Source organism: Theropithecus gelada, chromosome 6 (assembly GCF_003255815.1).
Source record: "Theropithecus gelada isolate Dixy chromosome 6, Tgel_1.0, whole genome shotgun sequence".
Lineage (NCBI taxonomy): Eukaryota > Metazoa > Chordata > Mammalia > Primates > Cercopithecidae > Theropithecus > Theropithecus gelada.
Genome location: NC_037673.1, coordinates 158459251 through 158582625, shown reverse-complemented (window position 1 = coordinate 158582625; position 123375 = coordinate 158459251). Strand labels below are relative to the sequence as shown.

The following is a 123375-nucleotide window of genomic DNA, read 5'->3' as shown; positions in this document are numbered from 1 at the left end:
CGAGACTCTGTCTCAAAAAAAAAAAAAAAAAAAAAAAAAAAAAAAAAAAAAAAAACCTGTTAACAATATTGACTCTGACAATCCGTGAACATGAAATATGTTTCCTTTTTTTGGTGTTTTCTTCAATTTCTTTCATCAGTGTTTTATATGGTTAACTCCCAGGTATTTAATTTTACGTGTGGCTATCATAAATGAGATTACTTTTTAAACTTCTTTTTCACATTGTTCATTGTTGGAATATAGTGATGCTGCTGACTGTTGCATGTTGATTTTGTATCCTGCAACTTTACTAAATGAACAAATTCTAAGAGTTTCCTTGTGGAGTCTTTAGGTTTTTCCAAATATAAGATCATATTATCTGCAAACAAGATAGTTTGACTTCTTTCTTTCCAATTTGGATGCCCTTCATTTATTTCTCTTGTCTGATGCTCTAGTAAGGACTTCCGTACTATGTTGAATAACAATGGTGAAACTGGGCATCCTTGTCGTGTTCCAGATCTTAGAGGAAAGGCTTTCAGATTTTTCCCATTCAGTATGATATTACCTGAAAGATCTGTCATATATGGTTTTTATTATGTTGAGGTATGTTTCTTCTGTCCCAGTTTTTTGAGGGTTTTTATCATGAAGGGATGTTGAATTCATGAAGGAATGTTGAATATGATGAAGGATGTTTATCACGAAGAGATGTTGATGTCCTGGAATCAGGAACCCCAAGAGCCTGCTTGGTGTTTTACCCACTGTAGGTCTCCTGATACCTAAGGTGCAAGACAAAGGCCCCTTTACTTTACCCTCTGCTTTTCTTAAGAATAAGGAGTTTTGCACCATAACCACCATAGCTGAGAATGTGCTGAGTCTCTCCTGAAGCCAGCAAATCTCAGAGGCTCTTTCAAAGACCTTGACGTAATACCTAGGTATTGCTGCTGGTTATTCAGGGCCCAAGAGCTCTCCAGTTAGCAAGTGATGAATCCTTCCAGGACTGGGTTCTTCCCTTCAAGGCAGAGAGTTCCCTTCTGACCCAGAGTGTGTCTAAAAATGTTGCCTGCTAGCTAGGGTCTGGAATGGGAGCCTCACGACTCTGAACCGTTGCCCTATCCTACTATTGCTGAGCTGGTATCCAAGATACAAGATTAAGTCCTCCCCACATTTCCCTCTCCTCTCCTCTCTTTTCCTTTCTTCTCCTCTCCTCTCCTCTCATCCCCTTTCCTCTCCTCTCCAAGTAGAAGGAAGGGGTCTGTTTTGGAGCCATGTAAGTTGTGCAGCCTGGGTTTAGGGAGGGATGATGCCAGTACTTGCTCAGTTGCCCCAACTGGTGTCTCAGTATGTCGTGTGTCACCCAGGTCCACTGTCTCTGGACTTCAGCCTTAGGACTCATCTAGGTTTTGCGTCCTTGTGGTCTAGAATGCCTTTCAAATTTACTTGAAAACACAGAACATGGTAGCCCTAGTTTGCGAGGTTTGCCAGCACTCAAGTTTGAACCTCTAGAATCAGTGATTCCCCTCTGGCTAGGGCTGGTTTAAATGCTCCCTCTGTGGCAGGCAACATCTCAGTTTGGTCCAATTTTTCTTTCAGCTCTAATAGAACAGCACTGAGTTCAATCCCTCAAAATTGCTGTATTTTCCATGTCTCAGCACCCAGAGAAGCTCTCCAGCCACACAAGTGCTGCTGGGGATCAGGGAAGTATGGTGTTGAGATTCAAGACTGTTTTTTCTAACTTCTCAGTGCCTCTTTGAATGATACGAAGTTAAAACTTGATACTATGAGTACTCACCTGATTTTTGGTTCTTATGAAAGTGTGTGTGTGTGTGTGTGTGTAAATACTTGTAAAATTTGTGTTTTTTTGGGGATGGGGGTTGATAGGTGGAGCGTTCTATTCCTCCATCTTGCTCTGCCTTGCTCTCTAATGTATTCTTAATGCAGACATTCTTTTACAAAAAAAAAAGATCAGGAGATTCTAACAGCCTCTATCAATTATATATGTTAATGGAAATGGGAAATGGTTAAGAGAATTTCAAACTTCAATCAAGCTTCATATTATTCACATATTGCTCTGAGATATTTATATTTAGTTCTGATCAGAGTATATGTAAGATTGATGCTAATAAAAAGAGAAATGACTCAAAACAAATAAAAGAGCTCTAAGAAAAAGGACACGGTACTTGCTTAGATCTTCATCTTTGAGGCAGGGGGACAGGACTGTACAACTTCTCTGGTTAATCAATACAATGTATGAAAAAGAGCTCACCCCACCTTCCCATTGTTTTATTTTGCCTTCATCGTTACCTTCTACCCTCTCTAAACTTTATGCCTTACATCTGTCTTCCTTTGATGTAATCAGAGAATATGTAGATTTACAGCAAGAGTAATATTTATCTTTTCTTATAATTTAACTACAAACTTTATGTGAAAATAATAAGACCACACAACTGGTTCTATAAAAGATGGCACAAGATGACATCAGATAAAATCACTGTAAAACACACACACACACACATTTTAAAAACTATAAAATCTGGACAGAATATTTCCAAGCAATAAGGAGTTTGTTTTGTATTTTCTGGATAATATGTAAAATTATTGAAAAAAGGGAGATACAAGAGTTGAACTTCACTTTTACTGTGGCTTTTGTCCTGAGAACCCACGAAAACAAGGGATCAGCAAACTACATTCCCTACTATAATATTTGCTAATCCCTGCTCTAAAATGTGGTGTAGGGAAATAGGTTGTTAAGCAGAGAATGGTGGTCTCCGCAGGCAGGGAACATAGATTTAGTATTGATAATTGGCCAGACTGTTGGGATTTGGGAAACCTGGTCCTAGAGAGAAGGAAGCAAGAAATAGGCTTCAAAAATCTTTGTAAACAAACCTTGTTAATGTCTTTACCAACTCCTACACATCCACAGGGGAAAACTTCAGGAAGTCTGGAAGGCAGAACCACTGGGAAGCTGGAGATCCGGGCAAACATTTCAGAGCTTATACAGTAGTGGGGAGATAGAGCTTAAGTTGTTGTTTTTTCTATTTATATGCCTCCATCTTGGATGAGAGAGCTTAAGTTGTGTGTCCAGCTAAAGAGACATTGATAGACAGTCTGGGTTTCAGTTGAAACTCCAATGAAGGCATAATCTAGGATTAGGATCATGCCATATTTTTAAGAAAGCAAAAATACTCACTCAGCAAAGCCTAAAACCAAAGTTTGATACAAAGTGATTTCTTATCATTGTGTTTCCTGACAGATCACTGTCTGACAAATCTCTTTTGGAGCCATGTGAGCTGTGCAGCCTGGGTTTAGGGTGGGATGTGGCCAGCACTTCCTTGGCTGCCCCAGCTGGTGTCTCAGTATGTCGCACGTCCCCGAGGTCCACTGTCTCAAGGGTCTACCTCAGAATGCTCCTTAAATAAAGGTTATATAGTATATATTTACCACATATCTTCCATGATGTCCAATGCGATGAAAAAAAAATAGGAAAGAAAGAAAAAGCAGCAGGTAATAAAGAGGAAAAAAAGACAGTAAAATTATAACCAAAGATGTTCAAAACACTGGATATTGTAGACAAAGGCATCAGCATAAAAATAATCCGATGTTAAAGACAACTGGGAATCCATTTAAAAAGTCATATGGACATTTTGAGGATGGCAAAATACAATGTTTGAACTTAAGAACTCGGGTGGTTTTAAGAGAAGAGTGGAGATAGAAGAAAAATGAATTTGAAAAGTAAAAGGCAAATTAATGGATGAGATCCAGAGTAGAAAGAAAAGAACAAAAATTAGTGTCTAAGAAATGTTAGGTACAGTCAAATATATTATATGCATTTATTTTTGAGTTCCTAAAAAAGAGAACGGTTAACATTGAGCATAAGTAACATTTGAAAAAATATTGTTCAGTAGTTTTCCTAATATGATGAAAACATCAACCCACAGAGTCAAAAAATTTAGCAAGCCCTATATGGAATAAATAAATACAAAGAAACCATACCTAAGCATATAATAGCCAAAAAGCTGACATCTTAAATGTAGCCAGATTTTAAAAATTTTTAAAAATTAAAAAGGAAGTAATAATAGACTAATGACAAACTTTTAAAGAAATCTAAGAAAATTCAAAGACAATCTTTAATGAGATAAAAGAAAAAATATGCTGCCAACTCAGAATTATATGCAGATAAAATATTCTTCAGTAATTAAAGTTTTTTGAAAGGAATTGTGTTTTTCATTAAAAACACAGTTTCTTGCAAGCAGGACAAAACTATTTAACTTAGTTAAAGGGAAAATTATCACAAATGAAAGCACAAAACTCTAAGAAAAAAAAAACACAAAAAGACTAGGAAGTTAAACACAGTGATAAATGTAACCAAATATTAGCTATTTATTAAAAGGAAAATATAAGTGTGCTATGAAATTTATAATATATTAAAATTATATTCAGCACAAAGACGAGGAGTTGGTAAATGAAGTTATAATGTTGTAAGTTTCTTACATTCTCTGGGAAGCAGCAAATAAACAAATTTAATCAATAGTGTGAATAAACCTAGGATACGTGATTTAATCTATAGAGTAACCATTAAAAGAATAAAATGAGTAACAAAATAAAATGTGATTAAAGAGCTAATAAAGAAATAAAATGAAACAATTAAAATACTTAATCTCGAAGAATGTGACAAAAATGAAAGAAATGAAAACATATATGGAAAACATACAAAAAAGGAAATAGTAGACTTGATTGCGACTTGAACAGTTGTCATATTAAATATATCTGGCAGAGAATTTCCGGTTTCAGCACCAATATATAGAGTTGAAAGTTGTCACTGCTATCCTGAGAACAAGAAAAATCAAGAGAAATATTTAGCAATAATTTTCTTATGGCCATCACAGAACTAAGTTCATAGAGCAGACTACCACCTAAAATCAGAGAAGAAGAGCTGAGATATGGAGTCATAAATTTGTAATCACCTAAGTAGCAATTTTGATAAATGGCTGAAGTTTGAGTGTGAACAAGCTATACAGCGTGAAACTCCCACTACAGTCTTAAGAGACTTCCTACATTATGGTGAGTTTTATCATCAGGATTCTCACCAAGTTCTCACAGTGAAAAGTCACAGAGATCCCCTCATGTCACTAGCAGGGAAGGTGACAAGTAACTACAGTAAAATATATCTAGGTAGCCTAACTCATTACTCACACTCAACATTGTGCTGGAAGTACTAACTAAAGCGAGTTTAAAGAAGAACCAAGTTGGAAAAGTTACACCACTAGATTTCTGGACTTTACATAAACCTACAGTAATTAAGGGATATGATTAGACCAATAGAATTAAGTAGAAATTCCAGAAATGTACCTACATATAGGCATACTTGATTTTTCTTAAATAAGACATTATTATTTAACGGGAAAATAACTGGATATTCAATAAATGGTGCTGGGGTAAATGAAAAAAGTGGGAAAAATTAACTGATGCCTATCTTATACCATATACAAAAATAATCCAATGTGAATTGAAAATGTATATGGAAAAGCTAAAATCATAAAGCTTCTAGACAAAAATGTTAGAGAATATCTTCACTACTTTGCAAATACAAAGATTTTTATTATACATAACATAAAAAAATAATACCTGTACTAAAGAAGAGAGTAAAATGTCAAGGCACTTGTGCCAAAGAGATAAAAACATTAAAAAATCCAAAACCCACTACTTAGAAACAAACAACTCATTTTTAAAAATTTGCCAAAACCACAAATAGTTATCCAATCAAGTTCATCAGCTGAACCACAAATAGGAAATGAGGAACATTAATCACCAGAGATACAAATCATTAACACAATGCCATACAACTATACATCAACAGAATAACTAATATTAAAAAGGTTGACAACATCAAGTGTTACCAGTGTGGTATCAATTGCATTACTAGTAAATTTGTACCGTCACTTTGGAAAACAATTGGAAAATTTCTAAGAAAGTTAAAATATGTATACGATATACTGTATGATTTCATTAACATGGATTTTATAGAGGGAAAACTAAGCTGTTGTATTAGTGGCCAGAATACTGATTACATTTAAAAAGGGGATAATGTTTCAAAGCAGAATAATAGATCATTTTTGGGTCTTGAAAGATGTTTGAATTCTAAATCAAAATAGTAGTTACAGGTACTTTTCATATGTAAAAGTTTAGAAATTATTTCTTAATTTAAAAACAATAAGGAAAACAGATAATAACAATTGCAATATAGGTAAGCTGTGTAGGTGATAAAGATGAAAATTGAAATGTGAATTAATATATGTAAATATCAATGTATATAAGTCAGATGAGAATGATTCTCTCTATTCCTAGGTCTTTGCTTTTATCTCTCATAATTAGCTCTTCAGTACAGATACACAGAAGAAAAATTAGATGAAATGATAAGCATATAGTCACATAAGTAAATTTCTAATTTTGTTCCATTTATTTTTAGATGACATAATAATTTTATGTATTTATGGGATACAGTGATATTTTGATAGATGCATCCAGTGTATAATGATGAAATCAGGGTAAGTAGCATATTCATCACATCAAATATTTATCAATTCTTGGTGTTGTGAATATTCAATATCCTCTCTTCTAGCTTTTGAACATATACATTATTGCTCACTATATTCACCACGCAGTGCTGTAGAGCACTAGAAATTATTCCTTCCAGCTAGCTATAATTTTGTTCCTATTAACTAACCTCTCTCTCTACTCCTCATTTTTATGCTTCCCAGCCTACAGTAACCATAATTCTGATCTCCACTTCTATAAGCTCAACTTTTATTTAGTTCTCACATATGAATTAGAACACGCAGTATTTTTCTTTTTGTGGCTGACTTCTTTCACTTAACATAATGTCCTTCAGGGTTATCCATGTTGTCATGAATGACAGTATTTTATTTTTATTATGACTCAATAGTATTCAGTTGTATATGTATACCACATTTTTATCTATTCATCTGTTGATGAACTTTTAGGTTGATTTCATATATTAACTATTGTGAATAGTGTTGCAATAAACATGGGGTTGCAGATATTGCATCAATATACTGATTTTCTTTCTTTTGAATAAATACCCAGCAGTGGGATTGCCGCATCATTTGGTAGTTCTGAGTTTTTCAAGAAATCTCCATACTGTTTCCATACTGGTTGTGCTAACTTACTTTCCCCGCAACAGTATGTAAGAGTTCCCTTTTCTCTACATTCTTGCCAGCATTTGTTATTTTTGTCTTTTTGATAATAGTCAGTCTAACTGGGATGAGATAAGATCTCCTGGTTTTGATTTGCATTTACCCGATGATTATTGATGGTGAAGAATATTTCATAAACTTGTTTGCCCTTTGCATATCTTTTCTTTAAGAAATTCTTTTTTTTTAGGATATTTATTTCCTTTTTTTATAATTATACTTTAAGTTCTAGGGTACATGTGCACAACATGCAGGTTTGTTACATATGTATACATGTGCCATGTTGGTGTGCTGCACCCATTAACTCGTCATTTACATTAGGTATATCTCCTAATGCTATCCCTCTCCCCTCCCCACTCCCCACAATAGGCCCCAGTGTGTGATGTTCCCCTTCCTGTGTCCAAGTGATCTCATTGTTCGATTCCCACCTATGAGTGAGAACATGCGGTGTTTGGTTTTCTGTTCTTGTGATAGTTTGCTGAGAATGATGGTTTCCACACGTATGTTTATTGCAGCACTATTCACAATAGCAAAGTCTTGCAATCAACCCAGATGTCGATCAGTGACACACTGGATTAAGAAAATGTGGCACATATACACCATGGAATACTATGCAGCCATAAAAAAGGATGAGTTCATGTCCTTTGTAGGGACATGGATGCAGCTGGAAACCATCATTCTTTGAGAAATTCTATGCAAATTCTTTGCCCACTTTTAAAACAGATCATTCATTTTTTGCTGTTAAGTTGTTGGAATTTCTTGCACATTTTGGATATTAGTCTCTTGTTGAATGTGTAGCCTGCAAACATTTTATCTTATTCTGTGGGTTGTCTCTTTACTCTGTTGATTGCTTCCTTTGCTACATAGAAGTCTCCTTGCTTAATATAATCCTATTTGTTTGTTTTTGCTTTTGTTACCTGTACTTCTGAAATCTTAGGCATATAATCTTTGCCTAGACCTATGTGTTGAAGAGGTTTTTTGGTTACCTTCTTGTAGTTTTATAGTTTTAAGTTTGACATTTGAGTATTTAATTCATGTTGAATTGACTTTTGTATATGGTGAGAGATAGATTCCATTTTATTCTTCAGCATATGGTCATTCAGTTTTCTCAGCACCATTTATGAAAGAAGCTGCTCTTTCCTTAGTGTAGATTCTTGGCAGCCCTGTCAAAAATAATAGGCTGTAAATGTGTGGATTTATTTCTGGGCTTTTTATTCTGTTCCACTTGTCTATGTGTCTACTTTTAGAGTAATACCTCTCTGTTCTGGTTACTATTGCCTTGTAATAAATTTTGTTGTCAGGAGTGTGATGCCTCCAGCTTTGTTCTTTTTGCTCAGTATTGCTTTGATTATTTGGAGTCTTACGTGGTTCCATACAAATTTTAGGATTATTTTTTCTAATTCTGGGAATAATGTCATTGATATTTTAATAAGTATTTCAATAAATGTGTAGATTACTTTGGGTAGAATAGTCATTTTCATGATATTAATTCTTCCAATCCATGAACATGGGATGTTTTTTCATTATCTTTGTGTGTCTTCTTCAATTTCCTTCATCAGTATTTGATACTTTTCCTTTTAAAGATCTTTCACCTCCTTGGTTGAATATTTTATTCTATTTTTCTGTAGCTACTATAAAAGGCATTGCTTTATTGATTTATTTTTCCTTTGAATCCTTTGAATAAAGAGTCCCTTGAATAAAGATGGATGTCAGGGTAGGAAAGATTGCCCTTTTCTGCATATGTGATAAGCCAAACCAAATGGAAAATTACTTCAGACATCGAGTTTTCTACTCAATTTGTACAATTCCTTACATCCCTGTGGTTAATCCCACTTGATCATGGTGTATTATCTTGGTTTTCGCTCTGCACATTGAAATGCTACTAATTTTTTTAATGTTGAATTAGCATCATGCAAATGTACTGTATTTGTCCATTCTCAAGCTGCTAATAAAGACATACCCAAGACTGAGTAATTGATAAAGGAAAGATGTTTAATTGACTCACTATTCAGCATGACTGGGGAAGCCTCAGGAAACTTACAATCATGGCAGAAGGGGAAGCAAACACATCCTTCTTAACATGGTGACAGCAAGGAGAAATGTTGATCAAAAGGGAGAAAGCCTGTTATAAAACCATCAGCTCATCTGAGAATTCACTCACTATCGTTAGAACAGCATGAGGGTAACTGCCCCATAATTAAATTACTTTCCACTGGGTCAATCCCACAACATGTGGGGATTGTGAGAACTACAATTCAAGATGAGATTTAAGTGGGGACACAGCCAAACCATGTTATTTACTGAAACGGTTTTATCAGTTCTGAGAGTTTGTTGATGGAGTCTTTAGGTTTCTCTATGTATGAGATCATGTCCCTGTGAAGAGAAAAGTTACTATCGCTTTTCCAATTTGGATGCCCTTTTTTTTTCTTTCTCTTGCCTTATTGCTCTGGGCAGAACTTTCAGTACTGTGTTGAATAAGAGTGCAGAAAGTGAGCATGCTTGTCTTGTTCCAATTTAGTATGATGTTAGCCATACATTTGTCTCATATGACTTTTATTATAATGAAGTATGTTCTTTTATTTCCTAATTGGCTGAAACTTTTCATCATGAAGGGATGTTGAATAATAATTTTCTCCATTTACTGAGATGATCACGTGGGTTTTGTTCTTCTTCTTCTTCTTCTTTTTTTTTTTTGATGTTATGTGTCAAATTTATTGATTTGCTTATGTTGAACCATCCTTACATACCTGCGGTTAATCCCAATTTATCATGGTGTATTATCTTTTTGACCTGTTTTTGAATTTGGTAAACTTCTTTTTGGGGTCTAGTATCAGAATGTCAGAATTCAAATAAAAGTTCTGCTTGATTTTGGATGAGTGCTTTTCTAAGCTTCAGGTTTTCTTATATCTGTTAAATAGTAACAACAGAGGATCACCTTCCTAAAAATTACTGAAAAATGTATTTAGCTTAGACCTGTATATTTGACAAATGAAAAAGTTCCATGCAGATTAACTACAATTATAATTTGCTAAAAAGAGAACACAATTATCAAACTTTTGATTTGGATAGTAATTTGTTAAATGAATCATTGCTTTTATTTTTGTTCTCTGAACAAAGAAACAAATTGAGTAGAAAACTTGATGTCTGAGGCAATTTTCCGTTTGATTTGGCTTATCACACATGCAGAAAAGGGATAATTTTTCCTGCCCTGACATCCATCTTTATTCAAAGGATTTTTATATTTCTATTTTATGAATATTGGTGTATTCGTGTTTTTGTTTTTGTTTTTTTTTTGAGATGAAGTCTCACTCTGTGTCCCAAGCTGGAGTACAGTGGTGCAATCTCAGCTCATTGTAACCTCTATCTCTCCAACTGAAGTAATTTTCCTGTCTCAGCTCCCCCAGTAGCTGGGATTGCAGACATGTGCCACACCTGGCTAATTTTTTATTTATATTAGACACAGGGTTTCACCATGTTGGCCAGGCCAGTCTTGAACTCCTGACCTCAGGTGATCTGCCAGCCTTGGCCCCCAAAATGCTAGAATTATAGGCATAAGTCACTGTTCCCGGCCAGTGTATTCATTATTAATGTATGTTTTGCTAAGTTATACTTTGTTTTATTCCCATACTTTGGTAAAAATAAGTGGTATGAAGATTTGATCACAATATCAATATAACATGTCTGTTTCATAGCAATTTTACTTTTAGCTATTACGTGGAAATTAATGAACAGAGATGTAAGCTAATATTTATATATATGATAATCATTGCAGAAAATTTTATAATAACATGTAACTTAACTATGTAAAAGTATGAGATTGTTTAAGTAATTTCCCTGTAACTAAAAATTATGCAGCTGTTAAAAATCAAAATGTATGAGAATATTTACCACTCAATAAATGATTTACCATGTTTAATTAAGAGATATAAAAAACAGACTGCAAAACAGAATTCACAATATGAATAGGATAGATAGATGATAGATAGATAGATAGATAGATAGATAGATAGATAGATAGATAGATAACTTGTATATACACACATACATCTGAAAGTGAAACCATCAAAATGTGAATGGTGGCTTATGAATGATTTATGAAAATTAAATTCTCTGTTCTGTGTTTCTTAAGCTTTCTGCAAAGGGCAAGTATTACTCTTTAAAATTTGAAATACGGCCGGGCGCGGTGGCTCAAGCCTGTAATCCCAGCACTTTGGGAGGCCGAGACGGGCGGATCACGAGGTCAGGAGATCGAGACCATCCTGGCTAACAGGGTGAAACCCCGTCTCTATTAAGAAATACAAAAAAAACTAGCCGGGCGAGGTGGCGGGCGCCTGTAGTCCCAGCTACTCGGGAGGCTGAGGCCGGAGAATGGCGTGAACCCGGGAGGCGGAGCTTGCAGTGAGCTGAGATCCGGCCACTGCACTCCAGCCTGGGCGACAGAGCGAGACTCCGTCTCAAAAAAAAAAAAAAAAAAAAAAAAAATTTGAAATACACATACAATCCAAAGATGCTGTTAAAAACAAACAAAAACAATGAAGTGATGTTTTCCTTAGCAAACACTTGATCAGTTTTCAGAAGGAAACAAGAAAGGACAGCTTTAGTAAACAAGAAAGGACAGCAAAAAATTCAGACTTACACTTACCTTATTAAGACATACAACTGCTGTTTAGCTTTGGACAAAATAAAAGACCTAAAAAAATTTTAATACATATCCTTTCTTTCCTGAAGATAGAAATCCTCAAACCCATTGAATTTTGAGGTATTGATGTCAAGGTATAGTCACCTTGTTAGTTTAGACCCATATTAATCGATAACTACCAAAATTAGACTCTTTCCTTTGGAGATGACACAGTGATAGCCTGATATGGTTTGGCTGTGTTCCCACCCAAATCTTATCTTGAACTGTAGCTCCCATAATTCCCATGTGTCATGAGAGGCACCTGGTAGGAAGTAACTGAATCATGGGGCAGGTCTTTCTGTGTTGTTCTCATGATAGTGAATAAGTCTCATGAGATCTGGTGGTTTTTTAAAGGGGAGTTCCCCTGCACACATTCTCTCTTGCCTTCTGCCATGTAAGACATGCCTTTGCTTCTCCTCTGCCTTCCACTAAGATTGTGAGGCCTCCTCAGCTACCTGGAACTGCAAGTCCATTAAACCTCTTTTCATTATAAATAACCCAATTTTTGGGTATGTCTGTATTAGTAGTGTGAGAACAGACTAATACACAGCTTAAGTAAATTTTCCTCCTTCTTGAGAATATTCTGAGCACAAGGAGCCATCTGGTAAGCATGTATACATATGTCAATGTAGAAGTTTTCATCATGTCTTTTTGAGAACAATCAAGTGGCTACAAAATCAAAAGTTCAAGTGTTAAGCAATTTCTTTCACATGTCTATTGACTTTACACCAAATGCTCTAATGCTTTCTGGAACTAGCATTAGTTCAACAGGAATATATTACAATCCTAAATTTCTGTGCACCTAACACTGGAGCTCCCAAACTTACAAAACGTATACAAATAATTATAAACATATAAACACTATTATAAAAGTACTACTAGAGCTAAGTAATGAGGTAGACAGTTACATTCTAATAGTCAGAAACTTTAATACCCCACTGACAGCACTAAACAGATCATCAAGACAGAAAGTCAACAAAGAAACAATGGACTTAAACTATACCCTAGAACAAATGAACTTAACAGATATTTACAGAACATTCTTTCCAACAACTGCAGTATGTACATTCTTCTCATGAGCACATAGAACATTCTCCAAGGTATACTACGTTATAGGCCACAAAACAAGTCTCAATAAATTAAAGAAAATTGAAATAAGATCAAGTATCTTCTCAGACCACAGTGGAATAAAACTGGAAATCAACACCAGAAGAAACCCTCAAAACTACGCAAATACATGAAAATTAAATAATCTGCTCTTGAATGATTTTGGGGTTAACCATGAAATCAAGATGAGAATTTTTCACTAGCCATCAGAGAAACGCAAATCAAAACCATAATGAGATACCATCTCACACCAGTTAGAATGGAGATCATTAAAAAGTCAGGAAACAACAGGTGCTGGAGAGAATGTGGAGAAATAGGAACACTTTTACACTGTTGGTAGGACTGTAAACTAGTTCAACCATCGTGGAAGACAGTGTGGTGATTCCTGAGGATCTAGAACTAGAAATACCATTTGATCCAGCCATCCCATTACTGGGTATATACCCAAAGGATTATAAATCATGCTGCTATAAAGACACATGCACACATATGTTTATTGAAGCACTATTCACAATAGCAAAGACTTGGAAACAACCCAAATGTCCATCAGTGATAGACTGGATTAAGAAAATGTGGCACATATATGCCATGGAATACTATGCAGCCATAAAATGGATGAGTTCATGTCCTTTGCAGGGACATGGATGCAGCTGGAAACCATCATTCTCAGCAAACTATCGCAAGAACAGAAAACCAAACACTGCATGCTCTCACTCATAGGTGGGAATTGAACAATGAGATCACTTGGACACAGGAAGGGGAACATCACACAGTGGGGCCTGTTGTAGGGTGGGGGGAGGGGGGAGGGGGGAGGGAGAGCATTAGGAGATATACCTAATGTAAATGATGAGTTAATGGGTGCAGCACACCAACATGGCACATGTATACATATGTAACAAACCTGCACATTGTACACATGTACCCTAGAACATAAAGTATAATAAAAAAAATAAAAATAAAAATAAAAGGATTTTTTTTTGAAATGAATGATGACAGTGGCACAACTTATTAAAATCTCTGGGATACAGGAAAAGTGGTGCTAAGAGGAAAGTTCATAGCATTAAATGTCTACATCAAGAAGTCTGAAAGAACACAAATAGATACATAAACAGAATTAAAAACAGAAATCATACGATCATCTCAATAGATGCAGAAAAAGTATTTGATAAAATCCAGCATCCTTTTATGATGAAAACTCTCAACTAAACAGGCACAGAAGGGACATACCTCAATGTAATAAAAGTCATGGCCAGGCGCGGTGACTCACATTTGTAATCCCACCACTTTGGTAGGCCAAGGTGGTTGGATCACTAGGTCAGGAGTTCAAGACTAGCCTGGCCAGGATGGTGAAACACCATCTCTACTAAAAATACAAAAATTAGCCAGTCATGGTAGAGGGTTCTTGTAATCCCAGCTACTCAGGAAGTTGAGGCAAAGAATTGCTTGATCCCAGGAGGTGGAGGTTGCAGTGAGCCAAGATCGTACCACGGTACTCCAGTCTGGGTGACAGAATGAGAATCCATCTCAAAATAAAAATAGTAACAAAATAAAAAATAAGAGTCATATATGACAAACATACAGCCAACATCCTACTGAATGGAGAAAAGTTGAAAGCATTCCCCCTGAGAGCTGGTATGAGACAAGAAATGATCACTTTTACCACTTTGATTCAACATAGTGCTGGAAGTCCTGGCCAGAGTAATCAGACAAGATAAAGAAATAAAGTGCATCCAAATTGGAAAAGAGGAAGTCAAATTGTCACTGTTCACAGATCATGTGATCATATAACTAGAAAACCCTAAAGACTCATCCAATTCTGATAAACGAATTCAGAAAACTCCCAGGATACAAAATCAGTGTGTACAAATCAGTAACAGTGCTATACACCAACAACGACCAAGCTGATAATCAGATCAAGAACTCAATCCCTTTTATAACAGCTATGAAAAGAAAAAAGTACTTAGGAATATAATTTACCAAGGAGGTAAAAAATCTCTACAAGGAAAATGACAAAACACTACTGTAAGATATTATAGACAACGCAGACAAATGGAAACACATCCCATGCTCATGGATGGGTAGAATCAATATCGTGAGAATGACTGAACTGCCTAGAGCAATCCTCAGATTAAATGAAATTCCCATCACAATACCATTGATATTCTTCACAAAGCTATTAAAAAAAATCCTAAAATTCATACGGAAGCAAAAAGGAACTTGCATAGCCAAAGCAATACTAAGTAGAAAGAACAAATCTGGAGGCATCAAATTACCCAACTTCAAATTATCCTACAAGACTGTAAGTTACCCAAACAGCATAGTGCTGGAATAAAAATAGGCATGTAGACAATTGGAGTAGAATAGAGAATCCAGAAATAAAGCCAAATACTTATAGCCAACTGATCTTTGACAAAGCATACAAAAAGATAAAACGGGGAAAGGACATACTATTCAATAAATGGTGCTGGGATCCTTGGGAAGCCCCGTGTAGAAAAATGAAACTGGATCTTCATTTCTCACCTTATGCAAAAATCAACTCAAGATGGATCAAAGACTTAAATCTAAGACCTGAAATCATAAAAATTCTAGAAGATAACTTTGGAAAAACTCTTCTAGACGTTGGCTTAGGGAAATAATTCATGACTAAGACCTAAAAAGCAAATGCAAGAAAAACAAAAGTTAATATATGGGACCAAATTAAAATAAAGAGCTTCTACACAGCAAAATAAATCATCAGAAGAGTAAACAGACAACTCACAAAGTGGGAGAAAATCTTGGCAAACTATGCATCCAGCAAAGGAATAATATCCAGAATCTACAAGGAACTCAAACAATTCAGCAAGACAAAACAAAAATCCCGTCAAAAAGTGGGCTAAAGACGTGAATAAACATTTCTCAAAAGAAGATACAGAAACAGCCAACAAACATATGAAAAATGCTCAGCATCACTAATTATCAGGGAAATGCAAATCAAAACCATAGTGAGATACCACCTTACTCCTGCAAGAATGGCCATGATTAAAAAGCAATTATAGATGTTGGCACAGATGTGGTGAAAGGGGAACACTTTTATACTGCTGTTGGGAATGTAAACTAGTACAGTCACTATGGAAAACAGTATGGAGATTCATAGAACTGCCATTTGATCTGGCAATCTCACTACTGGTTATCTACTCAAAGAAAAATAAATCACTTATGAAAAAGACACATACACATGCACGCGTATAGCAACACAATGTGCAATTGCAAAACTATGGAACTAACCTAAATGCCCTTCAACCAACAAGTAGATAAAGAAAATGTGGTATATATACACCATGGAATTCTACTCAGCCATGAAAAGGAATAAAAGAGTGTCTTTTGTAGCAACTTGGATGGAGTTGGAGGCCATTATTCTAAGTGAAGTAACTCAGAAATGGAAAATGCAAATATTTTATGTTCTCACTCATAAGTGGGAGCCACGCTATGAGGATACAAAGGCATAAGAATGATGTAATGGAGGCCAAAGAGGGTAGACCAGTTGAGCCCAGGATTTCGAGACCAGCCTGGCCAAAATAGTGAAATCCTGTCTCTACTAAAAATACAAAATATTAGTGGCACACACCTGTAATCTCAGCTACTCAGGAGGTTGAGGCACGGGAATCACTTCAACCTGGGAGGTGGAAGTTGCAGTGGGCCGAGATCACACCACTGCACTCCAGCCTGAGTGACAGAGCAAGACTCTGTCTCATAATAATAATAGTAATAATAAACTTTGCCAACTCAGAAGGTAAAGGTGGCTGAGTGAGGGATAAAAGACTACATATTAGGTACAGTGTATACTGCTCAAGTGACAGATGCTCCAAAATCTCAGAAATCACCACTAAAGAATTTATGCCTATAACCAAAAACATCTGTACCCCCAAAACTATTGAAATTAAAATAAAATTTAAAAAAGACAATAGGCTACAGAATATATTTTACAACTTTCTGATTAACTATAATGGTAAATTTGAGTGAAAGTTATCCACATCTTAGTTAAATACTAAATGGACTTTCTTTATATGGGTGGCAACATGAAATTCCCAAAAATGTTTAATTGACACTTTAGCAAGGTGATAAAGAGTGATATATGAGTTTTAAGATTATTTACGTTCCATAGAAAAGTAATAAAAATGCTTATTTTTATACAGAGATAATTTAGATAGTATTTGGCCACATCTATTTTTTCAACTTGGTTTCCAAGCTACTCATAAAAATAACTTGCTGTTATACTTTTGCCTTTTAAAGCAGGACAGCTTGGACTGCTGTTCAGGATGTCCTTATTAGTATATAGAGGAGAAAAGATAAATAAAGAAATTTACAGCCTGCTTGATACCTGTCTTTCGAATATCTTTAGAGTTACATCACCTGGAATATCTTGCAAATTTTCATAGAGAACTCTCTAGATAGAGTATGAAGTACTGACCTGAGCTGAAATGAGCCCATTTGTTTTAAGACAAGATATATAAACTACAAGGAATTTAAAAGAATATTATCTCATGCCAAATCAAATTTTAGTTTTCTTTCTTCCTATTAATATTATATATTTTTTATTATTGTTAGTTTTATGTAAAAATCTGTGTTTACCTGGAAAATGTACAGTAGTATTAGAAAAGAAACAAGTAAAACATTACATAACATGTTTTTTAAATTTTAAAGTTATGAAAATATACAAAAGGTTTATAATTCCTGATAGTTTGATGACATTTGCTTATCTTGAGATATGAGATTGTTTTGTTTTTTGTCAATGCACTTTTGAAAAGAAAAACAATTGGTAAGAAACCCCAAGGGGGCCTCAGTGTTTGCTGCCTCTTGTTACACAATCTCCTTTTTCTCAGGATGGGCTGGATTTAAGAATGCTCTTCTGCAATAGCATATGATAAAAGTGATGGATGTTTACATCCAAGATTGGGCTACCAAGTACACTTGCAGCTTACACAAGTTTCATATTTGCTGGCTCACCTCCTTGGCGTGGGCTACAGTCAGCCTGCAGCTGCCTCTTCTGTTCATTCCCCCTTCACCATTTTCCTTCAGCTATTCCAACTACTGTGAAAAATGCATGTTTAACTCCATGATGCAGGGTGTTGGTTTGTCTTGCAGGACATCCACATCTGTTAAAGTTAAAGGAGGTGAAAGGCAGAAAGATTGAAACATCTTAGTGCATCCTCATTGGCTCCACCTTCTACTTACGGGTTTCAGCTTATCCTCATTGTTCCTGGTCATACATCAATCTTTCCTTCCTGATTTCCTACTCTGCAATTTAAAGCTCTAGTGCAAGACACAAAGATAGCATCCTTACAGAAACTGTTTAATCAACTCACACAATTGCATAACATCAAATCCAATAATCTCACACACACATATACACACACACAAAGTCAACAACTTAAAATAATACATAATAAGCAAGTTATAGAAATCCTGGGAAGGCCAGGGAGGTGGACTAACATTAAACAAACACATGTGTCTAATATGTCTAATGTTTATGCTTTTATGAGTGGACTCTGGCTAATAGAAATGAAAAAAATAATAAATGAAAAATAATCAAAAATAAATTTCATATAGTGAAAAAGAGAAAACCGCTTGAGAAAAATAAAAGCTCAAATAGTTAATGACAAGAATTAAAACAAGACACACTACAGAAATTGCAGGTTTTAAAAATATAAAATAACAGGACATAATTTATGCACATAAATTTGGAATTTAAAGAATATAGACAAATATTTTAGAGTATATGTTAGCAAACCTTATTCAGAAGAAATATAATAGAAAACATGAATGAGATCTACTATTTGATAGCACAGCGGGGTGAATATAGTCAATAATAATTTAATTGTACATTTTTAAATACTTGAAGAGCATAATTAGATTGTTTTAACACAAAGAATTTTGCTCACTGGGATGGATGTTCCATTTTCCATGATGTGGTTATTACACATCGCATGTCTGAATAAAACATCTCATGTACCTTATAAACATAAGTACCTACAAAAATAAAACAAAAAAGTAAAAAAAGAAGAAATAGGTAAACCTAAATTATCACATAACCATTAATAAAATTGAGTAAGTAGTGAAATATCTTCCCACAAAAAAAAACAAAAAAACAAAAAAAAAACAAAAAAAAAACACACTCCTGGCTCAAGTGGCTTTACTGGTAGCTTCTATCAAATGTTTAAAAATTTTTTAAAAAATTTCCAGTTAAACAAAAACACTTCAACACTTCTAGATAATACAAAAAGAAGTAAAAACCTTAGCTTATTTTATAAAGCTAGCATATTTGTGATTCAAACCTCAAAATTGAACAGCATGAAAAAGAAAAATATATATACACACACATATATACGTATGCGTAAGACTACAGATAGATAACTATATATATATACTATGTATGTATATATATTTCTTTCTTTTTCATGCTGCCCTATTTTGAATTTTTGTATCAAGCATATTCTAGCTTCATACATATATTCATTCCAAGTTCCTTTATGAATGTAGCTGTATCTTAACAAAATAGTAGCAAACTAAAACTACTTTAAAATGGATAACAAGGAAGTTACAGGCATCACAGAAGGCAAAGGCTGTTGTTTAACACTACAAAAATTAATTCATGTAATCCACCAAATTAAGAGATTAAAATAGAAAAATTCCCTGCTGTAACAGATTCAGAACAACAATTTGACAAAATTCAGCATATTTTGTGACTATTTTTTAATAAAGTTGTAAATTAGGAAAGTCCCAATACAATCTACTTACAAAATTTTCTTCAAATTGTTGCTTCCGGGGAGAATGCAATTGCTATAGGCCAGAGCTCTTGCTGTATCAGGAAGGTATAGCCAAATATTATACAATGTTTTTAAAGGCACTAGAGGGCAGATACAATGAACTAAAGATGGGGATGTAATGAGAACAAGTAAAACAAATAAATACTAATTTTTAAAAAAGTAAAAAAAAAAATAATGTAGGTTATAACAAAAATTAGAAATAAAATCAATCTTAAGTCACTTACCTAACAATTTCAGATAACTTATAGCTAACAGGAAATTATGTTAGGATTTATGTGAATTCTTAGAATTTTACAGATAAAAACTCAAATTTGTGGTTTTTCAATACTCTGACTTACATTTTCTCTTCCAAAATTACTTTCAAAGAATAACACAAACTGAGAACCATACTGTAATATCACTTAATTATATACTAGAAAAAATAAATACAAAATTAACATTCAGAAGAGGTAGTTTCTAATTTTTATCAGCCTAACTGTGCCTTTTCTAATTAGCCTAAGGTTACTTGGTATTAGCAAGTGTATTAGTCTGTTCAGGCTGCCATAACCAAATACCACAGGCTGGGTGGCTTAGGCAACAGAATTTTCTTTTCAGTTATGGAAGCTGGAAGTCCCAGATCAAGATCCGGACACTGATTTTTGTTGAGAGCTCTCTTCCTGGCTGGCAGATGGCCAATCTCGCCTCATATGGTAAGAGAGGTAAGAGAGCTCTTTGGTGTCTTTTTTTTTTTTTTAGAAGAAGTCTTGTTCTGTCACCCAGGCTGGAGCGCAGTGGTGTGATTTCAGCTCGCTGCAACCTCCACCTCTCAGGTTCAAGAGATTCTTCTGCCTCAGCCTTCTGAGCAGCTGGGATTATGGTTGCATGCCACCAAGCCCAGCTAATTTTTTTCTATTTTTAATAGAGACAGAGTTTCACGATATTGGTCAGGCTGGTCTCGAACTCCTGACCTCGTGATCCACCTGCCTCAACCTTCCAAAGTGCTGGCATTACAGGCGGGAGCCACTACGCCTGGCCTGATGTCTCTTTTTGCAGGGACACTAATTCTATCAGATCGAGGTCCCACCTTTATTACCTTATTTAACCTAAGTTAATTCTTAGAGGCCCCATCTACAAATATTGCCACACTGGGGGTTAAGTCTTCAACCTATGATTTCTATAAGAGACACAACATTCAGTGCATAACGGCAAGATATATATTTTTTCTTTGAGAAAATTAGTACACAAATAAAAGATGAAAACAGTCCTTAAACCAAAGTATTGGTTTGTACTTTATGAATAACTAGATGCATGTCTGTCTTGAGGAAAGATGAGTGATATTCTTTCTTTGGTTAGAAGTATGCCTGTCTTGTGCTTTTAATACATATATCTCCATAAATATATTAGGGAGAACATCCATGGGGATTTAACATACTGTAAAAAAGAAATTGTAATTGGATTTCATTATGGAGTCATAGTTCAAACAATGGGATTGCAGTGCAGTAGAGCCTGCCAGAGTCTCAGATAAGAGGCTTTGGCAATCTGTTCTTCCCATGCACAAATGTAGTGCACCTGTGAGGCTCTTAATCTTCCAGAAAATTGAAGCTGTCCACCTTCAAGTAGAGATTTAAAACCTAAAACAGTAATCAGTGGAAATAAAGTGGGCGTTGCTATTGATAAGGCATAGGAGTCACATGAAACTTTTGTTCACTCTGTCATACGGAGTCCTAAAATTTCTGTCTCTCTGTGATTAAAATGAATGATCAATGTATGATCTAATTTAGAGCAAGGAGGCCTCCTCATTGTTAAATGATCTTAATAGTAACAGTGAATTCTGAATGTTTTCCTGGGATTTAGTGTTAATCTTTTATTTTTTAAATTTCCAAGCTTCTTTTTACTGTTCAAGATGAATGAAGAGGAAGATTATAAATTTTGGATAATACTAAAATGGTTTTATTTCATATCTTGTGTGTTTTTTTCTTTTCCTGTGGGAGAAAGAGGGGTAGTAGATTGTGACTTTATGATGAAACAAACAGTCGACCCCCTTAGAAAAATCATTTTTCCCCTCCAAACTTTCAACTACTTTGGAATTTCCAATTCAATTTTTAAAATGTGAAATATGCTTTCGGTAATTTCGTTTGAGTCAACAAAAACACTGGCATTTTCTTTCTTCTTTCTTTCTTTCTTTCTTTCTTTCTCTTTCTTTCTTTCTTTCTTTCTTTCTTTCTTTCTTTCTTTCTTTCTNTCTTTCTTTCTCTTTCTTTCTTTCTTTCTTTCTTTCTTTCTTTCTTTCTTTCTTTCTTTCTCTCTCTCTCTCTTTCTTTCTCTCTCTCTCTCTCTCTCTCTTTCTTTCTTTCCTTCTTTCTTTCTTCTTTCCTTTCCTTTTTCTTTTCTGTTTTTTTTTTTCACTCTCGTGGCCCAGGAGGGAGTGCAGTGGTATCATCTCGGCTCACTGCAGCCCCCGCCTCCCAGGTTCAAGAGATTCTCCTGCCTCAGCCTCCCAAGTAGCTGGGATTACAGGCACCCACCACCACGCCCAGCTAATTTTTGTATTTTTAGTGGAGACAAGGTTTCACCATGTTTGCCAGGCTGGTCTCGAACTCCTGGCCTCAAGAGATCCACCCACCTTGGCCTCCCAAAGTGCTGGAATTACAGGTGTGAGCCACTGCACCAGGCCAACACTGGCATTTTCAAATGATGTTCAGAAGCCTCAATACCTTGTTACTTTAAAAATGAACCATCAGTTTTAGTCTTGTTTTTTTCAGAGCTGCAGTTAAACATGCCATATGTTGACTAATCTGCAAATAATACATCTGTGATCTTTTGTGGAATTTCCCTCCTCCAGACTTCTATTCCAAGCTCCACATGAGTTCAGAAGTGTCTTGTGAGTTATAGTTACTGTGCTTTCCTTCTATGGGCTGAAGATTTTGAAGGCCTCTATGTAGCCACATGTGATTCACATTTTGCATAAAGGAATTAAGTTCAGCAACAGGCAAATATAGCCTTTGTCAAGTATCTACAATCTACTAAATTGCTCTCTTAGGAATAATAAATAAATATAACACATAATTTTACCCCCAAGAAATGTGTAATATAAGGAAAGAGACCATGTACACTCAGACACCACACGCAAACACAAGTTGTAATAAATAATAGTTGCATGGGAGATAAGTAAGGGTTAGAAGAGTGAAGAGAAGCAAAAACTCGAGTGTAGTGGCTCATACCTATAGTCTGTATTTTGGGAGGCCAAGGCAGCAGGATCGCTTGAGGCCAAGAGTTAGAGTCCAGCTAGGGTAACATAGTGAGGCTCCATCTCTACAGGAAAAATATAAATAAATATTACCCCGCTGTGCTAGTGTGGAGCTGTAGTCCCAGCTACTCAGAAGGGAGAGGTAGGAGGATCACTTGAGCCCAGAAGTTCAAGGCTGCAGTGAACTACGATCATGCCACTGCACTCTAGCCTGGGTGACAGAGTAAGATCCTCTCTCAGAGAGAGAGAGAGAGAGAGAGTGAGGGAGAGAGAGAGAGATTGAGAAGAGAGAAGTGTGAGATCACACTTTTGCAGTTCCTTTTTCTCCTTCTGGCACATTTTTCATTTTCAAGACCCCACGTCCTCCATCTATGCTTTCCTGGCCCACCCATTTCCCTCCTCCCCTTACACAGATGGAGAACTTCCTTTCTGGTGTTCTCTCAGCACTCAGCACAGATTGCTAGTGCTTTTATGTGCTGAGCCTTTCCCTTCAACCTGGACTGAAAGAGGATGGCAATCTCGTTGAAGCTGTTTCTTTTTCTTCACAACATATAGGAAAATGTTGCCCTTTTTTGGAGGTAAGCCCTTTTGTTCTTAAAAATTCTATAAGAAAGAATGAGGGGAAAAGGACAAGAAGTTATTAAACTAAATTGAGGACAGGATAGGTATCTCTCTCCATGCTTGAAAATTAAAAGGATATATTAGAAAATTTGGTAGGCAGTTAATGATTTGGACCATCTGTAGTGGCCTCTGTAACATATAAAAGAATACAATCTCCTCTTCATTAATTTCCCATTGTAAATCATGCTGCAAAATAGCAACCATCCTTAGAGACTAAATCTTATGAGTCATGGCTTCATAATAATGCGACCCAGGTTTCATAGACATGTAACACTGAAATATTATATTTTTTTCCAATACTTTTGAACTAATCTATTTAAATTTGCAGTGAGGGAATATTTTGATATACTAACTACAGGGCATTTATTTCCCTATCAACTACTACCACTTATTTTGCATTGTTATTCACATTAAAATAGATCAGAGTGATCAATTATATGCACAGAACAGAAGTAGAAATAAAAACAAACTTCTTTAAACTTTTTGGAGAGAATTTAAGCATGAAAGCATAAGGTTTTGGCTTTTACAAGCTTGTTAACTCAGAATTCAAATGGCTAAGCCCCAAAAGGAGAAGCTTATATTAGAAAGAATACATGTGAAAGAAAATAAAAATGGATACATCTGACTCTGCTACTATAACCTAGAAACAGGTCCCAAACGATTAGAAAGTTTTGTGAGACCCTGGGAAAACACACACACACACACACACACACACACACACACACACACACACATATGGACTGTCTAGGACCATGATCAGCAATGATTGATTGCCTCAAAGAGTGAGTGGGAGCTATGGCACAATCACAGACGTATCAGTGAGTGCTAACTATGTGGAGGTTATAGTCCATCTCTGGCTGACATTAACAGGTTCAGCAGAAAGGATGTGCCGTGTGCCAAGAACATCACTCAACCCTGTTCAAATTTTTGCTTCCAAATAAAATCCCTTTTTGCCCATAGTCCAGAACATTAAAACATTAAACAGGTACAATTTTGTCAGCTCCTCTTGGAAACATTTGACAACTTCTGGAGACAATTTTGATTGTCAGACCTTGGAGGGGGGAAGGTGTTGATATCTAGTGTGTAGATGCCAGCATTGCTGCTAAATATCCTACAATGCACCATGCAACTCTCCTACAACAAAATAATCAGCAAATTTTCTGGCCTAAAATGCCAGTAGTGCTGAGGTTAAAAACTCTGACCTAAAGCATTGCCCATAGCGAAGTAACTTTTGTTATGCCTACTCTATATTCAGACCATGATACACTAACATAAGGCTTATAAAAAAGATAAATAAGACATTTTCTTCATCTTTATCTAGAAATTAAAGTGGAAAGAGGAGTATGCTCTGCAAATAGGAGATCAAATTCCCAGAAATAATTTTCTGTAAATTATTTTTAATAAAAGCATTTTTGTTTCTTTTCTTTTTACATATGTATTTTTAAGAGGGAGAATCTCACTCTATCATCCAGTCTGGAGTGCAATGATACAATCTTGGCTCACTGCAGCTTTGAATACCTGGGTTCAAGCTGTTTTATTAAAATAAATACCTATGAGGAGATACACCTCTATGTAATACAATTTCTGCTGAGTAACAAATTACTCCAAAGCTTAATGGCTGAAAACAACCAAGATTTATTTTCTCACGCTTTCTGTGGTCAGAAATTTGGAAGTGATTTGCCTGGATTTCTGTGACTCAGAGTCTCTAATGAGGTTTCACATAAGCTGTGGGTGAGAGCTGCAGACATATCAAGACTTAAGTGAGTCCAAAGGATCCACTAAGGTCACGCACGTGATTATTAGGCTTCAGTTTTTTTACTGGCTGCTGAACTGACAGCTTCGGATCTCAGCCATGAAGTACGGGCTTCTCCACAGGGCTGCTCAGGATATAGCAGCTGGCTTCTTCATGGCAACAAAGCGAAGGAGAATGAGGGAGGGACGGAAAGAGAGAAACAGCGAGAGACAAAGAGTAAGCAAGTGCAAGATGGAAACAATGGTCTTTTGTAACCCAATATCAGAAGTTGAGCTTGTTTAGGTGATTGTTACTGTAGTTGTTGCTTGTTGTATATTCCTAAATCAAGCTAAAGCTCATTTCTTAGGTTTTGGCTTCTCTGCATATACAAATGTAGATATAAATTAGAACAGAATAGAAACAATAATTTCAATCTATTCTCAAGGGGAGGAATACACAAGAGAATGAAGACCAGGAGATAGAGATCAATGTGGGAACTGCACACCCTATTATATTGAATAAGATACTGAGATTCAATAGATGAAGTAAATTCATACAGATGTGAAAGGTGGATTGCTATTGGAACCTAGGAATCCCAGGACTGCATAATTAACTCTTTATTCTTACAAATAACTTATGTAAATCATTTGTGTGCTGATTTATGTGTTCATAAATTGTATTACTTTAAATTATTAACAACATTATGATTATTTATTTTTTACCTCCCTGCATTAGTTAGGTTTAGGTTTCTCTGTGTATACAACAAGTAATAACTACAGCAATGATCACCTAAACAAAGTCAACTTTTTTCCCATCTCTGGAAAAAGAGAAGAGAAGTCTAGAGGTAGATAAGCCAAAGCAGGTAAGAAGGCTCCACGCTGTGATTCAGGGCCCCAGGCTCCTATCGTTCTGCTCCATCACTCTCTCTAGTGCTTCTATTTTCAAGTTCACTTCATGATCCAAGACAGTTGTGGGAATTCTAAAATATCATTGCATGACAAGGAAAGATGGAAGATAGAAGAAAAAGGTCCTGTTTTTTTTCCAGTCAATTTTAGCTCCAAATGATCCAACTTTCTCAAAATTGTATATAATGTTTCCCTTTACATCTTATTGGCCATAACTAAGTCACAAGGCCATATCTAACTGTAAAGCAGATGGGAAAACATGGTTATTTATTCTGTGCAGCAACATGTTCAAGTATTTTTAAAGATTCTAACACTAAGATGGAAGAGAGTAGATAGCAAAGTAAGAAAATGGCTGTCTTTGCTTTTCTGTGTTATAAAAGAAATGCTTTCCCACTAAAAACGGTAAACAGTAAAGTAGAAAAATGAGATAAAATGATACCTATACTCCCATTTTCCCCAAGATAAGCATTTTTTTCTTTCTTTTTGTAAAAATTTCTATTTTCAGTTTTTATGGGTTCATAGGAGTTGTACATATTTATGGAGTAAATGAGATATTTTGATACAGTTATGCAATGTGTAACAATCATATCAGGGTAAATGTGGCATTCATCACCTCAAGCATTTATATTTTGTGGTACAAACCATCCATTTATACTCTTTTCATTATTTTGAAATTCACAACTAAATTATTATTATTGACTGTTGTGCTTGCAAATATTAGATCGTATTAATTCTATATAACTACTCTTTGTACCCATCAACCATCCCCACTTTCTCTCCAAACCTCCAACTACCTTTTGCAGCCTCTGGTAACCATCAGCTTCTCTCTCTCTCTCTGTGAGTTCAATTGTTTGAATTTTTAGTTCTCACAAATCAGTAAGAACACGTGAAGTTTGTCTTTTTGTGCCTGGCTTAAGTTAACATAATTGTCAGAAGTTCCATCCATGTTTTTGTAAATAACAGTATCTCATATATTTTATGGATGAATAGTGCACCATTGTGTATATGTGTCACATTTTCTCTATCCATTCATTTGTTGATGGACACTTAGATTGCTTCCAAATCTTGGCTATTGTGAACAGAGCTGCAATGAATATGGGAGTGCAGATATGTCTTCAATAAACTGATTTCTTTTCTTTTGGGTATATACCCAGCAGTGGGATTGCTGGATCGTATGGTAGCTCTTTTTAGTTTTGCGAGGAACCTCAAAACTGTTCTACATAGTAGTTTTACTAACTTACATTTTCATCAACAGTGTACAAGGGTTCTCTTTTCTCCATATCCTCACTAGCATGTATTATTGTCAGTCTTTTGGATAAAAGCCATTTTAACTGTAGTGAGATGACACCATACTGTAATTCTGATTTGCATTTCTCAGATTATTATATCAATGAAGTTAAACACTTTCTCATATACCTCTTTGCCATTTGTATGTCTTATTTTGAGAAATGTCTATGCAGATATTGGAGAAAGGACAGTCTCTTCAATAAATGGTGCTGGGAAAATGATATCCACATGCAGAAGAATGAAACTAGATGCCTATGTCTTGCCATATACAAAATAAACTTGAAATGGATTAAAGACTTAAATCTAAGACCTTAGACTGAAACTACAAAAAGGAAACATTTGGAAAATTTCCCAGGACATTGCTCTGGGAAAAGATTTCTTGAGTAATACCCCACAAGCACAGGCGACCAAAGCAAAAATGGACAGATAGAATCACATCAAATTAAAAAGCTCTGGTCAGCAAAAGAAGCAATCAACAAAGTGAAGAGACAACCCACAGAATGGGAGAAAATATCTGCAAACTATCCGTCTGACAAGGGATTGATAGCCAGAGTATATAAAGAGCTCAAACAACTGTAGAGGAAAAAAATTAGCTTATGAGTTAAAGACAGGTAAAATACCTGAATAGACATTTCTCAAAAGAAAACATACAAGTGGCAAACAGGTATAGGAAAAGGTGCTCGACATCACTGATCATCAGATAAATGAAAATCAAAACCACAATAAGGTATCATCTCACTCCGGTTAAAACAACTTTTGTCCCAAACATGAGCAATAGCAAATGTTGGCAAGGATGTTTAGAAAAGGGAATCCTCATTCACTGTTAGTGGGAATCTAAATTAGTACAACCACTATGGAAAACAGTTTAGAAGCTCCTCAATAAACGATAAATAAAGCTACCATATGAGTCAGCAATCCCACTGCTACGTATACACCCCCAAAAAAGGCAATCAATATATTGAAGAGGTATCTGCGCTCCCATGTTTATTGCAGCACTAATCTGAAGTTAAGAACTTTGTAACTTCCCTATGTATTTTCTTCCCACGCTCTCCTCAATACAAAGCTTGAGGGTTGTTTCTTTTTATATTTTATATGAGGGGATGCTCTGGACTTACAAAAAATGAGAATAAAATAAAAAAGGGTGTAGAGTGAAGACAGGAAAGCTTACACTCATTTTGAGGATTTATATGAGGACAAAGATGGCCAATTATGTCCTAAAATAAAGGAACTTGAAAGTAAATAGGATTGTTTATTGCAGTCAGCAGGGTGTTTTAGGATCTTTGTAACAACATATACATTATGACATGTCCCAGGAATTTCATCTGGATGATTAGAATATTCTACAAAAAGAGAAGACTAAAATAAAGTTTGATGATACACTAATGTTGACTATCCAGTCATGAGATAATGACACCCTAGAGAATGGTGGGTAAAGTGAAATGGAAGGAAAGGATGAAACAAAGTAACTTTGCAAAAGTTGGAAATGATGGGATGTGTGTAAGCTGGTAAGCTGAATAAATAATTAATTATAAGATTTGTTTTCCTCATTTGAGGGTATGAATAAAATCAAATGATAAGTAGTAAAGTAGGGAGGAGAGAGATAAGCTATACATAATATTTAAGGAGATTTGAGGTTCATATAGATGAGAGTCAGGATCCCCACTAGGGATGGGTATGCACTGGAGACATGTTTGTTTGCTTGGGTGGTTTTGTTTTTGGTTTTGTTTTTGCTCTCAGCTTCAACTTTGTTCTTGCTTCAGTACTTGTTTGTGAAAGGACTAGTTCCATGATGAAGACCACTTGAAAATCACTGCAGCAATGTTGGTAGTAAGACAACTGGTGTCAGTTGGTGGTAGGATCCAGGGTGAGAAACTGAGTTAGCAGGTATATTATTTCATCCATGCAGAATACTGGCTTCGTTGTTTGTAATGTTCTTCAGATTCCTAACATTTCCCAAGAGTTATGTGAATAAATTTTTCTTCTCTTGCCAAATGCCAAATGATCAGTGTCTTATGTGGAATTAAAAATAATGGAGTAAATTACACTCAAATTGTTTTACCCATCTCTTAACTCAGAAGTCATTCTAGGTGTTGTGGTCCCCCCCCCCCCCCGCCCCGCCGACAATGGATAAGCAAATGCTAAAATTTTGTTTTTGTTTCTTGAAACAGAATCTCATCATGTTGCCCAGGCTGGAGTGCAGGGGCCCAATCTTGGCTCACTTCGACCTGTACTTCTGGTGTTCAAGCCATTCTCGTGCCTCAACCCCATGAGCTGGGATTACAGGCATGTACCACCACCCCCAGCTGATATTTGTATTTTTAGTAGAGACTAGGTTTCGCCATGTTGCCCATGTTAATCTTGAACTCCTGACCTCAGGTGATCTGCCTGCCTCAGTCTCCCAAAATGTTGGGATTACAGGCATAAGCCATCATGCCCAACCACAAATGCTGGCGTTTTGCCTGTTCTTGTTAAAACTCCAGAACTCAAATTCATCCTGCAATCAGAATTTGAAAGTTTTCCAAAAGGTGACTAAACAGCTGCCGTAGATCTGGTCTTCTTCAGTGCTACAGGGGTCAATGGATCAAGTATGATTGTTTCACTATTAGAGATGTAACTCTTTTAAAGTTGTATATTCTAGAAGTCTGAAAAAACTTAATTTGAGTCCCAATTCTCAAATAGAAAATTATATTGCTGTCTAACACATGGAGATTTGGGAAGAATTAAAGAAAGACATGTATAAAACTTCTACCTTGGATCACCAAACTAAGATAGTGTATAGGGTCAACTAGTAATTCCTAGTAACTATTAAGGGCCAAGTTAGGTATCTTATGCTCACGATATGTGAATCATAGAACATCCTGAAAAACAGGCTATGCAACCTTCACTCTACAAATCAGAAACTAATGCCTAGTGTGGCAAAGTAAAATTCCATTACTAACATAGTTAATGGTGGTGGGGAGGGGAAAACTGAGATGCAAATTCAGATTTGTAGAAATTCAAAGTCAGTACTCATTGCAATATGAAACTTATAGTCAACCTGGAATCTAAACTTTCCTATTATTATCATTAACCTCTAATTTAGCTAAAACAATAAATGTGATTATATAATACTTTATTATTATCATGTCTATTTTTTGGCAAACTGACATATATGGCAGAGTTAATAAGTATTTATTAAGCACCTAGCAGATATATTAGGTTCTGCACTAGTTTAGAAACATAGTAATATGACAAAATTTCCACACATTTCTAAGATTTCCCAAATTTAAAAGTATGCTGAATTCAAATATTGGCGGCATTGTAGCAAAAAATGGGTATTCTAATTTAAGATTTCTGGGTTATAAATTGGCAAATTAACTTTGGACAGTAATTAGGTGTTATCTACTATAATGAAAAACATTGAATATCTGATTCCTCTTTAGCTTCATAACCCAGATATCTTTTACATCTGGAAGAAGATATACATATAGATATTCATTGCAAGATTATTTACAATAGAAAAAAATATGATAAAATTCTAAAGTTCAGTGGAAAGGCAAAGGTTAATTATGTTTTATTAATGCTCTGGAATAATTTGAGCAGTTACAAAGATGAAGAAGATTTATACAGAAAAAAATGCTAAGATATTGTTGAGATAAGAAAGTCTCAGAAAAAGTTTTGTATCAACATTTGTTTGAAAAACAGAGTATTATATTTTTAACTTTCCTGTTTGCAAAATAGGAAACATCTGGATAGAGAGGTTAAATAAATTTCCAAGGGTCACACAGATACTTGAACTCAAACTTAGATCTATCTGATGGCTATAGACCATGCTTCACTGAAAAGAATCAGAGTTACTAGAAATGCAAAGAATATCAGAGATTGTTTAGTTCAGTGGCTTGTTCCCTGTACATCTAAGGGCCTGAGAAGGAGTTTCTTTGGTGTTTGCCCTTTCCCCCCGCCCACCTCTTTCTACTCTAACCAGAGAAGTTGCAAATGTTTATTGCTTTTTATTTCAGAGTTTGATGAAATAAAAAGTTTCAAGTGTTCTATTGCTATCTGAAATCTAGTACTTCAGATTAAAAATAAGGACCTTGAAGCCCAGAGAGTGAAACAAGGTTTCCCAGTTACAAAAAGAAGAGCTAGAAATCAGAACTTTGTCCTCCAAAGCCAGGGTGACTTCTAGTGTACCCTTCTGACGCTATTCATTCTTAGGTCTTAGCCTACGTGCCTCTGTGAACAGTAAGAAGAACGTTACTACTAGAAAAACAGTGATGTACAGGGAATTATCTTAGGGAGGCATCGGGGACCAAACAAGGGAAACTTGGGCCTAAAAAGGGAAAACTGAAATGCAAGATGGATAAGAAAGGGTGAGGAGACTTTCTTCAAAACATTTTTGCTTTCAACATCCATTTTCAGTGGTTCTGCTATTCTCCTGGAGCAGGAATAAATTTTCAAAGGGGACTAATTGCACTCTCTTGGGGGAAAAAAGTAAGTGCTTCACAGTTTAATTGAATGTGGATAGATTAGTTTCCGCCGATGGTTTATTTGTCTTCTTTTAGTAATGGAGACTCACTGAAAATGAGCAGCCAATGAGCAGAGGAAACCGACTCTTAGATCCTAAGCTGATGGGTGCTTGGAGTGTAAACACTGGTCTCATGTCCTCTGTTGCAATTTCAGGACATATCTTTTTTCTTTCATTCATGCCTCATTATTAGTTCCTGTGGCCTTTGCTGACCACCCATATGTTTCAAATTCAGAAATACTTTATTGCAGTGTTGTATGAAAATACTGGACTAGAAAACAGGACACCTGCTTTAAATATGGGAGAAAATTGCTATTAAAGCCACAGCATCTCCACTTTGTCATTTATAATGAGTTCACAAAAAAGTTGTTTAAATAATATTTATTTATTAATGTTTAGGAGCTATCACTGCTTTCTCTCTTGAGACACTTCTTTCCAGGTGAAAGGAGGTCAGGTAATGTACCTATTGGCTTCTCTCTGCCTCTTGACATACTGACCTTCCAGAACAGCAGAGTGATCTTATCTGATACCAGAATAATACACTGGTCAGTCTCAGTGTAGCTCCTTCTTTTTTCATTGTAAGTCACGAATTCTCATTTTATCCTCTGGCAGCATATTTTTCTGCATCAAGCCTGACCCAGCTGGTATTGACTAAGACAGGGAGAGAGAGTCAGTCTAATTCTCGTGTTAGTTACTTGACCTATTTGTTTCTCATGCTATCCTACAGCCAGTAATGCAGATAATAATTTGACCTTCATCTGCCACTCCTTTTTTTCTCTTTTATTTCCCTCTCTTTGTTTCTCAAACACTTATGAGGAAGATGTGAAGATGTGGCTCCTCCAAGACCTTTGCATCACCAATATGTCAGTCATTCTTCTAGATTTGGGGATGCTATGGTGCCATTGACAGATAATAGCTTTTCAAATAGAGCTTTCCATCTGTGGAGGAAACAAACAACAAAAGCAATAAACAAATCTATAAGATGATTATTTTAAGATAATGTTAGGGACAGAATCTTTGACTGGACTTACTTCAGACTGAATAGTAATAGGCAGTTGAGCTGGTGTCTGAAAAGGGAGAAATAGTCAGGCCTGTGAAAATTTGGGGAAAGAACATTTCAGGCAGTGAAAAGAGCAAGTGAAAAATAATTTGACAGGTTCAAGGACCAAAATGAGCAAGGCTAATATGACTGTGACAAAAGTGATGTGTGGGAGAAAATGTAGGGAAATTGAAACCAAGCGGTAGACAAAACCTTCCTACTCAAATGAAAGAAATGAAAGATAAATTCTTTGAGAAAATATTATAGGCATGTTCTTGTCTTTTAGGTGATCAAAGAAAGGGAGGGATGTAGAGAGATAGGAAGATAGACTGATAGACAGGCATTCAGATCTTTCCTTAAAGTACTTTGGGAATATTATGAAGAACAATGAGTTTTATTACTGAAAGAGTGATATCTATTCTTTTTGCTTTTGTTTTACTTATGTTTTATGCTCAACATCAATTTTTCTTTCCACATTTTAATATTTTCATATGATCAAGCACAAATATAAGCAGCATGTCTCTATCAGTTTGTCACCTCTCTGTGTAATACACACACACACATATTCAGAGAGAGAGAGAGAGAGAGAGAGAGAGAGAGACTGAAAGAGAGAGAACCTGAGGATCTCTGGGGATTTGAAAGAGATAGACAACTGATAGCTGGAAATCACAACAATATCTGGGTTGTTTTAGGTACATCTCTATCATCAATCAGGGATTTGAACAAGCCTTCCTGACCTTAATATTTTTATGAAGTAAAAATCAGAGAAATCCCTGTGATATGGTTTGGCTGTGTCCCTACCCAAATCTCATTTTTAATTCCCTGTGTTGTGACAGGGACCTAGTAAGAGATAATTGAATAATTAGGGCAGATCTTTCCCATGCTCTCCTCATGAGAGTGGGTAAGTCTCACAAATCTGATGGTCATTATAAGCGGGAGTTTTCCTGCACAAGCTCTCTTTGCCTGCCACTATCCACGTAAACTGTGACTTGCTCCTTCTTGCCTTCCACCATGATTATGAGGCTTCCCCAGCTATGTGGGACCATAAGACCAATTAAACCTCTTTGTTTTATAAATTGCCCAGTCTTGGGTATGTCTTTATCAGCAGCATGAAAATGGACTAATACAGTAAATTGGTACCAGTAGAGTGGGGTGCTGCTGAAAAGATACTCAAAAATGTGGAAGCGACTTTGGAACTGGGTAACAGGCAGGGGTTGGAACAGTTTGGAGGACTCAGAAAGACAAGATGGTATGGGAAAGTTTGGAACCTCCTAGATACTTATTGAATGGCTTTGCCCAAAATGCTGATAGTGATTTGGAAATAAAGTCCAGGCTGAGGTGGTCACAGATGGAAATGAGGACGTTGTTGGGAACTGGAGCAAAGGTGACTCTTGTAATATTTTAGCAGAGACTGGTGACATTTTCCCCCTGTCCTAGAGATTTCTGGAACTTTGAACTTGAGTGAGATGATTTAGGATATCTAGTGGAAGAACTTTCTAAGCAGCAAAGCATTGAAGAGGTGACTTAGGTGCTGTTAGAGGCATTCAGTTTTGTAAGGGAATCAGAACATAAACGTTCAGAAAATTTGCAGCCTGACAATGTGATAGAAAAGAAAATTCCATTTTCTGAGGAGAAAGTCAAGCTGACTGCAGAAATTTGCATAAGTAATGAGGAGTAGAATGTTAATCTCCAAAACAATGGGGAAAATGTTCCCGGGGCATGTCAGAGGTCTTCACAGCAGGCCTCCCATCACAAGCCTGGAGGCCTAGGAGAAAATGGTTTCCCAACCCAGCCCAGGGTCCCCATGCTGTGTGCATTCTAGGACTTGGTGTCCTGCATCCCAGTCATTCCAGCCATGAGTAAAAGGGGCCAAGGTACAGCTTGGGCTGTTGCTTCAGAGGGTGGAAGCTCTAAACTTTGGCAGCTTCCATGTGTTTGTTGAGCCTGTGAGTGCACAGAAGTCAAGAAATGGGGTTTGGTAATCTACATCTAGATTTTACGTGATAAAGACATACCTGAGACTGGGCAATATGGAAATGCATGGATGCCCAGGTAGAAGTTTGCTACAGGGGCAGGGCCCTGTGGAGAACCTCTGTGAGGGCAGTGTGGGAGGGAAATGTGGGGTGGGAGCCCCAACACAGAGTCCCTACCGGGGCACTGCCTAGTGCAGCTGTGAGAAGAGGGCCACAGTCCTCCAGACACCAGAATGGTAGATCCACTGACACCTTGCACTCTGCTCTTGGAAAAGCCACAGACCTCAATGCCAACCATGAAAGCAGCCAGGAGGGGGGCCATACCCTGCAAAGCCACAGGGAGCTGCCCATGACCATGGGAACCCACCTCTTGCATCACTGTGATGTGGATATGAGATGTGGAGTCAAAGGAGATCATTTTGGATCCTTAAGATTTGACTGTCACACTGGATTTCAGACTTGCACAGGGCCTGTAGCCCCTTTGTTTTCACCAATGTCTCCAGTTTGGAATGGCTGTATTTATCCAATGCCTATACCTCCGTTGTACCTAGGAAGTAACTAACTTGCTTTTGATTTTACAGGCTCATAGGCAGAAGGGACTTGCCTTGTCTCAGATGAGACTTTGGACTTGCGGACTTTAGAGTTAATGCTGAAATGAGTCAAGACTTTGGGGGACTGTTGGGAAGGCATGACTGATTTTTAAATGTGAGGCCATGAGATTTCAGAGGGGCTGGGGCAGAATGACATAGTTTGGCTGTGTCCCTACTCTAATCTCATCTTGAATTCCCACATTTTGTGACAGCGACCTGGTGGGAGGTAATTGAATCATATGGGCAAGTCTTTCTCATGTTGTTCTCATAATAGTGAGTAAGTCTCATGACATCTGATGGTTATTACAAGGGAGGATTTTCCTGCACAAGCTCTTTTTTCCTGCTGCCATCTACGTAAGATGGAACTTGCTCCTCCTTGCCTTTCACCATGATTGTGAGGCCTCCTCAGCCATGTGGAACCATAAGTCCAATTAAACCTGTTTTTTTTTGTTTGTTTGTTTGTTTTTTTTTTTTTGTAAATCACCCAGTCTCAGCTATGTCTTTATCAGCAGCATGAAAATGGACAAATACACCCTACTATTCCTTTATCTTAACTATCCAAAGGACTTAAATACTTTTGATTCTATCTCTGAAACTTTTTTTTTTTCAAATTATTGCCCTCTTTTATCTCCATATTAACTAGATAGAATCTTTCTGATCATCTTCCTATTTTTTTCTATATTATCTGCCTTTTCATCCACTTTATTCCACAATTTTTGGAGATATAATAACAATGCAGCATAGAAAGTGGAGGACAAAGAAAAATGATCAAGAACAATATTAATGTATGCAGCTCATTTAGCCAACAAACAGCACAATGCTCCTGTGAATTTATTCATTCTCAGAACAGTAGGTTGAGAAAGGTGGAGTAAACATACTTAATTCTGCAGTGTTGACATTGAGTGGGAGCCAAAGTCTTGAGCTATTTGAAATAGCAGGCCATATATGGATGGTATGAGAAATGTTTTTTTTTTTTTTGTGGCCCACAGAGTTGCATTTTGTTTTTTAATAAATTAGATTTTGAGTTTTAAATTTGAGGAAATTTCACACAACCATCAGTCAGCCTCTTTTTTTAAAATGAGAAGATCAGGGATATACGGCCTGAATTTTTGCATGATAACAACTATTTGGCACTGAGTGGAAGTTGTCCCCTTTGGAGAAGACACGCAGACTCATGACTTTGTTCATCACTACCCTGCTCGCTCCATGAATTTATATTTTCTTTGTTGCTCTTATAGGACACGGACTTTATGACTTATGACTTAAGAGAATGCTGAATGAGTTCAATAAATTGGTAAGGTAATTACATTAGGTAGCCGTGGCCTTGTATACTTTCCTCTCATTCTATTTGCCCTACAGCCATTCACAAACCCCAGATATGCTCCAGTTTCCTCATCTGCAATATGAAGATTATAATATTGACCTAAGTAGTTTAAAGTATTGAAAGCTCACTGGAAAGCAATTTAGAGTTTAATTACTAAGAAGCTATTGCTGAAGAAGATTTGACTGAAATTATTGGAATAGTGCTAGGATTTCTACAATAAGAACTGGTAATCTGGAGTTAAAGCTGCCTTCGTCAGTATAATGGGCCTCTGTTTTGGAAGATTCCAGGCATCTATATAACCTTCTTTTGATACAATAGTGATTTTTTCATTGGAGAAGAAACCTTTCCTTCATAAGAATTCACTTGGTTTATTTGTGGTGGTGTTGAATTCACCTCTAGCATTAGGAGTATCAGATTTGAACAATTTAAGGCATTGTAACCCTCTCTCATTTCCGTCCCTCATACACACAGTGTGCTTACTTCAGACATGGTCATGTGGGTATACAAACCAGAACTAATGATGCAGATAACATACTCATGGGATTTTCGTTGAGATGGTTAAAAAATCATTTGACTCTGATTCCTGTTTATACTTGAGGTAGTGAGGATGGAACTTTGGACTGCCAGGGGCCACCTCATAGAGAAAGCCTGAAAGAAAGTGCATCTAACACAAGTCAGAGAAAGCCAGCTGAATGATGGATGGGTATAAAGAAAAGAGGGATAAACCCCACAATATTGTTTGAACACGGATTAAACTGTTTCTGAATTTAGTGCTTACCCTGCACATTCCAGTATCAATCCTTCTCTCGCACTCCCCACTTTGCTTGATGAATACGTTTAAATTTGTTTCTGTGAATTGTAAAGTAGTAAAGTATAGATTGCAGATTAATCCTTATCTATGCTGATATCTATCTATCTATCCATCTATCTATCTATCTATCTATCGATCTATCTATCTATCTATCTATCTATGCATTTATCTATCCATCTATCTGCAGCATCCAAATTTAGTCATTTCAACATTATCGTTTATTAAACTGGGTCACTTGAATAACCCACATTTTATCTATTTCTGAATATGTTTTGTTTCCCCAAAATAAGATGTAGGAATTTTCATGTAATTTTAGTATTCATCTGAACTATTGGAGGAGGGAAGAATTCATACGTAATAAATAGTCTAGGTTATTCTAGGAACTTTCAATGCCTTTGATTCAGAGAATACACAAAATGGCACAAATCTTTGAAGACATCTCAGTCTTCACCAACTCAACCTCAGTAAACTTCAACACAAATCAGCCCATTTTCTGAATACTTGAGAAAACTTCTGTATGAGTTCTGTATTAGATAATATGGAATTATTATTAATATGTTAGACTTGGTAACAGAATGTTGAGTAGAAAATGATTTTGATTCTTAGGCAATGCACACTGAAGCATTTAGAGAAGTATCATGATGTCTGCAAATTATTTTCAAGTTTGTTTGTTTTAAAATACATATATATGTACTGATATTAGTACACAAATTTTGTTTTCGAAAATGACTCCTCCACCATGAAAAATGCTTATGTTCAGTTCTTCAGTTCTAGAAGGGCATGGAAGAAACCTGATGATGTACCATTATCTCCTTGTCCACAGTGATTGTTTCAGGATTGGCATGAGACTTGAGGTCACTGAGATATATTTCGACTTTTACTTGCTATACTTTGAGCTTGTGAGTCAAGAGAGGGCAACAATTTTGCCAGTTTACAATGAGGACCTCCATGAAAATGAAGTTAGCAAAGAAGAAAATGGAATGGAGAAATAGAAAGAAACTGATAACTGATGAAATTGTTTGACTCCCAGGAACCAGCCGAGTCTAAAATTTCCCCAGAATCTTTAATTTATACAAGCTAATACTTTCATGTTTCTGCTTCATCTAGTTTGAGTTGATGTCCTTTGCAGTTGGAGGACTTCTTGCCAATACATTACAACATCAGCACTTTTGCTATGGTATTTAGCCTTTGAGTTGACAGTCCATTATGTTGTGTATGAATGACCTGTAGGAATTAGTCTTCTTTCATTCAGCCAAAATACAAATTATTTAAGAACATAGACCATCCATGCCTTATAGCCTTGAAATGTTACCCACTGGCTCTTTATATATTATACAGTAGATATTATATAGATGACATTTGCTAATAAGTATTTATATATTAACAGGGAATAATTGTGGATGGTTGCACTTTGTTGAATTGTATTTGATGAATGAACTAGTGACACAAGAGGAGAAAACTGTCCTCCACCCCCAACACACACAAATACCTGCTATCTGTACCAGTAGTATTCAGAAGTCCAATTTGTTTATCTTTGTGGTAATCACTAATATTCATAATATTCAATAACAGCTAACAAAAGTTAATGAACACTTTCTATACACCAGGTACTGTGCTGGGTACTTTTTGTGTATCATCTCATAACTACCTATGAGATAGTCAAATAACTACCCTTTAATGAAATAACTACCCTAACTAATGTATTATTCTCCTCCTTTTGCAGATAAGAAAATGTGAGGCTGATTGTAATTAAAGGATTTTCTCAGTAATTTTGAGTAGTGATATTGGGACTCAAACCCAGGTCAAACCCTATATTCCAAAGACTGTGTTTTGAAACAAGTCCATGAATAAGTTTACAATAAACATAAATTCAACCACCAAAGATTTCATACTTTATCAAATAAGATATGCATTTAAGTCAGCCCATTCCAATTGTTCTTCCAAGTTTGGCAAAAATATATCTAATATTTTATGCCTAATCTGGTAACAGAGAAATACTAAAATTTAGCTTTTATTTATGTAGATTTGGTTCTTTAAAAGTCTGAAAATTAAATCTCTCTGGTTTTGGATTCTGTTTTTGTAAGAATTAGAAAGAGAGTGTTTTATAAAACAGTGTCTTGGTTAAATTATTCGGAGTAACTGATCTTAATTTCTTCGGATATTTCCTCATTAGCTCTAAGTCTCTTATAGTTTATGAAATTATCTAACATAAGAGTTCTTTATTTTGTAAATAAATTAGAAATATCCATGAGGGTGATAGAATGCTCATCTAGAAAGGACAAAATAAAACTGCATTGATTTTTTTATAAAGGAAAAAGAAGTATCAACAGTCCCAGAAAAACTGATGTATTTATTGATCTAAGAGATGACTCATGTTCACCAAATGCATTGAATGCTATTTCTTATGTGATATTTAAATTATGGTTCTATGACTGACTTTTTAAACGTAAAACAAATGTTTTGTTTCATTTATTAACCACTAAGTATACATTCTTGTTATGGGAATTCTAGTTCATTTTCAACTATTAGGCAGTGTGTATCAGCTTTTTGACCTTAAGGAATGAATATATCTAATGATTACACTGAAATTAAAAATATTTTGAAATATCTGGAAGGAAAAAAAAATTAAAAGTAAAAATAAATAAAATTTTAAATCCAGCGAAGTTTATTCTGAAATATTTTAAGAGTTAAATCTTATTTTCCATTTTTTAAAGAACAGTTGGTTCCTGAAACAGAGAAATAAAAAGATGCCATAAAACCCCTATGAATATTAAAAGGTCAAAATTGATTGTGTGAAGTTATTTTTAACCATAGTTTGAAATATCTTTAGCAATCAAGAAGACAGGAGATTTATGCTTCTACTTTTATCTCAGATGATACAAAACCAAAAACTGGCATTAAGTTTTTGTTATTAATTACAATGTAATGTGTATTTATAAAGTTCTTCTCTAAGAATTATCCATAATGAAAAGAATTTCCAGAGGCCCAAAAAAAAGGAGAAAGTGAAAAATTACAGAAGAAATGGTTCTGTACTCTGTTTAGCTTGTTACCATAAATTGACTTTCCCGTTTTAATACCAAAGCAGAGAATTTCTTAACAAAGTTTAGGGAGATTATGGATTCTTTATCTATGTAATTAAACCAATTTCATAGTCTAAAGTTTGAATGACAAAGCTAGACTCTAGCACAATGCAAAGCGGCCAACATTTATGTAAAGATAACGGCCATAGAAAAATCTGATTAAAGGAGGTTTTTAAACGTTGATTTTAAAACTTTATGGGGTATGAAGCAAATGCCAAAAGAAAATGAGTCCTGTGAGTGTAAGCCTTGGATGAAAGGATTATGACTTACATGTCATCTGTATTTCTAATTGAGTAGGTGTTTACGAACATGATAGAACAATATTATTTCTCTATAGGAATATGGATTACAAAGAGAGCCATGCTCTTTCAAAAGGCCTTGTGAACATCTTCACAAGATTACTAGACCCCAGATTCATTATCTCCGTTGTAAATATAAGAAAACCTAATTCAAAGCAGGACCAAAAAAAGAGAAGGAGGCTGTCAGAGATCTATGCTGAGAATATGTATTAGTGCAGGTGTAGAAATTGTCCAGAGATAAAAAAGAAAAATCAGTGATTCCGATCAGTGGATCATATGAATCCTGCAGGATTTAAATTACGAAATTTTTAGGTGTACATTTCTTTTATTTAAGATCGATATTTGAAACCTAATGTTTTTGAAACAAAGAGAGATAAAGTAATAGATGCAAAGCACTTGCTTTATAGAATTATTTAATAGTTAATTTTCCTAATATCACAATATAGACTGCAATTAACACATAAACGTGTATACAAATTTCAAAACCAAGTCTACTTTACTAGCTAATCAAAACTGCTAGTATGGAGCAATTTGTGTGCAAAATGCACTGTTTTAAGTATGCAACATACATTAAGTATTATAATCATTATCCTCAAGTGGTCGCTATTATTTCCCCAGTTTATACGTTTAGACACTGGGTGATTAACTGTACCACACATTCAGTTCATAAGTGGCAGGAAGGAGCTTTGAACTCAGACATGTTCCAGAGCCTGTGTTCTTTTATGTATTTTATTTTATTTTTATTTTTTGGAAACAGAGTCTCACTTTGTCACCCAGGATGGAGTGCCGTGGTGCGATCTTGGCTAACTGCAAGCTCTGCTTCCCAGGTTCACGCCATTTTCCTGCCTCAACCTCCCGAGTAGCTGGGACTACAGGTGCCCGCCACCATGCCCAGCTAATTGTGTGTGGGTTTTTTTTTTTTTTTTTTTTTTGGTATTTTTTAGTAGAAACGGGGTTTCACCGTGTTAGCCAGGACGGTCTCGATCTCCTGACCTCGTGATCCACCCACTTCGGCCTCCCAAAGTGCTGGGATTACAGGCATGAGCCACCGTGCCCGGCCCAGAGCCTGTGTTCTTAACCACGATACTGCACTGCTTTGCTCATAAATGGGAAACACTGTTTTAAAAATAATATCTCACAGGGTTGATTCTGCCTATCTGGTGTTTGCCAGGAGCAAAAATGTCATAGTGACACTTGTAGAATTTATATACATTTAGCATCTTTTTAAGATGACTATGAAAGGATCAGCCATTAGAATATTCACTCTAAAACCAAAACCGAGGTGAGAAATTACAGAAAGAATGTAGGTATATAATAAAAATTTTCTGAATATATATATATATACACACACACATATATTCTGTACATATATATGTTTTTAGGGGCACATTTCCTCTGTTTAAAATAGATATCTGAAATCCTCATTTATTTGAAGCAAAAATAAAGAAATAGATGAAAAGCACTTGTTTTACAGAATTATTTAATAGTTTTACAGAATTATTTAATAGTTAAATCCCATGTTTATATGGAATATATAGAGATGAATTTCAAAAGCATCCTATTAAGTGAAAGAAGCCAGAGGCAAATGACTACATACTATATGACTCCATTTATTTGAAAGAATAGAGAAGTCAAGGCTATAGTAACAAATGCAGATCAATGACTTCCAGGAGACTGACATATGGAAGAAGACTGAGAATGAGCAGGAGGAAAACTCTGGGGGTGATGGTAGTGCTTTCTATGTTGCGTGTGATTCTCTCTCCTTCTGTATGTAATATATATATACACACACACACATGCACATATACACTCATTGAAATATATATGGGCCAGGCACAGTGTTTCATGCCTGCAATCTCAGCACTCTGGAAGGCTGAGGTGTGCAGATCCGTCGAACCCAGGAATTCATTTTCTGCCATTTGTATATTCTGGTTCCTTCTGATCCCTTATTATATTCTGTTCCTTTATTTTCTGAAATGTAGAAAATAAAAGGATATTTTGGATGAAAATCACCTTTTATATGATGAAGTAGCTTATCGAATCTTCATAAATTAAGAAATAACAGTGTGTGACTTGTCTCAAAAGAAGACATTTATGCAGCCAACAAACATATGAAAAAAAGTTCATCCTCACTGGTCATTAGAGAAATGCACATCAAAACCACAATGAGATACCATCTCATGCCAGTTAGAATAGCGATCATTAAAAAATCAGGAAACAACAGATGCTGGAGGGGATGCGGAGAAATGGGAATGCTTTTACACTGTTGGTGGGAGTGTAAATTAGTTCAACCGTTGTGGAAGACAGGGTGATGATTTCTCAAGGATCTAGAACCAGAAATACCATTAGACCCAGCAATCCCATTGCTAGGTATACACCCAAAGGATTATAAATCATTCTACTATAAAGACACATGCACATGTATGTTTATTGCGGCACTATTCACAATAACAAAGGCTTGGAATCAACCCAAATGCCCATGAATGATAGACTGGATAAAGAAAATGTGGCACATATACACTATGGAATACTATGCAGTCATATAAAAGAATGAGTTAATGTCCTTTGCAGGGACATGGATGAAGCTGGAAACCATCATTCTCAGCAAACTAACACAAGAATAGAAAACCAAACACTGTATGTTCTCACTCATAAGTGGGAGTTGAACAATGATAACACATGGCCACAGGGAGGGGAACATCACACACTGAGGCCTGGCAGAGGGAGGGGGGTAGGGTAGGGATAGCATTAGGAAAAATATCTAATGTAGATGACGGGTTGAAGGGTGCAGCAAACCGCCATGGCACATGTATACCTATGTAACAAACCTACATGTTCTGCACATGTATCCTAGAACTTAAAGTATAATTAAAAAATAATAATAATAAAGTAAATTATAATGCTTTCCTAGAGCTTCTGGGTACTACTTCAAGTTTGGAGCAATTTTGCAATCCTAATCTGACCCTACACTTGTCTTGCCTATTCCATCACTTCACATCAGTTGACCTTAAGGTCACTGTGGCATAATTAAGGCTTACAAAATCTTTTTCAAAAGAAGGATTGAAAACAGCAAATTTAAGATAACTTTGAGCCAGATTTGAATGTTAGTTAATAGTATTGCGTACTTAGGATACAGATGTCATTCTTAGTCCAGGGACGCTTTTATTATCTCCTATGTACTTTTAATTTTACGGAAACAAAAGTAAAGAAATATTATAAAACTTTGTCAAGAAGACAGAAAGACCAATGTCTTCAGTAAAAATTATATATTTAGCTAACTAAAAGCTTATACTCACCATGCTTTGAATGCTTATTCTGACCTTAATTTAATTTCTTCTGTCAATGGCTTTTTGTTAATGCAACGGGCATTTCATTTATCAACAGCTAACAATTCATATATTTACAGGGGTTTAGTTCATTTCTATTCTAATATGTAATAGTTGGGTGGCCTAGAAAAATAAAGGGTGCCCTAAACCTTAAAAAGTCAAACTTGATGGTAAGAAATAATTTTTTATCAATGAAAACAAAGCAAAACAAAATTAGAGAAAAATTATGTATCTTAAAATGAGATAAATTAATACTTAAAATTAAAAAGTAATATATAATGAACCTAATGGAAAAAAAGTATTGTGAGTAGTTTCAACAAGTGAAACCATGATTCCATTGACTATCAAATATTCAAGCAGTTTCATTAAAATGACCGATTAGAGCAGAATTAAAAGACTTAAATTTGTATAGTTATACATTATAGATAGGTGTTATATGTATACATATCTTATTATACAAATAATAAATGATATTATAAATAATATTTAGGATTTTGGGCCATTCAAATTAGAGGCTTTTAAATATCTACATCAATAAAATTGAATATTTTACTGATATTTTAAAGATTTTAAAGAGATGCATTCATCCATCATAAAGTGTTAAAATGACACATGGAAGTCACTGAAATAGTTAAGTGTATCTGTCATTTTCATCACCATTGAAATAATATGTTGCTCATTTATTATTGAAGAAACTTTAAAAGATGTAAATACCATGGATTTTTCCAGTCATTTTCTCAGATTTTGTTCCTCCATTTTAAGATTATATCAATTTTATTTAAGTTAGATAGATATATTTTCTTTTTTAAGAAATTGATATTTAATATAATTGATTAAAAATAATTTGCCTTAATTGTAAAAGGTTAGCAGATTTTTATGAACAAGTACATCTAGAAAATTCCATCCAGATGAAGACAAAGATTATTTCTAGCATGATGAAAGCTTTCCTTGTCCCCTATCAAAATCAATACACCTCATCCACTGCCCCTAAAAGGCAGCACAATTCTGAATTTTTAAATTAAATGTTAATATCACTGGATTAAAAATTTGCATTAATGATATCATATAAATCTTTTATATCTGCCTATTAATAGTCAATTTTTATCAATTTCCAAAAAGAAAATCTATTTGCCTAATGATTATGATTTTGTTGACTCATATATGAATGTGGTATATCTCTCCACTTATTTTGATTTCTTTACATTGTAAGAATAAAATTTAATATTTTAGATTAAATTTATTTCTGCACATTTACTGTTTTGATATTACTACAACTAAAGCATTTTAATATTTGCTAATATAAATATATACTGTTATCCAGGTAACTATTTGATATTTACTTAGTTCTAAAAGTTTTTCATTAGACTCCTATAGAACTTTCTCCAGCCCCAATATGATATGTGAAAAAAAGACAATTTTATTTCTACTTTTCAAATCCTCTACATAGGTATTTTTCCTTACATTATTGTTTTGGCTAGGACTTCATCATGTTGAATTCAGTAGAGACCGAGTACTGAACTCAGTATAAATATTCTCAACAATGTGTCAATGTATATAATGTTTACAATAAGCATTTTATAAATATTCTTTATTAGATAATTTTTGTTTCCTATATTTCCAGTTTTCTGAGTTGTGAGATATTATTTTTTCTATATTTCTGGATTCAGTTAGCAAATATTTAGTTTTGCACTCTTAGGTCTGTATTTATAAGAGAGATTAACATGTAATTATCTTTTTTTATAGTGTCCTGGCCTCACAAAATAAGATAACATATAAACTTACTGTTTCCATTGTGTGAAAAAGATTTTTTAAGATGATTTCATTTTTCTCTAAAACATTTGGAACAACTCACCAGTGAAACCATTTGTGCTTGGAGGTCCCTTTCTAAAAATGCTTTTGATCTTTTGTTAACACTATCGAACTGACAGAATTTTGTTTCTTCCAAGTTTGGTAAATTTTCTTTTTCAAGAAAGGTAGGCATTTTAGTTAATAATCAAGTTTTGGGGTTTTAAGTTGTTCATCATATGCTTTTATTATTTTTCTATTATGTGTAAGATTTATAGTGATACGACTCTTTTCATTCCTAATATTGGCATTTGTGTTTTCTCTCTTTTTTCTTGATGAGTATTTCTAAATATGCAAATGTTTAATATCTTCAAAGTAATTAAGACTGTTTGATTTTCTATAATGTATTTGTGTTATTCCATTAATATTTTTGCTTTTATTCACATGTACACTGCTTATAAATTTCTTTATGGTTTCTTGAAATAGATATTTAAATAATTGATCTTCAGACTTTTAAATTTTTTTTCTAATTTGGCAGATATAAGGCTATACATTTTCATTAAATATTGCTTTGATTCTCTTCCAAGGGTTTTAATATATAGTATTCACATTATGATTTAGATTAAAATATTTTCTAGTTTCCCATGTGACTTCTTTAATGCTTGGCTTACATAATTTGGTATTGCATATTTCCCAATCATTTAATGGAACTTTTTAGTTATCTTTCTGTTGCATATTTTTACCTACATTTCTCTATGGATAGAGAATATACTCTGCACAATTACTGATCATAATTATTTTAAGAATTTGAGAATTCTTTATTGTCTAGCGTATGGTATATTTTATCAAGTATTTTACAGACACTAAAATTGTATTTATTCTGCATTGGGCAGGTACTGCCCTCTGTATTTGTCATATAGATCAAGTTTTTAAATCATGTTGTTTAGATAATCTATTCTTGCTGCTTTTTAATGCCTCCTTGATTTTTATTTGCTTGTCTCTTAGTTGCTGAGAGAAATGAGTTGACATCTCCAATTGTGACTGTGTATTGATCTATCTTTCATTTTAGTTCTAATGAATTTTACTTCATATATTTTGAAACTACATTGTCAAGTGCTTTGAAACTACATTGTCAGGTGCATAAACATTTTACATTTTTATATTTCTCTGTTGAATTCAGTCCCATTTTAGTATGAAAAAAATCCTTATGCTTTTAATATTAACTTGTCTTAAATTCTATTTTTAATAATATAATAGTTAAGCAATTTTCCAGTTTTCATACATTGCGAATGTTGTTGCACCACTCTCTCTCCTCTGCCTTCCATCCTTTCAGAGTGCCACCATGGTAGTCCCTTTGAAGGTTATATGTCCTTTCCTTTCCCTCTATCTACTTAAAACGTATCTTTCCTTTTAGATCTCAATAATTTTAACATAATATGACCCAGGCCCTTTTTTGTTATTCTTTCTTATATTGTTTTGTTTTTTTCACTTAAGGTATTTAGAGATAAATTATGTGGGTTATATCTCACCAGTTTTAGAAAATATTTAGCCAGTAGCTCTTCAAATTGTCTGGACTAATGCTGTCTTTTCTCACTTTATGGGATTCCAACATAAATCGTGGAATCTTATGCAGCTGTGAAAAAGAACAAGGTTATGTCCTTTACATGGACATGTATGGAGCTGGAGACCATAATCCTTAGCAACTAATGCAAGAACAGAAAACCAAATGCCACATATTCTCACTTAGAAGTGGGAGCTAAATGATGAGAACATGAGGATATACAGGGGCAAAAACACACACTGGGAATTTTCGGAGGGTAAAGGGTGGGAAGAGGGAGAGGATCAGGAAAAATAATAATGGGTACTAGGCTTAATACCTGGGTGATGAAATAATCTGTACAACAAACTCTGATACCACAAGTTTACCTATGTAACAAACCTGCACTTGTACTCCCAAACTTAAAATAAAATGTTTTAAAAGCCTATGGAATCCATAATTATTTCAAAGTCTAAAAAGTACATGATATATTTTTACCACTTTACAAAACACATTTAATTTCTTTCTTTTATTTTCCATTTTTATATTTTTATCTCAGCCTCAATCTGGATACTTACTATATGCTTAACTTCCAATTTGTCCTTTTTCTGCCATGTCCAAATAACTATTTAATTTCGTGATAACTATTCTTTATTGTAAGAATTTTCTTCTAACTATTTTATAGTAGTGGGTATTTACCTAGATATTTAACAGTTTGGGCTTCCAAAGCTGCTCATTCTCACAAAATGGAAAGTAAAAAATGTTTTATTTTAAGCTATCAGTTCTAAAAACCCAATTATTGAGAAAACTGAATTAACATAAGTAGATTTATGACCATTTCATTATCAACAGAATACATTTCTTTTAAATTCTAGCTGGAATTTTACATAATTCTAGTGTATGCATGGATAAAAGGTAAGCTTCTCTTACTGATGAATATAAGCCCCGGGGTGTAGGGATATCTGTTTTGTTTTTATGGCTGTATTTTCAGCACCAAGAACAGAGACTGGCACAGACTATGTCTCCTTTATTAAATGAATTAAATAAATTAGTGAATCAAGGTGAATGTGAAGAAGCAACTCATTTTTTTTGTATCCTCTCACAACATAATTTTCTTTTGTATCCTCTCCCAATATATTAATTTCTGGGGCCACTAATCTTACACAAATAGCAACATTTAAAAAATAGTGTAATATATGAGTGGTCTTGATTACAAAGTAATATTAATAACATAATGTTTTCAAGATACATTTTATAATAAAGAACATTATTGGAAATTAAAATGTCATTTCATAATGATAAAAAGAATCGGTTCATCTAAAAGACATAAGGTTGAATATATATACATACTAGAACAGATGAAAATATATTATTTGAAAACTGAAAAAACTAAAGGAAAGAATAAGAAAATAGGGAATCATAGCTAGAGATTTTAATGCAATTTCTTAGTATTTGATAAAATAAACATACAAAAATCCAAAAGAACTAAAGATTTGAAAACCACCATTATTGACTTTTTCTGATCCACGTTTTAGAACATGACATCCAACAGCTGCTTGATGGGTGTTCTATTTAAAAGCATGGGGTAATATTTATGAATGTAGGCTATATAGTGGGCAATAAAAATGTCTTAATATATTTCAAAGGATTAAAATAGAATATATTCTCTTGCGAAAATAATATTAAATTAGAAATCAATAGCAATTAGATATCTTTAAAAGTCTCCATATATTTAAACATCCTGTTTCTGAATAATCTATGGTTATGGAAGAAATCACAAAGACCATTGATAATTGTTATTTATTTATTGTTGCTCCAGATATTACTAAGCTCTAGTATTGAAGTGCTATCAATGTGGAACTATGTGTGTATGTTCCTTTCATGTCTTTTATTATTAAGTAAATACAGCAACCTCCTCAGGTACATAATAAAAAAAATACAGGAAGAAAGATGTGGAAAAAAAAAAAAAAAAGCATTGCACAGTTTTTTTGTTTTGTTTTGTTTTTAAAGAACCAGGGTGTAACATGAGTAGGATGCAGCCCAAATGAGGGAAGTTGCTGTTTCACTGTCACACATCTCATCAGAAAGGTGTCATGACTACTCAGTTCCAGCCAAAATATGTTTACCTTTTAGGAAACTTTATTATTATTATTATTTTGAGATGGCGTCTTGCTCTGTTGCTCAGGCTGGAGTGCAGTGGGGCGATCTTGGGCTCACTGTTACTCCTCTGCCTCCCAGGTTCAAGTGATTCTCCTTCCTCAGCCTCCCAAGTAGCTGGGACTACCGGCGTGCACTGCCACACTTTGGTAATTTTTGTATTTTTAGCAGAGATGGGGTTTCATCATGTTGGCCAGGCTGGTCTCGAACTCCTGAGCTCAGGCAATCCGCCTGCCTTTCAAAGTGTTGGGATTATAGGCATGAGCCACGGCGCATGGCCCTTTTAGGAAACTTTGATGGAAACTTTCCAATTGCACTGCTAAGAGTACTGTGGAGAGTAAACCATACACATAGGGTGACTTTTCAGACTGTGATCTGTAATAAGAGCACATCATCACCATTCATCAACATAAAAATTTTCACAAAATGCATTGATATTAAATCAATGCATTGATAGTAAATAAATCCATTGATATTAAATACCTTTTTTTTTTACTTTAATCTATATTATTGGAAACTTACAAGAGCGCCTTATGGGCTAAAGATATTTTTAACTGAGGTTAATACGTAATTATTTTCCAGATGATTAGTTTTTTTTTCCTTCAATTAAATCAGTGGATTTCACTTCTGTCCCACCTGCTTCATTAGCCTGGCCATCATCTTCTGGTAGTCCAAGGTAATTTAAAGTACCACCTATTTACAAGCCCCTTCCTAATTTCACTGATAGTATTGGTGTTTACTTCTCATATGTTTAATAAATGTTTTTCTCTTATATACTTCATTTCATTAAATACTAAATACAAGTCTCTGTTAAAAACATTAGCTGAATTTTCATTTAATACTCCCAATAAGCCACATGATAGGTAGTCTTATAGTATTAGCACTCTTATCTTCCCGAGAAGAAAAAGTGAATCACATCGAGATTAAATTACCTCTGAATTTCCAATGAACAATAAGTACCACAGGGAGGATTTCAAACCAGACACCCTGAGTTCAGAGCTGATGTTCTTGTTCACCCCACATGTACCATCTACTCATCTATAGTTAGAAAAAATATACAAATAGTTACACTACTTATAATATACAAAAATTAAAAAGTATATACTTCCTCCTATCACACACACCCATCCAAACTATCTCCAAATTCTCTCTATGTTTAACATCCAATCCTCTAAACCTCTAATCTTAATATGTGTAGGTCAAAATACCATAAGTCTCACCAAGAGAACCTCTGGCAATATTCCCCTAAATGATGCCCTTGCTTTCAGTCTTGCTCACAGATAATCCACACAGTAGCAAGAAAGGATCTTCTGTAACGTAAATTATATCATGTCATCCCAAGTTAAAGAATTTCAGTGAGCTTTCCACTGCATGTAGTGTAAGATCTGACTTGGTTTTCCCTTCCAACATCATTCTGTGCCATTTTAATCCTCATTGACTATTGTCTTGGAATAACAGCCTCCTTTCTTTTCCTCAAAGTTTCCAAGATCCCCCCGTCCCTTAACTTACTGCTGTTTTTTCCACCTGAAACAGTCTCACATTCAAACTGACGTACTCCTCTAACTCAGAATCATATCCAAACCCACACATGATTTTCTTTCTCAGCTTTCAGATCTCAAATCAAGTGTCTCTTCTAAGAAACCTTTATTGTTTTTCCCTATCACACTACTCTTCTCCTTTCCTCTCTACAATTTTCTTATTTTACAATTATAAATTTACATGTTTATGTCTGCCTTCTACATTCATCCACACTTTTATTAAAACAAGTATCCACGTAGTAACATGTTGGTAAATGTTTGTAAGTACTGGTAAATGTTTTACAATGGGGTTCAAAAAAATGTTTTTGATTTGTGGTGTGTATCAGTCCCGTCTTGCATTTCTATAAAAACATACCAGAGACTGGGTAATTTATAAATAAAAGAGATTTAATTGGTTCAGGGTTCTGTAAGCTATACAGGAAGCATGATGCTGACATATGCGTGGCTTCTGGGGAGGCTTTAGGAAACTTAGAATCATGACGGAAAGCCATGATATAGAAGACAGCATATCTTAACTGGCAGGAGCTGGAGCAAGAGAGAGATGGGGGAGGTGCCACACACTTTTAAACAACCAGATCTCCCGATAACTCACTCACTAGAACAGCACCAAGGAGATCAAGGGGATAGTGTTAAAGTATTCATGAAGGCTCATCCCCAAAATCAATCACCTCTCACCAGACTGCATATCCAACATTGGGAATTACAAATGGACATGAGATTTGGGCAAGGACACAGATCCAAACCATATCATGGTGCTTGCCAATTTACATGCTATTAATACTGTCATCTTGGCTAAAACGAAGCCACTAGCATGATGTCAGCTGCCTCACAAAATGTTTGAAAAGGTAGTAATGAGTTCTTATTAGCAGATATTAGCTGGCTTACCACTTGGCCCATGTCTATTCCATTTACCACGGTGGTAGCAGTACTTAGCATGATAAAGTATATTACCTTATACTTAATGGTGAAAGACTGAATGCTTCTGCCCTCAGATTGGGAACATTTAGGGATGCCCAATTTCACCACTGCTATTTAACATAGTACTAGAAGTTCTAGTCCACGTATTCAGATCATAAAAATTAAAGAAAACAGTCCCTAATTCCCAATTGTCTGCATACAGTAACCCAAAAAATCTAAAAACAACAACAGAAAACCCTCTTACAATTAAAATCTCAGTTCAGCAAAGTGGCAGGATACACGATTACTATAGAAAAATCATGTGCTAACAACAAAAATGAGGACATATAGATTATAACTATAATACCATTTAAAGTTACACAAAAATGAAATAATTAGGTGTATATCTAACAGACATATAGAGAATTACATGTTGAAGACTACAAAATGCTGATCAAAAGAACCACAGAAGATATAAATAAAAGATATTCCACGCTCATTGTTTCAAAGATTCAACATAGCTAAGAAGCAAATGCTCCTTACATTGATATATAGATTTATCACAGTTCCTTTCAACATCTCAGGGAAATTTGTGTAGATAGAGACAAGATTCTTCTAAAATTTATTTGAAATAAAAAATGACATCACTGAAACATTTCTAAGATAAAAGAAAATCAAATGAATCAGTCTATTCCATTTCCAGACTTATTATAGAGCTGGAGTAATCAAGACTATATAATATTGCCAGAGATGAACACATTGAACAAAACAACAAAATAGAGAACCCAGAAGTAGTTTCACACACATACAACCAACTGAATGTTTTACAAAATTGCAAAAACAATTCAATGATACAATATGTTTTCAACAAATGATGCCTGGCTAATTGTATATCAATAGGCAAGAAAAAAAAAAAAAAATGAGGGCCGGGCACGGTGTCTCACGCCTGTAATCCCAGCTCTTTGGGGGCTGAGGTGGGTGGATCACCTGAGGTCAGAAGTTTGAGACCAGCCTGACCAATATGGCGAAACTCCATCTCTACTAAAATTACAAAAATTAAGTAGGCCTTATGGTGCACACCTGTGATCCCAGCTACTCAGGGGCCTGAGGAAGGAGAATTGCTTGAACCCAGGAGGCGGGGGTTTCAGTGAGCCAAAGGGCTTAATTAGGCTTAACTTAGGGATATAGGGTGTAATCATGACACTGAAAACATGATTTCTAAAAAAAAGAAATCAATATGTTGGAATTTATCAAAATTAAAACATTTTGCTGTGCAAAAAACAAATTCTAATCACAGGATAAAAAGACAAATTACAGATTGAGATAAGATATTTGCAAACCAGATGCCTGGCAAAGGACTAGGAACAAAAGTATATAAAATACTCTTAAGACTCAATAATTTAAAAAAATCCAATTACAAAATGAACAAAAGACATGAAAAGGCATTTCACTGAAGAGGATATACAGATGTCAAAAATGCACATAAGTTGTTCAACATCACTAGCCGTTAGGATAATGCAAATTAAGAATACAAAGTGGTATTACTGAAAGATACAGAACATCAAAAAATAAAGCATAATGAAAATACCAAATGTTGGATAAGTTACAAAGAAAATAGATACAACATACATTGCTGTGGGAATATAAAATGGTACAGTCACTCTAAAAAATAATTTGGGAATTTCTTACAAAAATAAACATACTTACTATAAAACCCAGCAATGGCACTCTTGGGCATTTATCCTAGAAAAATAAAAACCAGGATAAATGCCCTAGAAGATACAAAGAAGATTAAAAAAAAAAATTACATACACTCAAAATTCTGTAGAAGCCTATCATAGCAGCTTTATTTGTAATAGTAAAAATCTGAAAATAACCAAAATGCCTCTCAATGGGCGAATGTTTAAACAAACTTTGATGAATCCGTACCTTGAAAACTATTGAGCAACAAAAAAGAACAAACTTGATTCAAACAAGTTGATAGATCTCAAGGGCGTCATGCTGATGAAAAAAAGAGAAAGGCCACTCTCAAAAGGTCAAATACTCTACAATTTCATTACATAACATTCTCAGAATAACAAAATTATATAGAGGGAAGCTGATTAGCAATTTCCATAGTTCAGGGATGGGGTAGGGGGAGGGCTTGAGTGTGTACAAAATGGTAGTACCAGGGACATCTTTGCAGTGATGAAATAGCTTTGTGTCTTGATTGTAGTGATGGCTACACAAATTACAAATGATAAAATAATAAAGTACTGTATATACAATTTGTACCAATGTGAACTTCCTTATTTTTATATGATAAAAGATGTATCCATTGGGTGAAACTGGGTGAAAGGTACATAAGAATTTTCTGTGCTTTATTTCAATTATTTATGAATCTATAGTTATTTAAATAAAATGCTTAAAAATAATTTGAGTACATATACTAGATGAAAAATGCTGAAACATTTAAAATACAAGTTGAAAATATTTGGGGGTACAGGGTCATGGTGTTATGACTAATGTGATTTTCATAACTAAGAAATACTATGGTGTCTTTTAGCAAAGACTTTCTACCAAAAGCAACCTAGAGTTGCTTAAATTTTTCATATATTTCAATCAAACATTCCCTGAGAATGTGAAACATGGGATTCTTTGTAGTTGACATTCATTGATCAATCTTTACACTTTACTAATTTAAGACATCATTAATTTCTTCTAACAATACTTAGTGTTCCTAAAAAACAGCGACTAGAGTTGCTTTTTCCAAAATCATAGTGGTTGTGTTATATTTACATGTACGAGTGGAAGTGTTGGGATTTGAATACCGTTCTCTTTGCAAATATACTTCAATTTAACAAATTCAAAAAGCCTACATTTTTTCTCCCACATGTTTGATTTTGTAATGAAACCTAGAGGTTCATGTCTATTGAAATTTTAAGTCAATGATACAGTAATCCCCCCTTATCCATGATTTCACCTTCCACAGTTTCAGGTTCCTACAGTCACCTGTGGTCCGAAAACAAGTGAGTATGGTTAAGAAGATCTTTTGAGAGAGAGAGAAAAAGGCCACATTCACATAACTTTTATCACATTATGTTGTTATCATTGTTCTATTTTATTGTTATTGTTGTTAATCTCTTGCTTTGCCTAATATATAAACTAAACTTTATCATAGGTACATATGTATCAGACAAACAGAAAACAAAAAGCTATGACATTACCTGTCCTTTCAGGCACCCACTGGGGGCCTTGGACTGTATCTTCCATAAATAAGAGGACTACTGTACTTAAAGATCTTCAGTAACACAGACTTGTTAAATTTGAAGTTAACACCACAAGATGCATTTTAAGTTATTGTGTTGTAGTTAAAAAGTCTCATGAAATTTTGGTGAAAAAAAAAAAAGTGAGAGAAGACAAATTAGGTTATTATCAGACGACGAAAACAAAACCCAATTAGAGTTAAAATCTATTGTACCAGAAAGTAGTTTAATTAATACTAACTTATCTACTGTGTTGTTTTTAGCTCCAAGTAAATTTCCAATGATATGGAACAAATTTTTTAATGCACCATTTTTCTAGTTCAGTAACTCTTCCATGTGTGCTTCCGTTTATCACATACTTTGATCAAACCGTCTCTGGGAATTTGAAACATGGGATTCTTTGTACTTGATATTCATTAATGAATTCTTACACTTTACTAACTTAGGAACCATTAGTTTTTTCAAACAATATTTGTGCCTACCAGGCACTAGGGCCAAAATCAGTAAATAAGAAAGATGTGGCTCCTGCACTCAAGGGGCTTATAGCCTAATGGGGAAAGAGAGAGGAGTAAAAAGACAGTTGCAATGCAGGGTGGCAAGAACGAGGATGGGAAAATATAAACTACAACAGGATCACATAGAAAGTCATATAAAATTTGGCAACAGAAGAAGAAAGGAAATGATACTCGGGCTAATATAAAAAGATAAGTAAAGTTTTCCATCTGGAAGCAATTGCAGAAAGTGTTTCAGGGTGATAGAACACACATGATAGTCCAGAGTGAAAACACTATCAATGGCAAATTGTTATAGTGTTCTAAAGAAAGCAAAGGGTCATTCACTAAGTTCCCAATTTCAGAACCACCTTAATCAGCTATACACTGAAGTGTAGTATCTTTAATAGACAGTGTTTATTTTACTGGAGGATATTAGGTATGTTGTTTGATTTTCTGATTTTTTTTTCTCTTTTGTGAACAAAAATGAAACTTTAATTTCATTTTTTCGTTTTAATAGAGATGGGGTTGTGCCGTGTTGCCCATACTTATCTGGAACTCCTGGACTCAAGCAGTCCACCCACCTCAGCCTCCCAAACCCTGTGATTACAAGTGTTAGCCATTGTGCCCAGCCCTAGGGAACTTTAATTTCTACTAATTCCCTGTGCCTCCTAGTTTCCAAGGTATGCCTCGTGCTCCTTCAGAAGCAGTCCTCTTTCAAGACTGCCACTTCTTGTTCTGAACAATTTCAAATCTCTTTCTGTCAATTTCTCTGCAGCCAGTGTTCTGATCCCCCAGGTTTTGGACCAATTATTATGTCTTCACTCATGTGAGACTTTTTTCTTAGGAGGGTTGCTTTCACCTGCATTCCACTGTCACTGGGCTCCTATTTAGTGTGGGCTCCAGAATGGGTTGGGCCTGGCTTGGGCATTTAACTTTACACATAAATCAAGAGCAGTAGCACTGTGTGTCCTGTCCTGTAATTATCCTGTATGCATGGATTTGTGATTTTTGTTTGGATGCCCTCCTTATGAAACTGTATGATTATTAGAAAACAGACTTTAAATGAAGTAGTTGCCATTATTCGATGAACCTGGAAATCAGCAATCAGAAATTTTGAAACTTCACTTAAGGAATCTAAAAATCTGCTCATGGCTAACCTGAGATATCAATAAATAAGACAATATCACTGGATACAATAGAATTAGATACCTCTTAGTACCAAAAATGAAAGCAGTAGAAACTAGGTACTTTTCCCAATTTCTCCTTTTGTTTTCTTATTTTATTATTAGAGTAGGAAAGAATGACATGGTATGAGACGTCTGGGAAAAATGTCTTTGTAAACATTTTTGAATAGCAAATATTACTATTCGATAGAAGACAGATTTCTCCCTTTACTAGCTTTGTGACCTGGGAAAGTTAATTAACTTTCTGAGTTTTAGGTACATCATAAATTACTTAGAAATAAGTAAATTATGGCAAATTCTTAGAACAATTTCAGTACATGATGAATTTAAAACATGGTATTAATTATTGCATTATATGAAAATCAGAACTAAATTTGAAAATATATTTGCATACAATTATTGTAAGTTGTCCTCTGCTTAGCTTGCTTCTTAGATTTCTCCTGCTTCTTTTTAAGCTGTGATTTTCCAACACCATCTCTAACTGCTCTTGAAAAGTAGATTTAGTACTTTGTTGAGCTGAATGTGCTTGAAGGAACCCTCTTAGCATGTTTCAATGGAACCAAAAAAGTGTGTAGACTCTGAGATAAACACTTTGCTGTTACATGGAGAGAGAAATGACAGAAAATGTGTGTGTTCTGGGTTTTAAAAATCAGTACGTTTTGCAGCACTGTGAAAATGAGTAGCTTCTAATGCTTGCCAAGTTAAACCCAGCTAGGCCAAATATTGTTAGAGCTCCTCCTAATGGAGGTAAATGATGAAGGAGGGACACGTTTGCCAGCATATTCTCCTCCTCTGAGTAGTAAATAGTAGAAACTTACTCTGCCTATTTGCAGTTAGTGCAGTGGTTCAGAGCAAGATAAACATTTCTTTTGTAACATTAGAGAAAACAGTTCCAGTTCTGATGATGAGGAAAATTGCCCTGTTATTTCTCTGGATGTAGAAATACAAATGCTTTTTGTTGGGAGAGCTGACACAATTGAATGCCATGTTAAAATAATCATGGACATTTTTCTCAACTGTCTAAATCATCCCATAGCAATTGATGCATAAACTATTCTTTTACAATGTCATAAAAGAAAAAAAAAAGTGCCTGTATTCAAAAAGCATTCAAATCTCATTTACGCCATGCATGACTGTCCTATTAAATTCAATATGGGGTTACAATACAATTTTTGGATTTCCTGTCCTACTTCATCTCTAATGTAGCACATGTGTCTCTACCTGTCTCTGTGAGGGGCAAACATAATTTTAAATTGATGAACGATTTCTTTTCCAGACAAATCACAGAGACATAATTTACAGTGAATGAAATGGCATATCTAAATCTTCATTTTTGTAGATAATGATTATTTAGCCCTCTGATTCATTCAGATGCTTTTGAGCTTCTCCTTTTGAAAAGAAGAACTATCTTGAAATACTTTCTAAAATAAATTTCTTTACGGAAATGAAAAGAAGGGTTAATTACAATTCTCTAAAATATTCTTAAATGGCTACTCCTGTCAGATGAGTGCAAAAGGATATTTTAAAAAGGTAACACTTATAGATGATGACAACAGGAGTATTTTACCCAGCATATCATATTAACTGCTGTTTTCTTGTATATGCGTAAGGAGAAAATGTTGGCTTTAGTGTAGAAACCAAAAGAACCTTGTAATTTAGGAACAAGGACTTTATCTAGAAAATTCTATTGAGCAGTTTGTAATGCTAATGCATGCATTTAGCCATACTTCACCTTGGAAAGGACTTATCTGATAGCTTCTAATTGAGAATAAAGTTTTCTTCTAAAGGGAAAAACAACTAACCATACAAAAGAGGAGACACGCAATTCATTTCCCCATTAGCCAAGAATTATGTCATTAACTGGTAATAACTCCTGATTTTGGACATAAGGAATGTCTAACTACTGATAGTAAGTTTTTAAGCGTCTATTCGTTAACTTGAAAGAGGGATAATTTTATTAAAAAGTCAATGGATTTAACTTTATATAATCTTTTTTAAAGAATAATAAATATTATTTAAAGATTAACTGATATCAACCAATAAATACTTTGACTATTGCTAGTTGAATTAAGTATAATTAAATATTAGGTAAAGCAATCATTTGAATTTTAGATTTATAAAATAGTGGAAATAAAATTGTTACTTCAGGGCAGGTGCTTTTTTTTTTTTTTTTTTTTTTTTAATTCTGTGTATTGCTAGTGTTCAAGATACACCTGACACATAATCAATGTTACATAAAGACTTTTTGTTTTGGGTGGGTGGATACATAGATGAGCAGACTCAAGTTAGATGTGCTCTATTTCTTTCTTTCCTTTTTTTTTTTAAGTCGAAGTCTCAATCTGTCTCCCCAGCGGGAGTGCAGTGGCACGATCTCGGTTTACTGCACCCTCTGCTTCCTGGATTCCAGTGATTCTCCTGCCTCAGCCTCCCAACTAGCTGGATCTACAGATACGTGCCACCATGCCCGGCTAATGTTTGTATTTTTTCGTAGAGATGGGATTTCACCATATTGGACAGGCTGGTCTTGAACTCCTGATCTGTAAGAAAGGCTATCATTATATCCTTCCCTCATTATCAAAAACATGTTAACTGTTATTGTACTTCTTGAATTATTTTTATTTCTTCCCAGCAAACTGAGAATACATCTTCCCTTTGTGTATGGCATTGACATCCACCGTCAGGCACTTGGTAAGCCAACATTGACAATTTTTCATAAAATTTAGTTACATTTGAAATGTACTAGGCTTGATAGTTCTTAGGGTTTTAAGCAATACGTAACATAATTTATCTAGCTTCTGTGATACTTACTATACCCCAGGCTTTACCTGCCTTCTAAATTAAACTGTAGGAAAAAAAATAGAGAGGCAATAAATCCATAAATCTGTGGATATTGATATAACGTGTGAAAGACAGGTTTATGAGGTTATAGGGTGGCTTAGAAACTAAATTATACCTGATAATGTTGATATAAAATTTAGTGAAGTTTAAGATTTTATTTGCATGGTAAGTAAGTTACTTTATTTTTTCTCATCAAATTTCAGCTGACTTTTTTGTTGCATTGAATTCATTAAGGAGTCTTAAAATAAGGGAAAAAAGAAAAAGTGACAACAAAATCAGCTGAGAACATCTTATTGCTGAAACTGGCAAATGATTCATTCATCTGACAGGACATATTGTTATAATTGGAGACTCCAGTTTCTTCTTGAAAAGTAAGCCACATCTCTGAAAGCTATAAGCAGCAGACACAGGGCATCTCTTAAAATTCCCCTTTAGCTAAAACTAATATCCGAATATCTTAAATCTAAACAATGAAACACAGACAGAAAAAAACAACAAAACACATACATTAATAATTTAATTTTGAAACTTAATATTTAAATTGATCTATAGCCAGTCAAATGATCAGTTTGCTCATTTAATGTATTCAGGAGTGGTTTTATATTTAAAAAATGGTTTCTTTGATCATACATCTGTGAAAGTGCACATAATCACGATGAATGATTGCAGAGCCTGCCATTCTTCAGGAAGCAGAGCGTAAAACAATATTGTAATAGATACCCTTACTGGGCATTATCAATCATTCTAGGCATTCCTCTAAAATATTTTAAAAAGTAACTTATTTATGCATAAAACAACCCTACACAGCAAGTGTTTTACTATTTTTTTTTTGTAGATGAAGAAACTGATTCACAGCAGGGCTGAGAAATTTTACAGGCTGGCACAGTTAATAAGCAGAAGAGTTGGGATGTGAACACTGCCAGTCTGGCTTCAGAATGTTCAGAGCTACTTTCTCACAGTTGTGGAACACAGAACTTGAGGTCCATTATACTTAATGGACCTAGTTAGCATGGGCTTTTAACTGGACCTATTAATCTTGGGCATTTAACTGAGTTCCTAAATTTTAGAACTTTCTGTACTTCGTAAGGTTGGGCTTTTAATTGAGTTCCTAAATCTTAGAATGGAGATACTATGTATTTCTTATGGCCTAATGTGATGTTTGAGAGCTGGGATTCTAGAACGTGACTGGGTTTCAACCCAGGTTCTACCATTTACCAGCTGTATCATTTGAATGAGTTAGTAGCATCTTTCTATCTTTGGGCCTTGGTTTTGCCATAATAACACACATACTTTAAAGATATTCTGAAGATTAAATGAGTTTCTGTCTCTGTCTCACAAGATAGACTGCTGTTTTATAAGTTCTTAACTATAATAAAAGTTTAAGAATGAAATTAATTTAAATGAAGAATGGCTGTAGTGCCATGTAGAAACTAAATAGAAAGTACCCATTGTTATCTTCAGCAAATTCAGTCATATCTCTGTTCTCACATCTCATCAATCCGATTCCGGGATTCTGTGCTTTATAATAAACTAAGTTACTATAAAATTCTAGTGTATTTATCAGTGCTTGGTCTCGCTGCTTGTTACCAACAACTGAACAATCTTTTCTTCTCTGCATCTTTTCCCCCCTTCCTGATTACTACTGTCATCATAATCATAGTCATTATCGTCATCATAACTTAGCTTTTAGCTTGGCTCTCACTTTATCTGGGAACCCTTCTCTCAATCCTTTAATCAAAATGGTAGTCATTACTCTCTGCTTATAGCACCCTATGCTGACACTGACATAGACTTAACATTCCTCTGTATTGCAATTTATTTTCAGTTTGTCTGTCTGTTATTTCTCCTCAGCTAAGCATATCTTATCAAATTCTCCATCCCTCTAGCACCTATCACAATTCCTGACATAGCAGTTTTTCAGGATGTGTTTTCAGCAAATGCAATGTTTCTTTTTCAGTTGACTGACAACAAAGTCTAGATCAGTAATTTCCAAAAAAATGGTTTATGGAAATATTTTCTTGAGTCAATAAAAAATAAATAAATAAATGTGATTAATTTTCATAAAGGTAAATTTGTGTATGTTTTCTTGTTCTGAGATTGTTTTTCTATTTTTAAGAAGAAAATTTCGTTCATTAATTGAAAGCAATAATAATTGAGTTGATTTATTTTTATTCTCTTTACTTAAAAAATACAAAGCTGGCAACTTATTATTATTGGAATCTCTATTATTTTTATATTTAATTAGTTTATGAGATCCAAAATTCTGGCGTAAAGTAAACAAGGCATAGAAATTTGAACATTAAGTAGATGATGCAAAAAGTAAGATGGTAAAGAGGCCTGGAACAGGATATGTGGTATTATTATTTTCTCATAATTTTGCTTAGATTAGTGAAAATGTTATTATGACAAAAATAATGGGTGTTAAGCTGTTTATTGTAATCTAAATGTTAATTATAATAACACATTGATTATTAGTTACAATAATCTATTTATTTATTGTACCTATCCCCAAACAGTTTTCATAGATTAGAAGCCATAGTGCTTCTGACGTCAGGAAGGCATTTGACCGAGTGCCCAGAAATGTTATTGAACCAGGCATAGAAATATTTCCTAGTAGAGATGGATGCAATCATAGTCCACAAGTGTTGGAAATTGTTAACTTTGGAATGCGATGGCTTTTTTTTGGTTCTGGCACATCAGAAATTTTATTGACTCAGATGAGAACACTGATAGCTTGTCTATCTAATTTCAAGGTGACAAATATTGTAAATAAACAATGATGATGGAATACAATACCAAATGCAAAAGAAGTTTTTGAGTGGTTGAGATAATTTTCCATTTTAAGAAGATAAAATATCAGGTAATAATACAAAGTCTTATGCTGGTTTGCCAAAAGGAAATAACAGGAACTATAAGTTAATTGTATATTTAAGTAAAGATAGGAAAGATATAGGAATTTTAGTTCAACATGAGCTAATTGTAGAAAATGCCTAAAAAGTTGTTGTGATCTCCTTTTGAATTAATGAATGAAAGGATAGAGTCAGCACAAAGGAGAATAATGCTTTGCTTTTTAGTAGTATATACCACATTCCAAGAAGGTTTGACGAGCACAATGCACATATAAATGAGTTACTTTATCTGAAAGGAGAGAAGATTCAGATTTCTGTCTATATTTCAAATATTTATTTGATTTGACCATTTCATTCGAGGGAGTGTGTGCGTGTGTGTGTGTGCACATGTTTGTGTACCTGTGTGTGTGTATATTGCCCAAACTTAGAGCTGCTAGAAAGATATCTATGAAGGAAATGTGTTTGTATTTCTTTGTAAAAATGTTTCAGATTATGTAATGTCAAAGTACAGACTGTAGAGACAGTTTATCACAAACAAAGGAAAGTAGTAATGAAGTCATTTTTTTTCTGCAGTTAGAGGTCAGAAGAAAACAATATTTTATTTTCTCCCAAGGGACTGTTGAAAAATACAATTACTGTTCCAACTTACTTAAACATTGCGAGCTGTAAATTATATGTCTACAGTAATAATCTTGCATTTGATTTTTGCATATAAGCAATGTCATAAGGGAAGGTATGGACCATATTCAGAGTACAAGAATTCATACTTGAATACCTTTTATACATTTCTGCCTTTAAAATGCATTTTGTTCATGATAAGTAAATAAAGCAAACAATAGGGAGGTGAGAAAATGTCTTTATAATGCATGTTTGCATTTTGTTAATGTCAATCAGAAATTTAGTCTGGAGAGTGAAATGGGGCAGAGTTGGAGTCTGAAATTCATTTGCCATTCTAGATGCTTTCCTTACCCCAAATACTGCTCTTACATCTTGTTCCCACTTATTGTATCAGGCTCATGGGAAGAAACAGGTATACTGGTGAATTTGGAGTTACTGGAAAAGAGGTATCCTCTTAACTTGAATAAGTGGATTTTTCTTTTTTTATTTTCTTTTACTACTTCTCTTTTATTATGAATGCCAAACTACAATGGTCTAGCCTAAGGGTAATATGTCACCATGATGAATGCTACTCACTTCTCTCAGACAATGTAGTCTAGTAAAATGAGGGCTACATTATGAGCCGTAGTTCTTTTCTGATTTTAACACAGACTGGCTGAATGACCTTGAATAAATTGGGTCATGTCAGCATATTGAAGCTTTTTGGCCGCGTCCTTGTCTGTCTCATGTATAATGAATGTATTGCATATGGTAACTTTTCAATATGAATATTCAAAATTATCAATAAGACAGCTCCAATACTGCACTATAACTAGCGTCGCTAATTTCCCACCTTCATCTCAAGCGCTAGTTTCTTTAGCAAGATTATAGAAATGTTTTTTCTTTCTGTTTGCATATTATTTACCTTTTCTGTTGTTTTGGTAGAAGTTTTTTGAGACGTTCATCTTAGGAAGTTCTTCTAAATATGATTTTCAGAAATAACTTTTGCTGTTCAGACAGTATAGTTCCCCAAAGGGCTTACATACAAATGTTTTTTAGCCAGATATTCTTTTTCTAAAAAGAATAGCATATTTACTCTGTGTAAAGATAAAAAATTAAAAGTTACAAAAGTACATAAAGTGAAAAAAAGTTTCCTGCACTCTGCCACCAACTCCTCTTCTTAGATAAATTCTTTTACCGTATAATAATATCCAATGTCTCTACAAATGGGTATGTATACACTTTTATTAATTTCAATGGTATTTTGCTGTACTGCGGATGTACAACTTGGTTACTATTACTGAATAATATATGTTTAGATCGTTTCACCTCACAATCATGTAGAGATATTTTATTCTTTTAATGGCTACATAGTCTGTCATTGTAATTATGTATCATAATTTATTTACTCAATTCCATATTGGTGGACATTCAGATTTTTCCAATATTTTGTGATTACAAACTATGGCGCAAATAATATGCTTGTGTATATATTATTTTTTTAAAAAATTCTAGAAGTGGGATTCCTCAATCAATATGTTCTCTGTCCATAGTAATAACTTAAAGCAATATTATATTGTGAAAACTATTTCAAATTGCTTTCCAAAGAGATATATAAATTAATCTCTTATCAACAACTTTGAAAAATGCATGCTTCTCTTACCCTTGCTAATAGATATTAAGGATGCAAATTCAAGACATATGATTTTACCAAAAAATCTTACTGAGTAATTGTCTCTTCATTTTACTGTACAAAACAAATTTTATTTGAAAAATGAATAATACAGATAATATCAAGGACTATAAAAATAGTTTATACTTTGTTTCAATTATATAATATCAAAATTGTGAAGAGAGAATAAAGAAATGAAAATTACAGTAGGGTCTTTAGCATTTGAAGCTGAATACATTCCATCAAAAGGGAAATTTAACAGCAGTAGTGGTTTTTTCAGTATTTTGCAAAGCAAAGTAACTACTGTTCTGATGTTGTGGCTCTAAATGTAGCTACAAAATAATTAACTGAAATAATTCATTTTTAGATTTTTAAGACCCTTTTGCATTTAGAGAAAAATATGGCAGGAGAAAAGAGTGTTGTATCTGAGTCTAGCTACCCTAGAGAATGACAATAAAAGATACTTCCGGGGTTTTTATGTAGTCAGGTGAGAATCTCTGGCCTCTGAGCAATTGGTAGCACTGCCATTACGCCCTGTTGAAGATTAGAAAAGGGAAAGATATATTGTCTAGTTCATTTCATCATCACTTATTTACTTATTTATTTATTCATTCGTTAATTTTGTCTGCTTGTTTGTTTGCTTCTTTCTCATTTTGTGTCAATATCCAGGACTAACATCACCAAATATATTTTTGAAATCTCCTCTAAACATATTTTAGAAATATTGAATTAAAAACTTATTATATGTACATACAAAAATGATTGAGAGTTAGACAATTTATAACTTGAATTTAGTACGAGACTCTGACCTCTGGTGTAACTTTTGCCAAATCATTTAAACCTCAGAATCTCTACTTTCTCTTTTGTAAAAATTGACAGGGAGGAACAAATGAGATAACAAACATAAAGTAATTAACATATTCCTACTACATAGCATCACTAACCCATTTTACAGATGAAGTGAAGGCCAAGGGATATAAAATCGAATTCATTGATAGTAGGGCAGATAGTTTACTAACGTTGACAGGGAAATCTTGTTATAAAATGGAAAAAAAAGGATAGAAATAATAGCTAAAAGTAATGTGAAAAATAATTTTCACCTTGTGTTTATTTCTAAAGCGTTTCTGTCTACTTTGTTTTAATTTTTTGGCACTTATTTTGTTGCATAACAGGGACTTAGATTTAGGTCTATTTTACTCCAGATTCCATGCATTTTGTCATTATCCTGTCTGCTATATATCCTGGAAAATAAGTATTAAAATTTGGAATATTAGAGGGAAAATTATTTAATAAAACAATTGCCATTCTTCTTCAGAAGTCTAATTAAAATAAAAAGTTGTAAAAGTAAAAAACAGTTATTTTCACAGAAAAAAACAAAACACTGTGAGCAATGTTAGAAACTTAAATAGAGCCTTAGAAATAGAATTGGAATTATTTACAAGGCAATAAGGCACAACAGCATGCTTTCAGTGGAATAGGTGTAGGACAGATGAGATATGACATACAAAAGGCACCAAGCACAATGCATGATAAATAGCATACAGTAAATGGCAGTATCATTAGTCCTAGAAAAATACACTGGTGATCGAAAATCTTATAATAACCTCTGGAACAACGTGCAAAATGCTGGCTATTTAATTATGCAAGAATTTCCTGTAAATTTCTGAAAATAAATGTTGTGTTACACCATAATATATCAGCCTGTGCATATTAAATATTTACTATTTTTTGTTTGTTTGTTTGCCATCAGCAGTCATTCTCTCTTCAGTTGGGGTGGTTTTCAGGTAGCTCTGATCCCACATCAATGTGTTAAATCTACTTTATGATTCTGTCCAGTGCAACCAGGGCATAACATTCTTTACCCATAGTTATTGGTCTCAAGACAAACACCTGGCCCAATCAGAGGTAATTCTTGTCTATATTTGCAAGGTCTATTCAAGAAGTAGACATTCTCTTTTCTAAAGTATTTAGCCAGTAAGTGTAGATACAATCGTGTAGGCAATTATCTCACTTCCATGCGGAGCCTGGGAATGAAGTCATTCTGTCTGAGCACCTGAACTCAATACGTGAAAAATAAGTCCTCCACTTTTTATTGGCTCAAGTCAATCTTCATTAGCTTTGCTAAATCTTATAGTTTATTTTACAGCTCTTCTTGCAATGTCTACTTCAGATTTTAACAAATCTCTTTACTCAGTTTTTTCTTTGAATTTCTAGGGCACATATATAGCTGAGAAAACACATTTTTGGCACTTCCTCCTATTCTACATTAGATTGTTGCAGCTTAACCTTCCTTATGCCCATATCTCATTATTAACGCCAGTACATCCCACCAAAGACAAATACACAAATCACCTCTAATTGAAACTGAATCAATACACGGAATATATAAGTGGACTTCAAAAGGTTCATGGAAAATGTAATTAAAAGATAAAATATAAATATAAACTTTATTTCTCAACATAAGTTTTGTCAAGGTCAATAGCCATTAAGTCCATCCCTAAAGAACTGAGAGCTCTTTGTCAATGCAGACTTTTAAAAAATATTAACTGAAGAAGATTAGGAAACAAAAAGAAGTCAGAAGTATCCAAGTTAGAACTGCAAGGTATATGCCTAATAATTCGCCATCAAAACTTTTGTAAAATTTCCCTTCACTGATGAAGAGAATGAGCAGAAGAATTTTTGTAGTAGAGAAGAATCTTCTGGTAAAGTTTTTCTGGGTATTTTTCTGCTAAATTTTTGGCTAAATTTATTAAAATACTCTCATAACAAGCAGATGTTATTGTTTATCTTTTTTGCCCCCCAGAAAGTCAACAAGGAAGGTGTCTTGAACATGCCTAAAACATGTCATGACCTTTGTCTTAACTGGTCTGCTTTTGCTTTGACTGGGACTGTTTGCACCTCTTGGTAGTCATTGTTTTTGTTGTGTTTTGTCTTCAGTATGATACTAGTAAAGTCATGTTTCATATCCCATTACAATTCTTCAAAGAAATGCTTCAGAATCTTTATCCCATTTACTTAAAATTTCCACTGAGCACTCTGCTCTTGTCTACAGATGTTCTGGGTGCAACAGTTTTGGCAACTGTATGATAGAAACTTTGCTCAACTTTAATTTTCAGTCAGAATTGTGTAATTCAGAATTCAGAATCTGAATCAATCGAGATGTCTCCGGTGCTGGCTATTGGTTCTGTTGTTAATCCTAAATCCTCTTCAATTAGAGCACAAGAAAGATTAATTTTTTCTTCAAAAATTGATGTGGATAACCTGCACCAGTGGACTTTATTTTCAACATAATCTTATCCCATCTTTAAAAAGAGTTACTCCTTTGGAAGCAGTTGATTTCTTTGGGTCATTCTCCTCATAAATTTTTGTAAAGCATTAATGATTTCACCATTCTGCCACCAAAGCTTCACTATAAATTTGATGGAGTTTTTTTTTTGGTTCAATTTTAGCAGAATTCACGTTGCTCTGATGAAGACTCTTTTTAAACTGATGTCTTATCCTTCTTAGTGCCTTAAAGTAGATCCTGTTCAGACATCTTATAACAAGTAACTACAAGTTTATTTTGGTGCAAAAACATTTTGAGATCTATGCATAGTGTTTTTCATAATACATATTTTCTACAAACTTTTTGAATTCCCCTCATACTTGTACAACATTTTATTCTCCACAGGGTCTACACACATTACTTTCACCTACAAGATACCTAGAAAATACTGGTTGGCTAATATTTATTTCTCAAATTTTTTTAAATACAAAAATGGCCAGTGAGTTTGATTTCATTGTGACTTTTGATGTGCTCACAATCTTCATATTTTCATAAGAGAGACTATGTTCTGACAGTAAGTCTAATTTTATTAAAAGAAATGAGAAAGTGTCTTTAGATATGCCAAAGGTGATATCTATAGAGACAGAGGGAAAATCCTCTGAGCAAATGCATATGTTCACCTGAGAAATATCATAAGGAAATACTCTTTGAAATGTATCTGGAGGCAGGGAGAAAACTTAGGGACAGAAAGCCTCTTTGGAATAGTGCTACAATAGTAAATACAAAAGCAACTATAATACTTTCATATCTAATACTTCAAAATTTTGAATCATTAAGTGATTTTTAGACTGAGACTTTCAGAATCAATGAACCTGCAAAATGAAGAGGTAGAGAAGGCTGTATTGACATTTGTGTCAAACAAAATACGTGTTGAGATTCTGTGAAAATCAAGTTAAGAATAAAAACGTCATCAGTTCTAAAGATATTTAGGCTTAAATGTACTATGACTACCAGCTATTTGCAAAGACAGTAGCTAGGAAAAAGTATTTTGCGACTGTTATTTTCCCACATCTTTTTTGACCTTCCATCAAGTAAGAAATAAGCATTGATTGGTAATGTTGATTATAGCTGTACCTTGATGTTAAAGCTGTTTTTGACAAGATCTGTGCATATCATTGACATCTTCAGGAACTACTCCATTTTAGAGGTTGCATCTGAAGATAACCCTGAAATTTCATCATAATTTCTAAATGATACTCTGCTGCTTTTTATAAATGAACAATCTTAAAAACAAAGCAACTGAAAAGTAAACACCATTTTCTATTGTGTCAAACTCTTAAATAAAAAATACATATACTTTTACATAAATAGCAGATAAAATACATTTAACATTATATATTCCCAAGTCCAATTACTTCAGAAAACAATAGTATTCTTGATATATTTTTGACACTATTTGTATTCTAAGAGTGCTTTTCACTTGATTTTAAGCATAGTTTATTTTAGATTATATAATAATAACTCCTGAATGGTTTACATATTCTGCATTTGGAAACCTTGAAAATGTAATTTTTCAATATTTCTAATTCAAGCTCAAAAAATACAATGATACTTTTTTGTATTAAGTTTATTGTTTGATGTGAAGCTGAGTAAACATGGCCATGGTTAAGTGTAATTAGACTTAATTATCTTGGAAAATATGTAAAAACAAGCAAAACACACACAGAGGAGTAAAGATATCACTTCAAATAGAACAGGGGTTCTGCACACATATCTCTGTAAGATGTCATCTGTTTTTGCACATTGGTCATACTAACACAGATAAAGAAATCATTTCTCATCAATTGTCTTGCACTGGTATAAAAACAGTGCTGAGAGTGGAGTTTATATTTCACTTCATTTGATAACCATTGTCTTCTAGAAGACTTTTTTTTCCTTAACTGCTTTAAATTGAGTTAATTACCAAAGCCTTTGGAAAATTTTACAAAATATGTCCATATTGTATTTTATCATTGTACAGATAATTTAGCATTTGCATGGCAATTTTATGTTCCTTTTATAAAGTGTGACTTTAGAATTGTTTTATATTTACTCCCAGTGCTTCAGTTGTTTGGTTGTTAAGTTCCTAGCTGAAACCTACTCCAAGAGAAAGGCCTTGTATGGACTTAAACAGTAATCCTAATTGTATTAAAAATAATGATAATAATAATAACTCAAAATTTCTTATACATGTAGCATGTATTAAATACTAAACTGGTGCTGAATAATTTTAAGAACTATCTACTTAGCCCACACAGAACCGCAAAAGATAGGGTAATATTACTCCCTAAATTTTACATTGAGGAAACCATGAGCTATAAGAATCAAACAACTTAAAAAATATCCTGCCACTAAAAAATGGCAGAACCTGGCTTCAGTTGAGGTCTGTCTGGAGTCTTCAATGGCCACAAATGGAAGAAATGTATCAGAAGTATGTTGTATGTTTGGTTTATAACAAGTTATGAGAATGTGCTCAGAAAAGGGAACACAGAGTTTCGATTCCATTAGTTATGGTTTCTTCCTTAAGCTATAAGGGATTCTTATTTTTTAAGCTGTAAAATATGACAAAATTTTACCTAAAAACTTTCAGTCTAGAATAAGTATGATTAGAGGTACAATATGTCCGCTTTGTAACTACATGTAACAATATTTAACTATTTAAACTGCTAAATAAAGAAAATTGGAGACCAAACGGATTACATGCATTTGTAACATATGGATTACCAATGGATTACAACATGTTACTTTCAAATCAATGTGAGGGGGAAACCGTTTCTATATGAAATTTTGACCCTACCATTTAGTTTCTGCTTTTTTGACCCAGAATATTTTAACTTCCACTTTATTGATGAAGATTTTAACTGAAATATGCCAATATGGATGAATTTTTCTCAAAAGGTATTTTGTGATACAAATCCAATTAAGCAAATGTAGTCCTTTGATCAGTATTATAATTAGGACAGTTTAAGCATTATTGTTGGCAGGAAGAGTTATTTTCTGATACATTTAACAATAAAGATGTGCTTAATTGACCACATTTATTTATTTATTTTCACTTTTGCTTTCTTTCGATTTTGTACTTTGTGGTTTTGTTTCTTTCCACTCAATTGTGTCATCAATTCCAAAAGTAAAATTGAAGACAATAGTCTCATAGACCGTAGAAAATAGTTTTTCAGATATGGTTTTTCCATAAGAATAAATTTTTTTTCAATTTTAGTTAATAACAATTTTACAAATTTTTCTAGTTTTAGATACTCTGTTGATTACTGCCATAGTCAATTTACTGTGTCAATTAGGGTAATGATTAAATGGTATTGAGATTAGTTTTCTCATTTATGTCAAATTTTACTTCCTTCAGTGAGAGCTACTCTCTATTTTGTTTTAATGTTCTTAATTAACGATGTGTCCTATGAATTTTATAAAATATTTATGACTTGTAACTTACTTCCTAGATAATTTACAGCATTTTTAAGCAAATTACCTCACAGATTACAGCACTGAATTGTGACTGAAGAAGGGTAGATGAATACACTAATCTAGTTTTCCTGCATATTTCTGACCATGAAGAATTCTATACTTGAAACTTCCATGTTATTTGCAAAGCAAAAAGCAAATGAGTGATGACAGCACTATGCCTTCATGATACGCAGGCCCTTTTGACCAAACCAGTGTAGGTAGCAGAAAAGCAAATTCAGAACATTGCTGGAAAAATGCATATCAAACTATTCAAAGTGATTCACCTCCACCTGAGGGGTGCTAATATAGGTAATTTTATTTTCTTCTTTTTGGCAACCTGCTTTCTACATTTTTCTGTAACTAAAATGTATTACTTTTGAAATAAGGAAAATAAATGAAACAAGAAAGCAAGAAAACAAGCAGAGACAAATGATAAATAGACTTAGAACGGCCTTCTGGGTGATTTAAAAATGGTAGTCAGTATCTCACAGTTGCAGATACAGATTCAGGTCTTGAATGAATCAATACCTACAGTACACGAAGTCTTCAGAAATTATCATTCTAGTGGCAGAAAGCCCAGGTAAGGAAGCTATCATAAAGTCGTAAGCGAGGAATGACGATGGCCTGAACTAAGTAGGGTTTAGGGATGGGGAAAAGTTAGCAGGTCAACCAACCGCTATGCCAGGAGAAAGACTTCCACCAGTCGAAGAAAAGATAATGCATGTTCAAAAGGAAAGGGTTTCAGCCTGAGGCTTTCAGTCAGTTCTCAAGGTCAAGGAATAAACAAACAAATAACACCAAAACCAACTCCCCCTGTCCAAAAAAAGAGAAATAAATATCCATGATTAAAGAATGCTATAAAAATAGTGTCTCTCGATTCTTCACTGGAGTCGTTGAATTTCTCTAAAGAAAGTTTCCAACCCACTATCTGAAGTGGCCTGGAAGTAGGAGTTTAGGGTGCTACTCCATGCTGGATGTCAGCCTGGTGGGAAATGAACGGCAGAAAGAGGCTGAGTGTGTCTTATGGTTCAGTACTTTTCCCTCTACGTTATCTGCCTTGTTGTGGGTGGATTTCCCTGGAAAGGAGCATTTTATGGCTTCTCCCCCACTGCTACCTAATGAATAAGTATATCAAAGGGAACTGAGTATGCTCAGCACCACTCCTTCCTTCCATCCTTTGAGGAGCCAGCTCTAACACATGCAACCTGAGGTTCTCTATGCCATGCTTTTCCAGTGGAGACGTCTACAGAGGAAGCCTAAAGTTTCACGCTTCTGACTCACGGAGTGGATAAGTCAATGTGATTCTTAGGCGAATTAGAGAGCCTATTTATGTTTGAAATCTAAAGACACATCTTACCAATTAAAGTTGACCCTTAAGTTTGAACTTAGCAGGTCCACTCGTACATGGATATTTTATCAATAAATATATTAAAAATTTTTAGAGATTTGAAAAAATCTCTATAAAAAAAACTTTTATATGAACCCAGTGCCCTAGAAACATTGAAAGAATTAAGGAAAAATTAGTTGTTTTACAAATGCATAAAATTTATATTGATACTATCTAGTTTATCATTTACTACCATAAAATATATAAATATTTATTATAAACAGTTAAAATTTATCAAAACTTACACAAATACAGACCATACATGGCACCATTCACAGCCAAGAGAAATGAAAACATAAGGATGCAGTGTTAAATCATAACTGCATAACATTCACTGTAGTCTATACTGTAGTATTGTAATAATTTCATAGCTACCTTCTGTTGTTATTGCAGTGAACGTAAGTGTTGCGAGTGTCCACTTAAAATGACGTAGACTGCTAATCATCTCTGTGTGAGCATTTCACCTCTCCAGTAAATTGCATACAGAAGCATAAAGTGATCAGTTGCGGTGCATATTTTTCATCGTATTTTGGGCGATACCATAAGCCTTAAACAACACCATGGCACCCATGTGAAGTGCCACTAGTGATACTGGAAGTGCTCCCAAGATGCAGAGAAAAGTCATGACATTACAAGAAAAAAGTTGAATTGCTTCATATGTATCTTGGATTGAGAACTGCAGTTGTGATTGCCCACCATTTCAGACAGGATTCATCTTGTAAACAGATGAAGTAAACTTATGGTATCGATCAATATGGTCCAGTACAGTACTGTTAATGTATTTTCTTTTCCTTACAATTTCCTTAATAATATTTCCTTTTTCTAGCATAATCTAACATAAATAATATACAAAACATACGAAATATGTTTTAATCAACTGTATGTTATTATTAAGGCCTTCAGACATCGATAGGTTATTAATAGTTAAGTTTTCAGGGAGTCAAAAGTTATACAACTTTGTGGAAGGTCAGAACCCCCACCATTATGCTGTTCAAGGATCACCTTGAATATAAGTAGTCTATGCTCATCTGTGCTCATCTTAAAGCTTGTATTTTAATTTCCATCTGACTATATCTCAGATGGTTCTAAAATCAGATAGGAAAGGCACTTGGTTTTTATTAGGACTTCTCATATCCCCAAAAGACTGTTGTTAGAATGTCGCCACATCTTCTCCTTTGTGCCCTAGCCTGTAGCTTACCAAGTTCAGTTTATCCAGAGAATAAAATTGCTATCTTCCATTTGTTTGGCAAGCTGACTTCCAACTGCACATGTATGAGGATACATTTTATTAAATAGATTTTCATGAATTTCTAATTTTCATGCTTATTCCTCAAGTCCTACTGTCATAAGTGTATGTATCTCCAATTCATGGAACTTTTGTTCCTTGTGCATACTTGATTGCTTCTTGTAAAAAGTCATAGCATACAAATTCGGCTTTATCTGCTACATTATGTTAGTTATTATCTGTTCTCTATCTTCCAAAATACTGTTGGCATGGGTAGTCAATAGTTGTCTTCTCTCCCATTCATTTGTCTTTATGAATATGTGCCAATATTATTTGTGGATTGACATTTTAATGAGGGTGTGGAGAGGTAGTAGTGTGGCTAACCCAGTGTTGAATCTGCCATATTTTCTGGGCAGTCCCAAGGTGTCATCACCAAGTGGTTAGCTAACTAGAAATTCTTCTATAAATGAACATTAATTAATAATATATGATACCAATCAATTGAAGCATTTTATATTTGTAGAATCAGTGCTCGTATGAATTACTGGTTCTTTACTGCTCTAAAATACATTCTTAGAAGGGCGTTGTGATCTATGACGCGTTAAAAAAGGAATCTAAAGACAAATAAGAGAAGTTTTGTGGAAAGAATGCTGACCCTGGGATAAGAATCTCAGATTCCATCCTGGCCTATTCACCGACTATTTGTGTAGCTGTGAAATGTTGGACCATAATTGTGTTGTAATTGTAAGATGAATGTAGCGAGGTGGTGAAAATAAACTGTTTCCACGTTTTCAGTGTTACATTTTTTAGTTTCCCTCCCCTTTTAACATTTTAGTAAATGTGCTTAAATAAAACTTTTGAGTGCAAATTACATGCTTATCAATGAAAACTATAAATAATATAAATTAATATTTACTTAGCAATTACTAACTTCATATTAGTTTACTATGCTTGTTACATTGGTTAATTTATTAGTTCTTATACCAAACCCATGAGGGTAAGTAAAAACTTTAAAAATCTCCCATTTGAAGATGAAGAAATTGATGCACAGAAAGGCATAGTAATTTGTTTTAGATTACTCCGCTAGGATAGTTGGTACCCAGAAATGCAAATTATAAAACCCATATTCTTAACCACTGTGTCGTACAATTGTGATTGAATATACATTGTAACTATTCAGCAAAATACATTAAATCTGTATATTTCACATGAAAGTTATTCATGATATATTCTTTATAGACTATAAAAGAACTCTTACTATTTTATTCTCTCCAACAACTGGCAAGTTTTAGGAACTAGAAGGATTCTAGCTGTTGAGTATACCGTAAAAATGGAATCTAATTTTATTCTAAGCTTCATGTTCTTTTAAGATATTAGTTACATTTTAACAATAAAATTTTCCAAGAGTACTGCATGCTATTGTTAAATCTAAAGGTCAAAAATTATAAACCTCATGAATAATACTACCATCTAGAAAAAAATATACTATATATGTGGGTGAAAAGGTACTTTGAAGAAAATAACTTCCAGGTAGCTTAACAACATTCCACCTGAGTTTACAGTGTAGGAAATGTCAATAGATATATTTTCATTTTAAATCTATTAAACAACTATTTGTTCTTATTTCTTGCTGCCTTCATTCTCATTTCAGTGACAGATTTAAATGCTCTAAAGCTCAACTTCATTAAAGACTTTACGCTAGAAAAATCTCTCTTTTTCTGGTAAACTAATACTTTATTTGTTCCAACCTATTCTCTTTCTTTCTCTCTCAAAACTACTTTTAATTTTGAATTCCCAGATCATGTAGTCTGACAACTCAATTTACCTTTAAGAAAAATGTTGAAATTACATGATTTTGTCCATTGATTTTTGGAAAATGTTTCAGAAATGATTTATGATATGATGATAAAATGCTTTTTCAAAACATTATAACAAATAATGGAATCTGGGACACAAGAATAAGAAGGAAAATATATGGAAATTTGATGAGAATATAAATAATGAGCATAATCAATATTTAAACTCTTAAAAAAGAAGCAACTTATCTCTAGATTCTTGAGTCTAGGCTATTCATCCTTAAACCTGGCTAAAACACTGGGTAATTAAGCAAAACAAAAAAGTCTACAAAAAATAATTAGGGCAAAATTCTTGTAAAATAAGTTGATGCTAAATACTATCAAAGAACTAAACATTTTATATTAACATTTAAGTAATGTAAATTTGGTTTTAATATTCACAGTGGATAAAATAAAAATAAGATATACACATGTATGTAAACTAAGTCTGTTCTTGTGAAATCTGCTTTAAACCTATGCTGAAATTGTTTTATTCTTGTAGAGGTGGGGCAATAAATACAAGTAGTTCCAGGGTCAGAAGAAAAAACAACTAAACAAATTAGGGCTAGTATACAAAAACCGCACAGTTTACATACTAAATCATTCAAATAAAATGAACACTTTCATTTCATTTCATTCAAATAACATGAACACTTGCAATGCAACACGTGCTTGACAAAATTTAACATGATCCTATTTAATTCAGATATTGTTCAGAGAAAGAAAGCAAAACTAAAATGTTTTATAAAAAGTGGAATCTCCTGTGTAACCTTCCCTGATTAAACCAGACATTGTATTAAGCACTTTACAGATACTACATATATTAGCTAACCTAGTGCCCTTAAGATTGTTATGAAATAGCTTTAATGATTATCCTCAGTTTGCAAATAAAGAAATTAAGGCAAGAGCTTATATGAAGTATAATGAGTATATATGAAGTATACTCACATATACTTATATGAAGTAAATGAGCAGGGTTTGAGCCAGCAGGTTGACTGCATGTGACCACGTGCATGTGGCTTGTCCAAATCCTATCAGCTATTGCCCACAGCTATTGAACCAATTAACTTCCCCATGAGCCAAGTATGTGAGTTCATGATCTCCACTTTCCTATGCAAAATTGCTGTTTTCAGACATTTTAATTTTTGCCAATTTGGTTATGGCACACTATTGTATTTTTCTAAATACTAATAATATACTTCGGATATTTGTTCTCTCCAAATCTCATGTTGAAATCTCTCCAACATTGGAGGTGGAACCCAGTGGGACGTGTTCAGGTCATGGGGGTGGATCCCTCATGAATGGCTTGGTGCCCTCCCTGCAGTAATGAGTTCACAGGAGATCTGATTGTTAAAAGGACTGGGACCTCCTTCCTCTCTCTGAGCTCTCTCTCTCACCATATGACTAGTTGGCTACTATTCCATTTCTCCATGACTAAAAGTTTCCTGAGGCCTTATCACAAACAGATGCTGGTGCCATGCTTCTTGTATAGTCTGAAGAACCAAAAGACAAAACAAACCTCATTTCTTATGAATTACCCACCCTCTGGTATTTCTTTATAGCAATGCAAAAACGACTAACACACCTAGTAAAGTGGAGTATCTTTTCATATGCCTAATATCTATGTAATGTTTCTTTAGATTTTTTATTATCACATTTTATTTAGCTATATCATGATATAATTTACAAATAACAAAATTCCCAAACTGTGAGTATATAGTTTCAATGAATTGTGGGAGATTACTGTCTTGTATAACCTCAATAAAGCCCCTTTTCTATCAATCCTTGCATTCACAAGCCAGGCAAATATTGATCTGCTTTCTGGTGCTACTAACTAGAATCTCATACAAACGAATCCATAAAGTATGTAGTCTATTCTGCCTGGCTTCTTTCACCCAGGATATTTTTTAGTTTCATTTATAAGTTTATATATATGTGTGTGTTTCATTTATAGTTATATATATAATTTTATATAGAGAGAGTTTACTCTATATATAAAATCAATAGTTTACTCTCTCTCTCTCTATATATATATATAAAATCAATAGTTAAACAATAGATTTCTCTTACATTGACGAAATAAAACTTAAAAGGCATTATCAGACAGCTAGCGTTGAAGTAAGATTCATCTAATTCAAACTCTATCTGTATTATCTCTGACTTGTGAGACCTTAATTAAATAATGTAAACTCTGTATGGCTTTTCTTCTTACCTGAAAATTAAGGATGCTGTTAACATCTTTTGGAACTGTTGTGTGGTCTTAGTAAGGTGCTGAATGCAAAGTTCTTATTACAAAAGCAGGCACATAGAAACCAATTCATTAATATTCTTTAACTGTTATTTTTCATATTTATGTAATTGAACTTTATACCCTTAATTGGAGCTTGAGAAATGATGATGAAAGTCAATAAGGCTGTTAAATAAGTCAGAATATTTCCCCTTTTATTAAAAGAAACTCTTTATTATGATGGAAATTATGGCATTTAATTTAAGCCATCAAAACCACTTGCTTTATTTAGATTTCCCTTTAAAAGAGTAATTATTGTCTGTCAAAATTTCTAGATTCTTGATTTTTGCAGGGCTTGGAAGTCATCACTCCCATGTTACCACAAGAAAAAAATCTAAACACACTGAAAAGGAACAACTATTCTTAGATTCATCAGAGAATTGGAGTGTCAGTGCAAACTGATGACCTGAAAAATTGAAAAAGAAGCAGAAATAGAGAATCACAGCTTGCCAGGAGCAGAAGCCCAATGACAGAAACAATACAACCATGAATATCTACACCCTAACTGATGAGTTGCTGGAGGCTCACTATGAACTAACTTGAGAGTTTAACACTATGGAGGATACAGTCCTAGGTCGTTCTCACACATTCACGAGTTTTACTATCAGGACCCCCATCAGGTTCTCACTGTGAGTATCTGAGAAAAATCTGATCATATCTTTTGTAAGAAGATGGGAAAAGGTAACCATTGTAACATATGCAAAGAAGGAAAGTCATCATTTTGAAATACATCCAGAGCATCGTTCTTTTTATTTTTTAATTTATTTTAAATAAAGGCCAACTCTCAAATAACTACATTTAGAAGGCCATATTTAACCTGGAAAAGATCCATTAGTAAACTTTTATCTCTACTGTTTTACACAAGGAGAGGAAGAAAAAAAACTAAGAAACTATTATGAAAGTCACAGCACAAGAACTGTGTCTCACCAGTAATAAATAAATGGTGTAGATTATAGAATGTTTTCCTTTCCTGGTATCTTATCACCACATCAACATCGCTTCATATACTGAGTAACAGGAAATTACAACTTAGAGAGCTTCCAGACACACGTTCCATTTAAGAAGGAGTTTCTAGGGAAGCCCAAAGTCAATAGCAGAGACAAAACAAGGACACTAGAAGAAATGGAAGCCCTTGACACCTACAGCTGATGCACACATTGAACTAGGCCTAAATTCCATTCAAATACATAAATTTTAAAATCTCACAGTAAAGACCTATGGACTTCAATTTCCTCTTACCCAAAATGTCATGTCCAGCATTCAAAAAAGACATGCTAAAAGGCAAGAAAGAAACCACTATCTGAATAAACAAAGTAAATATAAAATTAGACTTGCATATGGCAAAAATATTGGAGTAATCAGATAGAAATTTGAAATAGCTATGATTGACTGGCCATGGGGCCTGAAGCCTGTAATCTCAGCACTTTAGGAGGCCAAGGTGGGCAGATCATTTGAGGTCAGGAGTTTGCGACCAGCCTGGCCAACATGGTGAAACCTCTTCTATACTAAAAATACAAAAAAAAACTAGCCGGGAGTGGTAATGTGTGCCTGTAATCCCAGCTACTCAGGAGGCTGAGGCACGAGAATTGCTTGAACTCAGGAGAAGGAGGTAGCAGTGAGCCAAGATCATGCCACTGCACTCCAGCCTGGGAGACAGAGCGAGACTCTGTCTCAAAAAAGTAAATAAATAAAATAACTAGGATTAATATGCTTAGGTCTGTCATGGAAAAGGTAGACAATATGGGCAATCTAATAAGTGGAATAAAAACACTAATAATCAAAGCAAATTGAAAACATAGAAATAATGTACCAAAAATGAAGAATGTTTTTGATCAGCTTACCAGTACATTGTACATGGACAAGGAAAGAATCAGTAAGCTTGCAGATATGTCAATAGAAACATTGCAAACTGAAATATAAAAAGGAAAATAACAAGAGTAAAAAATAACAACAACATAATATCCAGGAACTATGGAACACTTACAAAAGATATCACATGTATAATGGGACTACCAAAAAAGGAGAAAAACAGAAAGAAGTAATAAAGCAATATGAATGAAAATTTCTCTAAATTTATGATAGACTCTATGCCACAGATACAGCAAACTCAGAAAACACCAAGCAGGATAAATACCAAAAAATCCACACTTGAGTACATCATACTCAAAATGCAGAGAATTAAAGAGAAAATTTTGAAAGATTTTAAAGGAAATAACAAATTTTACCTATAGAACATAAGAAGAAGAATTACATCAGAATTTTTCATAAAACATTCAAGCAAGGAAAAGGGTGGAATGAAATACTTGTAGTGTAAAAGGAAACAAACAACCAGCCTACAATTCCATATCCAACAGTCATTCTTTAGAAGTGAAAGAAAAGTAAGAATTTTCTCAGACAAATAAAAACTGAGAATTTGTTACCAATAGACCTGCTTTGCAAAAAAAAGGTAAGAGAAATTCTTCAGAGAGAAGGAAAATAATGTGTCATAAACTCGGATTTACATAAAAACAAAAGTCATTAGATAAGGCATAAAAAAAGTAAAATAGAACACTTACTTTCTCTTACTCAACAAATTGAATACATAACTGTTCAAAATAGTAATAGCGGGATATGTGGGGTAATTACAGCTTATGAGTACATAAAGTAAACGGTAGTAATGTTATAAGGAAAAGGGTAGAATTGAGGATAGTGTATGTTACTTGTATTATCTGTTAAGTGATATAATGCTATTTGAAAGTGAGCTTAAAATAGTCTTAAATGCATACTTCAAACCTAGGAGAGTCAATAAAGGAAAATAAAAAGGAAACACAATTACCTGTTAAGAGACAAGTAGGCTGGACAATATAGTAAGACCCTATCTATAAATAATTTTTTTGTAATAAAAAATTAGCTGGGTATGGTGGCCTGTAGTCCCAGCTACTTGAGAAGCTGAGGTGCAAGAATCACTTGAGGCTGAGAGTTCAAGACAAGCCCAGGAACATAGTGAGATTATACACACACACACACACACACACACACACACACACACATATACACACACATTTATATATGATATTAATTTAAAATAAAAATAAACACAAAATGGAAACAATATAAATGATAGACAAAAATAAAATGATATAAATGATATATAAAGCTCAATTAAATCCAAAGAAGGCAGAAAGGAGGACAAGATTTAGAAAGTAAGCAAATATCAAGTGCAATCAATTGAAGATTTACAAATATAGTAGATATTATTCAATTATGTATATATCAATAATCACATTACAAGTGAATGTTCTAAATACATTAATTATAAGACAGACTGACAGAATGGATAAAAAAAAGAGGACCCAACTTTATGTTTTCTGTAAGAAATCTATTTTTAATATAAAGATACAAATTAAAAGAACATTTATGGTGAAGGGTATATCATATTAACACAAAAGTAGAGAAAGCTGGATTAGCTTATTAATTTCAGATACATTGAGTGGCCTCTGTATCTGAAATTTACAGAGAGAATTAGAAAGAATTACAAAGATTTACAAAATACTACAAAGATAATTATCAGGATAGAGAGGAGGATTGATTTTCCAAGTTGACATACTAATTATTAATTTGCATTCCTCTAAGATGAGGCATCAAAATACATGAAGGAAAAACTGTTATAATTCCAAAGAGAAGTAAATAAACTCATTTTTATAGTTGGAGATTTCACTACCTATCAGTAATTGAAAGATTCAACAGGTCATAAATGAATAAATACATACTTTAAATAAATAGTATGATCAAACAATGATATGTAATTGATGTGTATAAAATATTTGCAGCAACAGACAAAACATATATTATGCTCAAGCTCAAAAATTCACCAAGACAGATCATATACTTGGCATAAAACTTACCTACAAATTTAAAAGAATAAAAATCATACAAAGTATGTTCTGGAAGTGCAATTAAATTAATCTAGAAATCAATAACAAAAAGATAGTTAGGAATTTCCAAAATATGTAGAGATTAAATCACAAATTCTAATATCAAATGCATCACAACAAAGTCATAAGAGACATTTTAAAAAATTGTACTGAATGAAAATTTTAAAAAGCAATATTTGAAAATGTATGGATACAATGAGAACAGTACTTAGGGAAATATTTGTGGCATTGAATGCGTATTATAGAAAATTTTAAAAAACCTAAAATCAATGCTTAAGCTTCTACCACAGAGAAAGAATGACATAAACATGGATCAAGTGGGAAGATATACTTTTTAAAGTAGTAGAAATCAATGAAATTGATAACAGAAAAGCAAAAGAGATTTTTCCTTCTTTGAAAACCTTTTTTTGAAAAGATTGATAAAATTGATTAAATGCATACAAGGAGAAAAAGACCATCTAAATAGTCTAAATAATAAATAACTATATTATTAAAAAATGAATCATTAACTCTTATCATTTCAGAATAGAAACTACTAGGCCCTGTTGTTTTTATTGATGAATTCCACAAACAAGACACAAGTCATATTTCTGCAATCATGTCAAAAAAATAGAAGCAGAGGAAACTTATAACTAACTCTTCCTAACTCACCTGATGAAGCCAACTTACCATAATACAATAGCAAAACCAGGTAAAAACATTCAAGAAACAAAACTGCAGACCAATATCCCTCATGAGCATAGATGCAACAATTCTCAATAAAACATTAATCAATCAAAAAAAGTGTATAAAAAGAATTATACTCCACAACTAAGTGGGATTTATTTCATGTATGCAAGGCTGGCTCAACATTCAAAAATCAAGTAATATAATCCATAACATCAATACCTTAAAGAAGAAAAATTATATTATCATATCAAGAGATGCAGAAAAAACACTTGACAAAATACAGCACCTATTCACAATAAAAATTGTCAGCAATCTAGGAATAGAGAGAAAGTTACTCAACTTCATAAAGAACACCTACATAAAACCTGCTGCTGGCATCATACCTAAAGGTGAGAAACTGAATATTTTCCCTTAAGATCAGGAACAGGACAAGGAAGTCACCTCTGACCACCCCTATTCACATCATACTGGAAATTGTAGCCAACACTAAGACAACATCAACAAAAAAAAAGTAAAATAAAATGTTTAAAAGGGAAAGAAAGATAGATTGGGAAAGTAGAAATAAAACTGTCTTTGTTCACAAATGACATGATGATTGTCTATGTAGAATATCCCAAAGAATTAACAGAAGAAAACGCTTGGATTTAGTAAGTGACTATAGCATGGTTGAAGAATAAAGATTAATATATGAAAATTGGAAGTCCTATCCAGAGCAATCAGGCAAAAGAAAGAAATAAAATGTATCCAAATAGAAAAATAAGTCTAACTTTCTTTACTGACAATATGACTCTACACCTAGAAAACCCTAAAGATTCTGCCAAAGGTTCCTGGAACTGATAAATGACTTCAGTAAAGTTTCAGAACACAAAAGTCAACATACAAAAATAAGTACTATTTCTATACAATGATAACATTAAAGCTGAGAGCCAAATCGAGAACGCAATCCTATGTAGAGTAGCTACAAAAAAATAAAATACTTAGGAATGCATCTAACAAAGGAGGTGAAAGAGCCTTACAAGGAGAACTACAAAACCCTACTCAAAGATATCAGAGATTACACAAATGAATGAATAAACATTCCATGCTTATAAATTGGAAGAATCATTATCATTAAAATGGCCATACTGCCCAGAGCAATTTACATATTCAAAGCTATTCTTATCATCTGCCAATGTCATTTTTCTCAGAACTGAAAGAAACCATTCTAAAACTCATATGGAACCAAAAAAAGAGCCAGAATAGCCCAAGCAATTCTAAGGAAAAAGAACAAGCTAGAGGCATCACATGATCTGACTTCAAACTATATTATAATACTATAGTAACGAAAACAGCATGGTACTAGTAGGGAAACATAGCATTAACCAATGGAAGAGAATAGAGAACCTAGAAATAAAGTCACATACCTATAGCCACTTGATCTTTTAGAACATCCACAAATATAAACAATGAGGAAAAGACTCCCTAGTCAACAAATTGTGCTGGAATGGCTGACTAGCGATATGCAGAAGAATGAAACTAGACCACTACCATTCACTATGAATAAACATTAACTCAAGATGGAATTAAAGATATAAATGTAAGACTTCATGCTATAAGAATCCTAGAAGAAAATCTAGGAAACACCATTCTGGAGATCGTCTTTGGGAAATATTTTATGACTAAGTCCTCAGAAGAAAACATAAAAAGACAAGTGGGACATAATAATCAAAAGAGCTTACACAGCAAAAGAAACTATCAACAGAGTCAACAGAATATCCTATGGAATGGGAGAAAATATTTGCAAACTATGCATCTGACAAAGGACTAATATCCAGAATCTATAAGATACATAACAATTGAACAAACAAAAAACAAATAACTTCATTTTAATAAAGGGCAAAAAATACCAGAAAGACACATACATAAGTTATGTTAATCGCAGCACTATTCACAATGGCAAAGACATGGAGTCAACATAAATGCCCATCAACAGTGGATTGGATAAAGAAAATTTGGTACGTATACACCATGGAATACTATGCCGCTATAAAAAACGAATGAGGTCGTGTGCTTTGCAGCAACGTGGATGGAGCTGGAGGCCATTAGACTAAGTGAACTAATGCAGGAGCAGAAAACCGAATACCTGATGTTCTCACTTATAAGTGAGAGCAAAACACTGAGTACACATGGATGCAAAAAAGAGAACAATAGACACCAGGGCCTACTTGAAGAAGGCAGAGTGTGCGAGGAGGGTGAGGACTGAAAAACTACCTATGAGGTACCATATTTATTACCTGGCAATGAAATAATCTGTACACTAAACCCATGTGTCATGAAATTTACCTATATAACAAACCTGCACAGTACCCCTGAAACTAAAACTCTTTTTTTTTCTTTGAAGTAACATGAATCAGTACTTTATTCCTTTTTGTGGCCAGATAATATTCCATTGTGTGAATGTGCCATATTATTTTATCCATTTATCAGTTGATGGACATTTGGGTTGTTTCCAACTTTTGGTTCTTGTATATAATGCTGCTCTGAACAGCGGTGTACAAATATTTGTTGGAGTCCCTCCTTTGAATTCCTTTGGGTATATTCCCAGAAGTAGAATTACTGGGTTATCTTGTAACTATGTGTTTAACTATTTAAGGAACTGCCAGTCTGCTTTCCACAGGGGCTGCACCATTTTATATTCTCACCAAAAATATATGGGGGTTTCAATTGCTCCACACCCTTGATAACACTTGTTATTGTCTGACATCCTGATGGCAATGAGGTGGTATCTCACTGTGGTTTTGATTTTCTTTTCCCGATGACTAATGATGTTGGGCATCATTTCATATTCTTGTTAGTCATTTGTGTATCTTCCTTGGTAAAATGTCTATTCAAGTTCTTTGTACATTTTTAAATTGTTCTGGGTTTTTTTTTTTATTATTGAGTTATAAGTGTTCTTATATATTCCAGATACAGTTTTCTTATCAGATATATGATTTGCAAATATTGATCAGCAAGTATCTTTCAATAAAGGAATTCTAAAGTTTCAAAAAAAAGAGCAAAAGACATGAACAGATATTTCTCAAAAGAAGATATACAAGTGGCCAAAAAACATGAAAAAAATCTCCACATGACTGATCATCAGAGAAATGCAAATCAAAAAGACAATGAGATACCATCTCAAACCAGTTAGAATGGCTATTATTAAATAGTTTTTTTCCTAAAAGATGCTCGTGAGGCGGCAGAGAAAAAGGAACATTTATGCACTGTTGGTGGGAACATAAATCAATTCAGCCACAGTAGAAAGCAGTTTGGAGGTTTCTCAAAGAACTTAAAACAGAACAAGCATTTGACCTGCAATCCCATTACTGAGTATATATACAAAAGAATATACATTGCTCTATACAGAAAAGACATATCAACTTGCATGTTTATCACAACATTATTCATGATAGCAAAGACATGGAATTAACGTAGGTGCCTATTGATATATTAAATAAAGAAAATGTATTTCATATATGGCACGGAATACTACACCACCCTAAAAAAGGATGAAATCGTGTCTTTTGCAGCAGCGTGGTTGGTTGCAGCTGGAGACTATTATTCTAAGCAAATTAATGTAGGAACAAAAAAACACATACCACATAGTCTTCCTTATAAGTGGGAGCTAAACATTGGGCACTCATGGACATAAAGACGACAACAATAGACACTGGAGATTACTAGACAGGAGAGGTAGGGAAAGGGTGATTCAAGGGTTAAAAACAAACTATTGGGTGCTATGCTTAGTACCTTGTGATCCGATTAATCATACCCCAAACCTCAGCATCATGCAAATATACCCATGTAATAAATCTGCACATGTGTAGCCTGAATCTAAAATAAAAGTTTAAATTATTAAAGAAAACAGCAAACAAACAACATGTCAGCTACTTTCCTATATGCTAGCAATGAGCAATTTGCACTCGAAATTAAAACACACTATTAAATGAGCTCCACCCAGTGCTTTGGGAGGCCAAGGTAAGAGGATTGCCTGAGTCCAGGATTTTGAGACCAGCCTGGAAACATAGGAAGACTTCATCTCTAGAAAAACATTTAAAAAATTAGCCCGGCATGGTGGCACATGCCTGTAGTCCTAGCTAACTGGGAGGCTGAGACGAGAGAATCACTTGAGCCCAAGATTTCCAGGTTGCAGTGAGCTATAATCATGCCACTGTATTCCAGTCTGGGTGACCAAGCTTGACTTGCCTCTGTAATAGTAATAGTAATAATAATACCAATAAAGTCCAAAATTAAAGGACTGAGGAAAAAAATTCAAACTGATTTATCCGAGCAAATTCAATATTTATTTAAGAAAATCTACAAAACACCAATGACAAAAATCAAAGAACTAAATAAATGGAGAGGCATTTTATGTTCATTGATAAAGGAAATCTCAATGCCAGATCTTTCCAACCTCATCCATAAATTCAATGCAGTCCTGACCAAATCACAGCAAGTTAATGTATGAATATAGACCAATTGATTCTGAAATTTTCATAGAAAGGCTAAAGTACCAGAAGAGGTGATACAATACTGAAGCAGAATAAGAAAGTCAGCCCGACACTACCAAACTTCAAGAATCATTATTAACTTACAATAATTATTATAGTGTGATATTAGATAAAGAATAGAAAAATAAATCATGCATCATGGAATAGGGAGCCTAAAAATAGATCCATACAAATAATAGTTAACTGATCTTTGACAAAGAAGAAGGATATTCACTGGCAAAGAGATGTTATTTTTAATAAATTTCTTTTAAATAAACAACTAAACATCACATGCCTCCGCTCAAAAAAAAAAAAAAAATGTACTCCCTTCAAAAGAAACATTTAGACATTGGCTTTACTCCTTTCTCAAAAATTAACTCAAAATGAATCTAAGACCTAAATGTGAGATATGAGACACAAAAACTTCTGAAATATAATATAGGAGAAATTCTACATGACCTTGGATTGCTGATGAATTTTAGATGCAAAACTAGAAGCACCATACATGAAAGAAAAAAATGATACTTTTGACCTCTTTAAAATTATTATTATTATTTACTTTGTGAAAGATACTGTTAAGAGATAGAAAAGACAAGCCACAAATTTGGAGAAAATAATATTCTAATGGTAGATACTGACATAATTCATTTTTCAAAACCCACAGACTGTACAAAACAAAAAGTGAATCTTAATGTAAAATGTCAGCTTTAGATAATAACAGTGTATCCATATTTGGTCTCTCGACAATTGTTACAAATATACTACATACAATCACACAAGATGTTAATTATATGGGAAACTCTGAGGAAGGGGGAGAAGGTATATAGGAACTCTGGACCTCAATTTTCAATGTGCCTAAAAGTACTCTAAAAATAACATCTATTAATTATTCCAGATAAAAATTTGAAGTTTTTTTTTTATATACACAGCATTTTCAATTATATGTGATAGTAGAATCCTATCTAAACTAGTGACTTGGTCATTCATTAGAGGATTCTATTTTAATTCACTGCAGAACATGTTTTTTCAGTTATTTTCTTATTTTTATTTTAATTTATTTTAGTTTTGAGACAGGGTCACCCAGGCTGGAGTGCAGTGGGGCAATCACAGCACACTGCAGCTTTGACCTCCTGGGCTCATGAAATCCGCCCACCTCAGCCTCCCAGGTAGCTGAGACCACAGGTGCACACCACCATGCCTGCCTAATTTTTTCATTGTTTGTAGAGATGGGCTCTTACTATGTTGCACAGACTGGTCTCAAACTCCTGGGCTCAAGCAATCCTTCCACCTTGACCTCCCAAAGTGCTGAGATTACAGCTGTGAGCCACTGTGGTGGGTTATTTATTTATTTTTATTTTTTTTGGTATATTTGCTTACATGGGTTGTTTCTTTTTTTTATCCCCAGAAGTAATTAAGATCTCTGTATTTTCATAATATAAAATGGCACCTATAGTAGAGTATACCAGGGATTGAAGGCATCTTTAGAGCCTCAGTAATTTTTTTCAGAGCACTGTTAAGTAAAGTGTGTGTGTGTGTATGTGTGTGTGTGTGTGTGTGTACATATATACATGAGTAAAATAAAGGTATACCTTTGAGATATTGGGGTATGCTTCCAGACCACTGCAATGAAGTGAATATTCCAATAAAGTGAGTAATAATTTTTTGGTATCCCAGTGCATATAAAATTATGTTTATGCTATACTGTAGTCTATTAAGTGTGTTATAGCATTATGTCTAAAACTACAATGTACATACCTTAATTAAAAATATTTTATTGCTAAACAATGTTAACAATCATCTGAGCCTTCGATGAGTCATAATATTTTTGTTGCTGGAAGGTAATGCCTCAATGTTTTTGGAAACTGATCAGGGTGGTGGTTGTTGTAGTCTGGGTTAGCTGTGGCAAATTATTTAAATAAGACAGCAGTAAAATTTTGCTACGTTAATTGACACTTCCACAACCACAAAATATCATTAGCAGGTGATACTGTTTGATAGCATTTTACCCACAGTTGAACATCTTTAAAATGGGAGTCTATTCTCTCAAACCCCTGCTGCTGCTTTATCAACTAAGTTTATGTAATTCTAATTTTTTTTGCTATTTCAACAATGTTCACAGCATCTTCAGCAGGAGTAGATTCCATCTCAAGAAATCACTTTCTATTTTAATCCATAAGAAGCAACTCCTTGTTCCTTCAAGTGTTATCATGAGATTGCAGCAATTCAGTTATATCTTCATGGTCCACTTCTCCTTTTAGTTTTCTTGCTGTTTTCACCACATATGTAATGAGTTTCTCCACTGAAGTCTCAGACCCCTCTAAGTCACACATTAGGGTTGAAATCTACTTCTTACAACCTCCTGTTAACATTACTATTTGGACCTCCTCCTATGAATCACAAATGTTCTTAATGGTCTCTAGAATGGTGAATCCTTTCCAGAAGGTTTTCATTTTACTTTTCCCAGATCCATCAGACAATTTACTATCTATGGCAGCTGTAGCCTTGTGAAATGCATTTCTTGAATAATAAAACTTGAAAGTCAAGATCACTGCTTGATCCATGGACTGTAGAATGGATGGCATATTAGCAGGCATGTAAACATTAATCTCCTTGTCCATCTCCATCAGAGTTCTTGGGTGACCAGTTGCATTGTCAATGAGCAGTAATTTTTAAAAGGGCTTTTTTGCTTTTCTGAACAGTAAGTCTCAACAGTGGACTGAACGTACTCAGCATACTGTGCTGTAAATAGATATACTTTCATGCAAGCTTTGTCACTGCATTTATACAACACAGGCAGAGTAGACTCAGCATAATTCTTAAGGGCTGTACGACTTTCAGAATAGTAAATAAGCATTGGTTTTAACTTAAAGTTACCAGGTGCACTAGCCCCTAATAAGATTGAGTCACTCTGTCCTTTGAAGGGTTGAAGCCAGGAATTAAAGTCTCTCTAGCTTCCAAAGTCCTCATTGCATCTTCTTCCAACAGAAGGCTCTTGTGTCTATTGAAACTCCATTGTGTATTGTAACCACCTACATCAATTAATTTACCTAGATCTTTAGATAACTTGTTGCAGCTTTTCCATCAACACTTGTTGCTTCACCTTGCACTTTTATGTTATGGGGGTGGCTTCTTTCATTAAACCTCATGAACAAACCTCTGCTAGCATTACATTTTTCTTCTGCAACTTCCTCCCTCCTCTCAGCCTTCATAGAATTCAAGAGAGTTAGGGTCTTGCTCTGGATTAGGCTTTGGCTTAAGGGAATGTGGTGGCTGGTTTGATCTATCTAGACCATTGAAACTTTCTCCATATCAGCAGCAAAGATGTTTCGCTTTCTTATTATTTATGCTTTCACTGGTGTAGCACTTTTCATTTCTTCAAGATTTTTCCTTTTCATTCACAACCTAACTGGTGCATGAGGCCCAGCTTTTGGCCTATCTTAGCTTTTGACATGTCTTCTTCACTAAGTGTAATCATTACTAGTTCTTATATAAAGTGAAAAATGTTCAACTGTCTTTCACTTGAACACTTAGAGGCCATTATAGAATTACAAATTGGCTTAATTTCAGTATATTTGTGTCTCAGGGAATAGGGAGGCCCAAGGAGAAAAAGAGAGAGGCCAATTAGTGGAGCAATCAGCACACACACAACACTTATCAATTAAGTTTGTTGTTTTATGTGAGTGTGGTTAGTGGTGTTTCAAAACAATTAAAATAGTAACATCAAAGATCATAGATCATTACAACAGATATAATAATAAAGAAATAGTCTAAAATATTCTGAGAATTACCCTAACATGACACAGAGATATGATGTGAGTTCATGTTGTTGGATAAATGGCCCTGAAAGACTTGCTTGATATAAGCTTGCCACAAACCTCCAATTTGTACAAAACACAGCATCTGCAGAGCACAATAAAGCAAAGTGAAAAAAAACAAGGTATATCATATATTCACATATTCATATACATGAATAAGATATATATGTATATTTCATTTATTATGTAGATTCTCCCAAATCACTTAAATATTTGTGTACTAACACCAGGTGAACTTGGGCACTGAACAAGTTCCCAAATTTTGTAATCAGATTGGACGTTCCTACTCTCATTTTCTGTTACACATAGACTTTGCATACTACCAACTTGTATCACAATAACTACTGAAAACCAAGCTTTGCAAAGAAATGACATCATTGAAGGGATGTAGCAATTTAATATTGACACTATCTTCTTCATCAGGCCGATAGTTTGCACACTCACAGTTGTGCAAAATTGTATAATATCTGTGTCTACCTAAAAATTGTATAATATCCCACAGCACCCATGTAAATTTTCTGTGACATCCTAGTGTGTTTCAGTGCACTGTTTGGGAACAGCAGGAGTAGAATTGTTGTATATTAAATAATGTGAAATATTATGGAAATTACATATATCAAAAATTACATATTGTGCTATTGTTCAGTTCAAAGGATAAAGGTGAAATAAATTCCTGTGTGTGCTCACTACTGGTACTTTGAAGCCCTCTATACGGCTCTTTCTGAACATATTATCCTTTCTCTTTCTCACAGAAGAAACTTGTCAAGTATGCTGCTGGGACAAATACCAGAAACACAGGCAGTGATGGTTTAAATTTGACACGTAGAAGCAGAGGACTAGGCTGGGCACGGTGGCTCACACCTATAATCCCAGCACTTCGGGAGGCAGAGGCAGATGTATCACTTGAGGTCAGGAGTTTGAGATCAGCCTGACCAAAATGGAGAAAGCACATCTCTAATACAAATGCAAAATTAGCTGGGCATGGTGGTGCATTCCTGTAATCCCAACTACTCTGGAGGCTGAGGCAGGAGAATCGCTTGAACCCGGGAGGCAGAGGTTGCACTGAGCCGAGATCATGCCATTGCACTCCAGCCTGGGCAACAAGAGTGAAACTTCATCTCAAAAAAAAAAGGAAGAAGAAGAGGAGGAGGAGGAGGAGGAGGAGGAGGAGGAGGCGGAGGAGGAGAAGAAGAAGGAGAAGAAGAAGAAGAAGAAGAAGAAGAAGAAGAAGAAGAAGAAGAAGAAGAGGAAGAAGAAGAAGAAAGGAGGAGGAGGAGGAGGAGGAGGAGGACTATTAGGATGCATAAGAGTCTCCAGACTTTCACAATCCTAGGGAAATGTAACTGAATGCACAGGTTTTGTTGGCAGAAAGGATTTTTCCTCTATATGTGGAACCCTCTTTGGGCAGGTACATGTGTGACAATACGATCAGCTTGTTGCTAAATATTTGGATCTGTTCCCATAGTTAGTCAACACATATGGTCATTCCTTAAACAATACAAATCTGGGTAGTCCAGGAGCCTGTATGATCATCTGGTCTTTTAACAAGGAATCCAGCTGTAGGAACAGCATCTTCTGTGGCCAGCACATTGCTGTGAGTTCAGCCCATTTTACTGAGTGGTCAATACAGCAGGCTGTCAGTCAGTATGATGATGGCAGCAGCACCTCACTGGATTTTTCTATCTTAAATCCAGACAATTCCATGCCTTATTTCCAAGGCCATTAAATCAGGAGATGCATTATATAGCACCTGCAGAAGCTTTAAATCCCACATGTAAGAATGATTATTTATTTTTACCATTTTAGTGTGTGGTAACGCTTTAACTGCAGGCCATTGGCAGGCTTTAAGAATTTAGGTAGCTTGCAGCAATGTGCTTGAACCCACCAATGTGGGAAGCACTTCCAGGGATCAGAGTGAATGAGGTCAAACCAACCAGTAGGCATGCTGGTACTGGGGAAAAATAAACTAAACTACTTGCACTGATCACGAGTCTGAATAATTACTAGCAATCACACTCCGGTCGTAGAAGTCAAAAGCTGAATGTAATGGCCATCGGTGACTATGCTGTATTAGAAGCCAAGTTACAGTTCACTAGGGAGATACTCGCAAGACAAATGAAGGTTTGTGGTCACTTACCTCTCCAGTGAACTCACTTCCAAGCTTTTCCTGAATACTCAGTTACACATGTAAAACAGAATTTCATATTTTTAGGTGGCCTGTAAAAGGTCAGTTTCTCAAGACAATGAGGATGATATATTTCTGACAAAGAAGTATTTAAATGAATACTTTCTCTTGAAAATCATGTTCAAATGAATGAATGAGTGACCTATATAGGTACAGTTGGAATGGAAATATTTTATATCACAGACATATCAAGAATGTGAGAAATATAACAAACTTGCTAAAAAGCCCATGAATACGAGTAATCATATTTCTTTTTCCTTTATTTTAATTAAAAAAAAGAAAGAGCAATGCCTTCAATGAGGGTGCTTTCTCTCAGTAATGCAATACTGCACTTGTTTAAGTGTTGCTACTAATTAGTACATATCCTAATCTACTTGCCTAAATACTAGTGGAGTACTAGTAGAAAATGGTTACTGTATTTACCTGCCTAAATACTAGTGGAATACTGTATCTGCCTGCCTAAATACTAGTGGAATACTAGTGGAAAATGGTTACTCTATTAGTCAGGGTTCTCTTAAAGGGACAGAACTAATAAGATATATACATAGATCATATATATATGATATATATATGATATGATATATATATGATATATATATAATATATATATATAGTAGTCCAGGAGCCTGTACACCCATCTGGTCTTTTAACAATGAATCCAACATTTATATAAATATAGGAACATCACATACATATCATATACATATACATGGGAGTTTATTAAGTATTAATTTACATGATTACAAGGTCCCACAATAGGCTGTCTGCAAACTGAGGAACAAGGAGAGCCAGTCTGAGTCCCAAAACTGAAGAACTTGGAGTCCAGTGTTCGAGGGCAGGAAGCATCCTGCATGGGAGAAAGATGTAATCTGGGAAGCTAGGCCTGTCTCTCTCCTTTTTCAGGTTTTTCTGCCTGCTTTATATTTCCTGGAAGCTGATTAGATTGTGCATATCAGATTAAGGGCAGATCTGCCTTCTCCAGCCCACTGACCCAAATGTTAATCTCTTTTGGCAACACCCACACAGACACACCCAGGATTAACACTTTGCATCCCTCAACTCGATCAACTTGACACTCAGTATTAACCATCACAGTTATATGTGAAAATATTTTTTTCACTTTTTTTAAGCATAGGGCTATTTTGATTTTTTTAGCTAGAATATTTCTGAAGTAGTTGTATAAGGTACATACAATTATTTACTGTATTATATATACATAAATTGATTTTTTATTATTGACTTACGTATTTTTGAATATAGTATAATATGAAATTTAGTTCTCTTGTTGCACATTGCGTCTTCAGATAGGTTCATCCTACATAATTACAATTTGTACCTGTTGACCTACCTCTTCCCATTTTCTCCTCCTCACACTGATAACTACTACTCTACTCTCTCCATTTCTATGTATTTATCATTTTTTAGATTCCACATATAAATAAAGTCATGCAGTGTTTTTCTTTCTGTGTTTGGTTTATTTCACTTTGCATAATGTCCTCCAGGTTCATCTATATTGTCACAAATGGAAGTATCCTCTTACCTTTTAAGTCTGAATAATATTCCTTTGCACCACAATTTCTTTTTTATTGTATATATCTAGAATGTATGTGACTACATATATGCACATATATACACATATGTGTGTGTATTATATGTAATATATATGTTACATAATGTAATATATAAGTTTCAGGATCCTCAAACTTCCCTGGGAGGGTGGAAGAAATAATCATTCTCTAGTGCTTGATGCTCACCAGTTATTAACTCCATGTATACACAAGGCATGTGAGTTCATATTAAAATCCATTTAGGTGTTGTAACTGGAAAATGGTGATTTTTTTTTTTTCCTAAATAATTGCAATTGTACTTTGGAGCATAGGACATGATTACATACACAGTTCTTAAAATCATCACTGGAAAACTTATTTTCAATCAATTGTGAATCATTTCTGTTTTAATGTTTTATTCCTTCAAATTCAAATTTTTGATCTTATATTTCCAGTGTTCAAAAAGACAAGGGGATAGGAGAGGAAGGAAAATAAAAAGAGATTGATCAATGATATTCTTTCAAACGAACAGTTCATTTGAATTGCAACGCTGTGCCAACTATGCCCTTAAAATCACATTTCTTTACTCAAGAGTACGCTTCAATTGTGAAAATAGATCATTTTATTTTCCCTTTTGAGGTCAGCTTGTTACAGATGGAACAGCCCGTTGCTGTGTTTATGCTGAAATGGGTTTTTGAGCTGTGCAGGTGCATAGGTGGTAATACACTCCATGATTACATTTAATTTGTATTTCAATTCCAACTCTCCTGAGCCCTGACTCTACTTTCTCATTTTCTTCTTTTGTAACAGTGGCGCATAGGGCGATGACTATAGATTTTCATCTGTAACTCCCAAAACCCTACTCAGGTTGGTACGCTAAAGCAATCTTTTTTTCTACAATGTTTTTCTTTTGATTTTGTTTCACACATTTTGGTGATCTTTTTTTTTTTTTTTTTCCATGCTCATCTTACTTTGTTCCAGAAACAAGGAATTATCTAAAATTTGGGCTGCCATTACACAAGCTTAACAACTAAAATGATTTAATTCACACAAATCAGATTATATCAAATCTTCTTAACTTCCATATCTTCCAATTAATTACTGTGAAATTCCGTGTGCTAAGAAAATTGTTTTGTTTTCTCAAAATGGGTGAAAAATACTTCTGCATTTGTCACAAAAATACTTCTGCATTTGTCACAGTTGTAGAAGAGGAAAAAGCTGAAATCTGAGCATCGTAAAGGCTATCATCATCAACAAATGTAAAATTTGGAAGATTTTATTAGAGTTACTCTTACACGTCCACCTACCAAGGTTTTCTATCTTCTTGCATTTTAAGCAACATGTGCATGTTTGAAACTATTTATTCTAAATGTTCAATTTAATTCTCACCTAAAGATTCTTCTTCAAATGAAACAATTACATTTTCCCTAAAAATGCAAACATCCTTACTTATAATTAGGCAATACAACTATGAAGATTGAGGGAGCAAAGAAATGTTTATGAATTATGTAAAGAAAATAAGAGCAATTTGAAAAAATTCAGGTGTTGTAATGCATAGAATGTCTAAAAGTGCCAAAATTTACTAAGCACCTTCTAAGACATAGTGTTCTGTGTTTATGTCATATCAATAGATATTTGCTGAGTTATTGCTTTGTTCCTGAAAATATGCTAGCTGCTCTAATACATATGGCTTCTCCTTGCCCTTTTCCTTCTACAGGTTAATATCTCTTGAACCAGTTTTCTTCTCTCTGTTCCTCCTACTACTATCTTGTTCAGATCTCCATCCACAATCTCTCTCTTTTATAACTTTAGGCCTTCAGGATGATCCACCTATAATCCATACCTCATTGTGTTTATCTTTAGTGCAGACCTGCTCATGTCATTCTCCTGTATGAATTGCCCAGTGTCACTCTGTTGTCTTCAGTTTAGCATCCACATTTCTCATGATGATGTGGTATGCATGTCTGGAGTCTGTTGCTCTTTGTCCTTTGCAGCTCCTTTTGCCTACATAGTGCACCTATGCATATTTGTTTCAGAAGAAATTACCTCTCCCGTTTCATAATGTTCTGTTAGGACTGTCAGCAACACTGTTGCTCTAGAGAATGAGGACATGAACCAAACAAGATCAATCAATCTTTTCCAAGAATTGAATACATAATAGAGTGCCAGAAAGGACTAAAGTTGGTCAGAACCGAGTCAATGCAATGCCATGACTGTGCCCTAATGAAGATGTAATGAATCTCTGCTACTGAGATCTCTGGGAACTGCTTTGTTTCTACATTTCTTGTGATCTGACTACACAGCTTCTATTTCAATTATGTGGTTTAGCCAGTGTATTAGTCCGTTCCGATGCTGCTAAGAAAGACATACCCAAGACTGGGTAATTTATAAAGAAAGGAAGCTTAATTGACTCACAGTTCCATGTGGCTGGGGAGGCCTCACAATCATGGCGGAGGTTGAAAGGGAGGCAAAAAAAGTCTTACATGGTGGCAGGCAAGAGGACATGTGCAGGGGAACTCCCCTTTATAAAACCATCAGATCACATGAAAGCTATTCACAATCACGAGAACAGCATGGGAAAGACCTGCCCCATGACTCAATTACCTCACACTGGGTTCCTCCCACAACACATGAGAATTATGGGAGCTACAATTCAAGATGAGATATGGATGGAGACACTGCCAAACCGTATCAATCCACCTCTGGACCTTCTCAAATCTCATGCTCTCACATTTAAAAACCAATTATGTCTTCCCAACAGTCCCCCAAAGTCTTAACTCATTTCATCATTAACTCAAGAGTCCACAGTCCAAAGTCTCATCTGACACAAGGCAAGTCCCATCCGCCTATAAGCCTGTAAAATCAGAAGGAAGTTAGTTACTTCCTAGATACAATTAGTGTACGGACATTGGGTAAATATACCCATTCCAAATGGGAGAGATTGGTCAAAACAAAGGGGTACAGGCCCCACACAAGTCCGAAATCCAGCAGGGCAGTCAACTCTTCGAGCTCCAGAATGATCTCATTTGACTCCATGTCTCACATCCAAGTCACGCTGATGCAAAAGGTATGATCCCATAGTCTTGGGCAGCTCCACCCATGTGGCTTTGCAGGATACAGCCTCCCTTCTGGCTCCTTTCACAGGCTGGTATTGAGTGTCTGCGGCTTTTCCAGGTTCATGGTGCAAGCTGTCAGTGGATCAACCATTCTAGGGTCTGGAGGATGGTGGCCCTCTCTCACAGCTCCAATAGGAGGTGCCCCAGTAGGGACTCTGTGTGGGGACTGCAACTTGACATTTCCCTTCCTCACTGCCATAGCAGAGGTTTGCCATGAGGAGTGCCCCCCTGCAGCAAACTTCTACCTGGACATCCAAGCATTTCCGTATCTCCTCTGAAATCCAGGTGAAGGTTCCTAGACTTCAATTCTTGACTTCTGTGCACCTGCAGGCTCAACACCATGAAGAAGCTAACAAGGATTGGGGCTTGCACCCTCTGGAGCCGTGGCCTGAGTTGTATCTTGGCCCCTTTAAGCCCCTGCTAGAGTAGCTGCGATGCAGAGCACCAAGTCACTAGACTGCACATAGCAAGGGGGGCCTGGGCCCAGCCCATAGTCAAACCACATCAGTCAGTTTAAATTATTTTATTTCTAAAAAGTTATCCATAGTTGAATTTGATTGTTTCCAACAACATTTATTAATAGATCCCTCTATTGCTCTTCAACTTTATCTCTTACCATTTTTCACCTTGTACCTGAGACTTACTGAATTCTCCCTCCTTCACTAATTTATCATCCTTTCATTTGGCTCTAGACATTTGTTCCTCATGTTCCCTTATCATGGAACCATATTGCTTTTATCTGTATTTCTCTAATTACTAAACATCCTCTAGAACTCAACTTCATGTTTTTCAGGAAGACTTCCTTTATGCCTCATACACTCCTACTCTGTGTTCCTATAACCTGCTAATATCATTTTACAGTTTTTGCCTATCTATTGTGAAAAAGGAACTTCAACTGTAGAATCTGTGTCTGTCATCGTCATATTTTATTTATAGTGCCTAGATCACTGCCTCATCTATAAAAACAAATTAGCTAATATTTATTGAATAACGAATGAATAAATGTAAGAAAAACTCATTTAACTCTATACGTTATATAATCATGCTCCAAATTGAATATAATCAAGGTGCAGGAAGCCCGTCCTCTGGTTACTAAACAAAATGAGAGGTATTAATGTTAGGCTAGATAACTGGAAAGGCTGTAGGAATTACATGGTGCTTGATTTCATTGATGGCAGGCAGAATTCAAGGAGTTGTAAAAAAAAATAACGAGAGTATTTTGACCTCAGCATAGCAAACTTTGTATTCAAAATGGTTCTTGTGAAATCTAGAGTTTTTTTTTTTTTTCTTGCTAGGTTTTCATCACTATGCAGATGTCTTGACAAATAAGTTTCACTTCATCTGTCATTTCTGACTTCACTGGGATAATCAGGCCTCATCCAGTCTTGGCATGAATGAGTGTGGTGATTGATTTGTAATGCCTGCCTGGGAAAAGAAGTCAGGAGTGCGAATAAGAACGGTAGGAATTTTTCATTCTACGATGGGATAATGCATTAACTCCTAGTAGCTTTTTGAATTAAATTGTTTCAGAAATTTCCCAAGAAGATGTAGAAAAGGCCAGCTTGACTGATACATCTATAGAAAGCTAATATAAAATTATAGAAACATAAAATTTTTAGCATGCCTCAAACATATCTATTCACTTTACAGATGTGGAAGTCAAGGGCTGGAGAGGGTAAAAGAGCTTGTCCAATATTACCACTAATCAATCAACACTAAAATTTACATTTTTTTCTGATTTTCTAGATAAGAGCTTTCAGCTTACATAATGCAATTCAATTTTTCCTTTTAAATCAAACACTGAATTAATAAATTACTGATTATTTATGATGACTTGCCTAATTTACTTAATTCTTCTCTTTTTAACTTTGTAAAGTATGGTTGATAATTGGATAACATAGTAACTACATACCTGACACATAGTGAGAAACTAATAAGTGTTATCTCATATTTCCTTTGTGATATCTCAGTTCAAGCATAACGGTTAAGCCACTCAACTTTCAAATTACTTAAAAGAATTTTGTGTTAGTTTTGAAGCTTTGGTAAAACCAGCTATGTTTACAGGAGTAGGGCCACATGTTATAAAGGGCCACCCCTTTCATTGTGACTTCTCTAACAAAGCCTTTTCCATTAATAAAATAATCAGTGGTAAGTGGGGCTAGCAAATATAGAATCTGTGTTATAGGCCAGGCACTGAGCTAATTGCTTTGTTAACATTACCTTATTCAATCACCATTGTAATTCCATGAGGAAAATGTCCCCATTTCACAAATAAGGAAGATGAGATTTGCACCAGTTAACTTACCTGAAACTATGAAGGTAACAACCGTGTTTAAAATGCAAAGTCTCCCTTTCTCCAAAGCCAATGCTTTTAATCATCATAACAGACTCTATGAAGTCACTTGCCTTCCTTCTTTTTTTCTTGTGATTTTCACGCAGAAAGTAACAACCTCCACCGTCACTACTTAAACCAGTCTTGAACGAATGTCAGGTCCTTGGGAAACTCTCCAACCTTATCTCCTGTCCTGGCCAGGTGTGCTCCAGGTGAACCATTTGGCTAAGTCAATTTGAACTATTTGGGAGACCTTGGTACCTATGATTCCTTCTTCTTGGAAGATCCTTTCTGTTTTGTCAGCTCCTACTTCCGTGTTGTGGAAAACCCATCTAACCTCCTAGTCCTGATCAGGTATTGCTCCTCAGCACTGCAAACCCTTTGGCCTCAGGTGTTACTCACTCCACTGCATCAGGGTGAGGCCTTTTGTATTTACCTTCAATACATTGCATATGATGTGGTATTAAAACTATTGGTTAACTTCTCTCTTTCTTCACAGATGATGAGATGATGAGTCCAGGAACTCAATATTACTCATACTTCTAGTACTCGTGTCAAACACAGCAAATATAACCAAATGGATGATTCAGAAACATCAAATGATTGCGTAATTAATGATATAATTATTGAATAATTCTATATGCAAGATATTTAATTTAATTTTTCCATGAATTACCTCATTCAATTTACCCAATCTGTCTAGAAACTAAATAATAAATTCCTATTCTAAAAAGTAGGAAAATAAAGCATAGACATGATATAGGATTTAACTTTGTTCACACAAATAGCTAATGTCAACGGACGTTTCAAATTTGTCTCTTTAAAGTACAATTCATACTCCTAAGCACTGCACTTTAGTAGATCTTTTTGTGAATGGGAATAATGCATATATTAAGACATGTGATTTTAGAACATGGTCTTAGTTTCCACAACTGCTCTCCTATTGGAAAAAAATGGCTTAAATAGACCATTTCCTCATTGTTCTCACAATGTGCCCCAGTAGATTCTAAATTGGCACCTTTGTCTTTTTGTTCTCCATCCCAGGATACTCACTACTTCTGGACTGCTTATTCAAGCTTTACCTGTCCATTTGGGGTAGATGGAGGAGCATTTTTTCTTGATTTTCAAGCTCATGAGGGTGCATTCGCCTCTGAACTGACCAGTGCATTCTGTCCCTTCTATTCACTCCCTTTCTTATGGTTTTAGTAAAATTTTGTTGCTATTAAGAGTATAGTCCTTGTTGATCAGAGCTTGGTTTGAAAGTGACTCAACGCCATATTAACATTGCCTCTAATGTGATGTTCATTTTATGTTTGATACGTATCTCTCTGGTGAACCACTTGACCAGAGAGAGTCTTGACAGCCAGTGACAGGTGTGGTAAGGGGCAGATAGGACCTAAGACTGTGGGTACCAGGCAAGGCAAATGAAAGCCTGGTTGCCAGTGAAGAGAGTAAGGGGGATAAGGAAAGATAAACCTTCAATTTAATGGAGGTACTAAGAATTAAAAATAAACCTAAAATGGGAATTCTAGAGTTTGCAAAAGACATTGGGGTGACTGAAGTGTACCCCTAAGGCAGGCATTCGGAGGGAGCCGAGTATTAGTCCAGAGACTTGACCTAGTTCATGCAGGGAACAATCATCTGAAGTACAATAAGAGGTTAAAATCATACGTTCTATTTGAAGTGCCTTTAGAAATCTTTAGCCTTGTGGCTATTTCTGCCCTTTTCTGTGTCTAATAAACAGATTCTTCTTGTGTTGTTGTTGTTGTTGTTGTTTTGTTTTGCTTTTTCTTAGGTTTGTAATTGCTTTGTATTCTTATAGATGAACAGAGGATAATTGACTCCTCCTTAAAAACAGGTCTCCTTTGCCCCAAAATATTTTATATTGAGTGAAGAAGAGCAAAATGGAACAGTTGGGAAGGGAATATTCGCTTATTTTTTCTGCATTATTCTAAGGTGCCCAAACTTCATGCCACCTGGATCATTTAGCAGTCCTGATTAAAGAGCACAGGGCCTGGCAGTCTGTAGAAGTTTGCTCCCTGGTGTTGCCTGGACTGCCTTGGGCTGCTAGCAGCCTTATGGTCTCCAGACAATCTGTCATTTCTGCTGTGTCCCAATAACCTTTGGCAACAGCAAAAGCAAACAGGTACCAAAAGGCTGAGGGATTCCAAGATAGAGAAATTGTCCCTTATTTTAAAAAATTATGTCATCCGTACCATAAGAAGTTATTGAGAAGTTTCATTTAAAATCAAGATCACCTATGGGCTTGTAATTTTTCTGCACCAAAGGACGTGGTTGCTGTTTTTGTTATGCTTTTTACTCTGTCTTCACCAGGTTCTGAGTGTAGAAGGGAACATTTAAATATTTGAGGAGATAACTACATAAGTATGTGTGAGTGATGTTTCTTTTTCTCTCTCTCTCCTGCTGTAAGTATTGAGAGAGAGAGACAAGTACACACACACATACATACATACAAACATACATACATATATACATGTGTAGTTATTTCCTCAAGTATAAGAAAGATAAAGAGTCAAATATCCAGATATATGAAGAAGGCACTGCATAAGAAATCCTAAGTGTTTAGCTTCTACTGAGATCTGTCCAACGTTATAGACTCAGGGGCTCCAAATGCCGGCAAGGTTCAGAAAGATTGTATCAATGAATGAAGCCAGACCTGGGTGCTGGGTGTTGGGGCTCATCAGGGGTGTTGGGAAAGAACCGTAAAGAGCAGAGACATTCATGCCCAATCTGGAAGGGGAAGTAGCTCCTATTTTATTGCAGAATGTCGGTCTAATGTTGCCAGCTTTTCTTTTGATTCCAAGGAAGCCCACAAACTAGAGTGCATACAATTTCTCCTGAGTTAGAAATAGTGATTCTATTTTGTTTTTAACAAAAACACACCAGAAAGCTGAAGCTTACCAATGGTTCTTAATAGAGCCTGTGCCTTTACGGTCAAATTGTTCAAGTGACTCTAACTCTTTTCCATTTATTTTCTACAGTATGTATCTCTAAAATTTTAAAACAGTGATTATTTTTAATATGCCTCAGTTATTACTTTAGTATAGAGATAGATTAAAGCAAGCATAACATTAAAAGATATGAGTGTTTATACATTTTCCCTCAATTCTAGGGTCAATACATTTAGAAAATATATTTTAGAGTGATAATTACTCTCTGTGATGGAAGAATATTTTTTATTCATTGTCTCTTTAAAGTGTGTATAATAGAGTGTTTACGTATTCATCAACTGTGAATTAGGGTTTTCTCTCTTATAATGCCAAAACCTATTTACTGAGGTTTAACTATCTTCTTCATCTGTTATAAACAAAATTTTCCCTTTTTGGGGGGTTCAGCTAAAGCTTCTTGGTAAAAAAATTGGTATGCCAACTCTCTGACATTCCCCTTACAAAGTTCATTTCATTTTTATGCAATCTCTGTTTTAGGTATTGGAATTTATAGTTTTCAGCCTATCTTGCGTAGTGGGAGAATACTGATACTATTTGTTTAAACTTAAAAAAAACATATGGTTGTCTAATTTTCCAAGCCCAGCATCAGCTTTATCTATTTCTCATTCAATTGGCCCTTTCTAATATTTGGGTTGCAGTTTTTCTTTATATAACCATTACAAGTTTACAGCAAATTCCAAATTTTTACTTGTAATTTTCCACATTTTTTCCATTTCCCCCCAGGCATTAGTCAATCAATAGGAAATGATTAAAACTCACATGTGAATACATACCCAAAGAGAAGATATACTGTTTTGGTTCCCAAAAATGAAATTTCACTTGGTTGACTCACTAGGCTCATTGTTGGGTTTTCCAACTTCTCCTACCCTTTAGAGAAATAGGTTTTACTTTCCTTCTTCTAAAAACCACCTGGGATGTACAAATATTTTTGTTCCTACAAAGCAATTCTTATGTATTTTAAAATCAACTCTAGCTTTTTTTTTTTTTTTCTGGCTCTCTTTTGAAACAGTTATGCTGTTACAGTTATTGGCAGAGTTGAAAGAACATGAATTTTTAATTCATGTTTAAACAGCAGCAGAGCATCCTAGTCACTAGCATAAGGGCTTCTAATAAAACTTAGCGTTAAATCCAATCTTTCAGCTGTGGTCTAAAACACCCTCCAGCATATAGCCCCTGCGTATATATCCAGCATCTCCTGCAGTTCTCTATCTCAGTCGCAACACTTCAGCTATGTGTACTTCATTTCCCTTCCAGAATTTTAACAAATGTATCCCAGCCACAGGTCCTTTGCTCTTACTTTTCTCTCCGGCTCATGTATATTATCAGTTGCTGGCTTTCATATCTCAGAACTTATGTTGATTTCCCACCGAAATCATCCTTGACCATCATAGGTGCTATTTATACATAGGTTTATATTATTTGTTGTACTTATCTTAATGATTTAATTACATTTCTATCATTTGTCTAAACCACCGGAATGTAACGTCTATGAGATCAGGAACCTGTATTGTCTTGTTCACTTTGACATTTCCAGTGCTTAAGACAGTGTCTGACAGTTAGAGAAAAATGTTCTCTTTGTCTCTCTCTCTCATATAAGATACATGAAAACTGATAAAATAATTCTGCCTTTTTCTTTTTTCAAAAAATTCCTAACAAACCTAAATAATTCTAAACTCATAAAGTTGTAAGAGTTAGTGAGGTCATGCATGTGAAGTACTTACCAGAGTGTCTGGCAGTGCATTAGGTAAATAAGTAATAGCTGCTGGAGTTATTTTCACCCTGCTGCCAAAGATATGAATGAAAGACCTCCAGAAAATTTCCGGTCAATGTCTTTAAAACCTATATAAAACCTATAGGAACATGTAGCAAATTCTAAGGAAGAAAACAGAGTTTCTCATTCTTAGACTTTGGAGACAGTATTCAGCATTTTTGTTTTTCATCTTTTTTTGTTTTTCAGTCTTTTTAGAACTTTATTTTACATTCAGCTATGTACATGTGCTTGTTTGTTACATGGGCATTACATGCATAATTGTGGGAGTTGGGCTTCTAGTGTATCCATCACTCAAATACTAGATATTGTACCCAATGGGTAATTTTTAAACTCTTACCCCTTTTTCCATCTTTCCCCCTCTGGAGTCCCCATAGTCTATTTTTGTACTGGGCATGTCTCTAATACAACATATAATCTAAGTAACTGGTATTTGTTACCTTATACCACTAGTTCTCAAATATTTTATTTTCAAGGCCCTTTTGCAGTATAATAAATTATTGAGGACCTCAAAGACTTTTGTATATTTTTTGTACCTATCAGTATTTGCTGTTTTAAAAATTGAAAGATAATTTTGGGAGGCTGAGCTGGGTGATCACCTGAGGTCAGGAGTTCAAGATCAGCTTGGCCAACATGGTGAAACCCCATCTCTACTAAAAATACAAAAAGTAGTCAGGCGTGGTGGCACGCGTGTGTAATCCCAGCTACTTGGGAGACTGAGGCAGGAGAATCACTTGAACTCAGGCAGCAGAGGTTGCAGTAAGCCAAGATATCACAAGACTGCACTCCATCCAGCCTAGGCAACAGAGTGAGACTCTGTCACTCACACACACACACACACACACACACACACACACTTAAAAGGTAAACATGCATTTTATTTAAACATAAACTGATTAAATACAAAAATAAATAATATTTTAATGAAAATTATTTTTACAAAAAAAAGTAAGAAGAGCGATATTGATTTATATTTTTGCAAATTTCCTTAAGGTCCAGCTTAATAGAAGAAAGCTAGATTCTTATATTTAATTCTTGTTCATTCTGCTGCAATACATTGTTTTGGTTTGAGTATATGAATAAAAGCTGGTCTCAAATAAATATGTACCTGAAAGTAGAGAAATAGTTAAATATTATTTTAAGATAATCATGAATATTATCTGATATTACATAAAAATTTGACAAATGATTGTTTCTTAAAGGATAGTGTTGATATAGAAGCTGAAATTCTATTTATAAAATTTTCTTACTGTGTTACAATAAAATCCAATAGTCCATCTGAGACATGAATGGATATTTTACCCAAACACATTTAAAAAATTATTCACTAGTCATTTAGAAAATGTTGTTTCAGTCACTGAGTTATATAAATCTTTACTCAAATCCTATTACTGGCAAAAAATACTATTCATTGTTTTTTCAAAGTGATCAGATGACTTCATTCATTTTGAGAAAATGTCTGGCCAATACCCAAATTTGATAGTGCCAGTGGTTTTTTAAGTAAAGATGGTATTCCGTGAAACAAGCCTCCAGATAAGAATTCATACAATTATTTAAGAACTTCTCCTTAAAATAACACAGTCATTCAGCTTTCAGCAAAAGTGTTTTATCAATACTTTCCATTTCATCATACAGAACACCAAGGAGTTGTGGACTAAATGGTTGAGATTCAATAAAATCAATAGTTTTACCTCTTTATCGCCTATACTGTTAAGTACAACTGACTTGTTTTTGTTTTTGTTTTTGTTTTCCCGTGATGGCTGGGTAGTAAATAACATAATGATTACTGTAATTTTGGGTTTGAATGTCTTGGTTTATTTTAACGTTCAAGACGTTTTACCCACAATGCTATTGTCCCATCCATGCAAATGTCAATTGAGTGAAACAAAACAAAAGGTCTTAGTATCCTTAGAAAAAAATAGACTTGACCATATGGATCCCCTATAAAGATCACAAGGACACAAGAGGTCTGTGTAGCACATTACATTATTGCCAAGCATTTGAACACTTATCCAGACAGATAGCTTAATCCTCAGTTCATTTTTACTCATTCAAACAAAGCTCGATTTCCCATTGGAATACATAAAATTATAATACGAAAGAAGCAAGAATAATCATATCTAAATTCGGCTTACCTTTCAAATAAAATGTCACTTTATTAATTCAACTGGGCCATATTGAAGAAAGTTAACAAGTAGTTCTTCAACACTATCTACCATATTAACTACCTAAAATTTTGAGGTAATAAAGTATCTTGATTCTGGAATGCTGGATGTGAATGTTTAATATTTTATGCCTAAACTTACATTTATGGCTATACTGAGACGTTCATGCCACCCATCTCTGCAAAAGGGAACATCATCTTCTACATAATTCACATGAAAAACAGTGTTCTTGAAACAATTTTTAATCATGTTATGAAACCATAAAAATTTCTTATCTCAGTTTCTCAACTTACAATCAAACTAGTGAAACAAGACCCTGCAGGCAAAGGTAAATGTGAGTGAAGATTGGGTCACTGAATTCGTACAAGTTAAAAAAGAAATCTAGGTCACTTGCTCATTGCAAAAATGAATGTAAATTTCAAATATAAATTCTACAGTATGTCAAAATAAATATTCACCTATATATATAAACATCATTTTAAAATGTTTGAGGTGTATAATAATTGGAGAAAACAGTTTGCCAATACAAAAAACCAGAGTTCTTGAATTGTGAGAGTCTGAACTATTTAGACAATAAACTGTCGCCTGAATATTGCTATGCAAATAGCAATACTAGGTGGCATTCTCTGTATTGTCTGATTGGAGTGGAAAAACCTGCTTCTTTATGATTTTTTTTTTCAGGAGTCATTTACACTTAATACTTATTATCTCTGTATTTTCAGCTGTAAACACATCCTGCCCTGATCAAACAAAAGCAAATAATCTTCAATGAGTAACTCTAACTTAATGTAAAATCATGAGGGAGACGCTGAGTCTAGAGAATGAGAGACACCTGGAATAGTTTAGGCAGTAGAAAAGGGTGTTAAAAGCATTCATCTGTTAGGTAAGGTTGCCTTTTTGCTTGATTGCCCCAGTAATCTGCTTCTGGACATCTTTTAGAAAGCTTTTGGCTTTACCAAAAATCTTTTACATCAAAATGGCTTAAATAATAAGGGCATATGTTATCTTACCCAACAAGAAACCCAGGAGTAGAAGAGCTATGCAGTTGGTTAATTCAGCAGATCATCTATGTTATTAAGGTCTTAAGGTTCTTTCCATCACCCCTTTCTACATCTGCATTGTCAGTTTTCTCCTGAGGTGAGTTTCTTATCAGGGACCCAAGATAGCTGCTGCAATTCTAGGAAACACAGTCTTACACAACCATATCCAAGGAGAAAAAAAACCTGCTTTTTCCTCTGTGCCTCTTCAAGGAAATAAGAAATCTTTTCCATAGCCCAATAGGAAACTTCACCTTCACCTCATCTTCTAAATTATGTCACAAGGTCATGACTAACGACTCACTGGCAAAGATAACGGGAGAAGAAAATAAAGTAGGTATTAGTTACATGAGACTTAACTGTTTGCACAGTCTATTTCAAATTATTACCGGAAACCATCCCTTTACCCAAAAGAAAAAAAAAAGGCATTTATTCTGTTCTAGCTTTGTTAAAGTATAACTGATATACAAAAATTGTACACATTTGGCCGGGCGTGGTGGCTCAGGCCTGTAATCCTAGCACTTTAGGAGCTCAAGGAAGGCAGATCACTTGAGGTCAGGAGTTCGAGACCAGCCTGGCCAACGTGGCGAAACCTTGTCTCTACTAAAAATACAAAAATTAGCCAGACATTGTGGCATGTGCCTGTAATCCCAGCTACTTGGGAGATGGGGGCAGGATAATCCCTTGAACCTGGGAGGCGGAGGTGGCAGTGAGCCAAGATCACATCAGTGCACTCCAGCCTGTGGGACAAGAGCCAAACTCCATCTCAAAATAAATAAACAAACAAATAAATAAATAAATAAAATTGTACACATTTAACATACACATCTTGATGAATTAGGTCATATGCATATACCAGTGATACCATCACCACAACCAAGATACTAAATATATTCATCAGCTCCAAAATATTTCCATGCATTGTTTTTGTAAGAACACTTTACATGAGATCTATCCTTTTAAGACATATTACAGTGTACAATATTGTGTTGTTATCTATAGGTACTATGTTGTACAGCAGGTCTCTAGAACGAATGCATCTTGCAAAACAGAGACTTTATACCCATTGAGGAGCAATTCTTCATTTCCATCAACCCTCACACCAAGTCTTGGGCAACCATCATTCTATCCTCTGCTTCTGTGAGTTTGACTGTTTTCAACACCACACATAAGTAGAATAAGGAAGAGCAATTTATTTCTTTTAATTTAGTCTGTCCATCCTACCACCTGCTCTAGTAAATTGACCTTACATGAGGAAAATAGCCTAATCGTGTCTATGGATGAGTGTAATATTTATAATCTAACAAGTGTAGTTTAAGTATAGTTTGGTTAAATGTTAAGGTTATTGTTAGAATAGCAACTTTTACTTTTGCCAGAGTGCATAAAAGAATTATAAGCCTCTGTACGACTTGAAAAGCTGTTCAGTTTAAATAAATAATCTCATAATAGCCTGGTGCGCATTGGAGGACTAGGGCTTTTGAGTCAAAACCCTTCTAAAAGCTTTCAATGGGTAGAGGTAGGAATCTAGTAATATCTTAATGCCACCTGTTAGAATATATTACTTATTCAGACAACATATTTTTTAAGCCAACAAAAAAAAATTGTGATCATTAAATCTAAGTTGGGTTACTCTTTGTGTGGGAAGTATAATTATATGAAATTTATTGATGTTCATACAATAGAATGACCATCTCAAGCTTCTTCTTCTCACTAATCCAGCGCCTACAAAAAATCCTTCACTTGTCTTGGTAACATTGATAGTAATGCATTCTTTAGATATAAACATGTGAAGCAGGAATCTTGGAAATAGCATTGGCTAGAGAATTGAGATCACACTTCGGACATCACCTTTGCCATAGACTGTGCAAATTGGGTAATTCACTTCTCTGTGATGTAGTGACCTCATCTATGATGTGAAGTTACTTGCCTGGGTATACTTTTCAAGTTCCATAACCTGAATTTTCATTCAGAAAATAAGTGATTCTGATTCCTAGTATTTAAATGTTTACAAATGATCCATTTGGGTTCATTTTAAACCTTCATCTTTTTTCCTTTCAAGTAAACAGTACTTTTGTATTTTGGTATTTTTATATAACACCATTCATGACCTAGTATTTTAGTAAATGCAGGCTTTTTGGATGATGATTACATTATGAAGTTGAGTAGGATGATGATGATGCTAGTTTGGTCCAAAGATTATATTTTATCCCAGTGAGATGCAGTTTTATAAAGAAAATAGTGCTTTTATTTCTGCTGCACCCTTGTTAAATGTTTAAACTTCTAATAAATAATACTTCCTTATGTTTTCAAACTTGTGAGAATTAATTATTTTGTTCCAAATGTGGAAGAGCTGTTGAATACCATTAAATAGATTGCTAAACCATTATATAGTACAGTGGGAAAATCTTAGAAATATACCATGTTTTATAGTCACAGACTTTAGTATTTCAAGACTCAGAGTCTCTTATTTAATAAATAAGATATTAGTAAATTTCTTAAATTCAAAGTTGTTTTTTATTTATTTATTTATTTATTTTGAGACGGAGTCTCACTCTGTTGCCCAGGCTGGAGTGCAGTGGCATGATCTTGGCTCACTGCAACATTCTCCACTCAGGTTCAAGCGATTCGTATGCCTCCCTCCCAAGTAGCTGGGATTACAGGTGCCTGCCACCACACCTGGCTAATTTTTGAATTTTAGTAGAGGCGGGATTTCACCATGTTGGCAAGGCTGGTCTTGAACTCCTGACCTCAAGTGATCCACCCACCTCCGCCTCCCAAAATGCTGGGATTACAGGCATGAGCCACAACGCCAGACCCAAAGTTTTAAATCTTAATTGCTTATTGTAGGAAACTTCCTTGATACAGACATTTAGCATAAATATCTGTTGCTATTTAGGTCACTGCCACATTAGAGGAAGCTTAATGACAGATCTATTTCAAAAATTGTTGCTTAGAACACCTTTTCTTCTAGGGCTAGGAAAATTCATATATGTTCCTATATTTGTTTTTAGGGCTGTCGTATCAAATTATCACGACTTCCTGGCTTAAAACAACAGAAATTTATTTTCTTAATTTTCTGGGGGCCAATGGTCAAAAGGTAAGGTGTTGGTCAAAAGTTAAGCCTCCCTCAGTTAAGCCTCCCTCTGAAGTCTCCATGGGGAGGGCCTTGCTTGTTTCTTCCATCTTCTAGTGGCATCAGGAATCTCCTATGGCTGTATCACTCCACTCTTCAGGGCCTTCTCCTCTGTGTATGATGTCTCCGGTCTGTGTTATCTTTCTCTTCCTTCTGATAATGACTTTTAAGGGTCTGCCATTTAATTTAGGGCCAGATAATTCAGGATGATCTCATCTCAAAATCCTCAACTTCATTACATCTGCAAACATCCTTTTTCCAAATAAGGTCACATTGCAGGTTACGAGATTAGAACATGGACATATATTTTGAGGGGCTACCATTCAACCCACTATAGTTCTGCTCATATGTGTCCCAAAGAACCTTCTTTGGCCTATTACGCTACCTGTGTTTTCTTAAGGGGAGAGGTATTCTGAGAGACAGAGCCCAAATTATAATCATATTTGTATTCCTAGTGTCTAAAACATTTCCTGACACATAAGCAATTCATGACATGTATCTATTCAATGAATTAATTTATTACAGTACCTATAGCCTGAAAGTTACATCTCGGGTTAAATCTCTCTCTCTCTTCCCCCCCACCCCACCCCGTTCCTCTCTCTGTCTATAAAGTGTAATAATTAAGACAGCACAGTGAAAAGTTTAATGTAAAGGAGCCAATTCACACTTTTATTTCTTGTTAGAATTTGAGAAATGTGTATTAGTATATTATAATCCTGAATCTGTCTTTAGCTGGGGGCTTATCTATTGTGGCTTCTTATTTTATTTATAAAATAAAAGAATTAATCTAGATAACCTTTTCAATCCATTTAAGCTCATAAAAAATGACCTAGTTTCAATTCTGTTTCTAAGCCTGGTTTGACACTTTATATCTACATAACAATGGGCAAGTTTTATAACATTTTTAAGCCTCCGTTTTCTCATCCATAAAATGCAGATTGTCATCCCTACTTTATAGGAATATAAGAATTAAATAACATATATATATATAATATGTAGCGTAATTCCTGACACTAAGAAAGCAACACATTATTGTGAGCTTTTAATAGTGATTGTTATCCCTGTCATACAATAGTTTATTTTCTGATAGCAAGTTATATTTAGGATACATGGAGTTCAGAGATATAATTGTACATCAATATTTAACTTCTTTCTGGTCATTAGCTAAAATTTGTTAAGGAAATAAAGACCCCTTTTTTGGACCACATATCAAAACTTTATTTAAATTAATTTTGAAATATTTAATTGAAAAAATAGAGATTGTATAGATTTAAGGTATGCAATGTGATGATTTGATATACTTTGTGTAATGACGCATATCAAATTAATTACCTATGCTGTTCATTAGATCCGCTGAACGTGTTCATCTTACACTTAAAGATTGTTCCCTTTGACCAACATCTCCCCATGTTCCTCACCCCCCAATCTTACCTTCATATAGTGCCTTCTTCAAGAAAATAGCTTTTGAATCAAAGTACATTCTTGATTCTTTAATGAGTATTACCTAAGATTTCATAAAAGAAAAACTTCATCCGAACTAAATTTAAAGGAGTTTAATTGAGAAATGAATGATCTGTGAATCGGGCAGCCCCCAGAATCACAGCAGATTCACAGAGACTCCAGCACAGTCACATGGTGGAAGATTTATAGACAAAGGGAAATGAAGTACAGAAATCAGCAGTGAGGTACAGAAACAGGTGGATTGGTTACAGGTTGACATTTGCCTTATTTGAACACAGTTTGAACACCTAACAGTCTATGAATGGTTGAACCATGGCCGTTGGGATTGCCCAAAACCCAGGTATTGTTACAGATACCCATTCCTAAATTAGGTTTTCAATCTTGTCTATTATGCTATGTTACAGTTCATCCACAAGGACTCAAATATGGAAGAACGGAGTCCTTCTCATGCCATATTTAGCTTTCTTTAACAGTTTGAATTGGAAAACAGTTCTGGTATATTATGTTTTATTATTTCTATTTTTGCAGGGGCCATAAAGGGAATTGATGAGGACAACTGACCTCCCAATATGTGGATTCAGTTTCCGTATGTCAATTTACCAACTCCCACTGGTAGTCTGAAGAGATATGGCTACTGGAGAACAGAAAATCACCATTATTCATAAAAAGCAATTTTAAGTGTTTATCTTTTTGTATTTGAATAGCTTTGTTAAAGAGACGTACTCAAGAATACTATGAAGAGACTCTTATTATACTCCTTACCTGGAGATAATTGTGATGCCAGAAATTCAAATTTATATTCAACAATATGGTTTTTCAACTTTGAATATTATAAACATCTAGGCAGTATTTATTGTTTGCACATTTGCCATCCGCTAAAATGAGATTATTCTAAGCATAAATTATACTCTTCATCATTCAAGATTATAAACATTTATAATAATCATACTATTCACGGACATTGCCCTGCTCTCAAATCACTAGAGCTAATAGACAAAGTAGATACAGCTACAAACAGTGGGAGCAAATGTTTCTGGCTGACCTACAAATAGCTATGCAATAATGTAGAGAGGAAAATATAGTCTCACTTATAGTGTCTGAAATTGAGTTTCCTCTTTAAAGGACAAAGTAATTTTCAAAAATATTTGAATATTATTCTGTGTAAAAAAGTCTCTGTTTTAACCGGCTTATTGAATTGTATTTCTTTATTGTGTTTGTATTCACTTTTCCATTTGTGGGTGGAATTTATTATAATTGCCAATTATATACTGAATGAAACAAAAATCTCATAGATTTATTTTAATAAAACTTTAAATTCCTTGTCATTACTAATAAAATGTATATGCTTTCTCTAATAAGGCCATACTTTATTGTTTAAAACTTGTTTTTCCTCTTTGCTCAAGCACATGGATTGTTAATTTAAATTCTAAAATAAAACCAATTAATCCATAAACATGGACTGTGGGTAATGTTGATATTACGTGTAAATTTCTCAGTGGTATTTCGTGGACCCAATAGCATCAGCATTAGCTGGGGACTTATGAGGTGGCATGTGCCTGTAGTCCCAGCTACTCAGGAGGCTGAGGCAGGAGAATCGCTTGAACCTGGGAGGTGGAGATTGGAGTGACCGAGATCGTGCCACTGCACTCCAGCCTGGGCAATAGAGCGAGACTCTGTCTTAAAAAAATAATTAAAATAAAATGAAACAAAATTTGCAAATTTATGGGAACTACCCCACCCCAGGCCTATTGAAACAAAAAGTCTATAGGTACGGTTTAGCAATCTGTCTTTCAACAAGCCATTCTGGGCAACTCTAATGCATGCTACAGTTTGAGAACCACTGGTCTGTGGCTTTCCAGGACACTCAGGTGCTGTATTATCTTATTCCCTACAGGGAACATCTTTGTTCAAGTGTGGAAGTATGCACACAGTGTGTAAAGAGGTGGGTTGAATCTTTCTACAAATATTTTAAATAAGTCACCTGCCTCATATATTTTGACTAGATTATTTAGATATTTGGATCCGTACTGACCCTTACCCCTACCTCTGATTTACAGATAAGAAATTCCTACCCTATTTTATTATGTGTTTTGTTTGGCCCATTGGTGATTTTTTTTCTCAGACTCAATTTTAATTATTTGTTGCAATCTAAAATTGGGGGCCTTATCTTAATAGTTAATCTAATTTTGCAAGATAATACTATAGGATAGGAAGTATGCCTGATTCTTTTACATACATTTGGTATCAGTGATGCCTCAAAACAGTTCTTCACATTAACTATCATTATTTTTGTAGCTTTAATGCATTAAAACTTACTCAGTATAAAAGCCACCTACTTAAAATGTACAACTCAAAAATTTTCAGTAAATTAATAAAGTTGTGAAGCCATGACCACAGTGCAATTTTAACACATTTCCATTGTGCCAAAAAGATCCCTCATGCTCAATTCCAACCAGTTCCCACTGCCACCCCCAGTATCAGACATGACAATCTGCTGTCTCTACATTTCAGGACATTTAATGTAAATACAATTATATAATATGTGGTCTTTGTGTCTGGCTTCTTTCACTTAGGTTTTTTGAAGTTTATCCATGTAGCTTGTATCAACCTTTTGTTCCTTCTAATTTTGTTGAATAACATTTTGTTTATCCATTAATTAATGTATGGGCATTAGTGATATTTTCAGTTTTAGGTTCTTATGAATAATGTCTCTATGAATATTTGCATGCAATTCTGTAAGAATGCATATTTTAATTTTTTTTGAGTAGTAGAACTGTTGCAATATATGGTAAGTTTATGTCTAACTTCATAAGAAACTGCCAAACTATTTTCCAAGGTGGCTGTACATTCTCACCAGCAATGTATACATGTTTCAATTTCTCCACATGGTCTTCAACACTTTTTATAGTCTATCGTTTGATTATAGCCATTCTATGGATATAAAGTTATCACAGTGGCTTTAATTTGCATTTTACTAATGATTAATGGTAATTAACATTTCATAGGCTCATTAGTCATTTGCGTATACCTACTTAAATATTTAACCCATTTTTAGAATTGGTTGTTGATTATCTTATTATATAGTTCTATAAGTTATTTATACAGTCTGAATAAATGTTCACTATCAGACATAATTTTTACAAATATTTTCTATCAGATTGTTTTTTTTTAATTTTCCAACGTGGTCCTTAGAAGCACCAGTGTTTTTAATTTTGATGAAGTATAATTTAACCATGACCATTCTTTTATAGATTTTGATTTTAGTGTGTCCAGAAACTGTTGGCTCACCTCAAATCATGAAGATTTCCCCTCATGTTTTCTTCTGAAAAGTTTATAGTTTGGGTGCTTACATTTAGATCTATGATTTAATTTGACTTATTTTTGTATATGCTGCAAGGTGACAGTCTATTCGCTTTCTGTGTGTCTAATTCTTTTGTAGTCTTCTAGTCTTGTTTTATTATTTCTTGTGGGTTAAGTAGAATTTTTCTAGTGTACTACTTTTAATTCCTTTGATGTTTTCTTGTTTCATTGTTTTTATTTGTTTTGTGTTTAATATTTTAAGTTATATCCTTTTTAAAAATTATGTTTAATAGAAATAAAATTGTATATACTTACGTACAGTATGTTGTTTTTTGTAATACGTATATATTATGGATATGTATACAATGGCTAAATTGAGCTAATTAACATAGGTGTTACCTCACATATCATTTTTTGTGGTAAGAATATTTAAAACTCCTCTCTTAGCATTTTTTCAAGAATACAATACAGTATTAATTAACTGTTGTCACCACATTGTACAATAAATCTCTTGAATTTATTTTTTGTAACTAACGGAAATTTTATATTCACTTGGCCAACATCTCCCCAACCACACCCACCCCCCAGCTCCTGGTAACCATCATTTACCCTCTACTTTGATGAGTTCAACTTTTGTAGGTTTCACATACAAGTGAGATCATGAGGTATTCGTCTTTCTGTGCCTGGCTTACTTCATGTAACACAATGTTCTCTGGGATCATTTATGTTTTCATAAAGGAAAAAATTTCCTTTTAAGAAAAAATAAAATACTATTCTGATGTTGTATTTATGTCACATTTTCTTTATCAACTCACTTTTTGCTGTACACCTAGGTTGGTTAACATTGTCTTTTAATAAAGGATCTATTTTTTATCACCAGCTGCCATCTCCATCACCAAAGTGTCTGATAAGTGTCTAATCATCCTTCAAATCCTAGCTTGAAGCATGGTAAGGCAGACTTTATTCAACACTATCACAACAGTTGTAGGGACCACTGTCTTGGAGTCTTGCAGTGGGAGTGAGAGGCTGGGCTCAACTCTAAACATAGCATGGATCAATGAGGGTTTGCAGCCAAGAAGCTGGATGGGGTCAGAGGATGGAAATTGCTAAAAGGAAGTATTGGGAGAAAGGGGAGGTCTTGCTAAGCCAACCGGACTGGATTACTGCTGAATACAGGCCAGGGTGATCAGACGTGGGAGATGGTGGAGGTTTAGAAACCTGATAAGATATGTCAAGGATTGGAGTTCTTTAAATTTACTTAGCAGAGTTCTTTGTTAATAAACTGATTTCGCAGTGTTCTTTGTTAAACCTAGTTCTTACAAGAAAGTGCACTGATGGGCCTAGAGGAAGGCTCATGAACCTGATGACAATTTAGTCAAGCAAAGAATCTTTGTCAGCCCCCATCCTTCTTCAAGGAAAGAAGATACATTCTTACTTCCTTTGAAAAATGTAAGTCTATGTTCTTGTTGGGTTGTCTTTTGTTTATAAAGAACCAGTTGAGTCATCTGTTGGAACTTGGTAGTAGAGTACTTTAATGGAAAGTAAAATAAAATTTAAATTTAAAAAAAAATTTAAAAATTAAAAACCTTTTGCTGAAGGAAACGGGACATCTCAGTGATAAATATCCCAATGTATTACTGAGAATAAGACTGATTTTGTGGGAAAATTAAGCAAGCTGTTCCAGTTTTTAAAATCTGGATCTGAAATCTATGTTGAAAATTCTGTTTCTGGATCTAGTTTGAGGCACTAAGGATAGCATCAATTGTGCTAAAATTGAAGCAAGAACAAACATCAAACATCAGATTTATGGAGAAGCTTGTGTGGAAGAATGGCGAAATCACTGATATGTTACAGAAATTTTATGGGGACAATATCCCAAAGAAATCAGTAGCACTCTACAAATGGATAACTATTTTTTAAATTATTATTATACTTTAAGTTCTAGGGTACATGTGCACAACGTGCAGGTTTGTTACATAGGTATACATGTGCCTTGGTGGTTTGCTGCACCCATCAATTCATTATTTACATTAGGTATTTCTCCTAATGTTATCCCTCCTCCAGCCCCCCACACCCCGACAGGCCCCAGTGTGTGATGTTCCCCGCCCTGTGCCCAAGTGTTCTCACTGTTCAGTTTCCACCTATGAGTGAGAACATGCAGTGTTTGGTTTTCTGTCCTGGTGATAGTTTGCTGAGAATGATGGTTCCCAGCTTCATCCATGTTCCTGCACAGGACATGAACTCATCCTATTTTATGGCTGCATAGTATGCCATGGTGTATATGTGCCACATTTTCATAATCCAGTCTAACACTGATGGAACATTTGGGTTGGTTCCAAGTCTTTGCTATTGTGAATAGTGCCACAGTAAACATACATGTGCATGTGTCTTTATAGATGCATGATTTAAAATCCTTTGGGTATATACCCAGTAATGGGATCACTGGGGAAAATGGTATTTCTGGTCCTAGATCCTTAAGGAATCGCCACACTGTCTTCCACAATGGTTGAACTAATTTACACTCCCACCAACAGTGTAAAAGCATTCCTATTTCCCCACATCCTCTTCAGCATCTGTTGTTTCCTGACTTTTTAATGATCGCCATTCTATCGAGCAAGAGATGGTATCTCATCGTGGTTTTGATTTGCATTTCTCTGATAAGCATCTTTTCATGTGTCTGTTGTCTGCATAAATGTAGATATAAAGATGTTCTTTGAAACCAATGCAAACAAAGACACAACGTACCAGAATCTCTGGGACACATTCAAAGCAGTGTGTAGAAGGAAATTTATAGCACTAAATGCCTACAAGAGAAAGCAGGAAAGATCTAAAATCGACACCCTAACATCACAATTAAAATAATTAGAGAAGCAAGAGCAAACAAATTCAAAAGCTAACAGAAGACAAGAAATAACTAAGACCAAAGCAGAACTGAAGGAGATAGACACACACACACACACACACACACACACACACACACACAAAACACTTCAAAAAAAAAAAATCAATGAATCCAGGAGCTGGTTTTTTTGAAAAGATCAACGAAATTGATAGACCGCTAGCAAGACTAATAAAGAGAAAAGAGAGAAGAATCAAATCTAGAAGAAATGGATACATTCCTGGACACATAAACACCCCCAAGACTAAACCAGGAAAAAGTCGAATCTCTGAATAGGCCAATAACAGGCTCTGAAATTGAGGCAATAATTAATAGCCTACCAACGAAAAAAAGTCCAGGATCAGATGGATTCACAGCCTAATTCGAACAGAGGTACAAAGAGGAGCTGGTACCATTCCTTCTGAAACTATTGCAATTAATAGAAAAAGAGGGACTTCTCCCTAACTCATTTTATGAGGCCAGCATAATCTTGATACCAAAGCCTGGCAGAGACACAACAGAAAAAGAAAATTTTAGACCAATATCCCTGATGAACATAGATGCAAAAATCCTCAGTAAAATACTGGCAAATCGAATCCAGCAGCACATCAAAAAACTTATCCACCACGATCAAGTCGGGTTCATCCCTGGGATACAAGGTTGGTTCAATATACACAAATCAGTAAATGTAATCCATCACATAAACAGAACCAAGGACAAAAGCCACATGATTGTCTCAATAGATGCAGAAAAGGCCTTAGACAAAATTCAACAGCCCTTCGTTCTAAAAACTCTCAATAAACTAAGTATTGATGGAATGTATCTCAAAATAATAAGAGCTACTTACGACAAACCCACATCCAATGTCATACTGAATGGGCAAAAACTGGAAGCATTCCCTTTGCAAACCAGCACAAGTCAAGGATGCCCTCTCTCACTACTCCTATTCAACATAGTGTTGGAAGTTCTGGCCAGGGAAATCAGGCAAGAGAAGGAAATAAAGGGTATTAAGTTAGGAAAAGAAGAAGTCAAATTGTCTCTGTTCGCAGATGACATGATTGTATATTTAGAAAATCCCATAGTCTCAGCCCAAAATCTCCTTAAACTGATAAGCAACTTCAGCAAAGTATCAAGATACAAAATCAGTGTGCAAAAATCACAAGCATTCCTATACACCAATAACAGACAGAGGGCCCAAACATGAGTGAACTCCCATTCACAATTGCTACAAAGAGAATAAAATACCTAGGAATCCAACATACAAGGGATGTGAAGGACCTCTTCAAGGAGAACTACAAACCTCTGCTTAACAAAATAAAAGAGGACTTAAACAAATGGAAGAATATTCCATGCTCATGGATAGGAAGAATCAGTATTGTGAAAATGGCCATACTGCCCAAGGTAATTTGTAGATTCAATGCTATCCCCATCAAGCTACCAATTACTTTCTTCACAGAATTGGAAAAAAAAAACTTTAAAGTTCATATGGAACCAAAAAAGAGCCTGCATAGCCAAGATAGTCCTAAGCAAAAAGAACAAAGCTGGAGGCATCACACTACCTGACTTCAGACTATAGAATAAGGCTACAGTAACCAAAATAGCGTGGTACTGGTACCAAAACAGATATATAGACCAATGGAACAGAACAGAGGCCTCAGAAATAACATCACACATCTACAACCATCTGACCTTTGACAAACCTGACAAAGACAAGCAATGTGGGAAGGATTCCCTATTTAATAAATGGTGCTGGGAAAACTGGCTAGCCATCTGTAGAAAACTGAAACTGGATCCCTTCCTTATACCTTATGCAAACATTAACTCAAGATGGATTAAAGACTTAACATAAGACCTAAAACCATAAAAACTAAAGAAAACCTAGGCAATACCATTCAGGACATAGGCATGGGCAAAGACTTCATGACTAAAACACCAAAAGCAATGGCAACAAAAGCCAAAATAGACCTATGGGATCTAATTAAAATAAATAGCTTCTGCACAGCAAAAGAAACTACCATCAGCGTGAATAGGCAACATACAGAATGGGAGAAAATTTTTGCAATCTACCCATCTGACAAAGGGCTAATATCCAGAATCTACAAAGAACTTAAACAAATTTACAAGAAAAAAACACACAAGCCCATCAAAAAGTGGTCAAAAGATATGAACAGACACTTCACAAATGGATCACTATTTTTAAGAAGGGCCAAGATAATGTTGAAGATGAAGGTCATAGCAGCAGACCATCTCCATCAATTTGCAAATATAAAATTTTTAATCTTGTTCATACTCTGAAGACAACTAACAATCAACAGCAGAACAAAGAGCCAACACCATAGACATTTCTACTGGTTCAACTTACACAATTTTACTGAAAATTAAAGTTGAGCAAAGTTTCCACTTTATAGGTACCAAAACTATTATGCGCAGATCAGTTGCAGACAAGAGCAAACCTTTCAGCGGAAATTTAAATAAATGTGACCAAGATCCTGAAGCATTTCTTCTAGAAATTGTAACAGAAGATGGAATGGACTCTACCAGTACAATCCTGAAAACAATGCTACCAAGATATCAAAGTGGTCCAATCAAAGCAAAAGTGGACTGGTCAAGGGCAAAGGTCATGACAACAGTTTTTTGCAACACTCAAAGCAATGTGTTTGTTGATTTTCTGGAAGGCCAAGGAATGATAACATCTGCTTATATGGGAGTATTTTGAAAAAGTTAGCCAAAACTTTTGCAGAAAAATGCCAAGAAAGCTTCACCAGAGAGTCCTTCTCCACCCCAACAATGCTGCTCAGGTCTCTCATCAAACTAGGGCAATTTTGCAAGAGTTTTGATCGGAAATCATTACAGTCCTGATTTGTCTCTTTCTGACATTTTTTGTTTTCTGGTCTTAACAATTATTAAAGGACACTCATTGTCTTCAACTAATGTAAAAAATACTGCATTTACATGGTTATATTCCCAGGAGCCTCAGTTATTTAGGGATGGACTGAATGGCTGGTATCACTGCTTACAGAGGTGTCTTGAATTGAAGGAGCTTGTATTGAAAAAATAAAGTTTATATTGCTAAAGCAAAACAAAAGCTAGCTGGACTAACACTTTTATTTAAAGTCTTCCCTCATACTACTCCCTGGGTAAGTCTCCTATACTTGCACATTTTTCAGTAATTATATGTAATACAGGAAGTATTCTAATTTTAGATTCATTCTGAATCTCTATGAACTTTTGAGCTTTCCAAGATTATATTGTCATCTTCATCTCTGCAAACTCAGTATCTATCCCAGTAGATAGAGGGATCTTAGAGGTTTCAAATGTTTAGTTTGTGGTTTAATGGCTAACGACTCACAAAATTGGCATTAGATCCAAAGTCCACTCATTCATAGTCCAGGTACAGGATGGCTTCAATTCCTCTTATACTTCAAGTTTCAACTTGAACATCATTAGTTTCTACAAATCCAGTTTGCTAGCCTTATGAAAAGTGGCGAGGCACTTCTTTTACATACTAGTTAGCATCCTCTACTTTATCATAATACTTATTTTATTATCTTCGATTGTTTTCCTTCCCCAACATAAGCATTATTTTTGCAAGGAAAATGGCCATATTTACATCTACATCCCCATCATCAAGTACAGTATTTAGTCTAGGGAAAATACTCAGTAAGTGTTAGTAGAATTTAGTTAAATTAAATTAAATCAACGTTTGAAGTTAAACTATTTTGCTGAATTGTGAGTATAATATAGTCAAGTTAGATGTTTATTATTGCTGGTCATAAGAGCTGGATAGATATCAGTAAAC

The 123375-nt window shown here is 34.7% G+C and overlaps 1 long non-coding RNA gene across 1 annotated transcript; it reads left to right on the top strand.

Moving 5' to 3' along the window:
* The first annotated feature begins 23502 nt into the window (after nucleotides 1-23502).
* On the top strand, nucleotides 23503-114507 carry LOC112626962. Its single transcript, XR_003119999.1, has 3 exons — nucleotides 23503-23579; nucleotides 100973-101219; nucleotides 113927-114507. It is a non-coding gene; the product is annotated as an uncharacterized LOC112626962 (long non-coding RNA).
* The last annotated feature ends 8868 nt before the right edge of the window (nucleotides 114508-123375 follow it).